The sequence below is a fragment of the Labeo rohita genome, chromosome 1, assembly GCF_022985175.1.
Source record: "Labeo rohita strain BAU-BD-2019 chromosome 1, IGBB_LRoh.1.0, whole genome shotgun sequence".
Classification (NCBI taxonomy): Eukaryota; Metazoa; Chordata; class Actinopteri; order Cypriniformes; family Cyprinidae; genus Labeo; species Labeo rohita.
In genome coordinates, this window is record NC_066869.1 from 24846071 (window position 1) to 24990249 (window position 144179).

The window sequence follows — 144179 nt, forward strand, 5'->3', positions numbered from 1 at the left end:
TGACCTTTTGTATATGTAGAATTTCCCAAAATAATGTCCATTTTATGAGAAACGGATTCACCTATTATAGTTTTTTTCACCTATTGTGTTTAGAAATATTATAAACATGCTGTCTTTAACAGAAAATAACTAGATAACTCAGAGATAACTCTGTATTTAACAGTTTTCACAAATCATGTTTTTTAATTGTGCATTCCAGCTAATCTTAATCAAACTGTAGTTGGGTTATTTAAAAAAAACTGACATATAGTGCAGCTGTGCCTCTGGCTGACCTGGGTTCAAATCTCGACTCAGGGTCTTTTGCTGATCACCCCCCTCCCCACCCAACAATTTCCTGTCAATCTCCACTATCCTGTCATCTAAAAACACAAAAAATAGGAATATATAAATAAAAAAAGGATATATATCCTCAGAAGCATCACTTTCACAGGTTCTTAAAAATATAGCAAAGCAAAATGAAATGTTTGTAAAATCACTGTACAAACACTTGTCAAAACATGATCAACCAAATACTACTAGCTTCACCCTGGCAACTATTCTGTTATTAGATTATGGTTGATTATGCACAGGGTATTTGTTCTACAATGACAATGGTACATACACAAACATACTTTCAAAATACTGTCATCTGAAGTCACTGCTCTATGTATTAGCAACAATAACAAAGCTGTTACTATGTATCATGAGACAAACATCCCCACAAATGACAACACCTATTGTTATGCCTCAGTCAAGTGGCCCATTTTCCACTAGCTAAAAGTACAGCTGCCTTATCTCATCTCTACTCTGGGCCCAGCTGCCTTTGGGAATAACTGGGCCGGCCTGGCATATGATCCCCATCAACACATCCCAGGATCCCATTCCAAAACATTCACTGTCACTGAGCAGCAGCAATGACTGGGATTTTGGAGGAGCGGCCTTTCGGCTCGCAGTATACCAACGTCTATCTCTCGATTTTTGTCCTTTTTTGCTTTAAACTTTTTGTCAAGATCAGCTTAAACATCCTGACCCACTTCTATGTGGTTAAAGGAAACCGTAAGGAGGCAGCCCGGATCGCAGCCGAGTTCTACGATTTTGGCCAAGGGCACAGTAAGTAGACAAGAATGGGACATATTGAGGCTATATATTTTGAAGCATGTTCTGAATCAATATAGGGTATTTATTGGTGTTTGTAAAGCACATTTACTGGTTGTATAGGGTGTAAAAGAGAAAGCTTCTATAGCATGGCCCAGTTTGTAACACTAAGAAAATTGGGTCAGCATGTTCTTATCTAACACTGGGTTAAGGAAAATTACTTCTCACAGCATTTTTTGAAAGGGCTGGGTTGAGTTTAGATACAAGATATGATGTAGTACGTGTTGAAAAAGCAGTAACCATTTAAATGTTTTGAAGTGAAAATGTTTGCTGTGATGGTAATGCATCCCTCATATTTATTCTTTGACTGTCTGAAGTCTAAAGATTTTCTTTGCCCTATATTATTCATCATACTATGACCTCAATAACATGCAAATAACCTGATGTAAAATGCTAAACAAAAGAACTGAGATGAATGCTTGAATCATCCCTTATTATCCGCAACATCATTGGCTTCTGACAACAACAGACAACATAAAATGTTTGGGGTGTCAGTCAGATCCACATGACGCAAAAGGACGTGTGACATAACGTGAAAATAATTAAAAACTCTTACAAATTTTACAATACATCTATTTTTGATAAATGTTAGGCTAAGGGTGTGCAAGGACAAAATCTATTCAGGATCTCCATTACTAGCTATTTGCGTCGGAATAATAGTGCCACTGTTCTAATCTTAACCTGAGATATAAATAGTTTAACGGGCACGTACTTGGTACTATGGTTTATCTCATGAATATAAATTACGTTACATGACGTGCGCCAAGTAGGCGCTTATCATTCTACTAAGGCAAAGGAACGGCTTATGAATATTAATGACGTTACGTGGACAGACGCTACTTAAATATGTAAGCAACGTCAGCGTGACCTTATTAATATTCATAAGCTAAATCTTTGCCGTAGCGAACAGGACTCTGCTGAGATCTGAAACAACAACAAGCCGAGCAGCCAATCAAAAAGAGGCGCTCGTCACACTCCGTCTACCCTGTGTAAAGAGGAGGACACAGAGCTGATGCAAACATGCCCGAAGTTCCCTGCAGAGAACCCGAGTACTCAGATAATACTCCAAAGAAAAGAAAGCGAGAGGACGTCGACGATTTTTCCGAGAAAAAGAAATCGCGCTGGGGTATTTTGATTAGTCAAGGTGAGTTATCAACACGTGTAACTAAATGTGCCTTTATATTGCGCCCTAGGCTGCTGTCACCTTGCAGTAATGCATTTGTAGTAGGGCGGACCTTATGTACAAATGACTAATAATATTAAAGGTAATATTAGATATGTAATATAAAAAAAGAATATTAATATGATATTCTCAATATTAATGATTGTCTTATATTTAGCCTATATATAAATCTTAACATTATTAAATAATAAAATTGAATAAAAAATATATTAAAGAATGGACTACGATGGATATTAACTACGTAACGTAATTACCACCGTGTCAGTCAGAAGCACGCACACCTGTATCATTCTCAAATAAGCAAAAAGTGAATATGAAACAGTACTGCGGATAGTCAAGTAAAGCTGATCTTGTTGTAATGTTACTGCTCATTTATAGTTTGCAGTGGTGGATGAAAAAAAGAACATGTTGTTCCAAAGCCTGGTTAATCTTTCCTATATTTCCCTCAACCCAAATACAAAACTGGCTAGCTATTTGCAGACTGTGCAACAGTAGTATAGGAACATATATATAGTAACATGCACTGTGTAATGTGTTTATCATGTTGTGTACATGGCCTAGTAGTGAATAGTTTAAGCTAAATCTGTCTGTGTGATAGTGTCTTATGGTAAAATTTTGATTTTATTGTTTTTATCACAACACACAGCAAAGTTTAGTTATTTCCAGTTGACGACATTTGAACCCCTTTAGCAAGGCAATGAGAGTTCTAGTAAACAGAATAGGCTATTATGTGTTTGGACTCCTTCTGCATTATGCATTAGACATGTTTTTTTGCATTGTGCCTTATAATAGTTGAATAGTACTCTCTTGCTGACTTTAGGCTAAACAAGGAAGTTACAAGTGGTCCTAGTCTCCATGGAGCTCAGCTGTAGTCACATGAACAGAGCTGGATCTGAAATATTCATGAAAGCTTTCACAGAGTCTCAATAAAGACTATTTACTGTTAAACAGCCAGTGTTCATACTGAGCAGTGCTAGTATGTGTCTCTGACCTAAACTGTCACTAGTCAAGTTATTTGAACTAATTCATTTTATTTTATTTTGCTTCATTAAATGATACTAGCATCTAAGAATCTAGTATAAGTTCCACATGTCAGTCTGGAATCTCAGTGGCAGTAACTTATCTCCTTCGCTCAGCTAGGCTAAAAAGCAAAGACGGCTGCTGTTTTGCTTGAGATGACAGCCGTCCTTTCATTTACAGGCTATGGCGTATTCGTATCAGTGGCTAGATGTGCCGTGGGGTGACGGAGACTTGGGTACGTAACAGAACCTCTTGCTCTTAGGCCTCGTTCTGTGTCAGGAATGGCAGTAGCAGAAGGCAGTTGTCGTATGTTGTCGTGGCTAGATTGAGCTCCTGCTAAATATAGATCTCCTCAATCCACTCTGAACAGATACATATCTACGGCAGGAGCTGCTAGTACCGTGTTTTAAGGCATATATAACACCCTCAGACCTGTTGTGTTGTACATAAGATTCTGGTTGTGGTTCTGACTCAATATAAAATGTCTGAAGACAGTGTTGTTGGTAGCCCTTGTTGCTAATGTGGTCAGTGGGTTGGTGCAGTTGTTTACGTGAGGAGTTTTCAAAATGCAGTCTGCATTTCAAACTTACGGTTGAACGACTGTTTTAACAATGTCCTTACTACCTTTTTGGGCCTTGAATGTGTCAGTTGCATCTGTCTGTGCAGGGTCAGACAGATGACATTAATGTCAGAATTTTCATTTTTGGTGAAGTTTTACTTTAAGGATTTTTTTAGCACAAAATTACTGCTTGCCAATTAATTTAATATTTAGCTTTTTTGTAAAGAGTAAAGCTGGTAGAAAATACTTTGACACTGACATGGCTTCCGCTCGAACACATAATGGGAAAGACATGCTATCCAAAATGCCCCAGTAATAATAATGGAGAACCTTGGCATTTGCTGCCAAGGAATAATGAATGCAGAGGACTTCACATCCACTTTTTGTAAATGGGCTTTCGTGAGATGTCTTGTAATTTTATCCTTAATAAAACAATATAGACAATATAGCTGCCTTCACAGGAGAAGAATATTGCTTTTATTGCTTTTATACCTACATACTGATAAGATAGCAATCGGATTTTTACTGTGCATTTTATGTAGTGAAATCATTTACATTTTGTATCAAAGCAACACAGGGGAATCTGTTCAAATGGCTCAACAGTTGAAATGAGATGACCTTTATTGTATCTAGAGAGCTGATCTGCTCTCATGGTAGTTGATAATGCTTTGCCATTTTCAGAAATTCCACTCACAGGCTCTCTGCTCAACAGCTGTCAATGGGCAGTGTCAAACTCACCAGTGCTTACGCCATTCTCACTTTAGAATGTGCTGGAAATTATATAAAGTCTGGCTGTGGCTGAGTGGGTGTAGTTAAGCTCTTGAATTACATGGTAGTGCTTTTATAAGTATTGTTGCTTTTAAATACAGCAAATGTTGGTTGCTGTAAATTATGTTAGTGTAACAACTTTTTTGAGGGGTTGTGTTGTGGTTTGAGATGAATAGGCATTTATTATTTATGGGAAATAGTTGGGTGTTAGTACATTTGTTTATTAATAAGACTAATTTGATGTGTGTTCACAGGTTCATGGGCTGATCGTTCTCCACTCCATGAAGCTGCGTGTCAGGGTCGGCTTTTGGCACTTAAGACTCTTCTCTCACAGGTTTACAAATATATGCACATACAAAAATGGAACAGAAATAGTTCAAAACAGTTCAAATTAATGTTAGCATTTTTAAAAGAAAATATGTTCTGTTTTTTCTCCATATTACCAGGGTTACAGTGCAAATATCATCACCATTGATCATGTGACTCCACTGCATGAAGCTTGCCTGGGAGATCATGTGGCTTGTGCCAGGGCTCTCATAGAAGCCGGTGCCAATGTGAGTTACAGTTTTTAAACAGCATATTAAAGGTTACATTATTTAATATGCATAATTTAGAATACATATAAAGTATTTTACATATAAAATGCCATTGGTTTACCTATCAAATATTTAAATGTTTATTTTAAATAATTGATTTTATATTATAATTATATATACAAAATACATACGGTTATATGTAATTTACTAAATTGCATACATTTTTCATTTTAAAAACACATGACAACTAGCATACTATATGTACACTACCAGTCAAAAGTTTTTTAACAGTTGAGCATATTTTTAGCAGGGTTCTTATAAAAATATCCAAAAATGCAAAGATCAGCATTTATCTGAAATAAAAAAGTCATGATAAAAACATTTATAATGTTACAAATGATTTCTATTTCAGATAAATGCTGTTCTTCTGAACTTTTTATTCAAAGAAATTTGAAAAAAATCTACTCAGCTGTTTTAACATAATAATAATTTTTAATAATAGTAATAATAGGTTGTTGTTGTTGTTTTTTTTAGCAGCAAATCAGAAAATCAGAATGATCATGTGACTAGAGGAATGATGCTAAAAATTCAGCTTTGAAATCACAGGAATAAATTACATTTTAAAATATATTCAAATAGAACACGTTATTTTAAATATTTTAAAATTGCACTGTTTTTGCTGTACTTTGTAACTAATAAATGCAGGCTTGGTGAATAGAAGATACTTCTTTAAAAAACATTAAATATCTTACAGTTCAAAAACTTTTGACTGGTAATGTGTGTACTTGCTTAAATGTCTGCCTTTGTATTTTTATTTTTATTTTTTAGCAAAAATATGATAATGAAAGATCAAATTCACAAAATAATTGAACTTTAATAGTTTTAAACTAGAAATTTGGAACCAACTAAAAATGTATCTCAATACCACATATTAAAATACAGCCCCTTCTGATAACTTCCCTTTGTGACAGCTAACCCCGGGGCTTCCTTAATTATTTCAGGAAAGATTTTGTGTTTTCTTCCTCTTTGCATAGTAGACGATGCGCAGACTGATCTGTTTGTGCGGATTGTGCTGTTAAAATGTTCATGGCAGGTAAATGCCACAACCATTGACGGCGTGACCCCGCTGTTTAACGCCTGCTCAGCAGGAAGTGTCACCTGCACAGAGGTGCTCTTGGAACACGGAGCAAAACCACAGGCAGAAGCTTGTCAGCCTTCACCCATTCACGAGGCCTCCAGCAAAGGTAAGCAATTCTGCTTGCCATGTAACCACTCTAGCATTTATAGCAGAGTATACAAAAATGTAAACATACATGTGTTTGTTGTGTCAGGCCGGGCAGCATGTATAGAGTCTCTCATCTCGTGGGGAGCAGATGTAGATTATGACATCCCTCATCTAGGAACACCTCTCTACATTGCCTGTGTCTCCCAGCAGCTCCAGTGTACACAGAAACTTCTGGACGGAGGTGAGCTTGATGGCTCTGTGCACACTTTTCCTGTTCAAACTTGGTGTATTTTTGTGTGTGGTCAGGTCATCTCACCGTAGTTCTTTAGTTTTTATTTTACCCTATCATAAATGAATGTGTTTTTCTTAGGAGCAAATGTGCAGAAAGGCCGTTTCCTCGACACACCACTGCACGCTGCGGCACAGAAGGACTGTCCAGAAATCATCAGATTGCTACTAGACTTTGGCGCTAACATCAACGTTCGCAACCTGGAGCTGCAAAGGCCGGTGGAGACAGCACCACCCAGCAGTGCAGCAGAGGCTCTGCTTCTTCTTTATGAGGGTAATGTTGCTCAGTTGATTTTGACAGGAAAGACAGTAGGGCTGGGTGAAAAATATTGATTTCTCGCTTTTAACTGATTCTCAGTTTTACGAAACTCTTTCGTTTCTTAAAACCCAAGAATCTATTAGTATCCTATCCTGTATCCTATCCATCTCATGTTTTTGCTCTTTCAGTGTTTCAACCACGAAAAGACGTCAATATACTACAGCTTGTAAACAATAACATAACATGACGTCACATGTACCTCAGAAAAAAAAAAACATATTTGGTGACCTTGAACTTGTTTGTCAGCTCAAATGAATAAACTCCAGAGAGAAGCATTTTGCTAAATATATGCAGCATATAGAATTAATTATAATTTTTTACTGTTCTTCAGTATTTAAATTAAGTTTTAAAAAATTTGTCAAGATTTTATGACAGCCAAAAAAAAAAAAAAACTAATTGGAGTAGAAATATAGTTAAAATAGTCATTTAAAGTTAAAGCTAGCATTATAACTTTAATATTATTAAAAAAACTTGAGTGTTATTTAAGTGTTTGTATACAAATCAGCTAATTTTAACTTTCAATATTATAGTAATGTAGTACCGACTTTCATGTATATTTTACAGCGTTAGTTGAGAGATTTTTTTTCCTTGAGAAAATTCACCATGTACTTAACCTGATATGTATCCAAAATAATCAATGTTTATTCTAACAAAATCAAAATCAGAATCGAATTGCGAGTTTGTGAAGCATAATCGAATTGAATTGTGAAATTTGTGTCAAAACCCAGCCCTAAAAGAGACAGGGAATAGGTTCAGAAAATGATCCAGATCGCTTTATCCTGGAACTGTAAATTTAAAAAACAAAGTTTATGAACTACTAAGTTGTTAAAAAGATTTTTTATGAAGTTGGATATTGCTAATTTTAACTGTCTCTTCCTTGATAGCCACGCCGCGGTCTCTGTGCCAGCTGTGTAGACTGAGTATCCGAAACTACATGGGCCGATCCAGACTGCATCTGATTCCTCACCTCAAACTGCCTACTCTGCTTAAGAGTTTCCTCCAGTACAGATAGATTCTCTACCTCAATCCAAAAACCGCTCCCCTTTTATTTTCTTATTAAGTGCATTAATATACAAAAAGGTGACCCTGTCTTGTTTGTGACCACCAGCGCACAAAAAAATTCATGCTAGCCATTCAATTTTCTGTTTTTTAAGAACTGATATATTTTGTGCAACTAATGAACATCAGTTATATTTTTGTAAATAATATCTTCACAAGATTTTGTCAGTTTTAACCTGCACATTCTTATATATATATTAAAGGAGAAGTTAACTTCGAGAACAAAAGTCTTGGATAATTTAGTCACCCCTTGTCATCCAAGATGTTCATGTCTTTCTTACTTCAGTCGTGAAGAAATTATGTTTTTTGAGGAAAACATTTCAGGATTTCTCTCCATATAGTGGTTTTCTATGGTGCCCCTGAGTTTGAACTTCCAAAATGCAGTTTAAATGCAGCTTCAAAGGGTTCTAAATGATCCCAGAAAAGGAAGAAGGGTCGTATCTAGCGAAAAATTACAATTTATACACTTTTTAACTTCAAAGACTTGTCTTGTCTAGCACTGTGTGAAAATGAGATGGGAGTTTTTCGACCTACCCTAACTGTCTTGAACTAGAATACACAGAGTACATGCAGAGCTAGACAAGACGAGCATTTGAGGTTAAAAAGTATATAAATTGTAATACATTTTTTAGAAAAGGGATCGTTTAGAGCCCTTTAAAGCTGCATTTTGGAAGTTCAAACTCGCGGGCACCATAGAAGTCCACTATACGGAGAGAAATCCTGAAATGTTTTTCTCAAAAAAAATACTTTCTTTACGACTGAAGACAGAACGACATGAACATCTCGGATGACAATGGGGTGACTAAATTACCTGTAAATTTTTGTTCTGGAAGTGAACTTCTACTTTAAGATAAGCCGCATGCCTAATATGATACATGATTTATCACAGATGAAATATTTAAGTGCATGTCAGTATAGTGAATTTTATATTTTTTATCAAAGTAATCTAAAAAAAAAATCCCAAAAGCACAACTCGTCAGTTTTCACAATATCTAATGCTATCAGTATTTTCACAGCTTTCAAAGTTGCATCTTGAACTGTTTTGAAAACAAAACCACTAGGAACATTCAATCTAAAACAGTACTTTGGCTAAACATTTTGTTGCCAAAACAAAGCATGATACATAACTTGCATACAAATAAAGAATATGTAAAATTTGATGGTCTAATTGGTTTCTTTGCTTTTGCAGTTGGTGCTGTAAATGTATTATTATTTCAATCCTAATTAATGAACTAATTATTTCAGTCATGTTCAGTGTAGCGCACCACTCAAGCAAAAATAAAATCATTGGATTTCTTGTACACTTGATCTTTTTATTAGCAATTATCAAACCATAGTCACAAAAAAGAAGGTAATTATCATTGACACAGTCTTGCCTGTTCTAATAACTTGCCTTGCACTTTTATAATATCATCAGTCAAAATAAACAGATGAGACACTTGGAGCATGCAGAATTTGGACCGGTCTGATGCCTGACTCTAGGATCAATATATGACATTTAACTGTCCTCTGTTGCGTATTAACAATTATCATATGAATATGCTATGTACACCCATTTTAGAGTAGTGTTCAGACATAAATTCTATAACTATATACAAATAAATACATTTCACAGTGCAATTTGATGAAAATAGTCTCTTTATCTGTATTTTCTAACATAAAACCAAACTTTCTTAAAAGAATTCCTCCAAACCATTTTTATATACTCAGCTATGTGTGACAGCCATTGCAACTGATGATTGAATGCATTTCAAACATATAGCTATGTATTATGTCTTGCTTCCTCAATCTATACGTGCAGTTTCTCAAACTTATTGCCTAAGTTCATCTAGACATATTTTGAAAGTAACAGCAAGACTTAATGTCCTATTAACTCTGTAAATAGTGTTGCCATACTTTTTGAACATTTATATTACACTTCTGGCGTCAGACCTGCTCTGTATACGCATTCATAATAGTTCCTGAATGAAATGAAGTAACATTAAATAGAGATGAGGTTTCAAACTCTCAGTTCTAGTATTTGGTTCTACTAAAATAAGTTGTATATTCACTAGTCAGTAAATATATTCAGTTCATATATAACAGACAACAGGCAAACAGTTTCAATGTCAAAGCAGCAAAACTAACACGTCTCTTTTTGTGAAATCAAATACACAAACAGAAATGTACAGATGAATACCCTGTAAGTCTTGAATTAAAAGAGGTCTAGATCTACAAAACATTCAGGCTGCATGATGAAAATGCTCATACTCCATAACATTAGTGACAGTACCAACTAGAATTACAATCTTTGGGCTACAGATCTCAAACCTAAGACCTGAACATGACACCTAAACCTGAATACCTGAACCTGCTTATGTTTTAGGATGAGGAAGAAAGGCATTAAATATCTTGCTTCATATATAACATTCATTACTGTATCTAGCATAAATCTTTCTTTACACATCTTTGCTTTGATTGGTCCGCATCAAATTAAGTTATTGTGCGTGACGAGAAGATATATACTGTACATATCACTCTGCTTGCCTATGTTCATAGTGCATCAGTCTCTGTGTTGCGTGTCTAAAATGTTAGTGGATTAAAAAAAACAAAGAACTGGGCAAATTTTGTCTAAGTAACTTGCTTTACTCAGAATGAACTTCCTGTTTACCAAACTGTTGTATAAAAGAAATATCATCGCATTTGTGCAGCTGGCCTTGTGTACTGTATATCACTACAGCAGCACTCTTGCTTTTGCTGATTCTTTGCATATAAGCTGCAATCCTGAATGAAATAAGCACAGCATGGAACGGCAAAACCTCAAACAATGTTGATTTGAAAATAATTTAACTTTCTTTTGTTCTATGACATTCATCAAGCTTTCTGAGAGAAAACGGGAATGTTGTCACCTTTCCAGAGCCAGACCCGCAAGAATACTGCTCACATTTGTTGTATTTGTGCTCAGAAGGGGTTGAGGCGTATACCTGTCCCCAACGGAGAGAAAGGGTTTACTTTCGCCCACATCAGAGCATCATTTAGTGAAATGGCTGATTTGCCATCTTCCAAGAAGAATGCTGGACCCTACGAGGCAAAAAAACGCATAAGTAAGTTTAGTGATATTTGCTTAATACTAATATACAAGCAACCCACCTGTATCCTGAGGCCAGTAAAGCAGGAGATCTGGACGTCGGAGTGGCTGGGCAAGTTTGAGCCAGTGACATAGTCGGGACCCTCTAGGCCCTTGATGAGCTCTTCTCTCGTCCGACTCAACAGCTGGCTGTACTCCCTTTTCTGGGCCTCAGATGCTGGACAGTACGGGAAAGTGTCTGGAATTCTGTGTATGTGTAGAGAGACACAAAGGCTCAATCCAGCATTTTATGATACAATAGCATAATGAGAGAATCACCCTCATGTCGTTCCAAACCCTGTAAGACCTTTGTTCATCTTCGGAACACTAATTAAAATGTTACTGATTAAATCCAATAAATTTCTGACCCTGTATAAACAGAAAAGCAACTTTTCTTGCTCCAGGCTCAAGGCTAAGAAAGGTGGTAAGGACATCCTTAAAATAGTCCATGTGACAACAGTGGTTCAACTGTAATGACAAGAAAAAACGGTGTATATTAAGCGCACAAAGAAGATGAAGGAAACTACTCTTTTAATAAATCCACACAAAGGGTATATCCACAGGCAGGTACACACGTAATCCACAATAGACATCTAATACTGGACAAGAGAACACAGGGCGGACTAGAACTTAAATACTAAAGCAAACAAGGATAATAAATAGAACACAGGTGAATCAAAGGAGAGACAGAAACAATGTCAAGGAACACATTAGGGAAGAAAACAAACTAAAAATCCCAGTGGTGTGACCTTGTGCCGCAGGAACAACAAAGGGCAGGACAGAGGGGGACTTAGGAGGAGGACAAAGGAGTGATGGTGAGAGGGGACTGCGAAGGGCAGGCAGACAACTAGGGTGGTGCTGACGGAGGGAGGAGCCACAAAGGTATCCGCAGGACCAGATGGAGGGAGGAGCCAGAATGGAGACAGAAGAAGCCAAGGCGGATCAGACGGTGGGAGGAGCCAGGAGAGAAGACTTAAAGACCTTGGAGCAGGAGAAGCCAGGCGGGACCCAGGCCTCAGCTATGAAGGTGACCCACGGTGGAGTCGATGGAGGGAGGAGCCATGGTGGAGGAAGGGCTGATGGCTTCAGGGGGTCGACCAATGGCGGGTGAGCAGGTGGTAGTGGAGCCCAAGGTGGAGACGGAGAGCCGATGAGCCAGGGTGTTGCAGAGGATCCAGAGGGCCAAGACGGAGACAGGGATCTGGAAGGCCGTGGTGGAGGACCAAGGTGGAGCTGGAGGGAAGGAGGAGCCTGACCGAGCCGGAGGGACATGGCGCAGCCGGAGGAGTAGAGTCCTAAGGCGGCGGATGGTCAACAACTGACCAAGGCGTAGCTGGATGAAGGGAGCCCAGCAGAGCTGATGGACTGATGGGCCATGGCGGAGAGGAGGGAGCTAGGAGCCCTGGTGGAGCTGCTGGGTTGACGGGCCGAGGCGGAGACAAGGGATCCTCCATCCTCGACACCAGTGGAGACTGGCAGATCCACGGCAAACCCACTGCACAGATGGTGGCCTGAGGGTGAGCTGAGGGGCTGACAGGAAGTGGCAGAGCTGAAGAAGTAGGGATAACAGGAGGAGGCAGGAGAGGGAGGATGGGTGGGAATTTATAAGTGTCAGGGCTTTCTGAGATGGTGTGTGCTGCCCACACACACCAGATCGCAACTTCCAACACCGGGAGCACAGCGGAAAGGGGAATGACCGCTGCAGTCGTGACAGGACAGACAGACAATTCAGGGCAGACAGACAGTTCATAAAATTATGGGGGGAGAATGGGCATGTCTGCATATAAATCTGAATTGCAGTAAATACAGTCTTCAGAGTCCAGTACCAGCTCACCCTCAGCGTTGGTGCAGTGGACGGGGCTTTATTCTAAGCCCGCATGCTCCCTTGCTTCTTCCATTGTAGTACAGTACCGTTGCTGTCGATGCAGGGTCAGGAAACTCTCAGATTTAGTAATAAAAATCTCAATTTGTGTTCCGAAGATGAATGAAGGTCTTATGGGTTTAGAGCCACATGAGGGTGAGTAATTAATGACAGTTTTTTATTTTTGGGTGAACTAATCCTTTGAAATACTGACTAAGTAGGTGTATTATGAATTAGAGTAATATATTGTGGTACAGACTTGAGGACGTATGTGCAGTTTCTCCAGGCGTCCAACTCTATAGACAACTGCCGTATCTGCAATGGCACAGCCACCTCTCTCCTCTTCATCAGTTGACTGTGGAAGAAAGACAGAGAGAAAGACATTAACTGCGATCACCATTAATTGAGTTACTCAATATAAATTCAAGTTAATGTACCTTGTGTATTCATACAGTGCTGGCACTATACTTGAATACTGTCTCCCAATGGCTAACAGTGCACCAGTGTACCCACAGAGAATAAGCAACTCGTTGCGTTCTCTAGCCAAAGACAGAGAAAGACAGATAATGAGATGACCATAGAATGAAAGCTACTATAAATGACACCACTGACAGATGTTTTTAAGGGAAGGTCACTGACTTACTCACTACACTTTGAAAGAATAAGACGGTCTGTTCTGATGTAGCTCAGCAGGTCTAGGATGTGGTACACAGAGTTCACCATCCAGTCAGGAGAGCTCATCTGCTCTATTGAGGGGAGAGAGAGAGTCAGTAATCAACTGTTAGCTGTATTAAGAACTTTTCTCCAAGGCAACAATTGTACCTTTGGATAACAGAATCGTGTGTTGTCATCATTAATTGTTTATTGTATTTAGTTAAAATGTCTACACTGTAAAAAAGGCAACTAGCAATTTTGGGAAGCTTACTCTATATACCCTATATACCCTATATAAAATGCAATAATTAGTGTAACTATTTCAATTACTTTGTTAAAGTAATGGAACTGATTACATTTGATTACTTTTGCTACACTATGTATGCAAACTGCATAGTCTGTAGAATGAGCGTGTGCTGGAAATAGCACCGTGATGAAATATGAAGTTGTCTCCAAGAAACTCACCTTTGACATACGTGATCCCGATGGAAAGAGCTTTTTCTGGTTCTGGGCTCAGGAGGTAATACTTTACTGCTTGGAAGATTTCTCCCTCAGTATGTGCATTTTCAGCAAGTTCTTTACATTCCTCTAAAGTCGGTAGACCACACTGGAAAAATTAAATGAATTATTATAAATGCAAATAATAAACATTAGATATTAGTTCTTCACAATCAATGCATAAATTATTTTTCTTGGGTTAATGTTGAACATTAGGACGTGTGAATGAAGCAGTTACTTTTTCGTGCAGGTCATTGATTTCGGCTGAGCTGCCAGGGTAGAAGGCACACAGTTTGGCTAACAAGATTTCATTATCAGGGATCATCTGAAGTAATCTGGCTGCAAGATCCCTGGGAAGTTGAAGACACAAATCAGCATGAGTTAAACACAGGAAAAAGTGAACAAACACGCCATTCATTCTGTGAAACACAAAAAGTGAGTTTTGGGATATTTTAGCTGGAAACAAACTGAGGACTGTCGAAGCATCAAGCATCATAAAAATATCATAACAGTAGTCTAAATGACTCTTTAAAGTCTTCTGAATATATACACTACTGTTGTTTAGGGTCAGTATGTTTTCTTTCTTTTTTTTGTGGAAAGAAATTAATACTTTACTTGGCAAGGATGTAAAAGCACCAATTACAATTGACAGTACAGCCTTTTACATTTTACAAAAAATGCTTTTGCACACCATCCTGTAATTCTTAAATTAAAATGTATCACGGTTTCCACAAAAAATATTAAGCAGATCAACCATGATGCAGTAATTAACTGATAAGAAAACTGACAAAAAGTGATACAAAAAATTACTTAACCACCAAATCAGCATATAAGAATGATTTCTGAAAGATTATTATGATAATATTGACTGCTGAAAATTCTGCTTTGCCAACACAAAAAATAAATTACATTTTAAAACGTATTTTTAAGCTATTTTAAAATTATAATAATATTTTTTATTTATTTATTTTATTATTATTATTATTTACTTGATGTTATGTGATTTTTTGATCAAATAAATGCAACCTTGGTCAGTATAAGTGATGTAAAAAATAAATACAAATTTCCACTAACCTTACACTTGAATGGCAGTCTATGATAGTTTTGTGTGAAAAGCAATTTAAGATATTATTCACTGATAATCTTCAAATCTTTAGCATCACTTTTGAAGCTCTACAATCCCTATCCACTTTCACTTTCATTTTTTAAATTGAAAAATGTGATATACTGTCCACTTTTTGTGTTCCAGAAAAAAAAACAGTCAGAGAGTTTAGGAACAACATGATTGTGAGTAAATAATGTGAGGATTTATTTTTGGGAGACCTAAACTGGCACCTAGGAACAGCATACATCAACAATTAGTTATATTAAAAATGGGTAGTTAAAGCTGAATGAATGCACTGAAAATGGCAACAGATGAAAACCTAATGGGGCATCGCCATCGCAACTTTTTTTTTTTTTTTGGGATTTATTAGTATTAGGAAAGATATTCTATTATGAGTAACCATTTAGGCATATAAACCAGATGTACATAACAAAATCAAAATTGAGTGACACAAGAGGGGCATAGAAAATACCTGTTTGCCACAGATGGAAAGCTAGAGAGAGATGGAAATGAAAAATGTAACAGGTGTGCAGTAAGGATGACTATCAGTATCATGTCAACACTTCTGTACATGACTGATGATAAAAGATGGGTTGCATTTAGAGGAAAGTGTGCAAACTAATTCAGAGGAAATGTGACTCAATGTGATATTTTTAGTAGTCTATGATTTAGAACAAAAACCTGGTTCCCTTTTTCAGACTTGACTGTAAGAGGAGATGCACTAGTGTCATGGATCGGTTTTATTCTTACCAGGTGGCAGTGGTCATGTATTTCCTGGCCAAGAGCTCCAGAACATAGTGGGTGGCTTTACTGGCTGATTCTCCCAGGACTGTGCCCACACACACTGCCAGCTCCAGCTCATTGCCTCTGATCAGAGACGCCATAGCCAGCTGACACAAAGAGATAAAAAACTATTTTATCCTTACCTAAACACTCATATAACACTGACCTAACATTTACTTGATTCTTAATACTGTGTTGTTACCTGAATGATCCACAGCTGTGTTTTTCTTTTTTGTTTAGTGATAGTTGTTCAAGAGACCATTGTTTGTCCTGAACAGTTAAACTGCCTGCTGTTCTTTAGAAAAAATCATTCAGGACCCACAAATTCTTTGGTTTTTCAGCTTTTTTCCCTTTCCAACAATGAATGTATGACTTTGAGATCCATCTTTTCACACTGAGGAATCATATGTACTCATATGCAACTATTACAGAAAGTTCAAACGCTCACTGATGCTTCATAAGGAAACACAATGCATTAAGAGCCAGGGGGTGAAAACTTTTTGAATTTGAAGATCAGGGTAAATTTTACTTATTTTGTCTTCTGGGAAACATGTAACTATCTTCTGTAGCTGTGAAGGGCAGTACTAAATGAAATAAATATGATATTTAGGCAAAACAAGAAAAATTTACACATTCTGTTCAAAAGTTTTCACCCCCAGCTCTTAATGCATTATGTTTCATGTTTTAGTGAACCTTCTGTAATAGTTGCATATGAGTCCCTCAGTTGTCCTCAGTGTGAAAAGATGGATGCCAAAATCATTGTTAGAAAGGGTTAAAAAAAAAAAAAAACTGTGGGACCTGAAGGATTTTTCTGAAGAACAGTGCACAGTCTAACTGTTCAGGACAAACAAGGGACTCATGAACAACTAGTACTAAAACAAACAAAAACAGCTGTGGACCATTCGGGCAACAACACAGTATTAAGAATCAAGTGTATGTAAACTTTCAAATGGGTCATTTTTTTAAATTCACCTATTTTTCTCTTGAGGACTATATGTAAATGTGAAATATCTTTTTCAGGTCAGTACTTAATAAAAATAACATGCATTTTGTTTGATCCCTTTTAAACTGGTAAAATAATTAACATTTTGCAGATTCTGCAAGGTGTATGTAAACATTTGACCTCAACTGCATATGTGTGTGTGTGTGTGTGTGTGGACTTGTTTTTATATCCTTGTGGGGACCTGAATACACACAGACTCATGGGGACTAGTGTCACCGTGGGGACCTAAATTGAGGTCCCCATGGGTACAAAAGCTTATAAATCATACAGAATGAGTTTTTTTTGAGAAAGTAAAAATGCAGAAAGTTTTCTGTAAGGGTTAGGTTTAGGGGTAGGGTAAGGGGATAGAAAATACAGTGTGGACAGTATAAAAACCATTGCACCTATGGAGAGTCCCCACAAGGATAATAAACCAGACATGTGTGTGCGTGTGTGTGTGTATGATACAAAACAATTGATTACAATAACAAATGTTTCTTGAGCAGCAGATCAGCTTAACAGAATGATTTCTAAAGGACCATGTGACACTAAAGACTGAAAATTAAAAACATTACATTAATAAACAATTACTAACTATAATCATATTTTACAATATTACTAACCCCAACCTTTGAAAGCCAGTGTAAGCGTCTTTAAAATAATTATAGTCTCAATAGGCTTTATCATGTTCTTTAATTGTTTAATTGTCTGACTGACATGATATTAATAGAAGTTGTCTGATTTTAAATACTGCTACAGGTGGTCAACAACACTGTCTTTCAATATTGTAAGCTTACTTCTGCGTTGTCTACAGCTAGATGACAGCAAGCTGCCAATACAGCACGGCCATCTTGGAAATACCACTCAGCCAGCTCTTTACACACTCTGTGCAACATCCTGGAAAAGAAGGGCAAAGTAGGTAAGAAAATAAGATAAAATACTTTACTGTGGCTTTAATTAAGTATAACGTACCCGCAGTATTTTTCTATGTTGTCATTGTCTGAGTTCGCGGCATGGTTTATTGATGCAATCTGAGGACCATGGATATTGCCTTCACAAGCACCCTGATTAAACAAAGCATGTTCTCATTTACAGCATAGCCTCATTCATTACAGATGTTCACAGTCTTACAACAACTTTTAAATGGGTAAAACGATAACAGCCATGTACCTGAGCCACCAGGACAGCTTCTTTCAGCTGACCTCTAGAGGTGAAGAAATTCACCAACTTTTTCACCTCACCAGTGGCGATGCAATACGGAATGACATCATCATTGCCTTCTTGCATAAGCTGGTCTGCTCTCCTGCAATAAGCAGTTAATGAATGGTAATTCACTCACAACAGCTGATTTGAAAATGCAAAGGAATATATGAGATACCTTTGCATGAGCTTTTTCCAGTATTTCATGGAGACACCAGGGGCGACAGAAAGAGCCTTCTCCCACTAAACATATAAAATAAAACATCATAAATATCCAAAATCATCAGAAAATAAGTTCTGAAAGAAAAGTGATGGAACATCCATTTTCATACACTACCAGTCAAAAGTTTTTGAACAGTAAGATTTGTAATGTTGTTTAAAGAAGTCTCTTCTGTTCATTTGATCCAAAGTACAGCAAAAACAGTAAATATTTTCAGATTTTAAAATAACTGTTTTCTATTTTAATATATTTTAAAATGTAATTTATTCCTGTGATCAGTGCTGAATTTTTAGCATCATTACTCCAGTCACATGATCCTTCGGAAATCATTCTAATATTCTGATTTGCTGCTCAAAAAAAGATTTATTACGTTGAAAACAGATCTTTGGATCTTTATATTCATCAAAGAATCCTGTGCTCAACTGTTTTAAATATTGATGATAATAATAAAACATGTTTCTTAAACAGCAAAACAGCATATTGGAATGATTTCTGAAGGATCATGTGACACTGAAGACTGGAGTAATGATGCTGAAATTTTATCTTTGTCACTTTGTATCTGTTTGAGTTTGTTTTGAGTTGGTAATTCACTGTCTGATTGATTTCTTGCACATATGGCTTGTTTCATTGATTAGTTTGCTTTTGTGTATAGCTCTGTTTGTTCTGTTCATGGTCTAATCTTGTACATGTACACCAGATGTTCTGATGGTCTAACGATTTCTGAGTATTCTGAGTGTTTTGTTTCTTTTAGTTTGCATTTAATAAATAACTGCTGCACATAGATCCTGCTCTTCACATATCCTTGCTGCAACCGACAGAGACAAGCTTTGCCATCACAGGCAAATTTTAAATACATTTTAAAATATATTAACATACAAAACATTCTAAATTGCAACAGTAATTTACAGTATTACTGTTTTAACTATATTTTTAATCAAATGAATGCAGACTTGTGACAGATTTCTGCAAAAACATTAAAAACCCCCAAATTTTTCAATAGTAGTGTGGTAAGGTTTATAAGAACTGACAGTTTACCATGTTAGCATGATTAATTTTAAAACACTGAAATAAAATACTAAACACAATTAATCCACAATTAAAACCCAGAACCGTCAGAAATATTGAAAAGTGATTGAACAGATTACTTATGAATGTTTTAAATATATAATGTAATATAATATATATGTACACACACACACACCACATCTTTACCTCTCCCAATTCCACCATAAGCTCACAGTATCTCTGGATTTGACCCAGTCTGATATGGATTTCTGCTGCATTCTTGAGCCTTTCATCTTTACTGGGTGCTCCAATACCACCCCCAAACTTTGACATCTTTACTATAGTCAGCTCTTGTGCTTCAGACTACAGAAAAAGACACATACATGAAATTAACAAAACGTTAATAAAAATACTATAGGAGTATTTTTGTTACACAAGCTTGCAGCACTTTATTTTACATTTCAGTTGTGAGACTATTAAACACTATTTAAATACTCACAGTTTTGAAGCGGACCAAATGTTTCATATGCATGATGCCCTGTCCATAGTTCTGTGGAAGAAGACTATCATCCTGGCCGTTGATTACAGCAACCAGATCCCAGAGGTTATGACTCCCACCTGGTGGCTAAAAAGAGAAAGCAAATAACCTATTATTTAGATTTCGAAAAAAAATCCTGTGAGCGTTCTGTGTTGACATTCACTCACCGAGAAACACTCAGAGAACCATCGGAGCTTCTTCATGCGCACGTCACTAGAGAGTTTATCCAGCTCCTGTTTGATATCTTTGGAAATCTTTCCACACAGGAGGGGAGGAGCTCCAGGCACCATGGCACGATCTATAGTTAACAAATAAAATATGTTTTAATGTCTGTACAAAACCCACTCATACAATCAGTATATAATATATGCATGTGTTTTAACCTGTGTTGCCAATGATGTCATCCCAGCTATGGTCAGTAAGGATGTTGACCACTAAGGGAGCAATTAGAGGAGTGAGTGACCAAAGTCTGACCGTGGAGTCTCTGGAGCAGGAAGCCATGGTGAACGGACGGCTGGGGTGACATGTCAGACCTGGGGGATTTCATACAGTTGACAAGGCTGCATTAATAATGTATTATTACCTTGGAATGACACAAAATGATGTATGAGTGTTCCTTCTAAGTGTTCCTGTTACATATTTAGGTTTCTTAACTATCAAATATTCTGCTTTTGCTGCCTCCATTAATAAACCTTGAATCAGTCAACTGTAGTCTCTGACAAGCTCACTTCAGTTTTGCAACTGCATGGAAGCCAAAGTGGTTCAATTTGACCCCTAACACAGAAGTTGAACCCAGTTTTTGAACACTTAAAGTAAATAGTCTATGTGCCAAATTTTGTTTGTAGCATGTACATTTAATACCCTACCATAGACATCGGCTCCATGGTCATATACGGTGTCTAGACATGTGCCGTCTCTGGTGTCCCAGACACGGATGGTGTAGTCCCAGCTCCCTGAGGTCAAAAGGTACGGCACCTCTGTGTTCCACATGAGACCCCTCACTGGAGCGGTATGCCCACTCAGCACATTAATGCAGGCATCTTGGGTATAATCCCAGATACGGACAGTCCTAGTCAATATACACACAGAAATGCATACATTTAGAAACTTAAAGGTACTCTCAGTTGTTTTTGGTTTGTGTTGTTTTGAACACTGACAGTGATGTAAATGTAACACCACACACAAATTCACAGTTACCAATGCCATTGTAGAAATGTCCTATTCACAGTCAGCCATGATTAATTTATTCCAAGTTTCTAATAGCAGGATGATATAAATAGAATGATTTGCATAGCAGCTCATTGCGGGCTTTATAGGGTAATTACATGGTTACCATTTATTGCACTCTTAAATTAAATAGTGAAATACCAGGTTTTATTAGCAGTACCGTTTACAGAGAATAAAGCACATAAGGAAAAAGAAAATATGTTACCCTGCACCACAAAACCAGTCAGAAGTCGCATAAGTATATAGATAGCATAGGCTATATTTGTAGCAAAAGCCAACAATACATTATACGGGACAAAATTATTGATTCTTCTTTTATGCCAAAATCATTAAGATATTTAGTAAAGATCATGTTCCATGAAGATATTTTGCACATTTCCTACCGTAAATATATCAAAACTTAATTTTTGATAAGTAATATGCATTGCTAAGAACTTATTTGGACAACATTAAAGGTGATTTTCTCAATATTTTGGTTTATTTTTTCACCCTCAGATTCCAGATTTTCAAATATTTGTACTGTATCTCAAATATTGTCCTATCCTAACAAACCATACATCAATGGAAAGTTATTTATTCAGATTTCAGATGATGTATGAATGTATTCAATTAAAAAAAATATTTATATTTATATATATATATATATTAATATATATATATATTTAGAACAAGTTTTATTTTTAATTACTAATTTATTATTAAAAATTAATTTTGAAATTAAGTACATAAAAATGTTTTTGAAAATAAATACAAATTTGAGAATTATATTATGTAATGCACACTACTGTTTTTGAAAGATGTCTCTAATCCTCACCAAGACAGAATTGATTTGATAAAAAAAAAATATTAAAAATTTATTTGTAACAATGTAAAAGTTTTTACTGTCACTTTTGATTAATCTAATATGGCCTTGTTGAACAAAAGTATTTATTTCTTTAAAAAAATAAAGGAGTGTAAATGTATTAGGAGTGTAAATGAAGATTTTAATTGAATGATTACCCATCATCTGAGCCGCTGCACAGTATGCCCTCTCTAAGAGGTGACCAACGCACATGGAATACTTTGGCTGTGTGACCTGTAAAGACTTTTAGTGGCTGGTCTGAACTGGTAGCCAAGTAGTAGACCCGAACATTCTTGTCTTCACAGCCAGTTGCAATCATATCTCTGTTTGAGCGCGAAGGAGAAACAGAGAGAGATACAATGAATTAAAATTGCGATCACAAGAAAAAGATAATATTGTAAAAAATTGTGTCACCAGTTTATGTGTCTGGTTAATACACATACTTGTTATTTTGACTCCAGTCACAGCCAAACACTGCTGCTGGATGTTTGTATTTGTGCAACACTTTGCCGTCAAGGGTTCGAATTATGCTGAAAAAAAAATTGGAATGTCACATCTATGAGGATAATAACACGAATGGACTAAACAGAAACTTGTAAGAATGCTATATTTAAATATAAATTTAAACAGACTTACCAAAATCCATCACCACTGCATGTGGCTATTCTTTTGGAATCTTTATGACTCCAAGCAACACAAAAAATACCATTCTTCCCGTGCTGCAACACAATTGCAGTCAAAATAAAAGACCTGTGCTAACTGTGAATATTGTACAATTAAAATAACAAAAGAAATTTAAATGAAAGGAGAAGTCCACTTCCAGAAAAACAATTTACAGATAATGTACTCACCCCCTTGTCATCCAAGATGTTCATGTCTTTCTTTCTTCAGTCGTAAAAAAAATTGTGTTTTTGAGGAAAACATTTCAGGGTTTTTCTCCATATAATGGACTGATATGGTGCCCCGAGTTTGAACTTCCAAAATGCAGTTTAAATGCAGCTTCAAACAATCCCAATTGCAGTTGTAAACGATCCCAGCCGAGGAAGAAGGGTCTTATCTAGCAAAACGATTGGTTATTTTCATTAAAAAACCACAATTTTAATCTCAAACGCTCGTCTTGTCTTGCTCTCCCTGAACTCTGTGTATTCTGGCTCAAAACAGTTACACATAACATAATTTCTTTACGACTGATGAAAGAAAGACATGAACATCTTGGATGACAAGGGGGTGATTACATTATCCGTAAATTGTTGTTCTGGAAGTGGACTTCTCCTTTAAATAACATTCATTGTAAATAATTAGTAACTGTGAAACTCTGGATAAACCAAACGTTCAATAAAAAATAAGAATTCAAATAGTTTTGTTCAGTGCTTGCCTCATTAAATCGTGTGATCATTTTCCCCTTTTTTACATCCCAAATGAAGGCGCCATTCCTTGATGTTGCTCCTGCTATACAGTTCAAGTCTCCTTCAGGGTACAGTGAAAAAGAGAAATGAAGAAGAGATTTTGACAAACAGCCACAAAAACAAAAGATGTTTGAAACTTCAGTAATAACCCGTTCTTACCAGGGGCCCACGACAAAGAGTAAACCACTCCCTCATTGCCCGGAGATGTGTAAACAGCAGTTAAGGTGTTTATATCCCAAACTTTTATTGTTCCATCAAATGAAGCTGTAGCTAGAAGGTTTGGATCATCTGGCTTGAATTTGCAGTCAAAGATAGTTTCAACATGGCCCTGTGACAAAAAGAATAAAGTCATAAAAACTTTCATGCTTGTATTATAATTGTATAATCATTATTATGGCATTCTTGATTTCAGTGTTATCGTTAGCTAAAACTAAACTCTTAAAAAATGTGTTCATTAATTGACAAAGCTGAAATAAAATAAAATAAAATGTAAATATTAAATCAAAAACTTTAAATTGTCTTGCCTTGGCAACTAACTGAAATAAAATAAATGTAAGTTGAAGTACTAAATTACTAAAACAAGAATAAAAAATGAAAGCTAAATAGAAATCTAAAAAACACAAATTAATAAAATTACAAAAGCACACAGTAACGAAATGACCAAAATTTAAAGTAAAATAAAATGAAAGCTGAAAATACAAAAATAAAAGCTAACTGATAATATTAACTAAAAAAAAAACTATAGTTAATAATATTATATCAATGTCTCATGGAAAAAGTTCAGCACATGTCCTAAAATAACCTTAAGTACAGATGCTATTAGTGCTATAAACAAAATAACTGAGTTCAGACTGATGAGTTATTGAAAATGAATGCAGGACCGCTTCAGAAAATTAATGCACACCCAAGGTCTGCACATTTTGCTTTGTGTTGTGGGCGCATTATCACCTCAGGTGTGCATTAATTTATGATAACACAGTAGTCAATTATTCCTTACTTAACCATGTGGTAAAAGGCTTTATTGCATTTTCTTTGTCATTAATAACAATCAAGGCAACTGAAAGAGCTGTTTGTCTGAGAAAATAACATGTATATTTGCTGAATTTGCTGATCACGTGACCTTTAAAATCAGCAATAGGACTGAAGGGCACCTCTTCAACAGCAAGATGACTAATATAAAACAGAATTGTAGGTGATTGCATTCACTGTTTAATTACAAAATAACCCCCCCCAAATTTTTTTAAGGGTACACTGTAAAAAATGACAGTGATTTTAACGGTAAAGGACTGTAAAAATGCTACAGTAAACAACTATTTACGGAAAGTTCCCATACTATAAATGGTAAAAAACTGTAGTGGACATTACATGTAATTTTACGGTAGTACAAGCTGGAAAAAAAACAAAAAAAAAAAACAGATTTCAGTACTTCCATAGGTTTGTATAATAACATTATATCAGTTAACAAAATTATGGTATACAAATGTTAAGTTAAATCTGTAAAACCTAAAATGTTGCTACCGTATTTTTACAGTAAAATTCTGGCAACCACAGCTGCCAGTTTTTATTACCAGAAATTTTATGAAATATTTTACAGTGTAGGGTTTTTTCATGATATAAAACATAAAAACTGTAATAATAATTTCAAGGATTTTCAATATATGTTGGCACACAGGTAACAACATGTCACGTTTCCTACCAGATCCCGCAGGAAGTCCCACTTTTTGGTGCCCATATCGTACAGTCCAACCCCTCCATCCATGAAGCAGCAGACAGCATGGCCGGGTGGGAGGGAGAAGGCCTGGTTCTGTGAAAGAGTAGGTGGAGGCACAGCCTCGCTAGTGGAGGATGTGTAGTGATTCTTGGAAGGAGAAATCGAGCAAAAGGCTAAAAGAGAGATGACAACATTGACTATGTTTAGATGTGCACCAATAATCTGATTATTTCAAATAATCTGAGTAAGGATTTAATCGCATCAAGTTTACATGACATGAGCAAACCTCTTCGATCCTGTTAACATGCCATTTTCATTATTCAGATGATAAACTCACATATAGTAGGTGTGTTACTGGCCACTGTTTTAACCTACTTAAGTCAAATGCAAAACACACTTCTATAGACATACTGAATAGGTTATTTGGCACCATGATATAGACTAAATGTGATAGCAATGCCACTGCAAATGAGCTCTTTTCTTATAGCCACTTTCTATTTTGTGAAGCCCAGCAATCTTGTTCTACACATCAGACTATATTCTTTGGTTTCACTCCTTGTAATGGACAATTAAGGGAATTTGGCCTTTGTGTTCCTTATATTTATAATCCTGTGCAACAGGAAGTCATGGTTGGACAATTTCATGCTCCTAGTCACCCTGGTGTGCTAAAAAATTTAAATATGAATGGAAATATACTTCAGAGATTTTACTTATAAGAATTTCTAGGGGTGCCGATAATTGTGGCTAACACGAACTGGAGAAAAACATTTATTTCATAATGAGATTTGCTCCTCACTTTCCATTGTTTTAGTTCAATGAAAGGTTAGAATTTTGTGAATTTTTTTGAATGAAAGATCGAAAGGATAAACAATGCAGAATTATTTCCACAGCTCCCTTTGCTCATATTTACCAAGGCTGCCAATATTTGTGGAGGGCACTGTATGTAATCAGATTACTTTTTTAAGTAACTACTAATGCATTACTTCAAAATTTCATTAATTTACAAAGAATTATCTGAGTTACTTTTTCAAATAGGTAAAGTAAGTGACTTCATTCACCGACACCTCTCCTGTCCCTGTGTTGAGAGAAATCGCAAGTGAGGAGCGGAGACAAAAGGCTCTTCCTTCAGCCCGAGGCTTATTAATTTAATTTTTGGTGTGTAAGGGCCCTTACAGTTGCCAAATATATAACTTTTAATTTTTTCCATTATTAAAAACAAAAAAAGCAAGCCCAGCCCAGGTGACAAAAAGTAACATATGAAAAAAATCATGTAATTCATTAATTTCCATAAAAAGTACTAAGTACTTTTTTTGCTGTTGTCAAATAGTTACTTTTTAACGGAGTAATGCAATATTGTAATGCATTACTTTTAAAAGTAACTTTCCCCAACACTGCCTATACGTATCTCATTATAATTATATTATGAGGGTGCATGTAAACATAGTCATTGTGATAGAGTATACAAACACAGTATATAGTGATAAATGGAGAACATGAAAACATACGTTTCTTTGCTGGTGGTGAATTTAAAACATGAAGTGCATGGAAGCCGGTTTTCTTCAGTTTGAAGTTATCCAGAGGAGTCGTTCTTGATACGTTCCATATTCTCAGCACGCCAACTTGAGAATCTTGAGAATTCAATATAATTATTTTTTTTTTACTGATGCAACTATGCAGATATATGATTCAGTGTTCCATTTCAAACTACCATTACACTACCATTACACCCCTGCTGTTTTATGTAAAATGTAAATGTAATTAATAATTAAATGAGAGTTCTAAAATCAGATCAGATCTGCCCTGTTTAGCTAAAAACTACCATTTCCCACTGGTGCTTCTGTGCGTATTTATCTTACCTCCTGTGATAAACATGCCAGGGGCGCTGGGCACCCAGGCCAGGCACTGCACAGAGGCAGCGGCACTGGGGAAACTAAAGGTTGTGATGCAAGATAAAGATTCAGAGTCCAGCAGTCTGATGCCATTGTGCATGTTGGCCACCAGCAGGTAGTCTGTGCTGAGAGGGTCCCACTCTAGAGCTGTGACGGGGTCTTCTTCATCTGTGCCTTCTAACGACTCGGGACGCAGTACATGCTTCTGATTCTTTGAGCCTAAAGTAATAATTTAAAGAATTGCAAGTTATTTTGCATGCTAGTCTCGGGCAGTTTTAAAAACAAAAGTACAGACACTATTAATAATGTAAATTTTTAAAATCCGGATATAGTTCATACTGTTAGTTTTTTTTTTTTTTTATCTACAGTATGTCATGTTATATTTTAGTCATGTGACCTTGTCGCTTTACTGCCATTCACAAATCCTCTTTTGTGGCCTCATGGGATAGTAAAGTGTCCACCGGATGCACACATTTGAATCTCCATGAACTCAGAACATATCATTTTTTTCCCGTCTAATACTGTATATAGAATTAAAGTAGGCATGTTCAGACACATTGTCAGTGTTTGGTCACAATTGTTTGATTTACATTCTTCAGAATATCATTGTTTGTGTTTAGCGGAAAAGAGAAATGCATAAAGGTTTGGAATTACATGTTTTTAGTATTAACAAACATGAGCAGTCATTCTACCTGGTTGAAAGATGGATAGACTGCCATCAGTGTGTCCAAATACCACTTTTCCCTTCTTCAGTGGATGCCAGCGGAACAGGCAGATATCCGAGAGGAAACTGTGAGCCTCCTTGTGCACTGTGACTCCTGAGTCTGGCCCAGAGATGGTCCATACATACAGAGGACCCCGGTGGGATACGAACGCAACGCTATCTCCTGCATTCCAGCACCAACTTAGAGAAGCTGGGATACCTGAAAAACATTCAGGCAAGTGTAAGACTTCACATGAAACAATCACAAACAGAAACAATTATTAAATACAGGCATCTTCAGTGATGCTTTGGAGGACACATGCTGTCAGGTGGAATATGTGTCCTAAAGTGGTGTGTATTTCTTTGAATACTACTGTTGAAGTGTCAGAGCCAGTACCTTTAGTGTTGTCAAGCCGTGTGACTGCCTTCTGCTCGGCTACATTCCAGATGATAAGCAGGTTATCAGCGCTAGCACTGGCAAACACCTCAGGGTTGTGTGGACACCATGATATAGCTGTGATTGTCTTCTTGTGCTCAGACATGATTGCTCGCAGCTTAAACTCATTATATCTGTGATCAAGCTAGAAGGACAGATTTCAATCAGTGCCACTCAAAAATAATATAAAAAATTAAACCTGATTATTTAAAAATTTAACACACATTAGAATACATTTGTAGGGTGTTAAAGGGGTCATTGGATGCAAAACTTACATGTTGATTGAACATAAATGTGTGTTGGCAATGAGATTGAGCGATTGAGGTGTTTTGTTGTTGGATGTAATAATGAACATAGCAGTCATCATTTACTCCATCTGAGCCGCTGAAGATGCAGAGGATTAACATTACTTTTGTTTTTGAAGGAAATGCACCTGGTGATCTACATAAATGTGTCTATGTTTGCACAAATCATTCGTAATCCAGCTTTACCTACAGCAGAAGTGAGTATAAGGGTTTTTTATGCATCTTTGCAGATCGCCTTTCTTAATAATAGTAGGTTTTGCGGCTAAACGCGGCTAAACGCGGCTAAATGCGGCTAAAGTAAACAGAACGGCTCGTCACCCCACAGAAGAGAGAGGTGGGGTGAGCACAGCTCATTAGCATTTAAAGGCAAATGCATCCAAACAGGGCTGATTTTGACAAGGTAAAAAGGGTGTTTTTTACACTACAATTGAGAATTTTTAACTAAAGTATGTTACAGACTTCTCATTAAGACCCTAACGAATCATATCAACTTGTGGAAAATGGGCATCTGATGACCCCTTTTAAGGGTTCACCCAAAAATTCAAATATAGATGTTTTAAATGAAACCTAAAAGATTTCTGTCCCTTCATGAAAAATCCAATCCACCGAAACTTCGACTAATCAAAGTGTTCATAAAGGCATTGTAAAAGTCATCTACATGAATTGTGAGATTTGAAACATAATTGCTTATTACTGTAATGAACATTTAATTATATTCACATACAAACATTGATTAGTGCACATACATAGATCATACCTGCTTGATACTCAAGAACAAACCACAGAGGTTCTCAAGTATCAAGCAAGCATATTTGAGTTTCCATTGACCACATTTGATTTGCTCTATGTATATGCTTTGATCAACATTTATTACTCTTATTAAAACTCTCAGGTTGCATTAAAAATATCTTCATTTGTGTTTTGAAGATTAACTAATGTTTTGTGTGTTTGCAAGTGTGAGTGAAAGATGTAAGAATTTTCATTTTTGGTTGAACTACAACTTTGAATTAATTTTCCTTGTGTTTATGGTTTATGGTTTATGGTTTACCTAGTCTATGGTTTACCACAGTTGACATTCCAATAGTTTGCACTTACTTGGTACACATATATAGCAAGCGTGGCACAATATGCAAATCTGTCCCCACTGGCAGCACATACGTCTTTGTTCCAGGGTTGACATCCAGCGGCCAATAGGCCAACCTGCTTCACCTGAGACATCTTTACCTGGACAAGGAGACACCAGTAACACCAATGAGGATATGCGACATGTCCATTGGTCTCCAGAAGGGAACACGATGCATTAAGGGCCAGGGGGTGAAAACTTTTGAACTGGAAGAAGATGTCCAACTTTTTCTTATTTTGTTGAAATATCTTTTTTTTTCCATTTAGTACTGCCACTCAGAAGCAACAGAAGATACTTGCATGTTTTCCAGAATAAAAAAAATAAAGTACAATTGACAATACCTTGATCTTCAAATTCAAAAGTTCACCCCCTGGCTCTTAATGCATCGTGTTTCCTTCTGGAGCATCAGTAAATGTTCGAACCTTTTTTAATAGCTGTGTTTGAGTCCCTCAGTTGTCCTCAGTGTGAAAAGATGGATCTCAAAATCACACAGTCACTGCTGGAAATATGCAAAAGATACTGGAAAACTAAGGAATCTTCAGGACCTGGAGGATTTTTCTGAAGAACAGTGCTCAGTTTAACTGTTCAGAACAAACAAGGGACTCATGAACAACTATCACAAAACAAAAAAGCAGTCGTAGATCACCCAGGTAACCACACACAGTATTAAGAACCATAGGTTCCCAAACTTTTGAAGGGGGTTATTTTAATCATTCCAGCCAATTTTTTGTCAATTTTTAAACATCTTTTGCGTAAAATATCATACTCAGGACAGTACTAAATAAAAAATTACATGCATTTTGTATGATCTCTCTTATTTTGTTAAAATTATTCACATTTTCACAGATTCTGCAAGCGGTTCCCAAACTTTTGCATGCCACTGTATTCTATTTTTGACCCTGATTTCATTGACTTCTGCAGTGGAAGTAGGGAATCAGAGCTGACTCCGAAAAATCTGGAATCAAACACCCCATTTAACATCAGCATGAAATGAAAATTCATCTTTTCTCTTTTCTAAATACATATTTTGGAATTAACTGTAAACAAATGATCCAATCATATGTTCAGTTCTTTATCAAATTCATAACTCAATCTTCTGATGATGCATGCCAGACTTCTCCAATCATTTAGTCCTTCAGCTACAACCAATCAACTACAACCGAAGGATAGAAGTCCCCAACCTACAATTTTTTGTGTGTTTGGATAATCCATGTCACTCAGATGTACAATGTCACCATAAGGAGATAAAGATCTGTCACTACTACCATTATATGCCAACTTTAACATACATCTAATGAATATTAATCTGACTAATTTTTAAATAGCAGCTCACAATAAGCTAAATTTTAAGACCTACTAATACCAGACCTCACTCTGTTGCTTCTAAGCTCCATTTGGGCCCATTCATGTTAAGTCAAAACAGTTCAACTTTCAAATGCATGTCTCAAGACACATTCTGTTCCATTTCTCTTTAGCCGCGTCTAGTTGTTTTTGAACGCAAGAACACGTCTTGTGTGAGCAGCTCCTTAGGGTGACACTGAGGAAACAGCCCTCATCACCATCTCTGTGTCATCTCCCTCTCTCTTCTTTACATTTGAAGGGATAAAGGCTACACCAGATGGCTAAAAGACCGTCACGCAGCTCCTACCTTTGGTTCATTGTGATATCTGCTGAACCAGCACAGGCTTTCCATGTCTGCTATCCTCTCGCCTTCACAGAAGCAAAGCTGAATGGGACTCTGCGTTAGCGACTACAAGAAAAAAAGCTGCTTCAATAGTCTGTGTGCGACTGTTGCCCACTGCGCGAGTGCATGTGTATGGAGAAATGGGGATAGAGGAGGAGAGAAAGAGAACATGCTCATTGACTGGTGCAGGCTGCTCGTGTGGGAGAGGTGGCTGGAGACGAGAGCGACGGAACAGCTCCCGCCGGTAGCCAGGCAACAGCAAGATCCCTTCATTTTAACTCCCTCACTTACCCCCTCCCCGACATACGCGCAACCACAAACCTCATCTCACCCCTGCGCAGCCTTCTTGAAGGTGTTTATTCTTCCTTTTGCTCATCATGATTAACACCCTCCTCTAAACTGTCCAGCATGACACGTACACATAACACATGCACAAACTCACACAGCCCACACTGCAGGGTGTTTTGTCCGAAGTGACATTAAAAATAAGCACAGTTTAAAGGGCTTCCATTTAACCCATTTTGCAAATGTAAAAAATGCTAATTTTAAAATGGTCTCTGCTAAGTGGCTTGTTTAGACGGGCAGATATATGTTGCCTTCATATGGGAAATTTCCTGCTTCCCACTTCTGAAGTTGTAATTACGTGTTCAAGTGTTTTGTTGTCATGAATGTATAGCTTCTTGTATGCTGTCAAACATGCATAAGCCCCTCTAGTGTATACTTTCATTGCACAGGGGCATTTCCTCCGAGGAGACAAGGGAGGCAGTGTCTCAAAATATTGGATGAGAAAAAAATAGCCATACAAAAAAAAAAAAAACAACGCCAGTATTACCAAAATATAACACTAAAAAGTGTAAACATCACTCATTTTTCTAAAGAAACAGCAGGTAAAGTTACAGTGGGAGTCCACGTCTTTCTGGCCTCCCCTGAGCCCATTGAGTCTTAACAGACCCTCTAAAGCATGCAATGAGTTTGGTGGGGGATAACTGAGAATGAAGTGGGGGATAACTAATGAATGAATCATCATGATATGATAGGATATGACTGCATTAGGGCTGGACGATATAGCAAAAAATTTGAAATCTCCATTTTCTCTGAAAGTTTGACCGATTCTCTATTTTTTTTTTAACAATTTTTAACTAGTCAACTTGAAAATGTACTACATGATTCAAGTAACTTGTTCTTTATTAACCCTCTAGTTATAGAAAATTCTATTCCAAATGCACCACACATGAAGTTGTCAACATGATGTAAATGTTAAACAAATCACTTTCTGTTACATTCTGTACAAACTTGTGTTATACATATTATATGTTCAGAAACAATACAAGGGAAATGCTTTAAAAATCTTAAAAGTCAAGGTAATTCAAACTCAAGATGACTTAAGGTATAAAGTTTTACAACAAAGTTTGGGAACCCCTTGCAGAATCTGTGAAAATGTAAATAATTTTAACAAAATAAGAGCGATCATACAAAATGCATGTTATTTTTTTTATTTAGTTCTGTCCTAAGTAAGATATTTTACATAAAATATGTTTGCATATAGTCCACAAGACCAAAAAAATAGCTGAAATTATTAAAATAACCCCCTGCAAAAGTTTGGGAACCCTTGGTTCTTAATACTGTGTGGTTACTTGGATGATCTACGACTGCTTTTTGTTTTGTGATGGTTGTTAATGAGCCCCTTGTTTATTGTGAACAGTTAAACTGAGCACTGTTCTTCAGAAAAATCCTCCAGGTCCTGCAGATTCTTCAGTTTTCCAGCATCTTTTGCATATTTGAACCTTTTCCAGCAGTGACTGTATGATTTTGAGATCCATCTTTTTACACTGAGGACAACTGAGGGACACAACTATTCAAAAAGGTTTACACATTCATTAATGTTTCAGAAGGAAACATGATGCATTAAGAGACGGGCGTGAAAACTTTTTGAATTTGAAGATCAAGGTAAATTGTACTTAATTTGTCTTCCGGGAAACATGCAAGTATCGTCTGTTACTTCCAAAGGGCAGTACTAAATGGAAAAAAAACTGTATTTCAACAAATTAAGAAAAAATTTGACATTTTCATCCATCAAGTTTTTACCCCCTGGCTCTTTAATGCATCATGTTTCCTTCTGGAGCATCAGTGAGTGTTTGAACCTTTTTAATAGTTGTGTTTAAGTCTCTCAATTGTCCTCAGTGTGAAAAGATGGATCTCAAAACCATACAGGCACTGCTGGAAAGGCTTCAAATATGCAAAAGAGGCTGGAAAACTAAAGAATCTGCAGGATGTGGAGATTTTTCTGAAGAACAGTGTTCTGTTTAACTGTTCACAACAAACATAGATCATCCAGGTAACCAAACACAGTATTTAGAACCAAGGGTTCCCAACTTTTGCAAGGGTTTTTTTTTAATAATATCAGCTATTTTTTGGTCTTGTGGACTATATGTGAACATCTTTTTTGTCAAATATCTTACTCAGGACAGTACTAAATAAAAAATAACATGCATTTTGTATGATCTCTTTTATTTTATTAAAATTATTTACATTTTCACAGATTCTGCAAAAGGTTCCCAAAGTTTTGCATAAAACTGTAACACCACTAGACTATTGTTAGCTATAAATCTTCTGTAAAAACAATAAACAGCAGCTTTCAGCCTGTCACCATGATGCAAACATGAAATATCAGACATACAGTAACAGTTATTCACAGGTTTTTTTTTCGACTGTGCTAAAAATGTTAAAAGACGTTCAGTTCCCATCTTCTGGCCATTAGTCCTATTCCACTGCCTGCGTCGCATCTTTGTCAACAGAAAAAGTGCATTCTGTTTGAAAGGCGCTGTAGCAATATATATTCTACTTATGGCCCTTCACAGAGCACATCACACGTGAGCTGTTAATCACGTGCGCCAACATACGGTTGGATAGTTCTTTGCTCTTTACTGTCATCATTGGCTTAATTAGTGTCTAAATCTAACGTTTAGTAATGGTAGACTCATTTTAAAAAAGTAAGTAAACAACTCACACACTTAGATAAAAACCACTTTGTTACGTCAAAATTAGACTTAAAATGACATAAAAACATGATCTGTGAGAGTTTTCAGTGAGTAATCAGCTTGGTGAAGTTTAAAGTAAATCTCTGTGTATGTGACCAATATTTACTGAGCTTTGATGACTGATATTCAGAAAAATGTACAAATAGTTAAAAAGATAAATTATTAAAAAGAATAACTGAACATATCACAAATAAAATTTGAAAACTTGGATATCACAATGATCTCCAAGTTTCCCAGTCATAAATATGATTTTAGCAGCCATTTGTGACCTTGGACAACAAAAGCAATCTTAAGTAGCATGGGTATTTTTGTAGCAAAATTATCGATTTTTCTTTCCAAAAATCATTAGGATATTAAGTAAAGATCATGTTCCATGAAGATATTTTGTAAATTTCCTGCCGTAAATATATCAAAACTTATTAATTTTTAATTAGTAATATGCATTGCTAAGAACTTCATTAGGACAACTTTAAAGGCAATTTTCTCAGATTCACCCTCAGATTCCAGATTTTCAAAAAGTTGCATCTCGGACAAATATTGTCTTATCCTAACAAACCATACATCAGTGGAAAACTCTTAATTTATTTATTTAGCTTTCAGATGATGTATAAATCTCAGTTTCAAAAAAAAAAAAAAAAAAAAAAAAAAAAACCTTATGACTAGTTTTGTGGTCCAGGGTCACATTTATGATAATTCCGATAGCACATGAAGACAGTAATAATGAGATGAGATCAAATATTGGGTGATCTTTGAGAAATCTGTTTGTGTGTTTGTCTGTGACTCCGACCTCAGGCCTCCAAATGCCACAGAGATCGTGATCAGCAGAAGTTTGGCTCTGTTAGTGATGTCACCCCCTCAACACCTCCTACCCCTTCGGCTGGGCTGCGGGGGAGAGCGTGAGTGAAATGCAGACAGAGCAAAACACACACAGAGGGAGAGTGAGAGATAGGCCAATCATGAAACCGTTTCCTTGGTGATGGAGACTTAAACTCCAAGAGGCGGTTGAGATGAAGTGGCAGGAGCTCTGCTGGAGAGGGCGAGAGTGCCGGCCAGCATCAAACATCCTACACCTGGGTAACACATGCACCGTATCGACGTACAGCCTACGTTTGCTCCTACACCACCTACATAAGCTTGTCGCGTCGGCTCGCACGCTTCCGTGAGTAACTTCAGTGAGTCACACAAGCCTCATTCATCTACACCGAAAAACATTTAAAACATTACAAGCGTTTTATAATACAAATACAACAAAAGAATCTTCTAGATTCTAGACTGACATCATATCACACAAAAGTAAAGTCCTTGAGAAAATTGCCTGATGGCAATTTCTTTCCCAGACAATGTATTTCCATACAAATAGCACTGAAATGAGATCTGTAATAACATTTGCATAATTTAGATAGCTCTGTAAGTACCTCTCTTTCATCACGAACATAAGAATACCTACATGCTTATCTTTGTTTACTTCTGCCTAAGCACAAATCCAGAGAGATCAGGGCACATGCAAGAACTGGAACTGAACAAACAGCCTACTGCATAAATAAAGCAAAAACTGTTTTAAGAAATAAAGCACTGGAGCCTGTTCTTTGAAGAATTTATAATGAATTTATGAAACTATGATATTGGGACAATACTGTGACCACAGAAATCACATTGCATGCCACAGATAGATGTTAATTCAATGCAAGACTGACACATATACGTCCATTATCCTACCCTCCATAAATCTATGAATAGACCAGACTGTCCAGGCTATTATTGTGTGATAGTAAAACAAAGAACTCAAAAACCATGTCTGTAGGTAAGAGATTGTCACTATCGCCCCAGCTACAGATCCATTTGTCAGAATGAAAGCACTTTGTTAAGTACGTTGTCCAGAGAAGACAGTTGCTGCTGTATGCTTCAGTTTCCATTCAGAAAAGCATATGTGACCCTGGACCACAAAACCAGTCATAAGTGTACATTTCTTGAGTTGAGATGTATACATCATCTGAAAGCTGAATAAGTAAGCTTTCCGTTGATGTATGGTTTGTTAGGATAGGACAATATGTGATCAAGATACAACTATTTGAATATCTGGAATCTGAGGGTGCAAAAAAATCAAAATACTGAGAAAATCACCTTTAAAGTTGTCCTAATGAAGTTCATAGCAATGCATATTACTAATCAAAATTAATATAATCAATAATCAATGATTATTTGCGATTAACTGCATCCAAATTTTTGTTTACATAATTATTTGTGCGTACTGTGTATATTTATTATGTAAATCTAAATACACACACAGGCATGGATATTTTATATATTTATATATCATATTAATTATATGAATAAAAATATATACATGTAAATACATGTAAATATTTTCAAAATATATACTGTATGTGTGTGTATTTAGAAATAAATAATAAATATACACAGAAATATATTATGCAAGCAAAAACGCTTATTTTGGATGCAGTTAATTGCGATTAATCATTTGACAGAACTACTTTTTACTTTTTACTACTTTTTTATATATGACAAAATACTTATACAATATGATGAAAAATATATAAAAAGGTCCCAAAATACACTTAATGTATTAAACAAATTCTATTGGTACTTCTTGAATACTGATAGAGCAACATTATTAGTGTAAAAAGAATGATAGAAGTTTGTTTTGACTAACAATAATAAAGAAAGCCAGAGAAGACTATTGTAATATAGTGCAAATATAGGTGCATTAGTGATATCGTTGTACAAAATCTTAATAAAACAGGATATTTTAAGTAACATTCATGTATTATTTATAATAGCAATCACTTCAGCACATCACTTCAGCAAATGCTGGATTAGAGAGGTGGGTGAGGTGATTAGTATAATCATACTCAAATGGCACATTATCTCATCTTGATCTATGCTAAAATATTTTAGCCTTTTTTTTTTGGTTTGATTTTGTTTGTTTGGTTTTTTTTATTTATTTATTTATTTTAACACATCTTGGCTATATCTTGGGGCTCTAACAATATGTGACCCTGGACCACAAAACCAGTCATAAGGATGTCATAGGACAGGACAATATTTGGCCGAGATACAACTATTTGAAAATCTGGTATCTGAGGGTGCAAAAAAAACAAAATCAAAATACTAATAAAATCGCCTTTAAAGTTGTCCAAATTAAGTTTATCAATACATATTCCTAATCAAAAATTACGTTTTGATATATCTACGGTAGAAAATGTACAAAATATCTTAATGAAATATGATCTTTACTTAATAGTTTCGATAATTTTGACCCATACAATATTGCTACAAATATACCCGTGCTACTTATGAATAGTTTCATGATCCATGGTTACATATGGGGAATTTTTACCCCAAATATTGTTCTTGCTCATATTTAGCTGATGCTTAAATAAAAGTGCAACAATCACCTTTAACAAAGTAAAAATTTTAAGTCTCCAAATATATGTGACAGTTTCAAGGATGCTTATTAGCTACATAAAACTAATAAAATGAATATTAAAACTAATAATTACATTAAATAATTATTGTATAACATATTTAAAATTGCTTTCAAAGGGTGCAAATGTTTAGCTAGTGAGAGCGCCTTAAATTGTCACATACATTTAGAGACTTCAGATTTGAGATTTTCACTTTGTTAAAGGTGATTAATTGCACATTTATTTGAAAACTATCTTTAACATGTTGCCAGAAATGTTCTCATAGATCAGACATAGCAACAAACAGGTGTTTAGAAAAGTACTGTGGCTTTTTTTCTGCTGTTGAGTGTTTTAGCAGAAAATAACATCAAAAGGCTAAAGCCCCGCTGTACCCTATCATGAAAAAGACAAAGAAGAGAATAGCAGCCATGTCTCTCATTGTCTGCAGCACCAAAACAAAAGCACCAAAGCTTGTCATAAAAGAGCACATGCAGTTGAAGCTCATTTCTGACTTGTGTAAACTTTATAGCAATGAAAAAGTTTACTTTCATAAAGTAAATAAACCAATAAATGCATACTGCTAAAAGAAAGTGATCATATTACATCATGTTTTGTTCAAATGAATGTCAGTTTTGGTGGTGAGACAATTTTCACTGAGAAACTACTAAATTTCACATATAATTACAAAGAAATGTCAAGTAACACATTAAATGAATGGGACATTTTCAGAATAGAAAGACTGAAATAGCATTTTCTTGAACACTCCAATAATATTTGTTTTATTTGCAACTCTGAAAAATATTTTTAGAGTGTATTAGCAATGCATATGGTACCGTTTCAAAGCTGCTTGTCTTATGTATCCCGGTCATTATAATTGATTTTTCTTTTGTTTGTTTTTTAATTTATTTTTGTGCAAGTATATTCAGCCACACAAATACCAATTCCATACAGATATTTTTTTTTCACACAAAATTAAAAGTGTTAACACGTTAACTCAAAAAACATGACATTAATGGAGGTTTTATTTATTACAAAAATCTGTACTGTATTGACAGCCCTAAACATTTTACATTTAAGTGATAATTTCTGTTTTAACAAAGCAAAACTAAAACAATGTCATGCTATTGCTGTGAGGAACTTACTATATTAAGTACAGGCACACAATCACAGTCTCTCTACATGGGGCCTAAAGAGGATAAAAAGATTGACAACATAAGAAACACTGGGCATTCAGCGTATCTAATCTTTTCCTAGTGATTAGAATCTTCACTCAGCATTATGCTTTGTGTTTTATAAGTTTTTGTTTTGTTTTTTGTCAAATACTCTCTAAACACCATCTTTTCCATTTTCTTGTTATGATCAAACACTCATCACCCTAACCACATGTGCCACATCTTCAGTTACTTAATCTGTAAATCTTTTCCTCTAAACACCCCATAGAGACTATAAGAGTCCCCAGGGACAGTATACACTTTCCTCAATCTGACTATGATTGCATCAAGCAGTTCTCCGACAATTTTAAAAAAGATGGCACAACCAAAAACTACCAATTCGCACAGCCCATGCCAAAAACCCAAATTTAAACAGACTATTCTTACATGAATTGTGCATGAGGTCTTATAACTTGTCCCACAAGTCAATGTGCCAAGTGGATATCTATGACGTTCCGCATGGCTGCATGTCCAATTTTACCTGTCTCGAGAAGCGCTGGCCATTAGTCCTGCTTGTCTATGCGTCTTGGCAGGAGAAAGCTGATTACGGATCTAATTTCTCACTATGTCTAATCTGTCCAGCACTGTCTGCTCAGATGCTCAAAATCATAATGAAATCTGTGATGAGGCTCTGATACGCATTAGCAGACCTCTAACAGCACTAACAGAGCCTCTAGTGCATTTCCTCAAATACAGTTCATCTGGAGTTCTTCCAAATCACCTTCAGAAAAGTTACAGTAAACAGCACAATAAATAACCAGAATACTACACCGCAGTAAAGATAGTTTGCGGTTTGATATTCGGATTTCTTTTGGCTATAAATACACAACGCGCTGTCATAAACATGCAAATAATCCCGAATGTGGTTCTCCATGATTTGTGAATTCTGGTGATGATGTGCCTTTTGGCCGAAATTTTATTTTATTTTTTCGACTCTTAATTTTATAATGCTTATAGCCCCGAAAGTTGGAAACTTAGCAGACTGAAACCAGTGTCATGTGAACCAGCTTGATCTGTGAATTTTTTCACAGCAAAGCTCTTGTCCGTAACCCCCTTGGTAAGTCCGCTATAGTAAGGAATGTGAAAAATATGCGCTCTTCATGTTTAACGTATTTTGCCATTAAACACGCAGACTGCTCAAATACAAAAACATTGTTTTTAAGTCAAACTCGATTTGTGAAAACTTTCACAATCGCTATTTATTGCGTAACAGTGTTCCTAATGCTCTGCTCTCTTTTTCTTCTATCAGTACTGGTCAGCTGACCCTTCCCTGAGTCATATTATTCACTATTCTGATCTGTGAAAACTTTCACAGTTCAGTATTGGTCAGCTGACCCTTCCCTGAGTCATATTATTCACTATTCTGATCTGTGAAAACTTTCACAGTTCAGTACTGGTCAGCTGACCCTTCCCTGAGTCATATTATTCACTATTCTGATCTGTGAAAACTTTCACAGTTCAGTATTGGTCAGCTGACCCTTCCCTGAGTCATATAAATCACTATTCTGATCTGTGAAAACTTTCACAGTTCAGTACTGGTCAGCTGACCCTTCCGTGGGTCATGTAAATCACTATTTTGATCTGTGAAAACTTTCACAGGTTAGTACTGGTCAGCTGACCCTTCCCGTAGTCATATTAATCACTATTCTGATCTGTGAAAACTTTCACAATTCAGTACTGGTCAGCTGACCCTTCTGTGAGTCACTAACATCACTATTCTGATCTGTGAAAACTTTCACAGTTCAGTATTGGTCAGCTGGCCCTTTCCTGAGTCATATTAATCACTATTCTGATCTGTGAAAACTTTCACAGTTCAGTATTGGTCAGCTGACCCTTCCCTGAGTCATATTATTCACTATTCTGATCTGTGAAAACTTTCACAGTTCAGTATTGGTCAGCTGACCCTTCCCTGAGTCATATTATTCACTATTCTGATCTGTGAAAACTTTCACAGTTCAGTACTGGTCAGCTGACCCTTCCCTGAGTCATATTATTCACTATTCTGATCTGTGAAAACTTTCACAGTTCAGTACTGGTCAGCTGACCCTTCCCTGAGTCATATTAATCACTATTCTGATCTGTGAAAACTTTCACAGTTCAGTACTGGTCAGCTGACCATTTCCTGATTCATGTACATCACTATTCTGACCCAAATTGAACTGTGAATTTTTTCACAGATTAAAATAGTGATGTTACTGACTCAGGGAATGTTCAGCTGACCAGTACTGACCTGTGAAAATGTTCACAGATCAGAACAGTGATGTTAGTGACCCAGGAAAGAGTCAGCTGACCAATACTGACCTGTGAAAGTTTTCACAGATCAGAATAGTGATTTATATGACTCAAGGAAGGGTCAGCTGACCAGTACTGAACTGTGAAAGTTTTCACAGATCAGAATAGTGATGTTAGTGACTCAGGGAAGGGTCAGCTGACCAGTACTGAACTGTGAAAGTTTTCACAGATCAGAATAGTGAATAATATGACTCAGGGAAGGGTCAGCTGACCAATACTGAACTGTGAAAGTTTTCACAGATCAGAATAGTGATTAATATGACTCAGGAAAGGGCCAGCTGACCAGTACTGACCTGTGAATATTTTCACAGATCAGAATAGTGATGTTAGTGACTCAGGGAAGGGTCAGCTGACCAGTACTGAACTGTGAAAGTTTTCACAGATCAGAATAGTGAATAATATGACTCAGGGAAGGGTCAGCTGACCAGTACTAACCTGTGAAAGTTTTCACAGATCAGAACAGTGATGTTAGTGACCCAGGAAAGAGTCAGCTGACCAATACTGACCTGTGAAAGTTTTCACAGATCAGAATAGTGATTTATATGACTCAAGGAAGGGTCAGCTGGCCAGTACTGATCTGTGAAAGTTTTCACAGATCAGAATAGTGATTTATATGACTCAGGGAAGGGTCAGCTGACCAGTACTGAACTGTGAAAGTTTTCACAGATCAGAATAGTGAATAATATGACTCGGGGAAGGGTCAGCTGACCAGTACTGAACTGTGAAAGTTTTCACAGATCAGAATAGTGAATAATATGACTCAAGGAAGGGTCAGCTGGCCAGTACTGATCTGTGAAAGTTTTCACAGATCAGAATAGTGATTAATATGACTCAGGAAAGGGCCAGCTGACCAGTACTGACCTGTGAAAGTTTTCACAGATCAGAATAGTGATGTTAGTGACTCAGGGAAGGGTCAGCTGACCAGTACTGAATTGTGAAAGTTTTCACAGATCAGAATAGTGATTTATATGACTCAGGGAAGGGTCAGCTGACCAGTACTGAACTGTGAAAGTTTTCACAGATCTGAATAGTGATGTTAGTGACTCAGGGAAGGGTCAGCTGACCAGTACTGAATTGTGAAAGTTTTCACAGATCAGAATAGTGATGTTAGTGACTCAGGGAAGGGTCAGCTGACCAGTACTGAATTGTGAAAGTTTTCACAGATCAGAATAGTGATTTATATGACTCAGGGAAGGGTCAGCTGACCAGTACTGAACTGTGAAAGTTTTCACAGATCAGAATAGTGAATAATATGACTCAGGGAAGGGTCAGCTGACCAGTACTGATAGAAGAAAAAGAGAGCAGAGCATTAGGAACACTGTTACGCAATAAATAGCGATTGTGAAAGTTTTCACAAATCGAGTTTGACTTAAAAACAATGTTTTTGTATTTGAGCAGTCTGCGTGTTTAATGGCAAAATACGTTAAACATGAAGAGCGCATATTTTTCACATTCCTTACTATAGCGGACTTACCAAGGGGGTTACGGACAAGAGCTTTGCTGTGAAAAAATTCACAGATCAAGCTGGTTCACATGACACTGGTTTCAGTCTGCTAAGTTTCCAACTTTCGGGGCTATAAGCATTATAAAATTAAGAGTCGAAAAAATAAAATAAAATTTCGGCCAAAAGGCACATCATCACCAGAATTCACAAATCATGGAGAACCACATTCGGGATTATTTGCATGTTTATGACAGCGCGTTGTGTATTTATAGCCAAAAGAAATCCGAATATCAAACCGCAAACTATCTTTACTGCGGTGAATACTACTACGCTTTCAGCTCTGCAACTGCAAAATCTCAGTAAACGCATTTCAACAGGAGCCCTCTCAAAAAGGACATGAAACACAATTCTATGTCCATTACAGTGTTATCTTATCGCTTTCTTTCTGTCTGTCTTTTCTTTACAGCAACAATATACGGACAATGCTGTTCACGGTCCGGTCCATATAAGCAGGGTTTGCAAAGTAGTTTTTTAAAAAGCAACGCATGTATCCAAACGTCTCATTTTGAGGAAGTGAAGCGAATATACTCGATTTTTGCGTTGAAAACAGAAGTGAAACATGTGAACATAAATAATACAGATCGCTTACCTCTCTGTATGTCAGTGGACAGCGACCTGGTGCTGAGATTAGGTGTATCGCTGACGGACAAACACTTGGTTTATGTAGTTTGTTAACGCTGCTTCCGATTCATTGCGACGATTGGTCAATTCGAAACATGATGTCACATGCTGTCCCTTGCTTTTGAACGCTGATTAGTCATTTGCCTGGTCAATCAACGTAAATCGTCGACCAAATCCATGTAATCTTCACTCGGGGAGGGCTCACGTGCCCGCGCTTTCTCGTACTTGTAGTCCACACGGTTGGCCACCTCTTGTTGAAAAAACAAAGGAATTATGACAATATTGTGTAATTTGGCAACCGTTCATTCAAACTGACTGTATGTGGCTAACGTATCCTATGGTGAAGGCTGCGTGAGGGAGAGAATATGATGCATTATTTATCCGCCAGCCTTTTCACACAGAGATTCAGTTTCATTAGTGGACTTTCACCCCTCGCTCGCTGCACATTGCATTGGCAATTTTAAAACATAACAGTAATAATTACGGTTTTGCATAAAGATTATATCTGTTTGTGGTCGCATGTAATCGTTATTTACTGTAGATAAAAGATATATCCGAATATTCAGGATCATACGTTTATTCAAGTATGTCACTTTGAGAGTGCAACTCCTGTATTCTATCAGCAGAGAGCACTGCTAACCTTACACATATCATTTTGTGAACCATTGCACTGCATAGAAGGGTGTGTTCGGGGGAAATACTGAAGAAGAAGCAGGTATTGTCGAGTAAAATACACAAGAACAGACATTACATTTTAGTACAGGCTTCACACAGACATGGAAATTCCGAAATTATCATCTGGACAATTTGAGAAAAATAATAAATTCGTGGAAATCTCTATAGTCAATATTTTCAGGTTATGCCTACCTCTCTATATTTAAACGACAGGAACATGTGAATGACCTCCCCGCCATGGTGAAACTGCGAACTGCCGCCAAATCGTTGCTTTTTTTTTTTTTTTTCTCTTTCAAGAACAAAAATACAAAGATACATAACATCAAACATAAAATAAACAGAAGTAAAAGTGGGGGACACATATAACATATAACAATGACTTACCCATATAACAAATTTTACAAACAACATTTTAGATATTTTTTATACATTTCTTGTTTCTAGTACCTGAGATCAATGAGTCATAAAATATATTAAGGTCTTTACAAAAAAAATTAAAAGAGGGAGTAATAGACATTATTTTTGTTTTATGTATATGGAACTTCCCAAGAAGTATTAACACCTTTAAAGTGTTATCTACTACATGCGATCCAGTATTGCAATTTAAAAAAAAGATCATAGATTCATCTATTTTAATTATTTTATAAAATATATCAAAAACCAACCTAGATACCTGCTTCCAAAAATCTTCAGAGTATTTACAATTATGAAATAAGTGTGTAAGTGTTTCATTTTCTAAATTACAAAATGAACATTTAGGTGAGACATCTTTTCTAAACTTGTTAATAAAAGAGTTACAAGGATAGTACCTGTGCAATATCTTAAAATGTATTTCCTTTACCTTAGCCAAATCGTTGCTTTCTTTTCATTACCATGTTGAAGGAAAATAAATAGCCTGTGGAACACACTGACTCAAATCAGTGAACTGCACAAAGAAATAAACTAATTAATTGAAAAAAAAAAAAAAAAAAAAAAAAAGCTTTTATTTTTGTAGGTAGTTATCTCCTCGCAAATTAATGGACAAATGCATCAGTCAACAGTTTTTTGTGTGTTTTAAAGAATTCTCTTCTGCTCACCAAGCCTGCATTTATTTGATCCAATATACAGCAAAAGCTGTAATATTGTGAAATATTTTTAGAATTTAAAATAACTGCTTTCTATTTGAATATGTTTTAAAATGTAATTTAATTCTGTGGTCAAAGCAAAATTTTCAGCATCATTACTCCACTCTTCAGTGTCACATGATCCTTTAGAAATCATTCTAATTAGCTGATTTGCTGTTCAAGAAACATTTGTTATTATTATTATCATCATCATTAATATTTAAAACAGCTGAGTACATTTTTTTCAGGATTATTTGATGAATAGAAAGATCCAAAGATCACCATTTATCTGAAATAAAAAAGCTTTTGTAACATTACACCATTCAAAAGCATGGAGTCACTATGTTTTATTTTTTTCTTTTTGGGAAAGAAAATATTGAAATTAATACGTTTAGTTATCAAGGTTGCCTTAAATTGATCAAAAGTGATGATAAAGACATTTATAATGTTACAAAAGATTTCTATTTCAGATCAGTGCTGTTCTTCTGAACTTTCTATTCATCAAAGAAACCTGAAAAATTCTACTCAGCTTTTTTCATAATAATAATAATAATAATAATAAAAATAATACATGTTTTTTTAGCAGCAAATCAGAATATTAAAATGATTTCTGAAGGATCATGTGGGAGTAATGATGATAAAAATTCAGCTTTGAAATCACAGGAATAAATTATATTTTAGAGTTATTTTAGAGTAAAAATAAAATTAAAATGTTACTTTTTTGGTGTACTTTGGATCAAATAAATGCAGGCTTGGTGAGCAGAAGAAACGTCTTAAAAAACATTAAACATCTGACTGTTCAAAAACGTTTTACTGGTATAGTGTGTTTATTTATTTATTTATTTGTTTATTCGTTTTTTTAGGCTTCGTCTTCCATGTAAAATTGCATTATATTATTATTATTATTAGGAGTATTAGTATTAGTAGTAGTAGTAGTAGTAGTATTTTAATATTATTATACATTTTAATTTATTAATATATAAAAGACTCAGTAAGCAAAGCAATCTCGATTATAAAACAGAAAAAATAGCAATTTTCTTAAATGTTACATTTTAAGTTCATGAAATCTATCTATCTAAAAAAAAAAAAAAAAAAAAAAAAAAAACGATACGTTGTCATTGATAAGTTTTCCCCGCCCGTTAGTGATTGTGACGTCACGTCATTAATATACCGACGGTTGCGCTCCCAGCTCTCAGTGTCAAACTCTTGAACTCTGGACTTTTTCTGCGTTGTCAAGCTCTTAGTCTCAAACATGGGTAAGTCATTGCTTTGTCGTTTTAACTGAGGTCAAAAAAGACGACTTCGAAAAGTCTCTAAGATGAACTGAGTTGTGTGATGTACAAGTATGATCACTCAGTGGAGGGAATGACAGAATGTTAAAGGTCTAAGTTTGTTTATACTGCTTTTACACATTGTCAAGCAGCTGCTGCTGAGAATGAACTGGTTTGATTCAACAAGTAGGTTGCTCTCTTACTCAAGAGAACGAGCTGAGAGTGTTATATATAAATATATAAGTAATAGCTCACAGAAACAAATTAGTGTTTGTAATAATTTTCCTACTCTCATGTTGTTCAAAACCTGTATGACTTTCTTTCACAAAAGATGTTAGGAAGAATGACAGCTGCGGCTTTTATTGCATTTTTCTCCATACGTTGAAAGTGAATGGTGACTGTCCCTCTAACATATGTTGTGCTCCACAGTAGAAAAAAAGAGGGGTTAAAATAACAAGTAAATGATGATACACTTTTCATTTTAGGCAAGCTATTACTTTTAAGAAAAGGACAGAGATAAAGCAGCATTGTTAGGAAGATCACATTATGATTGTCTCTATTTCAGTTTGCAGTGGAATATGTAAGAAATGTATCTGTTATACTGTACGTAAGCAAACATGCCTTTCTATTGATACCGATTTAAGTATGTTGGTAAGTTGCCCAAGCTCATAATCAGATTATAGTCATTGTACCTGGTGCAGATAAAGAGAACTGACTGTGCCTTTTAATGTCATTCAGATATTGTGTTTGCAGCAATGTGTTACAAAGTACTTTCAAATGCTTGACAAGTGTTCTCAACTCTTTATCTGTGACAAGACACAATTTGATCTAAACAAGATGTTTTCCAGAGACTCTGAGAACCTGAGGTCCCCACATCCTGTTGCTTTTTTTTTTCCTTCGGACGCTGTGCAAACATGACACAGGAAGAGATTATTGTCAGGAACACTATCAAAAATACAGGAAATGTTTACATCAGCTGCGGAAAAGCTGAAAGTAGAGGTGCAGAAGTTCATGGTTACCTCACTAATCAAATGCACCTTGTGTCTCATGTGCAGCACCTGCTAAAGAATCAATCCCAGCTCTTTAAAACCTTTTGACCTGCTTCAGAGCACAAACTGAATTGATTCTTTTTAGGCACAAAACAGTTTGTTCTTATTATGTGTATTTTAGATCTGGGTCTTGGCATCTGAAAGGCGCTGCTGTTCTGGGGTTCTCACTCCTTGCTCTGTTTACCAGTTATAGTTGGAATATGAAAAATGACAACACTCGTTTGTGCTGAAGAAAGACAGACTTTGCTCTCATTCATGGTGCCTGCTGATGGTCTGTCCCCTCTGTATGCTCTGTTTAATATATGCATGGAGTCACATGAGGGATAAATAGGCACATTATGTCTCTCTGTTAGCCGCCTCCAAACATTCTCCTCTTGTGTGGGGGGCCTTTGATAATCCTGACAAGCGCCTCTGTTTTTGTGAGACCGCCCTTACCTCCCACCACCCTGTTCTCGCTCTTCTTTCACTGGCTGTCGGACAGTCTAATGAGCTGAACATGGGTTTGGGTTTATGGGGTTCAGGGACTTAAAACTGGAATGCTGTCTCCTAGGCCGCAGCCGTGTCTTGCTACAGATGTCCAGTTAAAAGGTCAGCCAGTGCCTTTGGCGTGTGTATGTGTTTCTGTGTGAGGGTACCAGTGTAACGTATGCCACAACCACACCGATATCTATTAAAAGGAGGGAATAGCAGATACCCAAGTCTGTATTTTTGCCCATATGGTAATGAAGTGGGAGCTCCATATGTTGTGAATGTATATCGTCTGCATGATGCAGCTGTTCAGTTGCTGTGGCGAAATACTGAAACAGTGCTGTGACAGTAGTGGGGGAATAATACTGTTCAAAAATACATTAACAATTTATATAGCAACTTAAGTCTTCTCATAATGACAATGACCCCCAGTAAAGAGTGGAATTAAAAATCTTAAATAGTTTGTCATAGTCTTTTATTATCATTTCTTACAGGAAAATATTTTACTGAATCTACTTCACTGCTTTCTAATTAATATTTGAAAAACGTTTGTCCACCAGATTTATGCGGTACATGTGGTTTGCACCAAAGTTATGTGGTGCAACCCGCATGTAGACCCCCATAAAAACAGGAAATGACATCACAGAGAGACGACCCCAGCAGACCCTCATGACTGTTTATCAAGAGATTCCCCAAAAGCGTAATGGTATTTATGAATGAATAATTCAAGAATAATTTAGATTGTAAAAAAGACTTTGTACATTAAAAATGTTTCAATAAAATATATTTTATTTTTATTTAAAAAAAAAATTAAGATAAATTTTAAGGTGTAAGGAAAATATAATTTTTCTTTTTACTTGATAGTTACACAACATGACATTTTGAGTCATTAAATTTAAACGTTTCTTGAATTTTTTTTTTCAAAACCATATGTGAACCAATGTGAATACATTTTTAAGAATTTGTAACATATTTTTTACCCCCAAAAATAATTAAGATTTCAAGGTGTAAGGAAAATATAGTATTTCTTTTTACTTGTTATTTACACAAGAAGACATTTTATGAGACATTAAATTTAAAACCCCCCCAAAACCATACATGAACCAATGTGAATGCATTTTTAAGAACTTGTAACATTTTCCCCCAAAATATAATTAAGATAAATTTCAAGGTGTAAGTAAAATATATTTATTTTTACTTGAGAGTTACACAACGTGACATTTTATGAGGCATTAAATTTAAACTTTTTTAAAAAAGTTTTTTTTTTTTTTTTTTCCTCAAAATCATATATGAACCAATGTGAATACATTTTTAAGAACTTGTAACATTTTCCCCCAAAATATAATTAAGATAAATTCAAGGTGTAAGTAAAATATAATATTTATTTTTACTCGAGAGTTACACAACATGTCATTTTATGAGGCATTAAATTTAAACCTTTCTTAAAAATGTTTTTTTTTTTTTTTTCCCTAAAAAATCATATATGAACCAATGTGAATACATTTGTAAGAACTTGTAACATATTTCAAACTGGGATTTAAAAGCTTTATTATTTATTTATTTATTTTGGACACTCATATGTAATGGACTCATGTGTAAACCCAATTAAAAGGAGCAAAGTGTTGCTGAAAATGAACATAAACTGCTATTTGCAAAATTGAATTCAGCTGACGCATATACATTTACTCAGCTGGTATTCTGTTTACTAGTGCTGCTTTAAAGGACCATTCACATTAAAAACGATAACCATAAAGTTTTAAAAATCAGTGTAACTATAGTAGCAACTATAACAATAACTATACAGAGGAACAGTATCCTTAGAATCACTGACTTTAAAGCATGTGTTGTATCTGCAAACATGCACAATAAATATACATTGTCATCCTAATAGAGTTACATCATTTATTTATAGTTACCATTTACAGTAGTCTTTGTTCATGGTGTGATTGGCCTTAAGACCTGGAAAAGCCATTGTTCCATATATGGCAAGTGACTGTTGGATATGGTTTCCCCTTTTTTCCACTGTTTCCTGTATGGAATGACAAAGTGAATATTTTAAAAACAGACAATGTATCCGCAAAGCTGGCCAAATCTGCGAAAACTGGCTTGTATCCTACATATTTTCCTTTCTTTATCCTCTTCTGAGACATGTCGTTTAACATTTCCAAAAGAATAATAAACAGCCTTCAGAAGAGACTGGAGTTCAGTTAGGTTTAAACCACCATCACATTTCCCTGTTTTCATTCCCCCTTCTGAGACCGTTTTCATTTATTCTGGTAGAAAACAAATCTGCTGGCTCATGCAATCACAGCAGTGGATCTTGAGGCTGTGAGTGATTTCTCTAGTGCAGTAAGAACCTTCCTCTTGAAATCTACCCACTGGTAGCTTAAGAGGAAACTCTGGATTTTCTATGTCCCTGAGCAGTATTAAAACACCATGATCCCAGACCACAAATACAAAAAATGGAGAATGTGTTTGATAAAATGTTAATAAATAGCCTGGTTACTAACTCAGACTTGCAAATGAATTTAGCTTTTTATTATGTCCTAATAGCCATGTTTCTTCTAAAACCATTACCTCTAGATAAAAAGACATGCATTTATTGATCCCTGAGGAGAAATGTAGACAGCTTAAGTCATTTTAAGAACTTTAGAGACTTATGCAACTATGTTAGTCTAAACCAGTAAAATAATAGGAGACATACTGTGGCCTGCGGTGAATTCCCACTGTCTGTCAGTCTAGTGATGCAAAGCCTTTAGTGGAAACTAGACCCTGGAGCAGTATCAACTGCTGATGGGAAATACAGACATCCGTGCTTGGGAGCGCATAAGTCTTTTGCTCAGTAGTATTTTTGTAAGTCTGCCTACTTAAGTTAGTCTATGGCCATAATAAATCAAATTTCAATGAGATGAAGATTGTTTTAAAGACAACTCTTTACCATGGTGCACAGTTTAGTTGTATTGTTTCCTGTTATGTAGTTCTATGTAGCTTCTAGCTCTTGGTATTTCTAATCTTAAGGGCTTTGGGTGTAGCCAAGTCCACTGTGTTGTGACCATGGCTCTATTCAATCCCCTGTGGAATTCATGCAAAGTGACACAACCGACCTGACCTTTCAGTACAATAGCTACTGTAGCAACGCTCAGGGTCAGTTAAGTAACAAACACAATGGTACATGTCGAAACAAAAGCTTCACAATCTTGGATCAGTGTTTGAATCAGTCCTCAGATGAACAGTTATTCTTTAGTCTGTTATTGTTGAGTCCTATGTGCATTCTTAATCTACATAATTTACTGTATATCATATTCTACATTTAGGGAATCTGTTCATTGAAAATTAACATAATTTTATGCCACCGTCACGCTATAATTGGATATGATCAGTTATGATTGGATGCGATTGGTTCATGGGATAAATCCCGCCTCTTGTTTTCGTGTCAGTTCTCGGTCTGACTAAAGAAAATTATGGAGTTATTGACTAATTATAAAGTAAGCAAACAACTCTCCTGCTTAGATATTACTGCTTTGTGTCACGTCAAAATGAAACATGAAATGGCTTGAAAACGTGATGACTGTGTCAGTTTTCAGTATGTCATGTTTTAGTTCAGCTTGATGAAATGAAAGATGTATCTTCATGCTTACAGGACTTTTATGATGATGACCTGAAAATAAGTTGACTTAAAAAAAACAGCTGAACATCAGTTCATAACTCAAAAACAGAGTGTCTGTTTACAAGTGCAAATAGCCTGCCTTGTTGGCAGAGGCTATTTACACTAACTCCGCCCACCAATGTGTGATTACAAAGCATTACAAAGGCTGCGTCCGAAAGCCTAGACAGCTGATTTGCTGCCTCGCTGCCTTATCAGTCAATGACTCTGCAGGCAGCGTTTTTGCACGAAGGCACCTCACGAAACTGATTTCGGACAGGCTTCTGAGGCAGCGTAACGGTTTAATTATCTACATCAAAATAGAATGAGTTTTGATGATAACTAAACAAATATTTAGATACTATAATATTGATTTCTCGCTAGAAATAACATCAAAAGTGCAAAAAGTTAGTCAGAAATATACATTTACACACAAACTGACCACCAAACGCAACTTTCAGATGCCATATTTATTTTTTTTAGCTCAGCCGTAACGGCTCAACCGAATGGAATGCACAGAATTGTGGGATATCTAAGGCAGCGAAGGATACATCTGTGCTGCCTCGATCAGAAGAAGGTACCTCCGGAGACAGGAAGTGAAGCAGAATTTGGATTCGGACGTGCCTTCATGCCTTCCTGCCTTGGAATGCTCCCTCCGAAGGCAGCATTTTAGAGCTTTCGGACGCAGCCAAAGACTATCATTCAATAACTGCTCCAGTGGGTATAAAGTACACGTTGGAGTCATTTTTGACTCGCTCGACCCACGTTCGAATCTGCGTTTTGCCGAACTTTTATTTCTATCGTTTTGTTGGTCATTAGCTTTGTGCTGTTTTTTTTCGTCATTGAAACCGAAGGAGAATCTGTCAAATGAGAATTTGGAAGGAAATTCCTCTTACAGGAAGAGTTGTCAATACATCCACAGTTTTAGTGATCAAGTCTGCCAAGCTCCAAAAGGTCAAAAATGCCAAAAACGATAAAAGCATTTTTTTATGACTACATTGACATCAGACTTGATAGATCAGCGATGAAGGACACAATTTATAGTGAATAATTTAATTTTATTAATCATAAAACTGTCATGTAATTTCAGAAGACTATATAGTGCAGTCATATGTCAAATGGACTACTTTTATGGTGTCTTTTCATGTGTTTTCTCTCATTTTTGGTAAAGATTCTTAATTGCTCATTTTGTAAATATTGACAAAAATATTATCATTATTATTGTTTAGTGAATTATTCATCGAAGTGAGAGTGTTGTTTTGAATTCTTGAATTTTAGAATGACTTTCTCTCTCACTCACACACACACTTTGGTGCTTTCTTTGCTCTAGTAGACTTGCCTGTCTTGAGGTGTGTAGGTGGAATGTAGAACAATAGCTAGGTTTATAAGTAGCATGCTGTCAAACTCCTTGTCTATTTCACAGGCCTTGTCAGCAAGTTACCATGAATTACAGTCTTTGCCCTTTCCCTTTGCCAGACAAAACGATTATGTGTCTTTATTTATTTTAAATGTCAAATTGCTACTTTCCATCTTGCATTATACATAACTGTTCGCATTCACTGTGTGCATTAGGGAGTTGTACCACACAGCTTTAGTGTTTCTTTCTAGTCTCTCAATGGAATATCACACTAATACAGTCTTAATCTGTAGTTCAATCTATTGCATATGTTATATAATGGGTATTCATAAGCACAGGCATGCTTCTTATCTGCCCTCTCTAATGTTTATACCTCCTTGCGTGATGCATATGATTCGCTTGAATGAATTTGGAAAGGAAATACTCCCCCTGAGAACCGTGGATGTGGCATCCTACTAGCAGTAGGAGGAGGACAGATAAACAAAACATATGCATGTTCATGTCACTTGTTGCAGTATCTGATCCAAAGACCAAGATGAAAACTGAAATCATTTTCCATGAATAACTATTGTTTTTGTTGAAGAATCCGACGCGCTGTAACATTTCTAACTTGTACGCTTGAAAGAAGATGCTTTTCTAAAAATATTCAGCTATATCAGCTTTTTCTTGAAACCATTCATAACTATTGCTGTTAAAAGTTTATTTTCTTGCTGGCAGTGAAGCATTACAGCCTTTTGACTGAGAGAGGCCAATTTATGATTTCACCATGACAGTACATGCGTGATTTATACATGATATGGCTTTAACCAACATCACTCTGGTCTTTCAGATCGGTGCAGTGTCAGCTGTAGATAACAACGTTGTAAACACCAAGAACTAATGGGATAATTTACTGTCATCTTCAGATCGCTATAGCTGATCTGGTCAAATAAGATAAGTGTGAGAGAAAGAAAGGGACTGAGGGGGTAGCATCCTTTTGTCGACCCATTCCTATTTCTGCTCTTTACAGCCCACCTGGGAGTGGGCAGTATGAACTAAATCTTCACAGTATGATATCATGGTATGAATAGTTTTATAACAAGGTCATGTACATACAGCATCACAAATAACACAAGTAGCAGTGTGATATGGCTGAATATCATCTGTGATTTGGCTGCAGGCAGAGTGCCATAGGTAATCACAGTGTGCTGATATACAGCCATATCGCATGGCCACGGGTGTGATATTGCGTTTATAAAACAGTACGATGGCATGAGTGTGTAAATACACAAATACACAAGAAACGACAATAGAGTGTCTTTAAAAACCCTTATTTACTTCCTCTGCCATGGATTAAAATCTCAAATTGATAGTTTAACACCTGAGCCCAAGCTTTCTTTGCTAATTTGAAATGTTAGTTTAGAACTAGTAACAAAGGAACACTGATTTGCTTCATTGAAAGCTTATTGTATTACTGTATTAAAAGCATACTGTATTATGAAAGAGAAATGGACTGACTGAGTGTGATTACCTGCATCTGATACAACATTGATTCTTCACCTCAATCTCATATTCCACATAAAACTTTAATTTAATGTCTGCTGAGGAAATATCTTTGTCGTACTACCTATTCATATGTTAAGGGTGATTTCAGATGACAGTGCTACTCAGTGCATTTGTTGGCTGCATCTTAGTGATGTGTCATTTGTGAACGATGCATTCAATTTGAACTAATCTTTAATATGACTCAGGAACGTGAGTCGTCTCAGCAAGGGATTCGTTCATTTCATGTTGGCTGCACATGCACACCATCCTATTGGTTCTTTACAAGAAACAGAAAGCACTAGAGACGCTATACAGTCGTAACCGGAAGGAGAAATGATTAGTTCACCTCTCGAGTTAATCGGGTCTGAGTCGTTTGTTCTTTTTTCTGAATGTCATTATAACTTCCTTGTTTACATCCCTGTTTCAGTCTCTTTCAGTATAAAAGTCTTTACTGCTGACTCACTCATAAAATCTCTTTTCGCCATCTAATGTTGGTATAATGTTACTAAGATCACCATGACGAGCACACACACCATTTCCCAATACTAAATTCTGTTATTAAATACTAATATTATTTATATAAATAATATTTAATAAACAACCACAGCATCATAAAACTTGGTAGGCAACTTTAGCTGCTCTCCGAAAACACTGAAGCAAATTTTCAAACAGATGTTATCTTTATTAACCACATATGTGAAGTCTAAACAAGTACATTCACCTAAAAAACTACTCTTAAAACTACATTCTGTGACACAAAAACAGTATTATTTCTAAAATTATAGTGGATTTGGGTGTCCACCATGACACTCACTGTGAGAAATAATGCAAACAGAGTGATACAAACAGTGAAACGGTTGGAGTTTTGATATCACTAGAATAATGCAAGTGAAAACTAATTGATCTTCTTTGAATTTCTTTTTTTTATTTGTAATGTCATGGATGTAGACCAACCATGTGATTATTTATAACCCATAAAAGTCTGATCTACTTGCAAAAACAGCTTCATTTTGACATTGTAACAACAATATTGTAAAATAGTTTTGTAAAAAAATACTGCAAAAACTCTCTTTTCTATTGGATGTTCAAAGCCATTGTAAAATAGAGGTTATGCACACCTTTAATATCAGTTGGATTCTGTACTAATGCAGCAAAGTGCATTGTTGCTCCGCATTGTAAACAACTTTGCATCATGCCTAAAAATATAGATTAATAACAAGTTAATCTCGACTTGTTTGCATTTTGCATTACTGTTCTTTTAAAGTTGCTTTAAAGCGTAAATAATGTAATGTTGTCCTGCTTAATAGCATAAATCTTTGTATAAATGATATGGCAGAATCTCTTCTGGTTGATGCTGTCTTGCCATGGTATGCAGTGCATGCATGGTACCTCCTCAAGCCCACCTATTCATTGTAGAATTCAGTTGTGCTGTGGTACGTAGCAGTTTAATAAAATATAAATCTAATGTTGAGAGAGTGTGATTCTAGGGCTAAATCATGTTATCACTTGGGCAGTTTATTGTATCCCAAGTCCATTTTTATCTGCAATGGCAGCACAATAAGGTTGTGGGGTGGAATCGGATCCTCTGCTTGTTTGTATGTGTTTCCTCCTCTTTCTCTCAGTCTCTTTCTCTCTAGAAAGTGCAGATCTGTGAAGCAGTCTGTTGCCATGGTTACAGGCTAAAACTGGAGCAAGTGATCAGCAAGTGATACGCTAAGGCTAATTTATAGTGTTCAAAGCCAGCTGATTATGTGACATGCTGCGGACAAGGGCTGCATTTCAAATGTACTACTCCTATAGCAGACTCCAATACGTTCACTATATGGGAGAGGTGTGAATGGAAATTGGAGCTTTGTGGTTTCACGGATGGCATGATGACACAGTTTATCTCAGTTCACAGCTGTGTGTTTGTCATGTTTAATATATTTGCTGATAATCATTAAACTAGGCTAAAAACAGCTGTCAACCAGAACAAATTAAAGTGTCAGTCCCATCTAACAGGAAAAAGGGTGACAATAGGCAGATCTGCTAATGCGCCATATACCATGATAATTTGTCCCTAAAGTAGTAATAAATTAATCAATAACTCAACTAGAGATGTGTTTCCTGCAGGAGACCAACTATGTGGATATTCTAACAGTGTGCAGTTTTAATCATTGTAAATCTCAAATCTGTATCATTTTTATTTGCTACATTTTAGTACAGTTATTTTAAACTGATCATAATGTAAACATTTACTTTATGCAAGCACATGTACTTCTCTGTCCATGCTGTATTCAGGTCAGGTCACTTAGTGGAAGAAGCTCTCAGGTGATTTTTATAGTTTGTTAAAATAGTGACTACATTATTCATAACTGTGGTGACAGTTTTGTTCCCTCTTGCCTAAGGTCAGAATCTAAATCATAATTACTCAAGACTTCATTTACTTAGACTTTATTAACTGTAGACTTTCTTAGAGTATCATAAACTGTTACAGGCAATTTCACTTGGACATGAAGTGTTTCTCTGGGATTTTTTTTACTGTGACATCTGACTGCAAAATGCTCCCACAAAACAAAAAAGCAAAGATTTTGCACATAACCTTTAAAAATATTAATTTACAATGCATTACGGTGTTTCACATGCAGTTAGTGTCTCGCACCGGACTCTATTAACCTCCGCCAAAATAACCTACCTCGTTTGGTTTTATTATTATCAAGACAGACATAGACTGAGCCATTAGTAGTGGAATTATTATTATGAACATCATCACAGCTGGATCAGCAATAAGACAGTAAGACCTCCTTGATTGGTTGGGTCACAGAATTGCAGTTTGGACTATTTTGTACCATTTTACATTTTGCTGAATTGGTGGTTAATTTGTATGAATTGATGTTATTTCATTTGTAAGTTCTGCTTACTGGAGTTAGGCTTAGGGTGGAGCTTCATGCTTACTTTTTTCTAAAAAAAACGTACATTTTCGTACAAATTCATATGAAATCACCACCTTGTTAAGTGCATTTTTGCATGAAATCAGAATAGAAGTTCATAAATTCTGAAAACATTAACCTGGAAAAAAAAACAGCCCATTACATAATTCATTGTAAGGAAGACAATAGGATGTTTAGAATATTATCAGTGTACAGTTAATAGAATTTGATGTTAATTTATATGACCAATTCTGTATGGGTGTGTGTTTGTGTCCGTGGTGGGAGAGTACATATCCATCTTTGGAATGCAGTATAATGGGAATGCCAGGTGGCGAATACAGTTCTTGGGAGAGCTCATTTAAGTGCATGTGTGGCTTAAGCGATTTGTCTATAGTATGCTAAAATAGGTCATCAATGCTTTCAGTCCGTGCGAATATATGAGCACAGGCAATGTCAGTCATTCCTTTGTCCTCAGTTCTCAGGCATTCAGAGAATTAGCCATCACATTTATCCAAATGCAGAATCTGTGATCAGTTGTTCAAAGAATCACACAGTTTCATACCGGATAAACATGTTTTATGTGCGCTAAAGAGCATAGGCATAACATTAAATAATTACCGGTGCATCTATGAGCTCATCCAGGGGAAAATCAATAGACGACAGTGAGCATGAATGATCGACACATTTATTGTAGCATTAAAAATCCATTTAGTCCTCTCCTCTAGGCCATTGTGTTGGGAACGGGATCAACATCGTGACACGCATGCAGTTTTTATGGCTCCTCCCACCATACAATTCAATCAACTGCCATTTGTGTAAAGCCAGTTGGCATGTGCACCTTTGAAATGAGAGATGTAGTGAAGCTATTTCATAGAGTGAGATGAAAGAATATGGGGGGTATGAATGAGTATTCAATCCTGTTTTCTGCATGCTATTTTAAGTATCAAGGGAATCCTTGGCTTTAGAAATATAAAAAATGCAGGAGAGAGAGTGAACTGGTAAGGAGTTTTGCGCACCATCTGTGTGTGCGTACGTTTATATATATCAAATGTGTATAGAAATATATACTTTTTAAATATGTAGACAATATTGCGTTACATTGAAATGTTTTCAGTCATCCTTCCTTTATTGCTGTGGCAGCCTACATTCTTGGTCTTTCCGAATGTAATCAACAAATGAATTCATTAGGGAATCTTTGGCATATTAAAACCGATTAGTGTCTAACACGATCTTCCTCTCCTCTCGCTCTCTTTCTCGCACTTCTACTCAATCCAAAATCAATCACAGCTGAAATATGTCATTAAAGATTGTTATGCACACTGGGCTAATTGATTGAGGTATGGTCAAATTTGATTTGTGTTGCCAAATGAGAGTAATTGCAGTCTATCTTGGAGTCCAGTGTGTGGTGAGACTAATGTATTGCATTGTGCAGTTTGTGGGGTTTGAATCATACATGAATGCAGTTTCGTGAAAGTATGCCCAGGTCACATTTCACCTCTTAAAAAAACCTTTTATAATATAAAAATTATAATTTACAAATTCATTTATTGTTTGGATATTTTACTTTTGATGTTTCCTCTTTCTTATCTCACAATTGAGACCTTTTCTTGCGAATTTTTTTTAATTTATTTTTTGTCCCCTTATCTAAACGACCCTGTTATAGCTTCCCAAAGTGTAAATTTCAACATAGACAGTCCAGAGAATTGTACTGCAGTGTATTTGTTTTCCAGATTGAGTGAAAAACCTAGGACTAGTTTGCAAAAGTTTTTTTTTTTTTTTCCATCTTCTCAATTATTTAACAAATGATTTGATGGACAGCAGTGGTTCTAGAGGCAGAGTTGTCCGGAATAAGGAGTTCTATCATATGATATGAATATCATGTGCATGTGCGAAAAACTCTGCAATGTACAAGTGTTTACGCCCTTGAAAAATGCAATATCAGGCCCACAGAGTTTTGTTCCGATTGGCATCTGTTAACTTTGTCTAATAGGTGCTCAAACTTCATCGGGCGTTTTTTTTTTTTGTGAGATGTGCAAATGTCCAAATGTATGTTTTACATGTTTGGCAAAGATACCTCATTCCGTTTAGTAGTTCTAGACATTTTACTAAAATTGGGCCTGCATCTTTCGAATGTTTTGGCGTCCCTTTGTGACAGTGAGTTTTTGATAATTATTGCTATTCGCTAACCAGATCTTTCTAATCTTTCTGGCCTGGTTTGGTTTTGATCAGGTGGAAAACCTAGGACTAGTTCGCAAAAGTAGGTTTTTCTAAAAAATTCCAAAATAGCTGAAAATTTCGCCAGGCTCACGATCAAATCTGAGGCACGTGTTTTGTCTGGTGTGAGGCAAGGATCCCAACGACATAAGACACTTGAGTCTGTGACTGACAGTTTAGAAGTTATGAGATGTGATATATGAGATATAATTCGTTTTTGGTAAATCTAATGAGTTTCATTATTCTATTATTTGTTCCAGAGCAAATAGTTTTGGCTGAGGGCAAAATCTCATCACGTCAGAATTTAAACTAGCAGGTCATCTCAACAATGTTTATCTATAATCATTCACACAACAATTACAAAGCATTTAGAGATAAAAGCATTCTATCTAGGATGTAAATGAATTCTTCTGAGCAGTTACTCAATCAGTTTAATTACTTTTGGCACAGCTCTTAATCAGCAATGCTGTGTTATTATTATTATTATTATTATGTTTTTTTTTTTTTTTTTTTTTTTTAATTGAACCATGACCTCCCCTTATCAGAATTTTGTCTCACAAAAGACCATGCAATAGGAAATCCTAGTCCCATTTTCCATATCTTGGACCGGATGACTGCTCTTAGCTCTTTAATAAATGTGCAGGCCCAATTCTGTCACTTCCTTACTGCTTGAGGCATTCTGATTGGCTGCTGGCCCTGGCAGCAAGACCCTATGGGGCTTAACATTTCATCCTCTTTGCTCTGCACTTATAGTGTAGGGAGCAATCAGATAAAGATGGGGTGTGAAACTTCTTCACATCACATTCAACCAACTTTGTTCTGACAGGCTGACAGAAACAGATGCTGTATTGTAAAAGTGGTATGAAAATTGCTGTTGAAGTATGCAATGAACACTATCTGTAATTTGAATATGCATGGCATTAAAAGCACTTCAGAAGCCACTTGTCCTTTCAGTGATACTTGTCTCCCACAATAATAAAATGTAACTTAAATAAAAAGTATTGATATATGTGATTCATTTATTTTAATTAACAGGCATGTCAAGTGCAGTAACATAATATTAAATATAAATTGGTGCTGATATTGCACTCATAAGACATTTTGGTTCTTTTCTCCACATCAGTTGGGCTTTGATATATATCTTTGATTATATGCCACCTATGACATTTATCTGGTTGAAAAATCTGTCTATATAAAAGGCATGAAATGAAGGTTTCCTGGAGTGAAAAATGCCCTCTATAAATGTTAAATGTTGGAAGTTTGAAAACCCCAAGACTCTTCCAACACTGGTTGTTCACTTTTGTATTGATTTAAATCAGCAAGGTCTTGGTCACGGAGATGACCAAAAACCCAATTACTGTCTAAGATGGCAAGGTCCTTTGCAGGGGTGAGGGAGCTTTTAAACAACAAACTACACCAACAGTGAACATCATGCTGTGGACATGCTTTTCAGCAGCTAGCCTGGGAGACAAATTCATATGTGCAGCTAGTTGTTAAAATACCTGTGAAGAACATTTTAATGGTATTACTGTTTCAACAAAAAAATATTAAAAAGCACAACTGTTTTCAGCATTGATAACAATGCTTGAGAAGCAAATCAGCACATTAGATATATTTATAAAAAATGTTATTTTAAATTGTAATAATATTTCACATTATGTTTTCATTGTATTTTTAATCCAATAAATGCAGCCTTGGTGAGCATAAAAGACTTCCATTAAAGGACCTTTTAGCCAGCAGTGTAGAGGACATATTTGATTGCAAACAAACTTAATCTATTAACTAAAACATGGAAATTGTAAAAGTGTCTGGATGCATTTGGAAGACACTTTGTATATGCAGAAGCTATTACATTTAGACTGACTGCAGGTGACGGCAGTACATCAAGTAATAATTGAAGTAATTATTACTTAAAGTAATTGCAAGGGTGCCAGTATTTTTGGCCATGACTGTACATGACATCTAAAGGCTGTTTTTGTCAAATAAATCTAATTGTTACAGATTCTAAGGCCTGATTTTATTTAAATAGACACCTGAAATTAAAAATAACAGTTGTGTTTGCAGGCCAGTGTTGTAATTGATTATAAAGAATCACTTTATTGAGCTTTGACAGAGAAGGAAAGCCCAATTACACTTCAGAGACATACACACGCAGCACATCTATTTGACTCTCAGCACTGACTGCAGTTTGGGAAAATAATTTTATGATAACAAGGCATTCCAGCTAATCTCCTTAAAACTCAAGCCAGCTGGCAGCATGTACCAGAGTCCATGCTAATGACTTGCCCAGCATCCATTTTTGACTCTCCTGGAATGTCATGTGTTGACATTGAACTGTTCTAGTTTTTAAACGAGTTTTATATGTGCAGTGCATTAATTAAAATATATATTTCATTAAAAATTATTGCAAAGAATTTTCTTCACAATTCACAATTACCATATCTAGAGCATTAGCCAGGCACTGGCTCTTACAGAAATACAGTTATTGTCCTGCATGCTGTGAGGTTGTAACGTATGACTCATCCCTTGTGAGAAGCTCAGCCAATCAGAAAGCAAATGGCAGGTTGTGAGGTAAAGTGGAATTACTGGATGATGGTGATTAATTGAACTATGAGAGAAGCAATGCACATATTTATAACTCAGCAGAATAACTCAAGTGCTCTTAGAAACACATTAACATGCACATTCTCAAGAGGAGATTCTGAGTTATGTCAAATGTGTTTGAAAATTAAGTAATTTAAGAGCATTTACCAAATAAAGCAGTTAATGTAAAGAAATTACCATATACATTTATAATCTCACATTATGCAGTTTGCTGACTTAAAAAGAAAAGGTAAGGCAACACTCTAGTCTTTAACGATTAAAAAAAAGCATAGCTAAACATTTAATGTCATTGCTTGACATTGCCAGTTTTTTTCCTTGTGGATTGCTTAGTTGCTTTTTTGCCATCTTGGAGCTCTTTATGTTGCTAGGTTCTCAAGTCTGTTGGCAGCATTGCAACAACAAATGTTCGTTTTTCAAACTGCTAGTGAGAGTGTCACTGAGACTGATCAGAACAGCTGGAGGTGACAGGAACCTTTGCAAAGAAAGCGCACTCCTGTGGCACTGTAGTCACAACACTGTTGATTTACTGTATTGGGTAATTCACTACATATGGCATACTGAAATTGTATTTTCATCATTGCAATTAACATAATATACATATGAATATGAATACATTTGTATTGTTAATATTTCATAGAGTCTTCACTCTGTCCTTTTCTCTCTCAGACAGACATACTTCATGTACTTCCTCTTTTAAATATACAGTACACACTGAGCTGCTGTTTGGTTAGGAACTGAAACCGGACAGCTAGATAAATACATAGTACATCTTACTTACACCTTATAATCAACAATTATCTTTCTTTCCTATTTATATAATGTGATGTATAACTGAATGCACTGATGTTCAAGACATCCAGGCTGATGTTGTTTGTATTATTATAAAACATATCTTCCTGAATAAAGTTGAGAATGCTTTGGTAGTGCACCAACTCTGTCTGTTTATTCATTCTTCCAGTTCACCCAAAAATGAACATTCTGTTATTAATTACTTATCCCCATTTCATTCGAACCCATAAGACCTTTGTTCATCTTTGGAACACAAATTAAGATATTTTCTGATGAAATCCAAGAGCTTGCTGTTCCTGCATAGACAGCTACACAACACAACTGACACGTCCAAGGCCCAGGAATGTAGTAAGGACATCGTTAAAATAGTCCATGTGACATCAGTGGTTCATCCGTAATGTTATGAAGCTACGGGAGTACTTTTGGTGCGCAAAGAAAACTGATGATTTAAAAATAACGATTTTTGTACGCATAGGTCGCACATGTGCATTGAATTTGCAGTAATCAGTTGTTACACAAGGTGGCAACACTGTCCTGGGCCGTTGTTTAACAGTAGAAAACGGAACTAAAGAGACAGAACAACAATAACAAAATAGTGGAGACTACAATAGCATATGCTCACATTGACAAGCATTTGTGAGTGAGAGTTTAAGAGATAGCCCAGGTTTTGGTTTAAAAAATATTTGTTATTGGTCGTAACTTATGGGAAAAAATAGATTTTTTCTAGAGCATCTGCCTCGTGGTACTCTTGAAAACGTGTGTTGAAGACTGAGATGGAGGAGAAATTGTTAAATAAAGTCGTTAGGTTTTTCTCACTCTGTAGCTTCATAAAATTAAGGCTGAACCACTGATGTCACATGGACTATTTTAACAATGTCCTTACTAACTTTCTGGGCCTTGAACGTGATAGTTGCGCTGCTGTCTGCAGGGTCAGAAAGCTATCGGATTTCATCAAAAATATCTTCATTTGTGTTCCGAAGATGAACAAAGTTTGTGCGTGTTTGGAATGGTCGAGTAATTAATAGTTAACGTCGAGTAATTAATAACAGAATTTTAATTTTCAGTTGTCAAGTCAAGTCAAGTCACCTTTATTTATATACCGCCTTTAACAATACAGAATTGTGACAAGGCGGCTGTACAGTATTAAATAGGAAACAGTACATCAACAATGCCAAAGGCAACATTAAACACTCACATTATAGGTAAAGGTAGTTAATCAAAAACAATAAAATAAAATGCAATATTGTGTTAAGAGAAAGTGTCCCCAACTAAGCAAGCCAGAGGCGACAGCGGCAAGGAACCAAAACTCCATCGGTGACAAATGGAGAAAAAAACCTTGGGAGAAACCAGGCTCAGTCGGGGGGCCAGTTCTCCTCTGGCCAAAGTTCCCGTGGTCTTGTGCCGACAGCCGTCTAGGTGATGTGGTCTTTAAATGTGGTTGTACTGTCCCTTTAAGTATCACCATATTAATTTTCCTTTTATCAGAGGAGGAATTGGTCTACTTGTCCCACAGATGACTGATTCTTGAGTACTAGTAACAAGAAAAAACAACAACAAAAATATGTATCATGTAATTATTGTAGATTAAGCACTTGTCTAAAGACAAGCAAGTTTGTCAAACAAATTGTCCAATTATGTCAAGACCAACCTAGTGATAATATCTGATTAATGCTGCTGCTGCTGCTAGTGTTGCTTTTTTTAAAAGACGTTTTTAATATAATGGTAACAAAGGAAATTATGAGTGATGACAACCAGTTTTCTTGTTTTTGTGGGGTTCAAAGACAAAAACACTGACTGTACGTGGCGGTAGCGTTTCCTAGTTTGAGCCCACCGATTAACTAATTTAATTTTAGTAGAGATTAAACGCATCTATCAAAGCATGAAATGTAAAAACACACACTACTGTCCACAGGATGACACGGAACGCGGTGTGGAGTGAGTGTGTGTGTGTGTGTGTGTGTGTACTGTATGTTGGAGTCTTCATGATGAAGGGAGGGGGGCCCTGCTGGTTACTAGGATACACCCATCCATCTGTTAGTGCGGGGAGTTGTTTTCAATGCGGTGCATTTTACATCAGCGCTTGAAAAGACCTCAGTTGTTCAAAACACCTGCATTACAAAGATTCAAAGTGTCTTAAATCTTTCGTTATCAAAACCAGACATCCTAGAGATAATCATCACGCGTCTATTTATGAACTCAGCGAATATTTAACATTTAAACGCGTTTTCTTTTGCAATGGACAGCGTTTGAAACCGACAAACCGACAGCTGAAGATCTCGTTGAGTGATATCTGCAGTCAAGAAGAGAAGCAGCGGAACCACCGCACGAACGCACGCACGCACACACGCACACCCGCGCTCTTCAACGCGCACATACACACGCTCAATCTCTCCAAAGCGCGCACAGACGCTCATCCACTTGACCGGTATAGGCATTGTTACATCTCATCCACTACTATAATCCGAGCTTTGATCCACAATGGAAGAGAACATGGAAGAGGGACAGACACAGAAAGGTATTGTGTCAAATTGCTTTCCTTCATCATATTCTCCTTCTTTTATCATGCGCGCTTGTCTTTGTGTTAATGCATACGTGTTTACAATCTCAATCAAGCAAGACTGTATTGGCACTAATTACTTTTATGATATTTTACAGCTTTCAGAATCAGTGGTTGTATTGTTAAAGGCTGCAGCACAATTTGCAGTGATGATAAAGATCAGTGCCTCGGTTAATTGGTGCTGGTGTGGTTTCAAGTGCACTGGTCGGTCTGTGGGAATGGCAATTGTCAGTGCGCTCATTTGCTTGTCTTAATGGATAATGAGGGTTTGTCACAGCCTTATGTTCTTTCTCCCGCTCATTCTTTCTTTACATCGGGCTGCTGTGGTTATCACCACGGTGCAGCCATTACAAAACAGTACTCGGGTCAGATTAGATTAGTGTGGCTGTTGTCTGCCTTTGTCTCTTAAACTGTTTACTTTACACGATTGTCACTCATCTGATTTAAAGCCTAGCTTTTGTGATGCGCTGGTTTGGGAGGCGTGTGGGAGAGGTGCGTCTGTTGTTGCATGTATTAAGTGTGAGTTATGAGAATACTGTATGCCAGATGCGAGAATGGTGATTGGAATATATAACAAATACAGGTGAGAGGATGTGTTCAATATTTCTGATTGAGATGGTTTAGTCTTAAATAAGCCCCCGCAATGGCTCTCCCACGCACACGCCCACTTTCATGCTTTCATTTTTCTATTATTGCTGTAGTTGGACGTGCTGAAGAACAATAGGCAGCAAATATGAGGTGGGGCAGGGGGGAGTTTAAAGAATAAGGCTGGTTGCTATGGCATGAGTGGATATGTGTCATTAAAATGGTGCTTATGAGCAACCGCAGCTCTTCTTTAAGTAACAGCACTGCTTGCCTGCCATAACTGACCCACTTCTGATTCAGAGAGAGAGAGAGAGGCTGGGGCAAGAGAGAAAGGAAATCAGGGCGGCAGTGAGCATGCAAAATGCTCTTTTTAACCCATACTGCACTCCTATTCCTTGATATCGCCTCGGAGTTTGATCAAAACGCCTTGAGTTTAGGTTGCGTAAGGCTTGATGTGAAAAGAGTTTGAATTCAGTTCACACAGACTTTAAATAGAAGGTGCGTTGGTTTCTGCTGATGCTGGTTTTGGCTGTCAATGTGAACACCCACAATAAAATGCCTTACACACTGCCTACAGAAGCTGCTCAACAGATGTGCAGTCCTAAAGCGCTTTCTGTGGAAATCAATTATTTCCACTTCACTCATGTGAGGAAGCACTTCGCAATAACAGTGTTTAAAGACTGCCCATGGGGACCGTCAGCAAGGGATTCTCTTAGACCCAGTCCAGCTCTCTCGCTCTGTGAATGAATTTCAGCTGTGGCTTTGTTTTCTCATGGATTAAAGATATTATTTAAGAATTAGTGTGGAGGTAATACACCTGGCTGTGGGTATAGAGACATCATTAGGCGAAGACAGTTTATAACACAAGCAGTGTCACATGAAAACTGGCTGCTTGTGGGGTTAAGATAGATAAATCATTCATCTTCAGCAGATGGCAGAGTGCTCTGGATTAATTCTCATCTTTAGTGTCCATAAGTGGATCAGCAGTCAGATAAGCTACCATCACAAGCTATGCACTTCCAATGGATATAATGAAGTTTTTATGTTTGTGTGAATGTGTGTGCTATGGTTTGTTGAGACTGAGCCCACAATATGATTTTCACTCAAATGTGAAAATAGCATCATATGTATTGAATACAAAACATCTTGGAATCGTAAATCAAAAAAAGTAATTACACTCCTTTGAGTGCATAGATTAAGCCTCGGCTTGACCTGCAGGCAGTTTTTGGATGGAAACTCTATTGATCTTGCTCTTGGGACATGCTACAGTGCATAGCAAAATTAAATACTCGGGGCTGCCTCGTTCTTCCTCCGTGGCTATCATTCAAACACTCTCGTTAACTGCACGGACTCTAATGTAGAAACGAAATCGATTCTCCGCGTTTTGATTTGTGAATTCATATCCTCGCTAACATTATTTAGCCATTGTTGCAGACTGGATAAATCATGTTTTGTTAGGTCTTAGTGAATAGGTCATAATGTCAGTCACCCACAGAACAGAACTGAACTACTAAATTTCAATAGCTGTCTGTAATGACATAAATATGGCCTTTGAATGAAGTTCGGTCAGAAAGAGAGAATTTTGATGAAAGAATGGATGAATGGATGCAAGTCTTGACTTTTATTGCACATAAATGACCCAAGGTGTACTAAAAGTTTCTGAGAGTCTAACAGATTCAGAACGGATTCTGAGGAAATACTAGAAAATGCCAGGCAGACCCTGACTATTCTTTTGTTTACTTTGATCATGATGTCATAGAATTGAAGATTTGTTTTCACTTTCAGGAAGGTAGTCATTTAGTGACATAAAGGGAATTTGAAATAGGATTCAGAATGAGATTCTCTGTATACTATTGATCTTTTGCTGCTTTTGTTGTGTTTTCTTTGCCACGTATCTTCAAAAGTATGATGGCTCTGTGTACTCATTCAAATATGTCGCTTCTTCCTGCCTCTTGATCAATGATGTCCTCTGGGCTAGAAACCCTCTGATTGATGTCCTGTGCTGTTTCAGTGTAAACATTTCATGTTTCATTGAATTGCGTGTCTGTTGGGTGCTTGCGTCAAACCTTTGCAGAAAACTTTCAAAGCTTTTTAGATATTTTTAGTTTAATTGTTTTTTGTTGCAGGTTACTTTTCACTTTTTCATAAATAAATAAATAAATAAAATATTGTCTTGTGGCATCACTTCTTGAAGAAACCCAGTGTGCATCTAGCTTTAATGCCTTAAAGCAATTTCAGTATGTGTGAAATGAAATTAAATGATGATTTTGATGAACACGAGTGTAATCAGTGTTTGTTAATTAGCCACTGCTTTGTCAGAGTGTCCTAAAGCTGTTTTCAACAAGCATGACAGTCACTGCTCACAATATAATAAAGTATCTTGCTGAAAGCTTTTATTCAGCTTCACTGATTTTATAGGTTTAGTGAAGAATCTTGAATTAATTAGCTAATCATACAGGGATGCCACAGTCATGGAAAAATTAATAATCTGATATTTTAAGACTGATTTACAGGGCTGGAGAAGTTATGGAAATCAGTTTCAACAACACTGACCATTAGAAATCAAATTTCTAATGTTTTAACCACTCTTAAGGAGAAATGCTTGACCTGGGATTGTAAGTCAGTGCCGTCAAACAACACGAACATACTTTTTTTTTAAACAAAGAAAACCTTGCTCATGAATAATGCAAGTGATATAAAAGGGTTCTGGGATTGTTCAGAGAAGATTCAGAGAAAATGTGGTCTGAGCCTGCTGGGCAATTTTCTGCCATCTGTCTCTACTCTATTTTTATACTGTCAAACCACTTTTTTGCATGATGTCATGCCAATGGCATTGTGATTTCAGGTACTTCTTAAAGCTGTCAATCAAATTTTAATAATGCTTTGGATAATTACAGTTTAGTGTGTGTACAGATTTTTATTGTAGCTCAGTCAGTATAAGAAAAAAAAGCAGTGTGAGATTTTCATATAAGGTTGTCACTTTAAAAAAAATGTGTTGGCTCAAAAATAAAGAAAAACACAATATTAAGTTAATGTAATAATTATCAACATTGTGTCAGAACTAATCAGAACTTAAAAGGTTGAATTGTTGAAGTAGAATTTTAAACTTGAAACCATGAATTTACTTATGCTGTGATAACAGGACCCCTGAATTATTTTTAGCAGATTTATTTGTTTATTTACTGTCACTCTCTGTCATGAAAGTTCTGAATTAGTGTGGTGACTTCATACAGGGGAGAGTTGTTATTTTTGTTTCTGAATCAAATATTTTGCATTACTTTTTGTGGTCAGTGGCCAGAGTTGGGAAGGTTACTTTGGAAATGTAATAGGTTACAGATTACAAGTTACTTTATTTAAAATGTAACAAGTAGTGTAACTATTTCAATTATTTTATTAATGTAATTTATTACATTTGATTTAATTTGATTACTTTTCTAAATTTTTAACGAATGTTTTCAACTGTTAATCAGTTAATCAACTCTCAGACAGGTTGTAGCCTAAAGCTTTCAGCGGCGATGTAGATCGTTTCAAACGAGAGAACCAATCAAATGCATCAAAATAGCATCACTGTACAAAAAGACCTTTAAATGGCATCAGAAACAGGCAAAGCAACAAATTAATATTATTCAACATATCCTTGCTTTTTACAGAAAATACTTCAGATGTAAACCCCTCTGTAATCATTAACATCTTTATATGTAAGTGTAATTTAATTACGCATTTTTTTTTTTTTCTCAGTAACTGTAATGGATTACAGTTACATTTATTTTGTAATTGAATTACATAATGCCATTACATGTAACTAGTTACTCCCTAAAGCTGTCAGTGGTCAATCAACAATCCTCTGCATCAGCAGCGTGTCTTAACCATATCTAATACTGGCCATATAGCAGTCTAATCTTAGTTGAAAAGGTGAAAATGATAGTTGAAAAACGATACTTTGATATAGAACCATTTACAGATTTTGGAGTGGATATTGACAATTAAAAGTTAAGGTTACCTCATTACATTTTTGTCATACTAGTAAATTAATTCACAAGGGTAAACAAATAAAATCATAATTTTGTCTTTCTGTCACTTGCAAAGTTTACACATACTTGATCTAACTTTGCCACATCGTGTAGTGCCGCTCACTGACAATATATCGCTGAAGCAGCAGAAAGCCGTTTAATTTTATCCTCAACTGTAGCGTAAAATATCCATATGCTAAAAGAGTGTACTTTATCATCCTTCTCAAGAGATCCATTTGTGTTTTACAGGCATTTTGTGTTTATTTATGAATTGGTTTGTTTTGTTTGTGTGATTTGCATACTTATATTTATTAATACACATATTTATCTGTATTACACACCACAAGTGATTTAACAGGTCCCTTCTCTTATTTTATTGCATTATAGGGTGAGCATAAATAATAGTAAATTTTGTAACCCTATTCCTAAACGACAATATAAATATGATTCATCACATTATTGTATGCGATACACAAACATTTGGATGTCTTGTGCTATATTCAGCTCAAAGTGAATAAATGCCCCCATATGCGGCATCTATTTAGTCAGAAATACATTTCAAGCCCTTCTGGGATGGAACATGACAGGCAGTGAAGAACAATGCCTCGGTTATTATCATATCAACAACAGTCAATATGGTAAATTTCACCCTCATTGCGTTTTGAGTAGATAGAGTCTGTCTAGACAGTGTTCTGATCCTCATGGCATCACAGAGCCACAGATCTTGCACTTCGTGTGGAGATCTCATCCTGAATTTTCATAGATCTGTGCATCTCAGTGCACAAGTGCTGTATAAAGCTTCAAAGGGCTTGGCAGAGATGCTGTCAGCTGTAATCACCCGCTCTCACGCCAATGCTAACACCCAATTAGAATCACTGAGCTGTCACACAGCAGGCTCAGCCCTCAGAAGTTCCTCAACAGCATTAAAGAAATGAATACAAACAAGTTGAGGGGAAAAGCACACACACACACACAGCACTACATTAGTATATTTTCTAGATTTGGTGGTTTCTGGCAATTAAGTGTACAGTGTATTGGAATGAGAATGTCTGATATATGTCACAGTGTCTTACTAGCTTAACTGTAAACAGACAGATCAGGGAATATAAAGTAGATAACATTCTAGGGTGGGCCATTGAAGGATCTGCAGTGTCTATAGGCAAAAAAAATAGGACATTTATAGTGGCGTAGTGATATAAAATCAGGAACACTGTTTATTGCTTGAGGGGACAGTGATTACTATGATTTCATTGACGGCCAATGTTACATGCAGTACAGTGGAAAGTGAAGCGGAGATCCCTTTTTCATGGTGAACAGATCATTTAATGTACCTAAAATTTTATATTTATTGTAAACATAAATTTAATTTGCTTAACATTGCAGGATATGACATTCCATGCAATGTATGGTTGTGAATTAACAGAGAAAATTAGTGTTTTGCTTTTATGGTGGCCAATGGGTTGAAGGTCCAGACTGCAGTTTTAATGCAGCTTCAAAGGGCTATACACGATCCCAGCTGAGAAATATTATCTAGTGAAACGAAAAAAAAAAAAAATACAATTATACACGTTTAACCACAAATTCTCTGTGATGCGTGTCTATGATTTCATGCATTACGTAATCACGTTGGAAAGGTCATGTGTGATTAGTTCTTCGTCTGTGTACTCCGATTCAAGATGGTAGGGTACAGGGAAAAACTCCATGTCATTTTCTCCAACTTAAAAATCGCCCAACATCGTTGTTTTTTGTAAAGGGCATTCGACTTTCTTTGCACGTTCGCTTTGTAATCGCTGGATTGCTACTTCCGCCTACATCATGCTTGACCTTTCCAACGTGACCATGTAATGCATGAGGTTGAACTAGTGCAAGATGAGCGTTTGTGGTTTAAAAGGTTTGTGGGTTTTTTTTATAGAAACTGACAGATTGTTTTGCTAGATAAGACCCTTATTCCTTGGTAGAGCCCTTTGAAGCTGCATTGAAACAGCAGTTTGGACCTTCAACCCGGTGATCCCCATTGAAGTCTGGAGAAAATCCTGGAATGTTTTCCTCAAAAATCTTAATTTCTTTTCGACTGAAGAAAAAAAATACATGAACATCTTGGATGACATGCGGGTGAGTAAATTTATTTTATCAGTCCAACTCCAGCAATAATTCTAGCATCATAAAGATGATCTTAAATCAGTTTGTACAAACAAAAAAGAAGATTGACTATTAATTAATAGATAATTTGAATGTCAATCCATTCAGCACAGTTTTATAACTCTGGTTCCAACTGTGGCTGCATTACAGATTTCTCCAGAACCTGGAGATGAACCATCCTGCTCTCTCTTTTGGCCAAGCTAGATGATTCATTAATCCTCATTGTTCGTACCAGACAAGCTATTTAATACTCTTCCAGGAGCACTCAAACATGCCCAAACAATGCGATTTCAAGAGTGTTTGAATGCAGCCATTTTGTGTATTGCTCTTTCTGATAATTAAAATTAGTTTAGAGCACAATTATGTGGGTAGCCGAGAGATGGGATGTTTGTTTACGTCAGAATCTGATCTGAGATGTTGTTTTGGCACTCTCTAATTAGTTAGTGATAAGCCAGTGTGTGAACTCACTGAATATAAGTGATCTTATCACATGGCGCCCACCGCTAACACAAAGACCCGTTGTTTAAGGGCGGTGGTGTGATGATATGGGTGTCCCAAGCCTATTGTATGGTAATGTGGGAGGGAGTACGTGCCACTTTCTCTTCTTGGGCACCCCTCCCCCACGCCCGGCTCCTACCATAAACCCCCTCTTTTCTGTCTGGCCTAGGCGGCTCAGCTGAGGGTTGATCCGATTGCCTCAGACCCTCTGGGATGATGGGGCCACACACACACACACACACACACACACACACACACAAACACACAATTTAATCATCATTTTCTTGATGTTGAAAGTCCTGGAGTTTGTGATTATGAATAAGCATACTGATAAAAAGTACAGCAAAAAAATAAAGCTGTTTGGCTGTAGATTGGATTTGATTTGAGTAGTGCTGGGTGTTGCTGTTTTTTAATCAATGAATTTATGTGTATATTGTATGTACATTTTTTTTAAACTGAAGAATTGTTTTGATTAGAAATATAAGCAAATGTTACAATTAGACAAGTTGACAATACAACGATAAGAATCACAAGAAAAAAAAATCTGACCACATAACGGCACAACTGATTAACTGCTTATGTGTGATACACTCTATAAAGAACCGTGACAGAATATATCGCTAGCTCTAAGCGGTGATTCACAGAAAGCATTTTTGCATTGAAAAATAAAATGGAATGTAGGCAATGCAATGGAAAAAAATGCAAGGTTATGAGACACAAGTTGAACTTCTTTAAACTTAAGCGCCGCATTTTTAGAATGCTGTTTCATGTTTGAGACACAAGCACAATGGGCAAATGCGTCCATCAGGCGTATGTTAAATGTAAAAAACAGTGAAAAAGCAGTGTAGTGGAATGCAAAAACCTGTAAACAACTTTGATATTCATGTCTGCAGGATGGTGACAAGCTAAAAGGTGCTGTTATTTTCTTGGTAGAACATTTACTGTTATACTGGTATACTTAAAGTCTGTTAAATTGGAACAACTAATTTTGTACTTAATGCACTTTAAAAGTGCAGAAGTAGTGCTGAAGTCCAACTAAATATATACTGCAATATATTTGATTCTGCTAAAGTGCAACTGTTGCAAATGTACTTTAGGTCTTGCATTTAAAGACTGATTTTATTCAAAGATCAAACAATCCTCATCAACAGAGACATTAAAACACATTTTAGGCTTAATATAGTGAAATATGCATTGTGCACAAGTAGCACTCCATATAAATTTTAATTATAATTTTTATATCATTAAGTTTCAACGATATGTCGGTAAATATGTTAATAGATTTGAACTAGTATTTTTTTGGTAGATTTTACAAAACATTTACTGTTAATAAAAGCCTACTACTGGTGTTATATCTTTGTCATCATCTTTGACCTCTAAAATGTGTCTACATTATGTTTAAGAAATATTTAGTATAATAGTTTTATTTTATATGATTTCTGAACATATAGGATATGTTTATGACAAGTTTATACAATGTTTGCCTTCATATCCCTAGTAAAAAAAAATATATATATATTTAAAATACATTTATTTCAAGTGTAGCTCAAATCTATTACCATATTTACTGACATATAACTCGAAACTGATAGAAAAATTATAACTAAACTTTATGTGGAGTACTATTAAAGCACAATGTGCATTTCATAATATTAAGCCTAAAATGTGTTTTAATGTCACTGTTGATGAGGATTGTATAATCTTTGAATAATATTGGTCTTTAAATGCAAGATATTTAGAGTGGACCTACGTATTTGTAGTATACTTAACATGAAATAAATGTATTTCAAATACATTTTGGTCTGTTTATTTTCTCTAGGGATTTCATGCATGGAAATGGATGGTTTTGCAAGTTTGTAATAAAGAACATGTTACTCGAATCATGTTTTAGTTACATTTTAAGTTGATTAGATGACATTATTATCAGTCACACATTCTGAAAAAACTATTGCCGAACCCTACATTCTAATCTTTCACCAAATACAAAGAAAGTTAGTATCTGACTCAAAGAATTTTGCTATGTTTACTCTAGTGCGTTTTCATTTTGCAGTACTCCAGCGTTTTCATCCCTCGAAAAATGGAGACTTTTGAAAACTCTGCAGCCCCCATTTTAGATTGAAAACTCTGGGGTTGTGTTTCACTGTAAACGGACCAAAACAGAGACTTTTGAATATGATGGCATGGCTGCCCGCATTCGCTCTGCCTATCCTTTGCGACCGTATAAACAATAGCATCATGCTCATTATGAATGATCATGTGAGTGACATGCGTTTTAGGTCGTGTATTGTGGACGGAGATTGTTTCTGAAACGCAGTGAAAAGCCAGTGTAGACGAGGATCGTTTTCATTTTAAAACAATGTTTTAAAACGAAAACTCACTAGTGTAAACAGGGCTTTAGAGTGCCTGAGATTATTGGCATTGGTGGTTCTATGAAGAACCTTTAAGATCCATGAAATCTTTCCACTGCACAAAAGGTTGTTTAGTGGAAAAGGCTCTTTAGATTATTCAAATGTTACTCACACTTAATAAATGTGGTTCTTTTTTTAAAATCTGTTCACTGAAAAGTTCTTTGTGGAACCGAAAATTATTCTTCTCTGCCATCACTGCCTAAACCCCGTTTTGGAATCTTTATTTTTAAGAGTGTGGCTGGCTGATGTTAGAATTCACTTGTGGATGTTCAACATCCTGAAGCCCTTTAGCAGCAAGACCAAACATAATTTTGATCCCTGCCCACTCATACACATGCAGACACTCTCAAGTGTGGTTGCCAGGTCTTGGATAACTGTTCACCGCTGAATAGGCATGACTGGATGAGGGTGCTCTGCCAAATCAAAGAAACCATGGCCTCAGATTGACTCTTAGTGAATGGTTGAGAACGTATTCAGCTGATGCCAAACAAACCAAGCTATGGTGATTGATGCCAAAGGGCTTATTGTTGACATACCGTAGAAGTAGTCTAAGAATTATATTTATTCAACAGAGCGTGCTGAACAGAATCAGTGCACACTTTGGCAGAAATTGAATTATAGCTTGGTTAAATGGTGGAGGTCAGCTGGTTAAATGCTTCGGTACAGAGTTATGACAGTGTGAGAGCTAGTATATGCAAACTGCTACAGTATGTGAATCTCCAGGAGTCGTTATTAAAACCACATTAACTGTATTAGCAAGTCACCTCTGTTTCTTTGTTTCAGTGTTTTCACAGTTTTTATTCCCACACCGATTTCTACAATTATCACTCACTTGTCTTCTTCATTTCTTTCTCCAACAATGCAGACTGCTTTTCCAAAGAGTTTAACAAGACCAAGCCCTTGTTATTTTTTCCTTTTGTGGGCTGATCCAACAGTACTTCTTTAGTTGCTCACTGTGGAATACAGTAATATTAGTCTAACCCTGAAACCCAGAGCCATCGCTTTGCTTCTTCAGCTTCCTTTCTTTTATTCTCCACTAGTAACCCTTGAGCTCTGTGAGTGTAAGAGATGTGTCAGTTTCTCCACTGTCCCACTGATTTTGTTGACGTACAGTAAGTGGGTCATTGCGCTCAAGCAGAATTTGCTTGGGTTGGCATGGTAACGTCACTGGTCAATTAAACGCGCAGATGAGTCTGTTCAGAAATCTGCAGGATGCTAAATGCTAACATGCAGCTCGTAGCCAAAATGATCTGGATGCCTATGTTTAATTAATATGTAGCTGCATTTATTACTAACAGTGCTATTTTTGACTAGTATACCTGTGCGCAAAAAAGGACCATAAAGAAATGGCATACTGACAGTGAGCCAGGTCCCATCACCCACTGACTCTGAATGAGAGCAAATCCCTGCAGTCATGTTCCAACATCAAGTGGAAAGCCTTCCCAGAAGAGTGGACTAAGTCCATGTTAATGCCTATGGTTGTAAAACTGAATATTAAAAAAGACTTATGGCCATTTAGTGTAAGAAAGTAAATGTGAATACGAAAAATAACCTTAACTGACTTAGCTGGTACATCTAGAATATACTGTTGTAGTTTATTAATGGAGACTAAAGCATTATCTTATTTGTTTGGGTACCCCCGATACGTGCCCCAAGCTTTCAGATGACTTGGACTGGGGCATGTTTAAGTCCTAATGGGGTTAATGGAAGAAGCTGCTTTGCATTTTAATTAGCCACCCGCTCAGCACTTTACAGCCACGCCTGCTCATTTCTGTCACTCTGAGAGCTAACCATTAGATAATTTTGACCTTTTGACCTGATTGGGCAATAGGCTGGAGGGCGTAATCCCCTCACGACTGTTTGACAAGAGTCTGGCAGATGGAGCAAATGAACAAGAGGGATATGGATCAGAGGGGATGATGGGTCAATAGGGAGTCTCTTTCTAGTTGTATGGTAGTAGTGGGACATGAGATGTTTCTCAACTCATCAAGCCCTTTTTGGAAATTGGTCAGTCACTACTGGTCAAGTCTAGGCTTATTTTGTTTTGTAGAAGGTGTTAACCAAAAATACCAAAAGTATTAACGGTATTGTTGTAAAATATTACAATTTTAAATAATTGTTTTTTATTTTAATATATTTAAATGTTACATGATCCTTCAGATATCATTCCAATATGCTAATTGGCTGCTCAGGAAACTTTTTTTTCTTATTAGCAATGTTTTTTTCAGAATTATTTAAAGATAAAAAGTTCAAAAGAATTGAATTTATTAGAGCTATTTGTATTTACACTTTATAAATTAATTTATTGTCCAACCATTTGCATGGTAGTGTATGTATATTTTAAAATTATATAATCAAACTTGGGTCACAATAAACAACTATTAAAAAGTTAATTGTACTTTAAAAAAAATACAGCTAATAAAACTAGAATTGTTATAATCTCTTTATTTGATTAACAAAAAATTACATAAATTTGTATTAAAATATAAATATATTTTTTAACATTACAAATAAATTTGTCACTTTTGATAAATTTACGGCAACTTTGCTGAATCTGTATTAATTCGCATGTTAATAAAGTATGTATATTTAAAATTATATAATCAAATTTGAATTAGGGTAAAAATATTAAACAGCTAGAATTGTTATAATTCTTTAAAAAAAAAATGTGGAATTTAGAAACCATGACTTTTTTCCCCCCTCAGGATTTGATAAATTTATGTGAAATAATAAATGTGAAATTTGTGCAAACATGACACTTTTTTCTGAATTATTTGATTAATGGAATTTTTCAGGATTATTTGATTTAATAGAAATTTCAAAAGAACAACATTTATTTAAAATAGAAATCTTTTGTAACATTACAAACGAATTTGTCACATTTGATAAATATATTGTATCTTTGCTGAATCAGTATTAATTTCTTTAAAAAGAAATCCTACTGTCCCCAAACTTTTAGATGGTAATGTGTGTTTTAAATTATATAATAAAGTATGAATTAGGGTAACAATATTAAACAACTATTCATCAGATAAATGTACTTTTAAACTTTAAATAATACAACCAATAAAAATAGAATTGCCATAATTTGTTTAAAAAAATAACTTCAGTATCAAAAAAAAGTATCAAAATGGTTGTGCTGCTTAATATTTTTGTAGAAACTAAGACATTTTTTCCCCCAGGATTATTTGATTAATACAAATTTAAAATAGAAATCTTTTGTGACGTTACAAATGACTTTGTCACTTTTGATAAATGTAGTGCATCTTTGCTGAATCAGTATTAATTTCTATACATTTGGATAATGCATCAAAAAAGTTATATTTGATTCTTTTGCATAGAACTGAATAAAAGCAATTTTATTGTTATTTTTAATAAAAGTGTGGTTATTTTATTGGCTTGTGTTTTTTTTTTAATTTAGTATCATTAAAATTGTTGAGTAAATTAAAATGTTTTACAAAATTACTTTTTATTATTTAATAAAATAATAAATAATTATTACAAAGCATTTTCGGTTTCGGTTTTAGTTTTCAGCAAAGTGCATCCAGAATTTTCAGTATCTGTTTCGGCCCTGAATTTTCATTTCAGTGCATCCCTAATATGTTTTTGCTTATTTTTTATCTAGTGGAAATTTACTTTGCACACTGAAACAGTGAATCAGTGTCCTCAGAATGCACCACTGTCCCATGCCAGCTGAAACAGACACACCGTCCAGTGATGCTCCAATCTGTGTACAAAATCCTCTTTATTCTCCTCATCACTGTCTGTCACCCTTCTTTCAGACGCAGCCTTTTTTTTGGGATGTCGGGAGTGAGTGCTAATAGACAGCTTTTGCACATTGTGCATCAATGGACACTCTTCATTTACAGGAGACATGAGAAAGAAACAGACAAAGAGAAAAAAGGAAAAGACAGCGAGAAATGGAGGGGGTTTGCGGTGGGAGAGTTGAATTATTGATAGTGATGGCAGGCCCCTCTCTGCGTCGCGCTGCACTGCTTCTGAATAATGGATGAAGCCTCCTGCATGTGCACGGGCTCACTCACCCATTTGTCTTGCCACTGTAACGTACGCTCATCTGAGCCCATTGGTGGGAAAACGAAACGCTGAACACTGAACAATCAACATATGGTCACTGTATGACAGGAAAGGGCCAGTGATTAAAGTGCAACCGAGGAACTGCTGACATATTCCAAACAATGGGGCTCAGCTTTTGGCGATATTCTAAGTTTAGGCCTGTGGAAATGCGCAAGCAATTAGGAGCAGATTGTTTGGTTTATGGCCCACAATTAATGGGCAGAACAGATGAGTCTGCTTATAGAATACTTCAACTGGCCAAATTGGACAAATAAAAGCAAATCGCTTTAGGAAAATAGACAATGGAGAGTATAGTGAAGGGACAATAGATTTATCAGCAACCCACAAATATACTACAGATGTATTTTTATATATAGCAATATATTGGGGCCAGATATTAACTAGATTCCCCAATATTTCAAATATGCAGACAAAAAATATTAGCAATAATAATTCATTTTCTAACATTTGACATTTCATGATATTGTATGCTTGGACTAGACTGAAATAGCATTGGTTTAATGAATGTATCATAACTAATATCTAATATAAATAGAGTTTTAAAGGAGAAGTCCACTTCCAGAAAAAAAATGACAGATAGTGTACTCACCCCTTGTCATCCAATATGTTCATGTCTTTCTTTCTTTAACTGTAAAGAAACAAAGTTAAGTCTGAGGGAAACATTTCAGGATTTTGAAGGATAATTTTGAAATTATTTTTCAAGTTGAGGGAGAAAATAAGATTTTTACGAGTTTTTCGACATACCCTAACTGTCTTGAGCCAGAATACACAGAGTTCAGGGAGAGTAAGACAAGATGAGCGTTTGAGATTAAAAAGTATTTAAATTGTATTTTTTTAAATGAAAATAACAGATCGTTTCACTAGATAAGACCCTTCTTCCTCGGCTGGGATTGTTTACAACTGCATTTGGGATTGTCTGAAGCCGCATTTAAACTGCATTTTGGTAGTTCAAAATCGGGGCACCATAGCAGCCCAATTTATGGAGAAAAATTCTGAAATGTTTCCCTCAAAAAACACAATTTCTTTGCGGCTGAAGAAAGAAAGACATGAAAATATTGGATGACAAAGGGGATGAGTACATTATCTGTCAATTTTTGTTCTGGAAGTGGACATTTCCTCTAACCGGGAAAAAAACAGCCTTAAAACACTAGTGATTTTAGACAGTAATATGGTAGCTCTATATTCTAACAAAATTAAAATGTATTCTAGCAGAACATTTATTGTTGTGATACAATGTAAAAATGGTCAGAAAATACTATGTCTTTCTACTTCAAAATTTCACATTTAATTCAAAGTGAAATTTATTTTGTGATGTTTCATTTTAGTTAACTGTAAAATCGATCAATTTCTGAGAGTTTTTTTTATAAAGCCCATTTCTGCCACTGAACAAAAATCTCAAAATTCTGACTTTTTTCTTTTTTTATGTCTCGTGATTCTGACTTTTTATTTTAATCGGAATTCTGAGTTGGTATCTTGCATTTCTGACTTCTTTTCTTGCAATTCCAAGTTTATATCTCACAATTCAGATTTTTCGCATAATTCAGAGTTTGCATTTCGCAAATCAGACTTTTCTTTCTTACAATTCAGAGTTTGCATCTCGCAATTCTGACTTTTTTTCCCTTGCAATTTCGATTTTATATCTCGCGATTCTGAGTTTTTTTTTTTAATCGGAATTCAGAGTTTGTATCTAGCATTTCTCACATCTTTTCTCGCAATTCCAAATTTATATCTCACAATTATTTTTTTTGTCATAATTCCGAGTTTGCATTTCGCAGTTCTGACTTTTTTTCCTTACAATTCAGAGTTTGCATCTCGCAATTCTGACTTTTTTTTTTCTCACAATTCTAAGTTTATATCACACAGTTTTGGCTTTTTTTTTCTCGCCGTTTTAAGTTTGTATCTCAGAATTCTGACTTTTTTTTTATCGGTATTCCGAGTTCGTATATCGCAATTCTGACTTTTTTCCTCGCATTTCCGAGTTTATCTCTCGCAATTCGGATTTTTTTTCCTCACAATTCCGCATTTTTATCTTGCAATTCAGACTTTTCCAACTTCTTCTCACAGCTCCAAATTTGCATTTTGCAGTTCTGACTTTTTTCTCACAATTCAGAGTTTGCATCTTAAAATTTTGACTTTATTTTTCTCAAAATTCCAAGTTCTCGAAAAAAGACTGATATGTTCTCAGAATTGTTCTCAGAGTTTTTTTTTTTATATCATATTTATCTCTAAATTCTGTCTTTATTTCTCAGAATTGTGAGTATATATCATGCAATACTGACTTTAAAACTCAAGTGCTTTGGATCATTAAAGATGTTTTTGAAAAAAAAGTCTATGCTCACCAAGGATGCAAAAAAGGTACAAATAGTAATTTTGTAAAATATTTGTAAAATTTAAAATGACTATTTTCTATTCCAGTATATTTTACAATGTAATTTATTCCTGTCATGGCAAAGTTGAATTTTCAGCAGCCATTATTCCAATCTTCAGTGTCACATGATCCTTCAGAAATCATTCTAATATGCTGATTTGCTGGTCAAAAAATATTACTTATATTCATTGTTGAAAACCGTAACAATTTTTCTGAATTCTTTGATGAACAAAAAGCAGGGGAGAAAAACAGCATTTATTTAAAATAGAAATCTTTTGTAATATATTCAGCTGTGGGGTTGAGTTGTTGAGGTGACTAAAGTTTGAGGACTAAAAGAAAGATTTTTGTGCATGACTGAACTGCGTCTCTTGAGGTGATGTCAACTAAGTTCAGTACAGCCCTTGTTTATGACCCTATGCCTCCTAAGTCACATTGATGTCTGTGATGCCTGACAGCTGGCAGTACTGCGCTGTCTCACCAGCCGATTATCTGAAGTGAATGAAAGGAAAAGATGGAAGAGAGGAAAGAGGGGATGAAAAAGAGAACTTTAATACATTGTTACACTCACTGGCCCTCAAAGCATCAGCTAATGCTTGTGGCCACTGATTTACTTCCAAAGTGGAAAAGTCGTGTCTTTATTTAAAGTATGGTCCGGGTTTATGGCTTTATATATCTGAGCACTTAGTCTCTGTAAGTTGTTGACTACTCTGTGTCAAGCACTCCTTTGGAACTCATTTACAGGTCATAAAATTTAGTATGTGTCATAATGTCTGTAATGAATGCAATTATATTAAGTCCATCAAGTAACAGACTGATCATAAATTTTGCAAGAGCTGCTCTGATAAAAATGCACTTCAGTCACTGGTGCAACGGCAGCTTGTTAAATATATTTCACTAATTCATTTAATCTCATGGGGTGGCTCTATTCAACCTTCCCGCATGGAGCCGTCCAATTAACAACCTTGGTGTGAGAATAAGAAGTGAACAAAGCAATCAACACAAAGACTGCTTGCTAATTCACAGGTTTTAATGAAGGCCTGCCACTTTGAGATGCAATATCTGTCAATCCCAGGGGAATTATGGAGCATGGTGGGCATAGTATAAAGCTTTTGTGGTTATATCATTAGCTAATGCATATAACATGCAAATATATTTTATAACAGATTTCTTTGCTTATATGTAGGTCACATCATTTTTTTTTTTTTTTTTTTTTTTTGTACATTTTAGGTCAATTCTTACAATTTTAATGCAATGCAAATAAACTTTAAGCAATATTAGTATAATAAAAGAGTGAAAAAAAAACATTATAATATTTATTTTGTGAAAAAAAAAAACATTTTTATCCCTGAAAATTGTTCAAAAGTTAGTTTTCTTGGTTACAAAGGAAACATAAGTGTGAAGTGCATACTTGAGATTAAATACATGATGTGATATAAAAGAATCAAGTTTAACATTTTATTATAATTTCCAATTAAGATGTAATCTTTATACTAATGAAAATAAGAAAATGAGTATAAATATAAACTCTCTCAGGTTTAGCATTAAATCTACAACAAATTGTAACTATTGAACCAGTATATTAGAACAAAATATCTCAGAGACAATTCTCTTTTCTTTGTTAGCTTTCTAGTTCAATATGGGTCTGGTTACTCAGCTAAATTTGCATTTTATATCTTATTATTCATTGACAAAGTTTCTCCATGAATCATTCAGGAAATGGTGATTAAAAGTAAGCCTGTGGGCAATAAGCACAAACCATATCACACATGTACAGCCTGCTTCAGTCCTCGATTCCAAATTCATTCTTTTGTAGAGGGAAAATGAATTCATATGAATCCAATTTACAAACATTATCTAAACATGAAGAGTCTGTATTCTGATTCATGACCTGCGAGAGTGCCGGGGTAATTGGAAAGACGTTTGGTGTAACATGCCCTATTTTTTTCAGTCAATTTTAATGGCAAGTCCTTGAATTGCATGTTTTTTTTTTTTTTTTTATTTTAGAGGCATAAGCAGCTATAATGTAATTTATTTGTTGGCTGAAATAGAGTGATATAATTACTCATTTGGGTTTTGTCTTGTATGCCATCCTTAACAGTTTTGTCATATTTCTATAAAAATAACAGTAATTACAATCGTGCAATTAGTATAATAAAGAAATTTATTTGGTCACCTTTGAGCACCCTTTGTGTAAAATGAAAGCTTCATTGTCAAGACAGCATTGTTATTAATGCTGAAATGGCTGTAAGAGTTACTAATTGAATAAATGAAAGCATGTTGCATCAGAGAGCAGTGCATCCTGGGTATCACTTCTAAAGGAATATCCCAGACTCTTTTTCACTCCTAGAGGCCTCTATGGATTTAACTGTCAGCTGATACAGTCCAAAGTGGTCTTTGAACACAAATAGCACTAATTAGTATTCCACCCATACTGTATCCACCTTTTTCCTGAGTAACCGGTGAGCAGCGCCATGAAGGATTCAAACTTCCGTTTGGGTGCTTTTGTGTTCCGGTCTCCATAGAAATCCTTGTTAAAACGGAGTAAAAAATCGACTGAATTGAACTTTTTTAGTAGAACTAAATATAAAAATGAGCGCAGGTTGAACATTATATTATTGGCTCGGAAAATGGTATTTGACTAAAAACACCAGAGACCAGAAATATAAAGCACTGCTCCAGTTGGGCGAGACTTGCGCGTTGACATTAAACATTATATTGTACATGGTATCAGTGTGCATTGATATCCCTTTACATAGAATTAATTATATTTACTGGTAGATACTCTTAAGTCAAAGAAGTCTTGCCCCTTGTCCATGACATCATAAATGCCTCCCTCTGGGTCGGCCTTTGTGCTTGATTTAATAGTAATGGAGCAATGGAGAGACTTTACAGGGGATAAACACTACCTGGTCCCTGATGTCTTTTGAGTGGGGTTTCGGATTGCAGATATTTGTGGTTAGCAAAGAGCTCACTATCGGACATGCACACACAGTAGTCAAGTGCCATGTGTAGGTTATAGAAAAACCCTTCACACCAAGCAAGACTTGCAGGAAAAAAAACAAATGCCTTTTAATTGTTGATGGGTCGATACTGTGACACTCTCATTTTTGTTCTGTCCATTATTCTGTTCTGTCCACTATTAATACATAAAATGACTTGAGTAAGCACAACCCAGTCTCATTGGAAATACATGCCTCTACATACATTTCTGCAACACCATAATTACAAACCTTACTGCACGTTTCGCAGCAGTTTCAAAATGAAATATTCGGAGGGTGGCTAAAACACACGTTCAATACATGACCATGGCATGTTTTTATTACATTGGTACAGACACATATTGCTGCATTTTTATTACGCTGCTTAAGGTACGTATTGTGGCTGTTCAGAATTCAAATATCCATGGAGTGTCGCTAAAGGTTAATGCTCTATGTAACCTAACACTAAACCTAACCGATAGTGTTAACAAATGCAAAAGTGATATAAAAACGCATTTGTTTTTTGAGATGTTATGTCAAACTGCAGTTTAACAGGTTTGTACTGGAACTCTTCACCTCTCAAATGCAATGCCGTATCGTGTGCTACCAAGCAAACCTACTGAATTAGAAAACTGATGAAAAAGCTGTCCAGAAGTATCAATTTTTTTTAATCGTGCGGGATGTTAAATTTGTTTTGAAGTCATAACATAATATTCTGCAAGTAATTGTGTAAAAATTAGGCTTTATTAATCAAAACTCTGTACCTTGTGTGAAAGCTGTAAAGGTTGTCAGAGTTTTACTGCCTCTAGTGGTCAATTCAACTGGAAACTGCAGTGATTTGTGCATATACTGTAGGTACTTTTTCAGTTTTGCAGAAATATATATAGAAGCACATATTTTCGATGTATTCCTATGATGCGTAAGCATTTTGTATTTTCTGAAAATTGGTTTGGTATCTTTTTATTATTAGTTCTTTTAACAAAAAAAAAAATTAACAAAAGAAAAAATGTACTGCTTATTGAAGTATTTCAATGAAAACATTGAAATTATAGATAAAAAATACTGCATGCAAAATACTGGATGGAAATGCCGAGATGCGCGTAAAATATTTTATCCAATAAGAAAACATGGGTATAAACTATGATGGAAACACATTTACTGAATAAATTCCTTGATTCTTAACAAAAACTGTGCCTCAACAGATCATGTAATTGAATAACTGGACTAACAATTTAACCAATCTCACTGTTCATGCAAATGCAACAAATTAATGTTAATGTTTTATGCAAATGAATGCAAATATTATAAACAAATTAATGCTAATGTTTTATGCAGTATTCTAACTTCCTGCAGACATTAAAGGCATAGTTCACCCAAAAATGAAAATGACCCCATTATATACTCGCCCTGATGCCATCCTAGATGTAAATGACTTTCTTCTTTCAGACGAACACAATCAGAGTTATATTTAAAAAAGTCATTTTTTAAAAGCATTGTAATGTACGGTTTCTAAAGTATTTTAAATATGAACATTTTTCTTATACAAACGCATCAGTTCACTTCAGAAGGCCTTTAGTACCCACCCGAGCCATGTGGAGTACTTTTTATGATGGATGGATGCACTTCATTTGATTTAAAAATCTCAATGCCATTCACTGCCATTATAAAACTTGGAAGAGCCAGGAAATTTTTTTAATATAACTCCGACTGTATTAGTCTGAAAGAAGAAAGTCACACACACCTAGGATGGCGTGGGTAATGTTCATTTTTGGGTGAACTATCCCTTTAAATTTGCAGGTTTGGACAGAAACATAGCCATTGTTGGTCCTTATTTCTGATCTTCTAAAATAATGTTCTGTGAGGAGCTGTAATCTCTTACCAAGCTGCCCAGGTGGTTCATTTCTTCGCTTAATTGTTGTCTTTTCTAATTCATCAAGCCTGGTAATGCCTCTCCAACAGAGCAAATTGTCCCAAACAAGAGATGGAACACAATGCGGCCTGTCAGAGACACACTCAAGTCAAAGCAAAATCTAAATCATGATTATGAAGGATAAATAATGAATGTTCTGTGTTGAGAGGTTCATATAAACATGCAATACTTGTCAGCTTTGACTTATTGCACTCGCATCTGCCTGATAGTGCTGGAGTTCTCATTTACACAGATGTGATGCATCAGCTCCTCCCTCTATCTCTCTCTCTGGTTGATGTGCGGTCATTCAACATGCCATTAGCTGCATGCTGGGGAACTGCTTCACATTCTGGTCAGGCTGGCAGCTGGCTGAGGCTAACAGAGCCTTTCTGAGTCCTGCATCTGTGGAGCTGTTTTGTTTCATATATGAGTGCGGGAGAGGGTGTTGTAGTGCATTACAACACATACAAAATTTAACAACTGTTTATTTAAACCTGATATTTTGTGGGTTAAGGAAAGGGAGAGGTGGATTATGATCTGCCTGCTGTCAGGAGGGGTGCTGTGCATCAGTGGCAGGAGTAATGTTACGCTTTTCAATCGATCTGTCCATTCACTGCAGCTCAAGATTTGTAACGCTATATTGTGGGATGATTACCTCATAATTAGTTTGAAAAACTCTTCAAAATACATAAAGCACGTATTTTAATTATTCACATTTAAAAGCCATTTGTAAGCCATTTGTATTCTCATTAGAGCAATAGTTTTTCTCTGAATACTAATGCAAGCAGCATATTTCAGGTGATGTTAGAGTCAGGGTCAGAATTTAACTTTTCCATTAAGGAGCAATATTTGCCCCCTGGAACTGATTTCCAGGGGCATTTTTTACATTTGTGAGGGTAATCTTTATAATCACCATACTATGTTGTCTTTAATGTCATATGCTTCAATTTACCCAATTACTTTAATCAATATTTTAAACTGTTGTCAATAACAGTTGACTGTTTAAAATTGTATCTAAATTATACATATAAAAAACAGGAACTCATAGGGCTGCAATATTATGAAAAAAAAAAAATCATTATTGTAGATTATTGCTCTTTTATATTGCAGTATTAATATTGATATTGAAACCAATAATGAAATGTTTTTGCTTTGTTTTGGGCACGTCATATTCTGACTTTACAGACAAAAATGATGCTCCATGACGTTGGCCTAGCACAACTTATGCAAAAACTCCAGTTATAATCACTGAAACTAAGAAATTAATCTTTTACTTACATCGTATCTCCACTGTGTTGTTTATGATGAGGGAATACACAAGCCTGCGTGCTCAACAAAAGCTCCAGCATTTTCAGAGCTGACTAATCTGTGCACCTCTGATTGGCCAAAGCATTCCTAAGTTCAACAGAAACGCGATTGATTGGTAATAAGACTCTTCACAAAACAGCACGTAAAAGCAATCTGATACAGTAAGACTGAATCCAAATGTATTTCCACAAACTGACACCTTTCTTTCATTTTCAAATTTCATTGCAGGGGCATTTTTTGCCACTTTGTCTTGAATTTATGAGGCATTTTAGTTTCATGGCATTTTTGCCTCAAGCCCTCATTAATTTCCGCCCCTGATTTTGGTATTTATTTATTTATTTTTATTATTGTTTATTGAAGACCCCATGAAATAATGAAACAGTCAATGTCTATTAGTTTTTAAGCTATCACTGTAAAAAAAAGTTCCACCTACTTCATCTTAAAAGCTTTAATTCAGTTGCTGCCTTAATTTTTAATTTTTTTTTAAAAGTATAATCAAATTGATTTTCAACTAAACTTACTTAAATAATGACTTCTTGTATACTGTAACTTCAATGAAATTGAAATTTGATGAATAATTTGATGAGTTAAAGTATTTGAAAAACACACTTTAGCCATGAACTATTGATTCTGTAATTTTTAACAGGGTAAATGCTAGTGTAGTTCTAAAAGTGTAGTGTATTTTATTATTGCATCATTTTTTCCTCATTAGCATTGGTGGCCTTCTTGCTTTTGACATCATGTGCTATGTAAAAATATTGTAATGTGTTTGTATTTTGTAGGATAAGGATTGTTATTATAGCACAGTGATGTTTTCCAATGAATAACAATGGGGCAAATATGCCATTTCCCCTCAGAAGCCTTTAGTGTGTTTAATTTAAGTTCCCACATAGGAGATATAATTATTCCAAGATGTATTTTGTCCATTTGGTACGTTGGCTGAAGATAGAAAATGCTTTCCCAAATCCAACGAGACCATGTGAAATGTAGAGTGAAGCGTCTATCAATACTCTTTCACGTCTGGCCTGTTGTTATCCTGATAGATGTGGCACATTCACTTTTCTGACAGTGGATTAAAGACACTGGACAGAGAGGAAATGAGACAGGTGTTCCAGTTGTAAACCTACATTACTCCAGCAGCGCTGCATGAGGATGAAACAACGAGTCATCTGGAATGGAAGTGTGCTGTCTATTTTTGGGTTACATCGTTTTTCCTCATCAGCTTTGATGGCCTTTCTAATGTGCTTTTGAGGTTTGAGCTGCTCTTCCAATTCATTCCATTTAAAAGGAATTCAATCTGTTTGTATTTTCAAATTAAATGTTTGGATATTACGTTTCATTTATAGTATAATTATATTACCCGGTTTTAAATATTAAATCAGAATAAGATGAAATTTTAAACCAGCTGAACCCACACAAATGGTTTCATGGAATGAGTTGAAATAAAACTTTTTTTCATATCAGTGTTTTTATGAAAAAACAACTTGTACAATATTTGATAGTATTTCTGTCATGACAACTCTCTGAGAGTTTAGCATGGTAATATACACGGCAATGTTAATGTGTTTGGTCTTGGCGGAATAGAGCGAGTACCGAGACTTTCTACTGCCATTACATCCACAAACATGCTGCTGTGAGCATGTAAGATATACTTTTGCTGTACATATATATGAAATAACCCCCATATGTAACAAACGGAATCACCTCATAGCAGATCTATACAGGTGGAGCTGGGGAAGGTAAAGGGTTTCTGAAGCGCTCATTGGCTGCTGATATAAAAAGAAACCAATCACCCGGGTCATGTGAATAATGATGTTGTTATATCAGATTGAGTTAGAACCTATCGTCTGCGCCATCTAGAGTTTCATGACGAAACTCTGTACTATCATTAAAAACTGAATAAAAATAACTGTTGAACTAAACACAAGAAAGGCTGTGCAATGAAAGAAAGGAGATTACCATTTTAATGGTTTCTGATCTCCTGGACCAGTGGACAAGCAGGCAGTAGTATTAGCTGATGTACTACCAAGCAGGAAGCAATTCATCTGTGTGAGAGATAAGCTTCTTCAGGCCTACTATAAAATGCTCACCACCTCTCTTTTAACCAATATAGTCTCCCTCCATTAGTGTTCCTGTAAAAAGTGCCAGTTATACCAGGTCGGTTTTAGTGCTTCATTTATTATTTGTGATGCAATTGTATGACTTTATCGAATTGATGCGTTTTTGTAAGAAAAACGTGGCAGTACTGAAATACCGTCTAAGCTGTTCGCCAATCGCACCGCAGTGGGACAGCTAACCAATCACAACAAATTTTGTTTTTCGGAAGGCGGAACCCGGAACTAATTGAGTCATTTGTGCCAGCCTGGGAGAAATGTAATAATATATATTATGTTAAAAATAATGCGTTTTTGAACCACTAAGCATGAAAGCATGTTCTAGTACACCCCCAAAACAAAATCAAGACTCTGTTAAAGAGCATAATAGGACCCCTTTTAAGCAGTATCTGATTTACCCCAAACCCAGAGTTTCATTCTTATAACTGAGTGCAGTTTCAATTTCAGACAAAAGCAGTGTAGACGTCCCTCCTGAGGGGATTTATAATGATAAAAACACTCTCCACTGTTTTTGAATGTGGAATAACAGCGAAAGAACCAGACGTTCAAGACTGTTTGTGATCCAAGGACAGAGAGATTGTTTTAGCCTATTGTTTCTAAAGGAGCTTGAATCAAGCATACATACTGCGTACCTATGCCAATATTATAGATTTCTCGCCGGTGCATATGGCATGAAAGGGATGCAATTGACGAGCCAGGTTTAGGCTTGTGTTTTCCACTGACAGTCTGAGTATTGATCTCATGTCTCTTCCCACTGAGATCAAAGAACAGACTTTGGCTTCCTCATTAATCTGTTTCAGCACTCCCAAGACTGACTGCATCTTAAGCACACCACAGGGATGGCAGTTTGGTGCTGTTTATTGGCATGATAAATAAGTAACGTGTCACTCCTTTCCACTCCCAAATATCACAGTCAATCTGCCTGAAGTGAGGTGCATTCATACTTTAAAATAGGGGTCCAAGTAATAGCGAAAACTCTGGAGAGCTTAATGACGTACATGTTTCTGCTGACTCTACACTGAAAAAAATGTGGCTTTATATCAGTGATGGGGTTTGTGTAAATTACAAACTGAATCAGTATTTGCGTGGATTGCATAAATCTATGACTACAGTACTATAAATATGAATCCTTTAGCCCCGCTCATATATACTCAAGTTTGAACTGAAAACAGAACTATATAAGAATCAACGCATATGAAATGTTTAAGCACTGACTAAAATTCCAGTATGTTGTAGTAGTGCACTGTGTTTAATAAATAAACATTTGTTATCATTTTTTTAATCTCTGCTTTACTAAAAATCAGTCAAGCTTACATAATGCATGTTTTGATGCAGCAACGCTCGCTTGCTCTTCAGAGCATTTCTACTGTGTTCAGAGCTGCAGGCTCTTCTCAAGGTGTAATGGACGTGTAAGTCTGTTTCCCCTGTAACAGCTGGGTCAGTGCTGCAAAATGCACATTATCCACACTCCTGTAAACAGCAGGTTCTGGGGCGCAGCTACAAGGAGTGAGGAGAAAGCAGATACGATGCCACTTCACCAATAGCAACTCAGCTCAGTGGGAAGATGGGATGTAAGCTCAAGAGCCATGAGCGTTCAGCTTCAGCTGTATCGTGTGTATTAGGTTTTTGCCGCAGGGCTTAAGAGGTTGTGCTGTGAACATTTAGCCTGCCTGACTTACTGAGTTCCACAATAAGGATTCTGATTTTTCTTCTAAGGTATACATGATAGTCAACATCCTCTGAAGATCTAGTCTTTATGTTTTCTTGTACTGGTGGGCTTTGTTTATAATAACCCATGAATAATTGCTGCGCCATGCTGCAGAATAGCCGCCACTGGTGCCATTCTCTGCTTGCAGTTTGGCAATCAGTATTGTTTGTGTGCTGTTGAATTGTGTCCATGAATCTCACAGCTGTGGCAGTTATGATTGGTTAGAATCACAGTAAACTTCCTCCCCTCTGACATGTGTGGGAATGGATGTTCTTATGGACTGTGCAAATAGAAAACTGTTACCACTTTGAGTTAGGTAATGGATGGGGCTCTAATTCAGGATTTTCATCTGTTGTACATAAATGTCCAGCTTTGAATTGGTATAGCCTTTGCTATTCATAACCCTGAAGGAATTATGCTTTCACAGCGCTATTGCAGTAAATTGCAGGAAATGGCTTTATCAGCAGGGGTGTTGTAAAGTGACTAAATAATTGTAGAATAGCTGAATACTTCTGCTTTTACTACTTGTTACATTCTCAAAGCAAACAAAATGCTTTTTTTAGACCTTTTTTAGACCTTCAAAAATATAAATACACAATATATTAGCTATAGCAGTTATGGACTGACTCTTACTCTTGTTCCCAGGGTGCTCTGAATGCTGCCTCAAATGCCTGAGTGGGATTCCCTACGCCTCTCTGATTGCGACCATCCTGCTGTATGCCGGGGTGGCGCTCTTCTGTGGCTGCGGTCATGAGGCTCTCTCTGGAACCGTCACTATCCTGCAGACCCATTTTGATGTTGTCCGGTCGCCTGTTGATGCCCTGGATGTCTTTACCATGTGAGTGTCGGAATACCAAACTCATAATAAGAAAAGAACAAAGTCAGAGCAAAGCTCTCAACTCCGTTGAGCCCAATTTATGCGCCGTTGCCTCTGCCAACTTCAAACTTCAAATGTACATAAATATAATTCAGTTTCTGCCACCAGTGTTTAATTATGTAGTACTAACTAAAAGTAACTAATTGATCATTCATTGTCTATTTGTGGTTTATCTTTACCATTAAAGGGATAGTTCGCCTATTTAAGACATGAAGTTGTATGCAATCCTTACCAGCACTATAGTGTATACACACTGACCCACTCTGTGATCACCTCCCTGGTCAGAGTTCTGGCCGCTGGAAGTTTTTCAAGAAAGTAGTCCCGGTTAGTTTCCGGGGCCTCAAAACTGTGTGTTTTTACGTGAAAAAAGTATATGCGTTTCAAAGCTTGATTAATTTACATCACAAAAAACACTCCAGACAAAATTCATACCTCAGTTTTAATCGGCACTATGTTCTTTCCATTACCGTCAATCCGCGCTGCTGTCAACGTCAACAGTGCGCACGTTCCGATCAGCTGTTCCATAGTGTTTACACACTCGAATGACAACGACGTAAAAAGTAGAAAATTAACAATGGTGCGAACTTGTAAATTCCCAGGTTGTGACCACAAGAATGTGCCGGGATCACCGTTCAGATTCCATTGTTTTCCTGTTTCAGATATAGCTATGAGACAGCTTTGGCTGGTTGCCATCGGCTATTCTGCGGGAGATAAAATATCCAGCATCAAGGATTTTCGTGTGTGCAGTGCTCACTTCAGCGAAGACGATTACATCCCCAACCAAGGAGGAAAAAGCAAAAAATGGATTTTAAAGATTTTCACTTATAAACACGATGATACCGACACAGGTTCCGCATAGTTACAGACAATAACAGCAATAGCGAAGCATCATATTTTGTTGTGTTATATAGATTCAACTTAATTCATCAGTAAAGACATTTGCCGATTTTCTCACCACATAGACAGTCGATTGTTGTCGATGCTATCATTGCCCCGGTTAGCATATTCTCAGTGTAGCCTAAAAACTGACGTTAGCTTCAAAATAAACCTGTTGTATGCGACATAAAGTTAGTAAATAGAGCTTACCCATGGTACTGGTACAGCAGAACTCTTTAAAATCCGTTTTTTGCTTTTTCCTCCTTGGTTGGGGATGTAATCGTCTTCGCTGAAGTGAGCACTGCACACACGAAAATCCTTGATGCTGGATATTTTAGCTCCCGCAGAATAGCCGATGGCAACCAGCCAAAGCTGTCTCATAGCCATATCCGAAACAGAAAAACGATGGAATCTGAATGGTGATCCCGGCACATTCTTGTGGTCACAACCTGGGAATTTACAAGTTCGCACCATTGTTAATTTTCTACTTTTTACGTCGTTGTCATTCGAGTGTGTAAACACTATGGAACAGCTGATTGGAACGTGCGCACTGTTGACGTTGACAGCAGCGCGGATTGACGGTAATGGAAAGAACATAGTGCCGATTAAAACTGAGGTATGAATGAGTGTTTTTTGTGATGTAAATTAATCAAGCTTTGAAACGCATATACTTTTTTCACATAAAAACACACAGTTTTTAAAGGGATTAGTTCGCCCAAAAATTTAAATTCTGTTATTAATTACTCACCCTCATGTTGTTCCAAACCTGTAAGATATTTGTTCATCTTAGGAACAAAAATTAAAGGGGTCATCAGATGCAAAACTCACTTTTACATGTTGTTTGAACATAAATGTGTGTTGGCAGTGTACACAACCATAATGATAAAAAATATATCTTTATAAGTAATATCCCCTTTTTCAAATTGAGCCATTCTCTGCTTTTTGTCGGTGTGACGTCACACCGACCAATGCCGTTCCCGCAATAGTTGAGTGACATGGCTGTCTTACCTTAGACCCGCCCTGACTGAGCTGTAACAGTCCGACTGCCATTGTGTCTACTCTGGTGCAGGGGAAGACAAGAATGCCTCCAACTGAGCAACTGAGGTGTTTTGCTGTTGGATGTAATAATGAACATAGTAGTAATCATTTACTCACAACATCTGAACTGCTGAAGATGCAGAGGATTAATGTTACTTTCGCTTTAGAAGGAAATGTGCCCGGTGGTTTACATAAATGCATCTGTGTTTGCGCAAATCATTCATGATCCACCTTCACCTACAGCAGAAGTGGGTGTAAGGGTTTTTATGCATCTTTGCAAAGCGCCTTTCTTAATAATGTGCTATTTAAAACGTTTCATAGCTAAAGTAAACAGAATGGCTCGTCACCCCACAGTAGAGAGAGGGCGGGGTGAGCAGAGCTCATTAGAATTTAAAGGCAAATGCAACAGAATGGCTCGCTCTAAAAAGGGATGATTTTGACAATGTAAAAGGGGTGTTTTTTACACTACCACTAAGAAATGTTAACCAAAGTATGTTATAGACTTCTCATTAAGACCCTAATGAATCATATCAACTTGTGGAAAATGGAAATCCGATGACTGATTTTTGATAATGTCTGAGAGCTTTCTGACCCTGCATAGACAGCAATGCAACTACCACATTCAAGGTCCAGAAAGGTGGTAAGGACAACAATAAAATAGTCATTGACATTAGACAACAATGGTTCAACCTTAACTTTCTGTGGTACTCTGGTGAATGCACATAGAAGACTTACAAGGAAGAGAAGAAATTGTTGCATAAAGACATTATTATTTTGTTTTCATCATGCATAAAAAGCATTCTTGTAGCTTCATAAAATTAAGGCTGACCCACTGATGTAACGTGGACTATTTTATAGATGTCCTTAATACCTTTCTGGCCTTGGAGAGTGTCAGTTGCATTGCTGTCTACACAGGGTCAGAAAGCTCTTGGATTTTATCCAAAATCTTAATTTGATGAAGATGAACGAAGGTCTTGCATGTTTGGAACAACATAAGGGTGATAATTAAAGACAGAATTTTAATTTTTGGATGAGCTTTCCCTTTGAGCAAAATGCAGACCGACTGCATACACTTGCCCTGCGTCCCAATGTTAATACTATCCATCCTAAATAGTATGTAAGATTACAATAAGTGTGTCCCAAAGCATAGTATCCCAAAAGTCCCCGGATGGTCTACTATTTCAGGTTGATGAAATGTGGATCCATGCACACTCTAATGGCTAATATTGCCCACAATCCATTGCACTTTGGCAAAGGATTCGGTTCAGAACTACAAACATGGTGGATGTGCGCGACCGGCGGTTAGGTAGAGATGTTTAGAAAAAGGAGTTTGAGTTACTAATAATCAACATTTACCTGGTAAAAAAAATATTTATTTAATGTTATCTGTGTTATATTTCATCTGCAACAGTTTATAAACATCCGTTTGATCGATAACTTTTAAAAGCATCATTAAATAATATGGCATGAAAGACCCGCGACTGGCAGAGCAACGTGCTACCTCTTTTCTTTTACATGAAGTGGAGACTGAGGAGAGTTTTTGTGACAGGTGTTATTTAGAAATACATTTTTCCCCACACACATTTCTAAAGAACAGTGACACATACAGAAACACAAGACTGTTTTTTCTGATCTACCATGTTAGGTTTTGGCATTAGTCCCACTCAGAGAATTAAGTGTTCTGAAATCGCACCAGATCAGCCAAGCACACCTGCTCACCGGATCTCTGCTGGTGGGAAGGAGAGCAAGATGGGCAGAGAGAATGAGAGAAAGGAGTGGGCGGAGGAAGGAATAGTGGCAGTGTGTGAAACAGCAGTTTTTCAGCCATTTTATATCATTTTACTGAATACTTTTAAATACAGCTTTGAAATTTGAAAATGAGACAGTATAATTGAATTTCTATCATGATAGCTCTCTGAAGATTTTAGCTTGGTTAACATGCACAGAAACTAAATGATGTACATGACAATGTACTTGGTCTTGTTGGAATAGATCTGCTGTTGTTGTCAATTATGGCTGCTGCTGTCGCTGCAAAGCAAGTACAGGAACTTGCTACTGCCAATAGATATGGTGATACTTTGCTGTGAGTATTTAAAACATACTGCAGGTGCATAAATAGTATATATAATAGCCAGTAACAGATCTTTACAGGTGGAGCTGGGGAAGTGGAGGGTTTCAGAGGAACTGCTGTGAAATGCTCTAGTGAATGCTAACCAGCCGTTGAAATGTAAAGCTGTAAGCTCATTGGCTGCATATGCAATGAACCAGTCAGTTAGTGCAAAGTAGTTAAACGCTGTTAATATCATCATTTTGCAGTAAGGACCCATCAGTCTGCGCCATCTAGAGTTTCATGACAGAATTTGCCATTTATTCTACATACAAATATGTGGATTAGGGCTTCACAATATACTTTGTCTTATTGACTTACTACCATGATGTGCAAGATAAGCACAGACTATATTTTTATAAGGAGATGACTAATTATATAATGTTTTGCTTCCTCAGGATTGACATCTTTAAGTATGTGATCTATGGAGTGGCAGCAGCCTTCTTCGTCTATGGTATTCTGCTGATGGTGGAGGGATTTTTCACCACTGGGGCCATTCGGGACCTTTATGGGGACTTTAAGATCACCACCTGTGGGCGCTGTGTCAGCGCTTGGGTAAGATTAACCTCCCGTCTGAAAGAACTAATGCACAAGCAAGAAAGCATGTTAAAGGGATAGTTCACTCAAAAATGAAAGTTCTGTCATTAATTACTCACCGTCATGTGGTGGTACTGTTAAAGACACTTCAGTGCCACTTCATAAGCACCTCTGTGCCACTTGCAGTGTAAATTTGATAATTCTACTTGCATTTAGTTAATTCCATATAGTAGTGGGATTTACTTGAAAATTCTTGAGAAAAACACATCTCTTTCTCTTTCCTTCAGTTCATCATGCTTACTTATATCTTCATGTTGGCTTGGCTGGGAGTTACAGCCTTCACCTCCCTGCCTGTCTTCATGTATTTCAACATCTGGAACACCTGCCAGAACACCACACTGGTGGAAGGTTCCAGCCTTTGCTTCGACCTGCGTCAGTATGGTGCGTTGCTCATTTCAACACCATCTGAGGAGACATGTTTTCAGTCATTTCTCATGTTCTATGCATGCTGGTATAAACAAAATACTTTGCCAGCAAAATAAAATATGGATCTATGGGTGGGAACACTGCCTAGGATTGCTACTTTCTACTCAGATTCAAGAGCATCTGGATTACTAAATTAGTGAATAAGTTAGCAGTGAATGCCAAGTGTAGCTGGCTGAGATTACCTAAAATAACTTAGAAGTTGTTTTATATTGCAGTTTATTTATTTTTTTGCAACAGCTAAATGACAGAATGCATATATGTGACCCTGGACCACAAAACCAGTCTCAAGGGTCAGTTTTGTAAATTGAGATGTATTCATAATCTTAATATATGGTTTGTTAGGATAGGACAATATTTGACTGAGATACAACTATTTTAAAATTTGGAATCTGCAAAAAAATAAATAAATAAATAAATAAAAATATTGAGAAAATCGCCTTTTTAAAGTTGTTCAAATTAAGTTCTTAGCAATGCATATTACTAATAAAAAAAATACGTTTTGATATATTTACGGTACGTAACTTTACAAAATATCTTAATGGAACATGATCTTTTGCTTAATATTCTAATGATTTTTGGCATAAAAGAAAAATCTATAATTTTGACCCATACAGTGTATTTTTGGTCATTGCTACAAATATACCCGTGCTACTTAAGATTGGTTTTATGTTCCAGGGTCACATATATATAAACACTATTCCGATATCATTAAACACCCGTTACATATTACAGATCACCGAGGTGTATCATCACTGCTGGAAACACCAGCAGTGTTGGCAAATTTTAAAAACATTATTGCAACATCAACGACAGTTAAATCACCACTATAAATCTGTTGTACACCATTTTGCCATAATAAAAACCAATATGGAATGAAATTACCTAAGCATGACTTCTACATATTAGCAAAACTGAACACGAAATGCCAGCTTTGACATTCCTAATTGTCATGTATGCATGTACTATCATTGCATTATTATTAAATCTGCTGCTAACACATTCCACTTTATTTTAATTGCAGGAATTGTGCCCATCGGTGAGGAGAAAAGACTGTGCATCGCTTCTGAGAACTTCTTGAAGATGTGTGAATCTAATGAGGTCAGTTGGCAGTTCTGAAGCAGGGCCTATTTTATCCTGACTGATGGCCTTCATCTAAATTCAGTCCGCCATTACAGTCAGCGACCTGTGGCATAACAGAATGATTGGGAGTGAGAGTGAGAATATGCATAAATTGTGAGCCTTTCCATGCTTTTAAGTCTGAAGTCACATGGTGCAGCGGGGGATTCCTTCATATAAATATGTAATGGTTAAAATGTAATATTTATTTGCAAGATTGTGCAGATTGGACAGTACCAGAAGTCATATGCTGGTGGATGTTATGCTTTCACAATATGTCACTATAGCCTAAAGGTTATCATTTTAGATTGTTTTAAAGATCTAGGGAGTCATGAACTGCCTTTTTTTCATTTGTACTGTTCTCTGAGGTCCACTTATAATGTTGTCCAGATTTTAACAACAAAAAATATCATAATTTATAAGTAACAGGCTATTTTCCATCCTGTTTTGCCTCCCTCATTAGAATGCTCTGTTTGAATAGGCGTTGCAGATTGTAGATTCGAAAGTAAGTGCCCCCTGGTAAGATTGGCTGACAATTGTGTATGTTTGACACCCTACATCCTTCACAGACACTGCTGTAATTTAGGTTAAAAACACATAAATACTCAGTACGCATCAAACAATCTGTAATAAAATAATAGTAACCACGTAATAAAAACAGTTACTCACACTTGTGTGGTGCGACATTACTGTTGGATCCAATATATTTGGCACAACATCATCTTTTTTTAGTTTTAATCTGCATCGAATTGTGCCTTGTTTGTAAACAAATCCGCAATAAAATTAAGTAAACAAAGAACCAAGTTTTTACTGTCTGGAACTTAAAAAAACGTTCATCCATTCTTTACTAATGTTGGGAGCAGAAGGAAAGCAATGGAAAGATTGTGTTTTTCCACAACTTGGCACTTAACAGTGTCTTGCTGTATTAGGAGCCATCTTTATCGTTTAGTTTCTGTGCAGACCTACGTTTGCCTCTTGTTATTTACACTTCATGCACAAATCGGTGGGCGGGGCTAAACAGGAAGTGATGTAGAAGCAGGGGTTGATTGTCTTATTGCGGAGGCGTTGTTTAGCCACACTATTACGTCATAAAGTGACATTTCAGAACGTGTTGTTTTGGCAGATTGGCTTCACTATAAGCTGTTTTTAGACTAACAAGACACTTACAGGATGTTTTTATAGAACAATGTCCTCTTATATGACAAGAGATCAAGGGAATTTCGATTTCTCAGTTCATGACCTCTTAAAAAACTCCTGGATTTACTAACGGCACAAAGTGAAACATTAGCAATGAAAATATGTGGACTGACCTTACTGCATATGCATGTGTAGAAGCTTTCCTTTTAGACGGAGTATTAAATCATGCAGTGTGATTTACTAAGATTTGTGCCTTAGAATTATCTGTACTTCTTGATAAATTGTCAGTGAAAACCATCCATGTTTCTCCTCTTCAAGAGTCTTTTTTTTTGTCTCTTTCTCCAGCTGGATCTGACATTCCACTTGTTTGTCTGCGCACTTGCGGGGGCTGGAGCAGCCGTTATTGCCATGGTGAGCTTTTCCACTGCTGTCTCTTACTTACTTTCTTTCTTTATTGCTCTGTTTTTGAATTATATGAATTTTCCCTGAATCTAAATGTCATTTTAGGGCACTATATGGAATATAGATTGATTTATGAGTTTTATTAAACCTATGACTGCAGTGACACCTGCAAGAGTGTAATATGAAATCTAACCGCAAGAAATATGTTATAGAAATCAAGGACTTGTTCAGAATTACAGTGTATCAGAAAGAATGTGCAGGCTTGTCTACAATGCAACAGACATCCAAGGCCTCTTGTAAAATAGTGAGTGAGCAGTGAGAGAAAGAGGGAGAGGAACGCTCATCATTGAAAATGCAGGAGGTGTTGTTGCCATGGAAACAGAAGAGGAGAGGGAAGGAAGGAGAGAAGCTTGTTTGGAACGGTGATAAGTGATTGTGAGACACCATTTTCTGAGGCAGCTTTTCTACCTTTTGGTTTGAACCTTGGAAAGCTGTTTTTCATTGGTTAATATAAGAGCTTATGAAGAAGGTAAATAGAATGGCGTCAAATTCATTTGAGGCAGTCAGTACACCATGAGTGTTTTTGCACTGCATTGTGCTTTTGTTTTCTGCTTAAGCTTCCTTGCGGTATGTATGTGAAAAGCACAATGTATTTGTTTTCTGCAAAGGCAACAGCCTGGCATCATTTATGCAAGTTAATTGCATTCCACAACGGTTTGGAAATGAGAAAACAGCTTGGACGTTAAGTACTTAGAAACAAAGAGTCTACAGAATTGGATCATAATTTGGGCTCTTTTGATTATATAATTACATCATACCTTTCAGAGAATACTGCTGCATACTTGCAGTTTGCCGATTTGTGCAGCAGTGATGCCACCCACTGGTGTACAGAGGAACTTCAGCAAACAGCGGCTACTGTGGCAATGCAATGGAACTGCAAAAGCTATTTTTTGTTTTGGAAGTGCATTAATTTACACCAGAATTATCTGAACCATCCAGATTTAAAGGGTGAATTATTTCTGTTGTTCCAGACTTTATCACAGAGATGTTTTGTAGCTCTTTTCCATACAGTGAAAGTAAATGGTGACCAAAGGCTCCAAAACACACTCCTAGACCACAAAACCAATCATAATGGTCAGTTTTTTGAATGCATCATCTAAAAGCTGAATAAATAAGCATTGATGTATGGTTTGTTAGAATAGGACAATATTTGGCTGAGACAAACCTATTTGAAAATCTGGAATCTGAGGGTGCAAAAAATCCAAATATTGAGAAAAATCGCCTTTAAAGTTGTCCAAATGAAAGTCTTAACAATACATATTACTAATCAAAAATTAAGTGTTGATATATTTATGGTATGAAATTTACAAAATATCTTCATGGAACATGATCTTTACTTAATGTCCTAATGATTTTTGGCATAAAAATTTTTTTTGGCCTACTTATGACTGGTTTTGTGGTCAAGAGTCACATTTGTATCATTTTAAAATGCATATTAATATGGCGTAAAATATGAAATAAATTTGGCACATAACAGTTAGTTATGAGACCAGCAAGAACCAATGGTGTTTGCCTTCATTGATGTCAAACCTAGTGTGGTTCCTATTGATATAGGATTGATATATCCATATTTGAATATACAAGAGCATGAATAACATTTAAGTGCTTTGGACAAAGACAAGATTATCAGTAAATAAAAAGGTATCATATGGCTTCAGAAAACTTGGAGTCATATGGATTTAAAAGGAATAGTTCACCCAAAAATGAAAATTCTGCCATGAATTTCTCACCCTCATGTCGTTTCAAACCCGCAAGATTCGGAACACAAATTAAGATATTTTTTGATGAAATCTGAGAGCTTTCTGACCCTGCATAGACAGCAACACAACTACCACGTTCAAGGCCCAGAAACGTAGTAAGGACATTGTTAAAGTAATTTAACCGTAATGTCATGAAGTGAGTCATGGTACAGTACTCTCGTACTGAACGCACGTCGAAGACTAACACAGAAGAGAAGAAATTGTTAAATTAAGTCATTATTTTTGTTTTCTTTGCGTACAAAACATATTCTCGTTGCTTCGTAACATTATAGTTGAACCACTGATGTCAAATAGACTATTTTATCAATGTCCTTACTACCTTTCTGGGCCTTGAATGTGATAGTTGCATTGCTGTCTATGCAGGGTCAGAAAGCTCTCGCATTTCATCAAAAATATCTTAATTTGTGTTCCAAAAAAGATGACTAAAGGTCTTACGGGTTTGGCATGACATAAGGGTGAGTAATTAATGACAGAATTTTCATTTTTGGGTGAACTAACCCTTTAACGACGCTCTTTGCAGCTTCACAGCCCTTGCTCACCATTCACTTTCACTACATTTTTAGCATAAAACATCTTGTACTCTTTTCGACAGAAGCTAGAACATCATACAGGTTTGTAACAACATGAGAGTGAACAGGAATTGGGAGTAGGGTTGTTAGGAAGCAGCAAGTAACCTTCTTCCTTTCTCTTTTTCAACGATCTGGCTACTGTAATAGGTGGTCGCTGTGTCTGTCCTCATCCATAACCACGTCATTCTGACGTCTAAGAGCACGGGGAGGTACTGCACGCGTTTCTGAAGCCAGCTCCCATCTGGGGTGTCCCTCCCCACTTCCCGACACGCTCTCTGTCCACCAAGGGCCCCGCCACCATCACCCACGACAGCAACTTTCATAATGACGTCCTTTAATTGGCTTGATTAAAATGATACCCAGGCTCTTTTTGCAATATAATTTCAGTTCCTCTCCTTCCTGCACCTCCCCAAGTTAACCCACCAGTTACAAGCAATAACGTGTAAATGAACAAACTAACCCTTGCTGAAACTGGTCACCACGTCATCTGACAAGGGAAATAACTGATTGAGTTGATCTCCAGTCTAAACTGGGCCACTAAACGTCTTCTCCAGAATAATCCTTTTGACCTTTTGGGTACAGATGGGTCACTAACACTAACCCTTCCCTCTAACCACTGTGTTGCTGTAGGTGCACTACCTGATGGTGCTGTCGGCTAACTGGGCTTACGTGAAGGACGCCTGCCGGATGCAGAAATACGAGGACATCAAGTCCAAGGAGGAGCAGGAGCTTCATGATATCCACTCTACTCGCTCTAAAGAGCGTCTGAACGCATACACATAAAGCACGCGCTAATGCGCGCACACATATAAATATGTATACACACACACCAACAAACACACACAAGCATGCCCTTCCCTTCCCTAAAGACACATATATAAACTAAACTTAACTATGTCTAATTTCCATGGTTTCCAAGGGTATGGGATTGGATGGGATTGGGAGGTAAATAACTGTAACACTTGCTATGTACGGGTGTGACCCAGAATGTTGGTCTAGGGACGTGCTTATCGTCTCCATGGCAACGTCTCTGACTACCCAGGATTTCGATTTTGTTTCTTTGTCCTCGTTCCGTTTTCATTTCTCCTCTACCTCCCTTTTCCGTTGACGTGTTTGAGAGCACAACCTGATAAACACACTAAGTTGAGTGACTTCTCTTTTGTACCACATGCTTTTAGGTCTCATCGGGTCTTGTTAGGGGGTTTTGGGTTTAGCCAAAGTTATTGCAGAACACTTTTCACGTTTTTGTATTACACGCCGATGATTCACGCTTTTTAAGCTCACCCTATAAATGGCTAGTCATGATTTAGACTTTGTTTAGACTTTTTAAAAACCAAAATGTGACCAAACTTGTAACTTATGATTTACAGGTTAATCGCTCAAGCTGCCAGGCTTACAGCAGCAACAGCACAAACAATGTACAGGTTCTTTTTCCAACAAATTCAGTTTTGGAGTGCCAGGGATTTCAAAAAGTACCTTAAAGTGACTTTTACTGCTATACTGTAGCTTAGCCTAACTGTATATGCTAGCTGTGCGCAGTATTAATGGAAGGTGTGACACTGGTGCTTAGTAACGTTCGTTAAGCTTCGACAGAGATGGCTGCTGATTGGGAAAAAAGAAGGGCCGAGAAAGAACGTCTCAAATCAGCTAGGATTTGCCTTGGGAGACTCTACGGATATTTGTTTTCTCTCATCCATTGCAAGCCATACTCTCACATGCAAATAACATTTTCAGGTGTTTTATTGCTTAGTTTTAGCTTTAACTTTTTAAATGCAATTTATCCAATAAAAACAGGTTTCTCCGCAATTCCTCTGAACTGTAAATATATCTCTTTAAATGTATACACATTTCATGTCGGTTTTTAAAACACATCTCGGCAGTCAGTGTTAGGTGATATTCTTGAGATCGTATAAATCTAAGTGGAAAAATGGAAAAGCAACGACTCTGCCAAATACTGTGGAAGGTTAAATAAACAAGGTATTTACGTAACGTTTCGGACGAAAACAAGAAAGGTATGGATGTACAAGCATGTGTTACTCCAAACTCAGTGTTTTGGCTCGGTCTTGCCGACTTCAGTTGCCCTACTTTTGCAGTAAAGTACTTTTGTCAGTGTCTCAAAAAAACAAAATAAAAAAACAAGCTAGTTTTTGTGCACTTATGGACCATTGTGAGTTTTTTGGTGTAAGTGCATTTGGAATCAGCGCTGAGTCCCTGTACTCTTATTAGTCATGCAGCTTTTTTAAAACCACAAAAGAAACTTGTATTAGGTGAAAAACATAAATATAGTTGTTATTTGTGGCATGGTTATGCATCCAATGGTAATAGTTTTAACTAACTCAAAAGGAAAAAAAAAAGATCCTTTATTTTGATTTTTACACTTATGACTGTCTTGCTGGGGTCAATTCTATTTTTTTCTAAATGTGCAGTATTACAGTTGCTACGCTAACAATATTAAGCTAAATATCTTATTAGGTTGTAGTGTTTGAGTTTTGTCCTTTCTAGTTCGTGATGATTTTTCCGAACCATGTCTTAAACCTATTCTTGTTATGATGTTGCGTATCCAGTATTACCCTGACATTGCTTTCAGCTTTATCCACATACTGTACTAGTTTTTTTGTACTTTCACTGAGAATGCTTTGTAGCAGGCAGTAAAATTAACTGGTTTTGTACATAAATGTGCCAACAGCTTGACAGTGGCTTTTTTCTTTTCGAATTGTAGGAACAAACTTGCTTGCGTAAATAAAGACACTTGTGTACTTGTTAATTTGTTTTGTTTTAATTGTTCATGTTTGATTTGTGTGTTCGGTATGTACTTTATTTTGGGGTCATGCAAGTGACCTTTTGTAAAGGTTGTTATTTTTGCATGTACTGTATGGTTCAAAACAATCCATAGTTAAAAATTCATTCTAAGTGTTCTCTAAGGACAACACAAGGAAATGCTGACAGGGAACACCCAAGTATAAGAACAAGCCTGCCAACAGAGAATTTCAGGTAACACTTTAGAACATGGAATTCACTATTTATTAAGCGTTTTCTCTCAATAACTCCTAATTTGATGCTTCTTAATAGTAAGGTAATTGTTAATTTTAGGTATAGCTGAGGTCAAAAGTTTACAGTACACACACCTTGCAGAATCTGCTAAATGTTAAGAATTTTACCAAAATAAGAGGGATCTTACAAAATACGTGTTTTTTATTTTATTTAGAACTGACCTTAAGAAGATATTTCAAATAAAAGATGTTTACATACAGTCCACAAGAGAAAATAATAGCTGAATTTATAAAAATTACCTTGTTCAAAAGTTTACATACACTTGATTCTTAATACTGTGTTGTTACCTGAATGATCCACAGCAGGAAACACAAGTTTTTTTAGGCAAAATAAGAAAAATGTACAAATCTACACATCAAAAGTTTTCACTCCCAGCTTTTAATGCATTGTTTTTCCTTCTGGAGCATCAGTGGGTGTTTGAACCTTCTGTAATAGTTGCATATGAGTCCCTCAGTTGTCCTCAATGTGAAAAATTGGATCTTAAAATCATGCAGTCATTGTTGGAAAGGGTTCCCATACACAAAAAATGCTGAAAAACAAAAGAATTTGTGGGACCTGAAGGATTTTTCTGAAGAACAGCGGGCAGTTTAACTGTTCAGGGCAAACAAGGGACTCATGAACAACTACTACTAAACAAGAAAAAACACAGCTGTGGATCATTCAGGTGACAACACAGTATTAAGAATCAAGTGTATGTAAACTTTTGAATGGGGTCATTTTTATAAATTCAACTATGATTTTTTCTTGTGGACTATATGTAAAAATCTTTAATGTGAAATAACTTATTCAGGTCAGTACTAAATTAAAAACAACATGCATTTGTAAAGATTTGTAAAATAATTAACATTTTGCAGATCCTGCAAGATGTAAACATTTGACCTTGAACTGTATCTCCTAGTTCAGATGATATAACTTGATTTAACTTAACAAAAGCCAGAAGTGTGGGATATAAACACATGAGTCTGAGCAAGGGAAAAGAGAAAATGACGAGTTGGATTATCAGAATTTTGATAATCTCGGAATTGCGAGAATACAGCCTGAATTTTGAAATAAAACAACTCAAATTTACCTTTATTTATTTTTTAATTCCATGGCTTCCACAGACTGCTACTTGAAAACTGTAATTTTTCTGCCACCAGTTAGGCTCCGCCCAAAATCGTCATCACTGTTTGCATACACAAAATTGGTCTACAACAGGGTTGTCAAACTCAGTTCCTGGAGGGCCGCAGCCCTGCAGAGTTTTGTTCCAACCCTGCTCCAACACACATACAATGCAGTTTTCAGTTAAGCCTGATAGACTTGATTAGTTGGATCAGGTGTGTTTAATTAGGGTTGCATCTAAACTCTGCAGGGCTGCTGCCCTCCAGGACCGGGGTTTGACACCCCTGGTCTACAAGTACTAATAAATAACCATTATGCTAGTAATACGCATGTTAATAAGCAACTAGTTAATACCCCGATAGCGCACGTACTGTACGTCTGCAAGATGTCTGTTAAAGATCACTTGATTTGGAAAGCATCTACTGTATAAAAACGTCTGACAGACGTCTGTAAGATATCCGTTTTATATTCGAAATCATAAACATCTTAAAGACATCTAATAGATGTCTATTTGACATCTGATAGGAAACGTCCTATAGACGTATTGCAGATGAGCAAACAATCTAAACAAATATGTCTTGCAGATGTAAATGCAGACGTCTCCGTGAAGTACATGTGCTATCAGGTAGTGAGAATTGGTCCGTAAAATAAAGGGTTACTGATGGTTTATTTAATTAGGTAGAACAGGAAAAAAAATAGATAGAAAAATATAAAAAGTAAATGTGAATTGGTCAGTCATTAGGGTCTAACAGTGGTAGGACGTTAAGAAAAGATGTCCAAATAGAGTCAAAATACACTTCCAATTTCCAGTTAAGTATACTTTTCATGACGAGTCTTGTGACTTGAGCTGACACCGGCCAGTAGCCTATCCAAACTTTAGGTTGAGAGTCAAAATGATTCTTTAATATTTCAGAAATTTGAACTTTCGAAAGCTAAAGACTGAACAGCTCCAGAGCATGTGAAGAAGAGTCCCAGGTCAACATTGAATAATTGTCCACGTCTTATTGTAATGTCTCTTAGAGCATGCAATGCAATTGCCTGCCAGTATGTGGCAGTGACGCTCTAAAACAAATCCATTTTTGTGACCTGTGGTCTTGCAGACCATATTTTACGTCACTGTTCATGTCTGACACAGAAAATCAATATACAAAAATCTAAATTACAAAATATTCCTTTAGTGTTCTTTAGTATCTCACATCAACAATATACCTTGTCAAATATTTTCCCACAGAGGGACCCACAGTTTTCCGGCTAACGTTTTGAAAGTGTATTTAGCTTTGCAATACACTGAACAAGCTACATTCTGTCAGCGACATCTGCACATAATTTGTACCTGGCCATACAGCATTACACATCAGCCAGAAAACACAAACTGAATGTCTCCACAATCCTCAGTGCCCAGTTTAACAGGTGTGGAAACTAAATTTGCACCAGTTTAAAAAGGAGAAAGGTGTACAAAACACAGCCTACCTCAACAGATTCATAAATGTGCTCTCACTCTCTCCATTCCTTTGTGATTGGCTTGTACGCATGGCAGATTCATTAGCATATACAAACATGCATGAATATCAGACTACTGAGACCACTGAGCAATAAGTTTGCCATAAAAAATGTCTTGGGGAACTAAAGAGGCTCATAAATAATGATTATGTACAGCAACTTGAAAAACATAATCATAATACACCACACCTTCTTTATCAAATGCGTTAACTGTGTTGTTGTGGGTCATTTTGACATGGTTTAGACTCTTTTTTCTGCAACTTAACGTTAACTTTTTGACATGCTACACAGATGTGATTTGTCAAGATAAAAAGCTTTCACTGTCACCATAGCTCTTACGAATGTTCAGTCACAACCAGCAAATTGTGACTCTTGAACTGTGATTTGTCATTTCGGGTCAATTTGACCCTGTAACAGCTATGCTGGGTTCTTACAGTTTTTCTCAGTCGCTTTGGTGCATTTCTCACAACACTATTTACATTTGCACAACATTTACTTCAACCTCCACAACATTTAGTCATTTGTGCACATCATAGTAGCAGTTTCTCATTCCTTCCAACAAATTGCAAATGCTTTTGGACATGCATCAATTGCTTTCATACAACTCTCTGCTGTTTTATAACATTATCATTTGCTTATGTCATGTCAGTCAAAATTAACTAAACTTGTGAATGCTGAATAGTCATTCCATATAAAACGAATAGTCCTCATTTCATTGCTTGAGTCATTACATACAAAAATGTTGAACTAGTTGTCAAAATCTGTCAAGCAAATTTTATAAAAAAAAATGTAAATCTTTTTTTTCCTGAAAATGTCTTCTAAATTGAACAATTTCTGCAAATGTGCACGAATGATTTACAGACCTATGTATGTTGTAGGTTCAGTTTCAATATGTACTGCAATATTGTTTACAGTTGTGCACAGCTCTACCCAAAGGGAGTTTATGTTTGTTGTAAATAATGGTGTATTTATTCGTTTGCACAATGCTTTGAATAAATTAGAATTGCAAAGAGCATATGTAGTAAAAATGTGAAACATACATATTCAGTGTCTTGTACTCAGATACCTCACTAAATACAGTAATGTCTAACTTTACTGTAGTTTTCAAATGGCTGTGCAAATAGTATATAGGGCTGTCTTGAGCATTTTCAGGAAGTGTCACCAAAATCTGACTTTTTTTGCATTGGAAAAAATTTACAGAGTAAACTGTCATAATGAAAACATGACAAAGCCATTTGACTATCTTGTTCATAAACAATGGTGTCAGGACTTTTCATCTTGATGACACTGACACTTTCACTGACATGAATACTTGCTTTTGAGGAATGAGCTATCCATTTTGAGCAAGTGACACGCTTTTGCAGGTTATCAACTAGGTTTTGCAGTTTGTACTAATTGTTTTGAGAAATACATTAACTGTTGTGCAAATGTAAATAGTGTTGTGAGAAATGCACCAAAGCGACTGAGAAAAACTGTAATAGCAGTAGCTTGCACAGGTTATACTGAGCACTTTAGAACATTAAAGAAGTCAACAGTGTGCATTTTGCTTGTCAAACCACCTTTGCTCAACTTCCCATCAACTGATACTAAAAGCAATGGTTCTCTAACAGAGGCCACATATGTTCTTCAGTGTCATTTCACTTGAATCTAGAGTGTAATATCTGAAATGGAGAAAAACAACAGCAGATTCTTGTGTTGCACTGTGTACAGGACATAAACATGAGTGAACATGTCACTTTCATGAAGTGCCTTGGGTGCAACTGTGACCCACTGTCAGAATAGCCTTCACTTCTGTAGCCGTCATTTTATGGCCGTTACCACAATAGCAAGAGCAGAACGAAAGGACATGAGTTTTCAGTCTTTAAAGAGAAGAGATACAGTATACAGTCAACAGGATCTTTAGTTCTCTCTTTTGAGAAAACAGAAAACAGTATTGATTGTGAATATACAGTAATTCACCTGTCAGAGGAGAATCAGTTTTACTTCTGCAAACAGAGGCCTTTTCTTAAATGAACAACTCAAACTCAATAAGTGCATCCGAAATTACACGTTGTCTGAGAAGGTGCTATCCAACTTATTTTTCCCGTGAGAGTGGGCACGTATATTTGTAATTTTTTTATTGGTCTGGCTTTCGGTCTCATCTGCGTCCAGCTATAGAGTGTTCTCACAACGTGTCATCAGTTGGCCATACTGATTGTAAACAATACCACTCAAACAAATACAACTCACATATTTCGCTGATTATTGCTGCTGAAATGGGCAATTATTGTCATGTTCTTGGGCTGTAATAATCTTTTGGACCGGGAAACACATTTGGAGTAATACAGACTGACAAAAGTTAGAACAAATCAAGGAGAAGAGTGCAAAAGGAACAAAGGCGTTTGTGGTCGGCCAAACCGAACCAGGTTTTCCAGGGTAAGAATCTTGACAACATTTGTGTTTGTTCTTATTATTTCTGGTCAGGTATAGGTTAAGCCTAATACTGCTCGTACATAAATTTACCACCCATTAACTTTTGTCAAAGTTTGTCAAAATATTGCGCCCTTTTCTAATTACTAAGTCCTTCTATATAAAGATTTAGCAGCGTCTACACATTTTCTTCAGTGGTGTAGACAGCATAAAATAGCAGAACAACGTATTCAGTAGTACACCCAGTGGCGGATTAAGACTCTTTGGTGCCCCTGGGCAACGACACCTAAAGTGCCCCATTTTTCATTCATTTATATTTCATTTACACAATACTTTTCAAGTGTTTTACTCCCCCTTCAAAGAAAGGTGTAAAATGGGTGTTTTCAGAAATGTGACAATGAGTGCGTGGTCTTGTTGCAGATGGGCAGTATTTCAAATACATGTATTTAAAATACTATTTTGAATCTTTATATTTAAACACCTTTGGAAAAAGACAAATGTATTACGGATTTAAATACATTTAGTATTTTTGTATTTATTTAGTACACTTGTTGATACAGGAAATCAGCAGTCTAAAAAAAAGGTTGATTGGCAAAAAGTATTTTATGTATTTTGAAAATACAAAAATACTAAGATTAAATGCATTTAATTACAAAATACAAAACAGTATTTTGTATTTCAAATAAAAGTTTTTGAAATACTGCCCATCCCTGACTGCGCTTAAGAAATGTATTGGACCACCACCCAGTGTACGGTTTGTGCCACAGCTGCCCTAAACTAAGTACTGGTGATTACCAAAATAATTTTTAATGTTTCTGTAATGGTTAATCCACCAGTATGTGTAAGATCTTTAGTCAGAGTAGTTTTTCTAATGCTAAAATATAATTATTATTGGGACTGAATGGATTCAAAGATAGACTGCACAAAAGGTTAATCAAAAGCAAGTATTTGGGAGCAACTACACTGTAAAAAACAATTTGTTGAGTCAACTTAAAATAATTTGTAACATGGCTGCCTTAAAATTTTAAATTCAGTCAACTGGAAAAAAAAAAATAAAATTCAACTTGAAATGTTAAATTATACTAAGCGACAACTTAAAATTTTAAGTTGATTCAACTCAAATATCTAAGGCAGCTGGGGTACTTGCCCATCTGTTAAGCTTAGCAAACACAACTTAATATTTCAAGTTGACTAAACTTATTTTAGTTGACTGAACTTAAAATTTTAAGGCAGCAGGGTAACAAATTATTTTAAGCTGTGTTTTTTATTTTTTACAGTGTAGAAACTATTTGGATGTCAGTGCATTAAAACAATGTCAGCAAGAATGCAAGCTTTTATCAAGGCCAAAGGAGGCATACAAAATAAAACTAAAATATGTATTTATTTGGATTATTAGTTTTTGGTTATTATGTGTGAACAAAGACAATTTAGTCATTTGTTATTTTCCCAATAAATGACAATACAATGTTTAGTTCTAAACAAGTTTTTGACGGGTGGTCTAATAAGTTTGATAAGCTACGCTGTATATAGCTACATAGTTTTATCAGGGTTTGAACCGAAAATAAAACTCACAAACTCACTTGTTTACACTCTGCCCCTATCTTGATTGCCAACGGCTGCAAAGTACAACGTGAAAGCGCAAAGCTGACGCTCTGTAGCGAATTCACACATATATAAATGAGGCATTTTAATTTCAGTTGTAGATTGCAGTTGCGCGACGCACCGCACAGCATGCTACATGAATCTGGTTGAATAATATATAGGCGTTGAAACAAAAGCGCACGGGTTCACGCAGGAGAAAAAAAAACTTTCAACAAAATATTCAGGGGACTTAGTACAATCTGATGAATGGGTATATATAGGTCATGGTTTGAAAATACATCGCTTGTCTTACTGGAGAATATTTATTTGCGTGGTGCCCCCCCCTGGATGTGGTGCCCCTGGGCACTTGCCCAATTGCCCATATGGTTAATCCACCCATGAGTACACCCTGGTGAAAAAAACAGCATATGCTGGTAGCTATGTTTTGATGCTGGGATGCTGGTTAGGTATGTTTTGGTGCTGGTTTAAGCTGGTCCTTTGCTGGTCTGTGCTGTTCCTTTGCTGGTTCATGCTGGTCCTCGACCAGCAACATGACCAGCATAAACCAGCAAAGGACCAGCTTAAACCAGCACCAAAACATACCTAACCAGCATCCCAGCATCAAAACATAGCTACCAGCATATGCTGTTTTTTTTTCACCAGGGCATTAATCCATGCTGTTGTTTACATCCGAGTATCGCAGATATAGCCGCGCATCCTGGTAACTGACCAAATCGTTAAGTAAGCTCGTTTTGCTGCTTGATATTGCAAATTGGTGTGTCTTACCATATTTCTTTAATGTATTATCTTAATCATGAACACACTGGTTTGTAGTGCAACCAGTTTTACCCTTTACTGCACGTTTGTTATTCTAGTTATTTCACTATAGCGGCTAATGAGCCGACGTCGCGTGTATAGGGTTACTTCTGCATAAAAGAATAAGGGGAATTCAAAAATCTATAAGGCAGGTTTTATTAGACTACTTCTGTCTTCTATAACCTTATATTTGCGATTCTAGCTTTAATTACAACATTAACTTTTATTCAAATTTAAATTAAAATTTAGTAATAAACGCAGAATGCACAAATGTGGTGGCAATGAGCCGTCTGGATTCGACTGAGAGCGCCCTCTGTTGAATACTGGTGGAAATAACAGATGTCTCTACATCTCTCCAGTGTGCACGCAAACACTTTGCTGCTGGCGCTTAATCCATGAGTGTTTGTCAGATCAATGGCCAGTTTCTCTTGCGTATGCCTCATGTATATGTCAGAACCAGAAAACCAGCATGCTCTTTTCCTACAGCGTTAACAGTGACAGATACTCATCGTCTCATCTCTTTCTTTTTTTATATTTTACTGCTGTGTGATAAATAATGCAAATAAAGAGGCCTATCATGATATGCTTTTATTATAGCACATCTTCAAAACTCTTTGAATTCATCTCTGCTAAGTCTCTCATGTTCTTAATGCCTTTACGCCTTAACATGCAGGGCTATGCAGGGTCAGAAAGCTCTCAGATTTCATCAAAAATATCTTGTGTTCGGAAGATGAACGAAGGTCTTATGTGTTTGAATGACATGAGGGTGAGTAATTAATGACAGAATATTCATTTTTGGGTGAACTAACCTTTTAAATGCCATAGTTCTTGATTTACTGACTAGTCAGTTAATGTCCTGTGGAAATATCTTCCCAATCAGACATAATCAAGCGTTAGAACAGGTAGAGTAATCAAACCACTGTAATGTAGAATGGCGTAGGGTGTACGTACACCATAAATCTTGCATCTCTTCTGGGCGTTTTGCCTCATTAGTGCTTAGATTGGCCATTCATGAGCCAGAAGAGAAGACGTGTGTAGTGTTCCAATGGATCACCTGTGAGCAGCAGCAGGACAGCGAATAATATGTGTTGGCATTCCTAATTAACACATTCAGTTGCAACCGAGATTGCCAACAGTCTCTGGTGGTTTTGTACAACTAACCTGGGATCCAGTTCTCCAATCCAAGTGATTTCTAATAGAATGGCTTATGAAATGTTGAACACTACTGCATAGGCTTGTTTAGATTCTATAAAGCTAACCTGCATGTTTTCCAAGCTCCCTTATGAAATGAATATGGTAGTTCAAGGACCTGACATAAAATTATCCTTACTAAACAAAAACACACGGGAATATACCAGAAAATGTAATGCAATATATTAAATAATGCATTTACATATATGGGAAACTAATGCTTATATCTTTCAGATTCCAGAAGAACTGGCCGAGGTAAGGCTGCTCTCGGCAGGTTCATGAGCTCTGAACAGCTGCTGATGTCCTGAAGCTCACATCACCAAAAATATTGAAGTAAATCAGACATTATCAAATAGACATTATCTTTATTAACAAACCACATTTTTTTAAGCCTAAACAAGTACATTCTCACCTAAAAAAAACTCTTAAAACTACATTTTGTGACACAAAAACAGTATCATTTATAAAATTATGGATTTTGGCGTCCACTGTGAGAAATACCACAGAGTGATACAAACGGTGAAAAGGACTGAGCTCCAATATCACTAGAATATCACACTCCTCTCAGCCAATCAGATTCAAGAACAAAAATTACACTACAAACACTACATTTTTTAAACAAATAATTCACTTAAAAAAATCATTTTACTTTCATGGTAATGTACAAGTTCGCATAAAGCTCAACACAACAATAGGCGTCCAGTATTTGCGCAAAACGTTGGTGATATTTTATAAATGTCTGTAAAATGTATTGTAAAATGACAGCATTTCCATTAACCAATGTTTTGCGACTAAAACGTAATTTTTCCTTTCCCTATATATAGTCAAAGGAGGCGTTTTTGTGTATCTTTACATAAGCAGCATGGAGAGCCACTTCTAAAACGTGTGCGGAGTGGCTGATATAAACACAAGCATTGACTAGAGTGGCCGTTATCAAGTTCAGTGGCTGCGTCGGAACCATAATGTGCCTCAGACGTGTGCAGTGTAAATTGTCTAAGCATTAATGGCAAGGAAAGCCCCTTTTGAGAGCGGCCACGTATTAAGTAGGAGTGTAATGGTACACAGATGTCACGGTTCGGTACGTACCTCGGTTCAAGGGTTACGGTTCGATACGATTTCGGTACAACATAAAAAAAAACTATGCTAGGTTTCTTTTCATTAATTTTAAACAGACAGTAGTACAAATTACTATTTTTTTCCACCTACATGTGACAATACTAAATATTATATCAAATTATTGTCATATATAAGCTATAATAATAAAACACAGTGAACCAAACATCAGCGTGCCCGCCTCACTGTGTCACCGTTAGAACGCGACTGAAGTACAAAGTCTATAATTTACGTAATAAATAATAGTTCAGCATTTGGATGCATCGCAAATATGGAAATATTATGGAATATTTGGATTTGTGCCAAATGAGAGAGGTAAGATACAAGAGCACACAGCTCCATTTCACAGACAGTTGAGTGCTGTAGGGTATCAGAGCGAATCAGACAAATGGAAGATTCGATCAGAACATTTGGTTGAAACCAAAGAGCCAAATTCCACAAAGGGGCCCAGAACCACGTCATAAATCTGTCCAGGATACCCTGGCGCCAGCCAGCCTGAAGTAAGCCTAACCAACTAACTTTCACAGCTTTGAACAACTTGCAACATTAAAACAAAAGAACACAATTATTGATAATCCCATCTCAGGATGGAGATTATCAATATTGGGGCAAGAAACCCAAGATTAATGGTCAAAGATGCAGCCCATCAGGACCATCACATGAGGAAACTTTGTTGGGTGGTGCTCCCCCCACCCAAGACAAGAACCAGACCAAGTTTCTTCTAAATTCCTTTGTTCCTTGGAACATGCCCTTAGTTCACAGAATGGCAGAGACTGTCCATTTTACCTAAATATGCACCAAAACGATGCTTAAAAGGACATATGAATGAACATCAGACCATTGCATAACTCCCTGCTATGTATGCCACCCACACATTTGTCTATTATGTTCTAATCACTCGTTGTGTATGTCCTTTTTAATAACTATTGAATAGCTTAAGGGTTTATATTCATGTTTGGTATGTATGAGTTTGAAAATTCATGCTTTGAATGTTTCCACCAATCAATTCATTGTCGAATGTGTTGTATTCATGTTATAGGAATCATGGCCAAATTATACTCTGCAAGAGCGGGAAAATTCTGACCATGTGACTGATAAGATAACATGCTGATTTATGTTTTGGGAGGAGAAACATAGCAATATCCTGAGTTAAGACAACATCTAATTGGTCAAGACACCATTTTGGGATGTGTCCAAAGCTGAGTTTAAAACCACAGGACACCATCAAATTTTGCTTTTGCTTTTAGCTATTTCCATCGCTCCTAGCCATGCTTTTAGCTTTTAGCTTTAGCTTTTAGCTATTGGTTTAACCATTGCTTTTAGTCAGGCTCTTAGCTTGTGCTTTTAGTTTGTGCTTCGTGCCATCTCTTTTAGCCATGCTTTTTGCCATAATTTGCCGCTGCTTTTTGCGTTCTTTGAACGCTTCCTGGCTTGCACGCCAGCCACTCCTCTAACGAAAACATGAGGAGACCGTCACATTTCTTTCTTTTACTTTAATCTTTTCTTTCCGTTGAGAGTTTCGTGTTCTAAGTTAAGTTTTGCCGCTAAGCCGTGTCTCAGAGTTCGTGCCTGCCTCAAAACTTCAACCAGCGTACACGACTCCATCATCCAGCCAACGCCCAAGACATCACCTCCAACGACCACGGACTTCCAACCAATCAGCAACCTTGGGGAACCCCTTTCTGCAACGACGTCATCAAAGGAAACCCCTTAACACAAAGGCAACGCAAGTACAACCTCCAGATTCTAGCTGAACTGGTGCATTAATATAGCGTTTAATAACCTCACTAAGAAACTCAACGCGAGGGTTAATTAAATGATTGATGGTTGTTCAGGTCTAAGCAATTGCATATACGTATGCTATAAACTTGGGATTTCACATTTTCACTCTTCTAAACTCATTCTTTCCTCATCTCTCTCTCTTTCTGCAACTTGTATGAATGTGTGAATGCGCGTCTATGTGTTAGATTAGTTTATATGTCTTAGGTTTTTCCAATAAATTCCTATTCATATTGAAAAGAAAAGTATCTTGTGTTTTGTGCTTATAAATTAATGTCTTAAACTGCCGACCTTGTTACCGTGCTAAGAAATAGTGTTTTCACTATATTTTGGATATTAGTATCCAGTACAGTGTTGATGTTATACGGCTCGCTCAATGAATCACTGACCGATTCATTGATCCGCTGTATACGGAGATTCTGTTCAATCTTAAATGATTCCCTTTGAGCAAAATTGACTTCTGTAGATCCCCTACAGTGCGCAAGCCTTCAAAGTACTGGATTGAAGGTGAATTGCCTGTATTCATTGTAAGGCCTCATTCACCGAACCAAGATGCCCATATCGTGACAGTTCGGTACGAATACACGTATCATTACACCCCTAGTATTAAGTGTTTCTGGGAGGTTATAGTGCACTGCAGAACGATCATATGACTTTTTGCATACACCTTGTGACCTGTAAATGCCAAAAAAAAAAAAAAAAAACAGTTTCCATTGCAGTTTTGTGAAATATTCCTTTTTCAAATTGCCTGAAAAACCACCTCATGCGAGTGTAACAACTTTTAAACAATATATGGGCGTTTTTTGTGAAATTGACGTGTTTCCATTAGGCATAATTTCAGTTCGCAATTTCAATTTGCACAATTTAAAGAGTAGTGGAAATGCAGCTTTAAAAAAAAAAAAATACTGAAAACAAATAACATTTTAGGATGTTACGATAATTGCATGTTTTGTTAAAATATTGGCAACATGGTATTTGGAAAATGAGATTTGACATTTTAAACGTAATACATTGACTGTTATATCACAATATAAACCTATGTTGTCACATATTTCTTTTGTATTAAAGGGGTCATCGGATGTCCATTTTCCATAAGTTGATATGATTCTTTAGAGTCTTAATGAAAAGTCTGTAATATACCTTGGTTAAAAATTCTCAGTGGTTGTGTAAAACAACACCCTTTTTATCTTGCCAAAATCAGCTCTGCAAAAATCATCTCATTCTGGTCGAGGCTGCTTTAAATGCAAATGAGCTCTGCTCGCCCCGCCCCTCTCTTCTCTCTGTGGAGTGACGAGCCTGTTTACTTTAGCCGCATTTAGCCGCTAAACTTGTTAACTAGCACGTTATCAGGAAAGGCGATCGCAAAGATTCACTTCTGCTGTAAGTGAAGCTGGATCACGAATGATTCACGCGAACATAGACGGATATATGTAGATCGGGAGGCGCATTCCCTTCACAAACAAACATCTTCAGCGGCTTAGATGTCGGGAGTAAATGACGACCACTATGTTCATTATTACATCCAGCAACAAAACACCTCAATCTGAGATATTCTTGTCTAATTTACATCCCTGCTCCAACATCGAAACAAAGAGGGCGGACTGTTGCAACTGATCTGAGGTAAAACGCTCATGTCAATCAACTATCGTGGGAGCGGCCTCTGTCGGTGTGATGCCACAACGACAGGCATCTGAGAACGGCTCGATTTGAAAAAGGGAATATTATTTTTACAGATTAATTAAAAATCACTGCATGGATTTTTATCATTATAGGGTAGATTTGCACATACACTGCCAACATACAATGTTCAAACAACATGTAAAAGTGAACTTAGCATCCGATGACCCCTTTAATCAATATAGTGTAATGTATTAACAAAATATATTATTCTGTATATTTTCAATGTATATTTTCTTTGTGTGAGGGATAATCATGGATGAGAGGCCTAAATAGACAGCACATACAGAAGTGCTTCTGTCTGCGCAACAGTGGTCAACATATTGTATCAATACCCATGGCTTTGTATGGGAAATACTCAGTAGGAAGATAAATCTCTTGCTGTAGTCCAGCAGTGTGACCATGTGCCTCCGAGGGTCTCTGAAGAGCTGGGATATCAGCGGTTTGCTGCCTGCCATGTGGCTGGCACAGATGGAGCTGAGCCATTCTTCCCATCAGGGAAAGCAAAGGACAAGAATGTCCGGCTCGCACCACAACCCTCGGGTGAAGCTTGAGTGATGGGCACCTGGAGGCCGCGATTCTCAAGCTTAAACTTTAATGAATCCATTTCCATTCACAAATGTGTTACAGAACACTCACGTACTATGCATATAAACAATGCCATTGCTAAATGGGGGTCCTGGAATGACATTTTTATGGTTAGGCTGCCAACGAGTAGATTATACCATGGAGAACCTTAGAGTACGCCCTCATCAGAGGTCCTTGTGCAATGTTTTCCTTTGATGACACCCCTGCTTATAAACCAGAAAACGAAATGTCTGTTGAATCATTCTCAAATGCATTATTCATAATCTCATCTATGTCCATATTTAAAATCTCTTACAAAACATTGTGTGTGCATTTATAAATATGTATCTATGATAAACACAATTGCTGTGAGGCAAGCAATATAAAAAGTTGGCTTTGTATTTTACATTTTTGCCTCAGGTTTGTCATGCATAAAACATAACAATATGAATCTGTTTTTTCATTTTGAACAATAATTGCCTTTCTGAGGGGAGCGACCTCTTATGAGACACTGAACCCCTTTTCTGAGCCCAAGACTTCAGTGTAATTGAGGCCGGTTTCCTGTCTTATCGAGGCTTAATGTTGAACCACTGCCAAGCTTCACACATCTTGTCTCTGTCTCCAATTTCATTTTAGTACATTTCAAAGCCCAGCCCTTCTTTTTGGCAGTGCATGGATTAGCGCTCTGGTTTATGGAAGGGACACTGTTATTTTTAATACCCTGCCTGTTGCTAGGCAGGCCTGTAAGCATTGATACAATGTTCTGCTTGAGTTGCAGCATGGTTAATTGAGGAGAAAGTGGCCACGTTAATGCTAATGACCACGGCCACAGATAAATTGAGAGAGGGAGTGAGTGAGAAAGACTGATAAGCCTAAAAGGAAACGATGAGAAAAGTGAAAGAACTAGTGGAGGGTGCAATCATACTGATTTTGCATTAAAGCCCAACAGTCTTGATTAAGAGTCACTTCGTCATATTTATTTTTGATTTTCGCCTTAAAAAGCTGATATTTAGACTCTATAAGTGGCGCTGTGATCCTATAATCTCATAACTATATACTGAATGCACTTATTGGAATGTCGAAATGAGCTTCCTCCCTTTAAGATAAACTTTCTTGAGGATTCTAAAAGCATCTTCAATTAGTCCACACATTCATTCACATTATTATTATTGATTAAAAAAAGAGAAATCAAAGTGCTCCTCATAAATTAAGAATGTATGTACTCCAATATTTTCTTATAGCGAAAAGCAATTATCTCTGAAGCATATATTGTCATTATTTAATCATGTAAAAACAAGTGCAAAATTACCATTGCTTGTTACTATAGTTTTGCAGGTATTTTTAATTTCTTAAAATTATACATTGCACAAATGATCTGAACAATGATAATACAAAATCTGAAATTGTTTTAAATGTCAGGTGAAATGCCCAAAACCTTATAAAAATTGCCAAAATGGTTATTCAAATTTTGCTGGAAAATAAAATAAAATAAAATAAAATAAAATAAAATATATTTTTTGCAGGTTATTATTATTATTATTATTATTATTATTTTATTTTTATTTTTTTTATTATTATTATTTTTTTTTTTTGCATTTCTTACTGACACTGACACATTGTAAAAATGATTAGAACAAATGATAATAATTTTTTTTTAATTGGTTCAAATGTCAGTTGAAACTTCCAAAAAGTATTAAAAATGGCCAAAATTTGAATTCAGATTTGCTGAAGTGTAAAATAAAATAAAATAAAATAAAATAAAATAAAATAAAATAAAATAAAATAAAATAATAAAATAAAATATTAAATATCAAAACAATGATAATAAAAGTTTTTAAATGGTAGTACATGTCTGAAACTGCCAAAATTAGAATAAATAGTTGTGTTTTTACAAACACCAAATATTTGCTAGATTACTAAATAATTAAACAAATTATATATAGTTACTATTTTTTGCAGGTGTTTTTTATTTTGTTTTGTTTGTTTTTTGTTTTGCATTTTTTAAAATGACACATTGTACAAGTGATCAGAACAATGATAATAAAAAAAATAAATGGTAAAAAAAATTTAAGTAAATTGTTTAATAGTCAATTGAAACGTATTTGAAAAATGTAGTAAAAATTGCCAAAATTGTTATTCACATTTGCAAGAGAGGAAAAACTAAATAAAATAAAATAAAATAAAATAAAATAAAATAAAATAAAATAAAATAAAATAAAATAAAATAAAATAAAATAAAATATCAGAACAAAGATTATAATTTTTTTAAATTGTTTTACATGTCAGTTGAAAATGCCAAAAACTAGAATAAATATTTGTGTTTTTAAATTACTAAATACTTGAACTAAAATAAATGCAAAATAATTGCAAATTACTTTAAACTGAATTGTCACTTACAATCTTCAAACAAAAATGAATCTCAGTTAATTAATAGTTTGAATAGTCAGTTTCAGTGCTATCCCTATGAGTAAGACTTGATAGAATACATTTGGCAATTCACTCCATTATATATGTTTTATATCCATTAAATGCATATAAATAAATATATTTCAGTTTTACAAAGTTGCTATGTTTCCACAAAAATATAAAGTAGCACAACTGTTTTCTTTTTAACAGTGCTAATAATAAAAAAAGTTTCTTAACCAGCAAATCAGCATATTCGAATGATTTCTAAAGGATCATGTGACACTGTTTCATCACATGAAAAAATTTACTGTTTACTATATTACTGTTTTTACAGTTTTTTGTATCAAATAAATGCAGCCAACAAACAAACAAAAAACAAAGATCCCAAACTAGCATCCCAAAAAGTAGTGCAGCTTTACATAACATCTTTACGACCTGTGATAAAATGCCCATCCTTTAGCAGTATTGGTTTTAAAATTGCATAATTATAATGGGCATTTTATAACAAGAGGTTACAGACTTCCTCTATGTTCCCTCAGACTAGCCCTGAGTGTTGTAAGAGGTGTGCAGATGCCAGAGTTAGTGAGAGCGAATGTGTTCTGACAGGATGGAACACAGACACTCTGCAGGTAGCTGCCACAGGCCACATGGCCTGACAAATGCCACATCAGAGAACGACGGAATGAGAGGAGGTAATGCAGAAGAGAGCCAGAATAAAGAGGGAGAATATAAGAAAACCTTGACTCTATTCCTCTCTTGCTGTGGTGAACATCACTGTTTATTACATGTGACAGGACACTTTTGTGTGTGTGTATGTCAACCATAGACTGAAGCTGTGTGTGTCGCCCCCAAGCAAAATTAAGAAGAATCGACTGGTTCATGTCACCTTATTATGGAGATTTACCACTAGGCGCCACACGCTCAAGGAAGGAAATGCTAATTGCGCTGTCTGAGGAAGATCTGAGGTAATAAATATAAATGAAGGTCAATGAATGTTTGGATTCATATTTTTTGGACAGTATGAAAGTTAATCAATTCATAAAGAGTCATCTCATGTCAGAAAAACTTAAAATACTTCACTTTAATAAGAAAAGAGAAAAGAGTAAAAATCTAATTATACTTGTACTGTAAATAAGGTAATTGCTTTGAACTTTAGGCTGCTGATGTAAAATTAAACAACATGAATGACATGTTCATAATAACAATGATTTTGATGTGAGTTGACGGCTCTAAATTGCACAGCATGTAAAACACATGCCTGAAATTATGCACATGCATCAAACCGTTCTAAACGTACTATTTTTCCCCATATAGCCTGCAGTGCGCTCCTTGCACCTCCTATGGTTTCTCCATTTTCTTCTTGAAAACCATGCATTAGGTTTTTGTGGCTAAATCATGTCTATATATAAAGCATATAAAATAGCCATTTCTCTTACCAGTTTGGTCTCTGGTTTCTGCATTTTTTTCTCTACTACTTCCTAAACATACTTTTACAGAACAAATGCAAGGTTGTGTCCCGTAGCACTGATACTCTTTGTTGAATACATACAAGAAACATGCTGCAAATAAATTAAATCTATAACTCCTTTAAAGGGAACCCTTGGTATTAAGACTTGTATGGCTTAATATAATGTAAATGATGTCTTTTACTGAAATATGTTGTAGAAAACCCATTAAAGATTTACGTTATTTTAAAAATCCACATTGTTTTATACATAGTTTGGACAATGGGGGCACTGTTATTTTGATTATGTAAAATGGTTGCACTCTGTGAGCTACTGGCACTACCTGTTGCTATTTCAACACAAGCTTGTTGAAAGTTTAACAATATGCTCCCAGTCATGTCAACTCGCAGACATCAAAGTTTTATGACGTTCACTACTTTCCACAATTTTCATTTACAAAACTCGGAATATAAAATACTGATGCACTCAAAAAAATGCTGGGTTATTTTTTAACCCAAACGCTCAGCTTGCTGGGCCATTTTATTGGGTTGTTTTTAATATTTTTCACGCAGGTGCTGGGTAGTTTTTCTGTAACTAAGCTGCAGGGTCATTTTAATGGGATATTAAGTATTGGGTAAATTTTCCAACTAACCGCTGAGTTGAATCTGTCTCAGACGAAACAACCCAGTTGCAGTCAGAGCGCGGGCTTTTTGAGTCCTCTACAGGAGAGAGCAGTTCTCAGCGCTGCCAATTTGGTGCACTTCTTCAGCAAAATAAAGGTTTGTATACAATTTATTTCATTTCTAAAGGCTTTACTGTGATGTAAATTATATTTACGCAACACAACATATAAGGACGAGATCAATCAGCTAAATGAGTTAGCAGTGGTCGTTTTTAACATGATGGAAACGCCTTTTGCCTTGCATAACATAAATTTATTTTATTCGTTATAGTACTGAATTTAATTTATTTTAATGTTAAAATATGTTCTCTGATCTCAGTACTGCAAGTTTATGGGCAGGTTATGTAGTCCGTCACAAGATCTTTTAGCTACGAGTGAAATGTAAGGCAGCAGTCTGAAGTTCGTTGTTCCCCCAGCGAACAGCAGCCCATCACCGGCTCAGATTTCATTGACACACCAGCACGAGAATTAGCACTATTTTGGTAAAAAGTGCTTACAGAAAATGGTTGAATACACTTACACTGAAATGCTACATTTAAATTCTCAATTTTTTTTATTTACATGGGGTGTAAATGAGTGTTTTTGCTTAATAAATAAATGTTCATATTTTGATTATTGTTATTCATATGATGCCTCTAGAATATTGTGTGTGTTTTTTAATTTCCAGCCCATTTTAAGCCTGCAGTATACTAATTTTTAAACAATAGTTGACTTAAACAAAAAAACCAAGCATGTTGGGTTAAAACATTTAACACAACCACCTGGGTCAAAATAACCCAGCATGTATTCTGTACAATATTTACCCAGTGCTGGGTTGCCAAATAACCCAAGTTTGGTTGTTTTTAACCCAGCATTTTTTAGAGTGTACAATGCCACCTTGTGCAGCTTTTGGTTGTAATTTTTAATCGAAGGGAAACAAGAGACACAATGTAAATCTTCACTGCTTTCCTAGCCATAAGAAGATAAAAGAATAGAAAAAAAGCCTGTGGAAGATTAAAACTTTTTTGTCCTCTCCACTTTAGCCCTGATGCCTTTTAGCAGAGCACAGCTACTGAAAGAGCTTACAAATGGCAGAGACAAGAAACGCTAGATGCCATCCTGGCAGGATGTAAACATGCCGACGCTTCTCAGTGCAGATTTTACTCAATATCCGGGGGCATTTAGACTCCTTGTGAAAAAAAAAAAAAAATCGATGGTACAGCATTTGGTTTAATCCAACACTTATATCCATCGTCACCTGTAAGCTCTTTCAGTAGTGGTCATCGTATCAGTTTTTATTTTCCAGGCCGATAGCTAATTAGAGTGCAATCATTTCACTTCATCGAAAATAATGCTAACACTCCATAGATCAAAACATATAAAACAATGTGGATTTTTTAAATAACATAAATCTTTCATGGGTTTTTCTATTACATAATTCAGTAAGAGACATTGTTTGCATTATATTAAGCCATGCAAGCCTTAATACACGGGGTTCCCTTTATAACTACATATAGAGTTTTCTTTTTATTTGGACGCTGAACTCTGAGCTCAATCAATATGCATTTGTATGCCAAACATTGATGAGAAAGTTGTTATTGTCTCTTAAACTGCCTTCTAGCTCTGTCAGCAGATGAACAAACTCTCCTCTAACAAGCTACAAGTATAGCTCCGACTGGGACTTGTGCCAAGAATATCAGGAGGAAAGATGGCCACATCTTAACAAGTGAGATCTTTCCTTAGATGACCAAAAAATTCCCCGAGGAAATAGGAGATCAAATGCATTTTCACAGAGTTGGGTTACAAACTACCTCAGCAGTTAGCCTTCAAGCTGAGGATGAGTGAGAGAGGGTTACGTGAGGCTAGGTGAAGACTAGAGGAGTGACAGAAATGCTAATGGAGGACTCAGGCCAGAGTGTGTGTGCAATTGTGTGATTATCATGCAGGCCGACAGAGTGGATGGGCACACACCTCAGCACAGCAATCAGCTGCCAGGCCTCACCACATTTCAAACTGAATTCTGCTCACAAGGCCCAGAGAGAGAAAGACAGAACAGAGAGGGAGAAGAAGAAAGAAACTGGCTAAAAGAGAGTGCAACATAATAGAAAACATTTGAATCTGCTCGAAATATGTTTAAAAGGATTGCCAGCCAGCTGGCTGGAAATAGCTAATGTAGAGCATCTGTTGCAATTAACGTTCAATCCATGATTTCAAACGGGACCATTATATAAGCCTGTTTAAAAAAAAGGTTACGGCGAGAAAGCTTGTACACCTCGAGCGTAAAATTACGCAAACAATCTTTAGTGACCCTGAGCCGATGAGCAACTATGACTCACTGTTTATTGGCTCCTTTAGACGTATTTACAATCTGCTCCCAGTCATGTCAACTCGCAGACATCAAAGTTTTATGATGTTCATTACTTTCCACAAATTCCCTATGGTCATGAATAGTCATGATTTTTAAAAATGAGCATGTTGTATGAAAAAGCTGAAAGGCACGTGGCTTTAGGTTCAAGCGTTTATTATAGAAAGTCTATGGTTTGTATAATATTACATTGTTTTTTCATTGGTTGCCAGAGTTGAGCGCATGGGATCATTCTGAGGCCTTAATGAGGGTGAATAACAAAATGCTGGCAGGGAAAAGCTTGACATCCTTGCGCACGCGCACCTAGTGTTTGGATTTGTATGATCTACCATCAACTTAATTAAAGTGTCGTTGTCAGCTCCAGGGAAATTCTGGGAAGGACGTGCATGTGTACATTTAAACGTAAACTTGCGATATGTGATATACTTCAAGGTTTATGTTCCAGTCAGCTGTTCAGTTCACTTCAAAAAACCATTTCTTAATCTGTATTTTTGTCTTGTTTTGTTAGTAAAAACAGACTTAAAACTAAATTCACATAATTGCCTTGGATATTTGTTCTCAGAGATTTTATCTTGAACTAAGTGCATTTTCTTACGCCTTTGGCCATTTTTTCTTGTTTTAATAATTATAAACCTAAATTAAATTTTGTAAATGAATGCTTAAAACAGGAACCTATTTGCAAATGGAATCAGACATCTTGCATAAAAAAAACGTAATAAAATGGATGATTAACACATCACTGGATTCTAAGAATTCCAAGTTGTTTGGTATATGTTTTTGAAAGAAATGAGGTCACGTTGATGTGAGCAGATGCAGTGAATTGATGAAGGTTTATGAAGTTTGAGATGCCAGCACTCACTGTTTTGTCCTGAGGGCAAATCCAATGAACCTGCTACACAATCAACCATATTGTGCAGGATGTAAAAGAAATGAATGTGACTGAAGCGATTTCAAGAACAGATGTCAACTAGTGCACCTTCCAAATGAGCAGTAAATTCAAACTTTTAACACACAGATAGAAAAGCAGGAAATAAAGACATATGTATTGCTAATAATATAATATAATATAATATAACCATGATCTAACCAATTTTAAGCATGTTTTTGAAGCATGTGGACTAATGGGACATGCCAGCCGCTGTAATTTACAATTAATCTGGGGCATTGAGCCTATTTAGTGTTGTTTTCATTTGCATGTGTTTCCATTTGGTAAACCTGGTGTAACATAATTTAAATTCATTATTCTCATTTTGCAGAAGAACAGACTTTCTCATAATTTAGGAATGCATGCATATGCATGTATTCATTCATTCATTGCATTATAGGAAGTGCGAACGTGACTTTCTGTTGAAACCATTTGGAATTAAAAGGGTAATTCTAATCATCTCAAGAGAAAAATTACCCTTGTAAATGATTGTCTAATAACTTTGAGGCAATACATTTATTTAAATTCTCTGAGCGTATTGAATTTATTTGGCTTTACAGTGCATAAAGGACCAAGCACATTGTCAATGATGGACAAGGGCATTGACCCTTATGTGATGTTGCATTTACCATTTACTACAGTCAAGTGACAGATGGAATCATGTCAATACAGATGACTATGCAATGTCTACCAGGACTAAAATGTCCAACTCCCATAGGCTGACAAGAGAAATAAGAAAATGTCAATGAACGTACGCTATTAAAATGTACTTTTGCAAAATGTTAAGGCAGTTTTCAGACTCAAGAAGAGGTCGGGGCATATTAGTTCCAGTCATATGAATGGCTGAAGGTTGTGGGTTTGACATTATTCTAACCTCTTCCTCTCAGGGGCATTGAACAGATTTACATATTCCAAGATTGTGTTTGAGTGTTCAGATTGTGTAGTATGTGCACGTAGTGTTAAAATCTCTTGGGTTATTATTTATATAAATGTATCTTGTTTAAAGTATGTTTTGATATTTTTAACAGAAATACTTATTAAAAATATGTCTTTATATTTCATTGTTGCATTTTATTGGAAATGCAACTTAGAAAAGACAGTTCTCTAAAACCATTGTCAGCTTTTCACTTAGCTTTATGTGTTTGGAAATGTGTGTGGGTTTTATGAAAGATGAGAAGAAAGAATGAGGACAGGTTAGGTAGCAAAAAAATACTAGAAAAAGAACTAGATTGACATTTCCTGCCGTAACCGCTCGACCATGTAGCAGGGGCAACTAAAAAAATACAAAAAATACTAAGAAAAGACAAAGAAAGTAAAAAAAGCAGACAAACAAAATATGTTCGTGCATTGCTTCTGAGCAGCAGTCATGCGAGAGGATGATGTAACAAGTTTCATCTGGATTATATGAAAACAATGTCCTCATAACCTATTCAGAGCTGCCATACTGGGGAGATACTGTACAGTATGGAATGCCAGAGTGGAATTCCTAAATGGATTTAGAGAGAGACATTGTGTGTAGTGGCTTGTATGCTAAATACTTCTGAGACATACTTACACATTAGGTAATTTATTTATTTATATTTATTTATTTTATATTTTTTAGTATAATGCCTTTATATTGTTTCTTTGTAACATGAATGGGATTGGTCATACTAGCACAGAGAGAAAAATGACTGTACAAGTATATTAGAGTTCAGGTCCATGTCAGTGTATGAATGAGAATGCTTTGTAAAATATGCTTTAATAATAATATTTAATTCCTCAGTGGCACTTCATGGATTACTAAAAATGCAGTGAATGCCATATGTCTTAATAATACTTAATTCCTCAAAGGCACTCTATGGATTAGTCGAAATGTACACGCGTCACACAGCAGCAGAATACTGTTGTCAGTCCTTAGTACTTAATGCGTTTACATTCACACACAGTTTTAGTTCTTCACATGATTGACCGTATTTTAATTAAAATGAAACTTCTTCACAAAATATAACAATGTGCAGAGTTAAACTATGCTGTCGTTGGCTGCCAAACTAACAGCAATAAACTTAAGGAATTCCTGTAACGTAACAACATATACATTAATCTGGATACAATGGAAAACTGAGTTTTTGTTTTAAAACGCTCTCCGTCCACATTACCATTTTCAAATGTTTTCAACAAGTTTTCATCCACACTGAAACGTCCTTACTGTGCATGTGTAAAACTTCATAAAAGCTCACTTAGATTTTACAAACGGAACAGACATAGTACATTTTCATGCAATTCTTCTGGCAGGATCATTTTATTTACAGAAATATCTCATCATTCACTGACACGTCCATGTCGCGCTCACTCACGTTTGATCTGAAAAGCAGCTGCCCTCATTTTTTTGCTGCGTCATCATATTCAAAAGCCTCTGTTTTCACAGAGAAAATGGTGTTTTCAAATTGATCCACTTTGGACAGCGTTTTCAAAAAGCTCAGTTTTCCTTGACAAAACTGCTGTCTTGGTGTGGACAGAAGGCCAAAACGGACAAAAAAATATGCTTTTTCAAACTATAGCCTATGTCAAATGCTGACAAGAGAAAGCAAGCCTAGCTTGCAGAGCTTAATTTTGCCCAAATCGCGAGCTGTGTGTACAGTATGATATGTGTGCTCATGTGTTTTCAGTGGAGCTAATCTTGAGTCACTTCATGTCATCTACACACTCATTAAACTAAATGTCAGGTGAGTTACTGCAAAAAGACAGTCACTGCAACACTGTAAAATGATAAAACTATGGTGCCACGTGCTTACAAAAAACACTTTCATATGTTTAACATTATATTATCAGCTCAGAAAATATGTCAATTTGATTAGAAACACCTGAGACTGTAAACATAGCTATTGTTTTAGTCCAGGGGTGGTGAACGTCGGTCCTGGAGAACCGCAGCCCTGCGTAGTTTTGCTTCAACCCTAACCAAATTTATACGAATTAGCCACCTCGTAAAATATGAATGAATTGCCATGAGACTGGGTTGGAACGTGAAGCTATATCAGGCGTTGCACGTGTTGCATGTTGGGCCGATGTTGCCATCTTACACCGTGTTAATGGAACATCAGCTGCTTTGTTCTCTCTTTGAAGCAAACTCCTGTTTACACCTACACCTAATGCAAGCCACCTGGATTTAATAAGCAGAATAATTTATACCACCAATGTTTCCCAAGAAACACCATAAAAACATGTGGTCTGATTTCCAAGTAGGCAAGTAATTAGTAATCACAGAAGACTCTGGGTAAGTGTTACAATATGCAAATCATGAAATGAAATTATTAAAACAGATAAACATGTACAATGCATAAAATCCTTGCCTGTGAAAACCATGAGATGCAAGAATGATTTATGCTATTGAGAAGCAGTGTGAGCCAAATCTGGTTTATTATTTTACGTTATTAATTTCTGCCAGCACATAAGCATTTTAATGTGTATGCTTTTTGTAATTAGGTGTTTTGTTCTGTCAAAATTCCAATGTGTTTTTAAATTGCAATTTTACTTCTCATCAGCCATAACAAATCCCATTTTTCCAGCCATTAGGGCATCTCCTCCTTGAGGCTGCTGAGTTGTGACACCACATGAAAGCAGATGAAATCATTACAAATGCAGTAACTAAGTGACAATTTTCAGACAGCTGGTCATTATCAGAAAATAAACCCCAGACAAAGTGATGAAGTAATTCTGTAGGAATTTTGTGGGATAATGACTGGTTTACAGTAGTGTCTTGGCTATTTAAATAAATGCACATAGTATAATGATTTGAGTTAAAATTATTGTTTATAAAATATACCTTTGTGAGAATGAAACTACATTAAACCCTAAAAGGAGGACAAGGAGGATTTGCACTGAGTGAAAATAAGCATTGACAGTGCAGTCAGGCACATGTGTCCCATACAACACCAGAAAATACTGCTAATGTGCTAATGGCTTCACTCAGTTTGAACACTAATCAACATCAATATGCAAGTAATAACCAGAGACACTGAAAATGTGAAGCAAAGTATCAACAATTTGAAATAGGATTGTTTGCCTGTTAGATATTAATATAGATTGTGGAGTGAATTGCTTTCATGCATGATGAAACAGAATCAACTATAAAGACCAATACTGATGGATTCAATGACGCACACATATCACAGCATATTAACAATGAGAGGTCAAAGGGTCAATTTAATTACAGAGGTTCACTTCATCTTGTCGTCACATTCATCTTGTCAGTATGGTTGCCAAATTCAGCTGTGGAAATACAGACACTCAGTTTTTATAGCATATACTGTATGCCTTCTGAAATTTCAGTAATCCATTGATGGTAAGCGACAAGTGAACACAACAAACATTAAAAACTATGCTGTCATACCTGCAGATGTGTATACACAGTACATATGTACATAAAACAAATACACTTCCAGAATTAAGTGCTAAAATGCATTTGAGATCAGCTTCTGCAGCTTAATGGAATATACAGTTGAAGTCAAAAGTTTACATACACCCTGCAGAATCTGCTAAAATGTTAATTATTTGACCAAAATAAGAGGGATCATACAAAATGCATACTGACCTGAATAAGATATTTCACATAAAATATATTTACATATAGTCCACAAGATAAAATAATAGTTGAATTTATAAAAATGACTTTGTTCAAAAGTTTACATACACTTGGTTCTTAATACTGTGTTGTTACATGAATGAACAACGTCCGTTTTTTTTTTTTTTTTTTTTTTTTTTTTTTTTGTAAGTCTAGTGATAGTAGTTCATGAGTCCCTTGTTTGTCCTGAACAGTTAAACTACCCGCTGTTCTTCAGAAAAGTCTTTCAGGTCCCACAGATTCTTTGGTTTTTCAGCATTTGTGTGTATTTGAACCCTTTTCAACAATAATTGTATGATTTTGAGATCCATCTTTTCACACAGAGGGACTCATATGCAACTATTACAGAAGTTTCAAACACTCCGATGCTTCAGAATGAAAAAGATGCATTAAGAGCCAGGGGGAGGGTGAGGGGGGGACTTTTTGAATTTGAATATCAGGGTAAATTTAACTTATTTTGTCTTCTGGGAAACACATAACTTCTGTAGCGTCTGAAGGGCAGCACTAAATGAAAACAAATATGATATTTAGGCAAAATAAGAAAAATGTCTACATGCTCATTCTGTTCAAAAGTTTACACCCCTGGCTCTTAATGCATTATTTTTGCTTCTGAAGCATCAGTGAGCATTTGGACCTTCTGTAATTGTTGCATATGAGTCCCTCAGTTGTCCTCAGTGTGAAAAGATGGATCTCAAAATCATACAGTCATTGTTGAAAAGGGTTCAAATACACAATAATGCTGAAAAACCAAAGAATCTGTGGGACCTGAAGGACTTTTCTGAAGAACAGCAGGCAGTTTTGCTGTTCAGGACAGACAAGGGACTCATGAATAATTCATGAACATGAACAACAGCTGTGGATCATTCATAACAACATAGTATTAAGAATCAAGTGTACGAAAACTTTAAAACAGGGTCATTTTTATGAATTCAACGATTATTTTCTCTTGTGAACTATATGTAAATGTCTTTTTACGTGAAATATCTTTCAGATTGGTACTAAATAAAAAATAGCATGCATTTTGTATGATCCTTTTTATTTTGATAAAATAATTAACATTTTGCAGATTCTGCAAGGCCTATGTAAACTTTTGACTTCAACTGTATATTATATTTCCATATATCAAATTATGTTTCTGCCATTTGTTTATGTATTATATGGTACGGTCACATCATTAACATTAAGTGTTGTTGCTTCGTGTTGACAAGAACCCGTGTTTATCAGTTGGGATGGCTAGATGATAAGCATGCTGTGCTAGGAAATATAGTGTAATACTGTGGAAAATGAACTGTGGCTGAAAACAGATGAAAAATACAATTGTAAGTCACACCGAACAGGAGTGTGGAGAACTGTAGAGAAGCACCATGGTGTGTGGTTAAAAAATGAATGGAGCATGGTACACGGAGGACAAGAATGATATAATAGCCAAGTCATTCCATCTGAGAGCCCCCCTCTGTGATTAGCAAGCTCTATTTGGCCTGAACTCCTTGTGTTACCAGGGGCTGAACCAGGGGTTCTGAATCATTGAAGCTTCTTAGACACATTCACCGTCACAAAGAGACTATCTTACAAGCACCATCCTGAATCTTGCACCGAGTTCTAGCCTTTCCTAAAGTGCTAATGGGATGGTAAAAATGGATGCCTACAGCCTACATGGTGATTAGAACATTTTTTTTTATGCTGTTGTATTTTTTTACCTTTTTTCTCCACAAATTTTCTGCTGCCTCACATCTAAGCAGAGTCGTTCATGGAGAGATACGCTATGGAAAGAAGTTCAAATAAAACAACATCCTGCAAATCCTTACAGCTCTACCAAAGACGCCTGTCATTCAGGAAGCAATCCCAGTAGTCCCTGGTGGATGCACAGAGGCAAAGAGTAAAAATACTGACAGAACAAAAGAGACTTTTTAAAATTATTTAAGGAATGTTTGTTTCTCTGTGTTTAGAAATGCTTGAGAAACAAGAAATCATTTTACAGAAATATGTACAGATTTTATTTACAACGTAACTATCAAACAATTTTATGGGTCAATGCATATGCTAACAATAATGCATGTGTTCATATTTGACTCTGGTATACACTTGCAGAAGAGAACAGATAACGGTAGCATTGAACCATTGCATCACACACAGATCCCTGAGGAAAGAGGATTAATTCGGAGCTAAAACAGCATGCACTGTTAGGCACTGTGTGCAGAGTGGAGTGGACAGATAGACGGGGAAGGACAGACGGAGGGGGGAGACTGACATTTCAATATATTTAACTCACAATATTCACGTTAAGCTCTCTGTGTAAACTCGCAGTGTTTTGTGTCTCATAGTAGTACCCCATTATTCATCTTTCTCTCCCATTTTAGATCCACTGATTCATGCAGTCGGTTCTGCTATGCTATTTCTGTTCCTGTCATAGCTAATTGGATCAAAGAAGGATGCTGGGCATAACCTTTAAAGCAGCTGTTAAATCATTAGTGCTCAAATAAAAATGTACGCTCAAAAAGGAAAGTATGTAGCAAAGAATGAGAACAGTTTTATTGCACCTCTATACGAAAGAAATTAAATATGAATATATATATATATATATATAAGAATATATAAGAATTCTCTTATGCTCACCAAGGCTTTGTTTATTTGATGCAAAGCTGAATTTTCAGCATCATTACTCCAGTCATCAGTGTCACATGATCCTTCAAAAATCAATATAATATGCTGATTTATAATCTGTATTCTAAACTGTTGCGGTTATTTTGTATTGTTATTTATTTATTTATTTAGGAACCTGATACCTTTTTCAGGAAAAAAACAGAAAAAAACAGCATTTATACAGCATTTATTAAAAGAAAACAACAACAAAGCAAACAAAGCAAGTCTCTCTTTTTTTAAATCAATTTAACACATCCTTGCTGAGTAAAAATATTTAAAAAATTTGAAAAAGAAAGAAAAAAAAAATTAACCTCCAAATTGTGAACAGTAGTTTATATTGTTACATTTCTATTTTGAATAAATTCTGTTCTTTTTGATGTTTTATTCCTTAAAGAATCCTGGAAAAAAAAATTCTGAAGGATCATGTGACACTGAAGACTGGAGTAATGATGCTGAAAATTCAGCTTTACATCACAGGAATAAATTATATTTTTTAATATATTAAAATAGAAAACCATTATTTTAAATTGCAATATTTCACAATTTTACAGCTTTTCCTGTATTTTTGGCCAAATAAATGTAGCCTTGATGAGCATGAAAAAGGTCTTAAACACAACCCCTGTATGTGTGTGTGTGTATATATATATATATATATATACACACACACACAAATATTTACAACAATATGTGAAATGAAGACGTAGAATACCACAAACCATCCATTTTTCCTTCAGGAAAAATAAGCCGCTTTGTGTCAGTTTGACATTTACAAGCTACACTAACCATTTATGGTTTAATTTGCAAACATATTTCTCTGTAACATTCCTTCTTTTGTGTGTTTGAAGTTTAAAGTTCATTAAAATAGACCAAATGGCTTTTCGGATAATGTTAAGAATCAATATTAAGAGTATTTCAGAGTGTGAGAACTGTACTGTATCTATTCAATCTGAAAGTGGATACCCATGTTCCTTGTGAAGTTAGAAGTCAGGTGGAGAAGACCACAAAGTAAGTCACAGTCTCACTTATTGACAATCAAACAGAACAGAGGAACCATGAACTGAGATGAGGTAGCACACATGCTTTCAGTTGAAAATTTGGCGGTGTGTATGTGTCTAAACGTGTGGAGGAAGCTTTACTCATCACTCGTGTGCTTAGATTCTCTCACCAGGAGAGGAGAAGATAGAATATGACAGAGAGGGAAAGCATCGTGCACACTTCACTCCCTGAAGTGCACTCATCCTCTCGCTACTGAAGGTTCCTCTCATATGACTCAGTCAAACACCAAATACAGATTAAGCAGAGGCTGTGAGCGGGTGTACTATCTGAGTGGGTATGCAGCTTAATCAATGCAGGTTCACATTTTCTTTAATTACACTGTAGAATGACTAGAAACTATCAGAAGCAAAAACATAACCTTTAGCCTTACCTCAAAGCTCTCAAACTCTCTCCTATCAAACCTGATACACATTTTTTCCTTAAATCTTTGAACAGGATATACAGAGTATTTTTCACTGTCTGCTTGCTTTTACTGTCACATTTCAATACAGTTGCAAGTGACAGGCTTGTCAAGGTCATGCTCTTGTGACGCCATCAGCCAATCAGCATTGACATGACATCATTTTCCCGTGGGTTCAAAGTGATTAGTCACATGACCCTGCCAGTTCAAGGTAATTGGATCAAACATTCTGAGGTTCCCAGGAGCAAAGGTGCTGTATCTAGTTAGCTATAGCTAAATTCTAGATCTTCTTGACAGTACAGTATTCTGTTTAGGCTACATTACAGAGGCCAAGCTCACTTTAAACAGCCAAAAAAGTTACATTTACTTAAAACTAAGCTAAGTGATTTAATTCCATTGCTCTCCAGCCAGCATAGTAGCCTGTAGAGGCTGTGACTCAGTTTCTGTCAGCTGCTGTCAATAGCTTTGTGTTGAAGCTGTGCTTTGGTCTTCAGTTTCTCTGCTGAAAGCCAACAGCAAAATGTACATTTCTCCTTCCTGACAGCTAAACCCAGCCCGAGCGTTTTCTTTTATTTCTGGCCATGCCACTTCTCTTCTACACAAAGGACCTGATGTTTCATCAGGGTACAGATTTCCATAAATATACTTTCATAAAAGGCGGTAACTTCATAACAGTATGCAAATGTGCAGTGTCACATTAATTTTGTTCCATTTTTTTTCTTCATGTTTTAACCTGCTGGACAGGAGCTGGATGGAAAATGTTTAAACAATATCAATCCCCAAATAAGTTTTTTTTTTTTTTCTCCATTTCTGTCACCTGATAGAGTTTTGGTTTCTTGGCGCTGTCGCCTTCTGGCTTGCATAGTTGGGGTTTGAAAGACACTATTCAGTAATACTGCATTATTGATTTGACTGCACTGACACTATTGGCTGAAACTTTAAGAGAATTAAAGGGGACCTATTATGCAATAAGATGTTTGAACACAGATGTATGGCTGCAGTGTGTGAAAACAACCAGCTTATAATAGTAAAAATCCTCTCATTTTTTTTTTTAATAATCCCAATAAATCATAAACAGTCTCACTGAACAAGTGCTTTCAAATTTCGAAGGGAGAAATCCTGCCCATTTGTGACAATCTCTGTACTGTTAGCATAGACACAGCCCTGAGAGAGAAGCAGCAGTTTGCCAGGACTGTTTTCTTGCTGTAGCTGCTGGAGATATACAATGTCAGTGCCAAAGAGGCATTACAAGTGTTGTGTGTTTTGGGATGCACCAATGAACATAGGAGTCTCCATAGACTCCCTCCATCTGAGCCACTGAGGACACTGTGGTTAAATTTCATTTTTAAAGGAAATGTCCCAGAAAAAAAAAATCTATAAAATCTCCTATTTATTTAGGGATCAACAGCAATGCTTCATGCGTGAATATCAGCTCCAGACAAAGTAAGTTTCACAAGTTTGTTTTCCAAAATGCTTTTCTAAAAAAAGCTTCTTGGCACTCTGTAAGGCTAATGTTGCTAAAGCTACCGTTGTCTCTGGCTGTTTTCACTGATGCTGTCTTCATGTGCTACCAGAATGATCGTAAATGAGAATGTGGTAGTTAAAAATTTCATATGAAAGCAATGTGAAGTTGACCGCTTGAATTTGTTGAGCTCATAATCACAAGTGGGACTTATTAAGTTTGTGATAGCACGCAATGGCACCATGAGACCAGCTTGGTCGTTATTTTCAATAATTACACCTGTCTGTGTAATTCATAAATGCGCATTTATACGTACAGTACAATCAGATGACTGACTTTTAAACCAATTCCGGTTCGAACATGTAAGACTGAACACCACTACTGAGACTTTCTGACAATTGCAGTGCGTGAAACTGTCTTGTTTTGTTTTTGAAAAGGGGGCCAGGAGCACCAACTTATTTGCATTTAAAGGGACAAACACAAAAACTGTGCATTTTGGCTCATACCCTAAAAGTGGCAATTTTAATTTCAAGCTAAAACTTCACATACGCACTCTAGGGACATCAGAGACTTATTTTCTCTTGTAAAAAGGGGCATGTGATGACACTGTCTTCTATAGAGCTTCTTTATTGCTTAATTGACCCTTCCCAACTACCCGCCCCCCTTCATTACTCCACTGCTACGACAGACAAGCCATGGCGCTCTCATGCCATACATCATGTTCTCACACAGTTAAAAATACATTGTGCGGCACGTGAACCGATCATCTCTTTCTGTTGACCAGTTACAGCACAAAATAAACTTGAATGAACATCAGAAGGTATCTTGTTTCAGCCACGGAAAGACGTCAATACATGCAGTTCAAGTTCATCAATGTTACTCTACTCTACTGTCTGGTTAGTTTGTTGGACAAAATGGTAGATTCAGTGTTATGATTGGTCAGATTGCCTATCAATCAAACTTCCTTTGAAGGATCAGTTGCCTTTGTTTGATGAATTTCGCAACATCTGCGACTGTTATTACCCTGAACTGAACCAATTTTGAACTGTCTTGAGGTGAAAAACAAAACTATTGTCTTCTGTAAAGCTGCTTATAGCTGAGCTGAACTGAACTCATTTTATAATTAGCTTTACACAGTTCTTGAAATGAACTAAATCAACCCTAAGCTGAATAATGACTATTGTTTTTGCAGAGATGCTTACAGCAAAATTAGAATTTGACTCATTTGATGAAGTGTGCATCATTGATTCTGTTATTTTCATGTTTATTACTGTGAAGATTCTTTGAAATAATTTCCATTGTAGAAAATGCTATTTAAATGAAAGTGATTTGATGGATGTATATATACTGCACATATATGTGATTGTAGTAGGCCTACAGGTTATATTCACAAATATTCAATACAATTTTCAGTAGTCATTCCTGTTTGTTTGTTTCTTTATTTGCATAAAGGCCTATTTTAGTTTAAAAATGTGATAGAAGTTGCCAGCAGGCAACATATTGTTGTAAGGACAAATGTAAAAAAATGATGAATGAAGTGTTTGCAAGTCTTCTTTTTTGGAATGAACCATTTGACGACTTTCATCACATCCATCAGTGGGCAAATCTCTTTTCTGCTGAACTGAATGTGTCATTTCAAAGACACTGCTCACTGTCATAAACTGTCAGCTGGATTCACCAGTCAGTGCTTCGCCTCTTTTCTCTTCAACGATGGACACGAAATGGTATAATGAAGCTCCTGAGACTTGAGTAGAACTCCTGTTCTGAGATATTTCAGAAATATGGTTTGTGAGGTCAAAGCAGTGATCCCAATCAGCTACATCATAGTAAGTATCCTATGAAGTATATGAAAGGTTTTTTTTAAGTGCTTTAGATGTAAAGAAACTGGTAAGACACATTAAAGCATGACTAACTTGTTAATAATAGAGTTTAAAATGTCACAGATCATCCAATCTTGCCAGACCTTTCATAATCCTACATGTACACTTTCTTTTGATATTCAAGTGGCATCAGTGCTTGTGCTCACAGATTGCTTCAAGAAAGACTTGCAGATTAAAGAAGACACCTGTCCATGGATGTGCAAATCAGAAAGGAATGCTGAGATTAGCACATCAAGACAAAGTAAAGAGGGTCTTGTCTTTCTTAACAGATTCTCAAAGTAATTTGGATTAAGACACCGAACCACAGACTTTCACACTGAACCATTTCATTAACTTCAATCTTTAGAAATCCACTCATAGTCCGCATACTGACTGCTCTTTACTTTAATAAAGAAATATATATACAGTTATACTCATAAGTTTACATACCCCTTGCAGAACATGCAAAACGTTGATCATTTTAACAAAATTAGAGGGGTCATGAAAATTGCATGTTCATTTATAATATTTAGTACTGTCCTGACTGTCCTTAGAGGTTCAAGCGCATAGCGCTGAAACCTTATTGTAATTGTTAGAATGGCCAAGAATCAGTGTTCTCTAGCTAAAACTGATATGACAGACCAAACCATATGTCATAGAGACTTGAAACTTGGAGGACTGGTAGTACTCACACCGCTTACAATGTGACCAAGGCTCACCCAAATTGGCCTGATGGTGGCGCTACAGCAATCAAAAATACGAAATCGCTCATAACTCCTAAACCATTAGTCATGGCCTCTCCTTGGCTCACGGTGGACAAAACAAACTCAGATTTGAAATTTTCAGTTATTTTGAATTTTTGCAAACCTGATTACCCAATCGGAAACAAACCAGTGCAGAAAGATTCTCTGGAGAGTGAATATCAATAATTAGCATAAAACATAACATAAAAACAGCTATAACTGGGTCATTCTATAATTAGGGGTACATTTAGAATTTGACAGTGTGAAGAAAACAGTTTTGCTTTTTCATCAAAACCCAAACATGCTGCTTTGAAACAATAACAATACTTTGTATAAAGTGCTAAATAAATAAAGGTGATCTGTAGGAATATGTGCATAAAATACCATCTATGTTGGCTACTGTCCACCATGTTACCTTTACTGGGTAACACAGCTGACAGGTAACTTTGACATTTTGACAAGTTGACATTTTTAGTGTTTTGGGCCTATGCTCAACATGGCAGCCTAGAACTACAGAGCATATGGTATGTTTATATTGTCATAAACACATTATTTTTAGTAAAATTGTCTTGTTAAAATTTGCAGCAATAATACTTGTGTAACACTGTTGACAGTCAATTAATCCACTTTTGACACAGGTTTGTTGGTTTAACCAATATTAGGGGAAAGAGAGAGTACATAACTTCTAGTAAAACACAAGTAAAACAAGTTATATCACAATAAACACTTACTATTCTTGAAGCGCACACCCAAATGGGGTAATTTTCATGCTTGAATGCAGAGTAGAATGAGCAACTTTACACAATCGAACAGTTGAATATCAGGGTTGCATGTGATATGTTTTAGCAGTAGTAATTGCTGATATTGCAGCTATATTTATTATTATTATTTTGTGATACTTGTTCATAAGTTTAACTGCCTGTTGTTCCTCACAAAAATCCACCATGCTGCACATTCTTTGGTTTTCCAGCATCTTCTGTATACTTGATCCCTTTTCAACATTGACTGTATGATTTTGAGATCCATCTTTTCACACTGAGAACAACTGAGGGACACACAACACAACTACTACAAAAGATGAAAACACTTACTGATGCTCAAGAAGGCAACATGATGTATTGTGAGCCCAAAGGTGTTAACTTTTTGAATGGGATGATTGGGGTACTTATTTTGTCTTCTGGGAAACATTCAGAAAGGCAGTACTAAATGAAAAAAAGAAAAGAAAAGAAAACAAGAAACAACCAAAAACAAGAAAAAAAAACAAACAAAAAAACATCATCATCCTGTTCAACAGTTGACACCCCCCAGCTCTTAAAACATTGAGTTACCTTCTGTGCGGATCTCAAAATCATAGTCATTGTTGGAAAGGGGACAGATGTGTAGAAGATGCTGGAAAACCAAAGAATGCGCAGGAACTGAAAGAATTTTTTTTCTTTTTCTGAAAAACAGTGAGTGTTTGAACTGCTCAGGACACAAAAACGGCAGCATTTAGATTAAGGGGTATGTAAACTTCTGACTGGAGCTAGTTTTATTAATTCAGTTTGTCTTGTGGAGATATGTAAGCATATGTTATATAATAGCTTCTTTAGGAAAAAATCAGTTTTCATGATTCCTCCTTACCCATATTTATACAATGCCATCCTAACTTCTGCCATCATTTGTTCTGTCAGACAAATTTGTGCAGACACATTTTGAAACAATACAATCGTAATAGCTGCTTGGAAAAGAAATTGATTTACTTTGACCACACCACCATCAGACATTATTAGTCTTGACTTATTTTCAGTGTGACATTTATCTAACTTGAGACATGAGGCATTGTTTGGTTATTATGGTAATCAATTGCCTTCTGGTTTGATCTGATACCTGTCTATGTCAGAGCTTTGTCCTTCAAGATGAGTTGAACCGGGTTGCCTCTGGAAAATGGAATGAAATTCATGACAAATGTGTAGTGATGTGTTGTGTCTGGTTTATATTGTTAACAAGCTCTGCCTATGACCCTATAGACCTCAGGTAACAACACACACAAACATATACACACACACTTGCGGGTAATAGCTCAAATAAATAATTCCGATTTGCAGACATTTTTTTGTGTCACAATGTTTGCTGGAATACTACAATAGGAATTAAGCACTGAGACTGTTATGTGTGTATCTAATGTCCTTGTTATGTACGAGATGTTGTTAATCACTCCGAGTAGGCAGTTCATGACGGTCATGGGTGGCATCATCCATCAGGGTCATGTCAACATGGATGTTGGAGGAAGTGCCTATGGGACTCCCAGAGCTCTGGTAATTGATTATGTTTAACACAAACAATTAAAACTGTACCCTTGGGAACGGCATGGGACATTTTTCATATAACTGTTGAACTCAATTGGAATAATTGAAAACACTATGCATCAACCATGTACACTGCAACTGAATAAAATAGTAGTCTTTCAAGTCTGAGCTTCATTTCCATATTGAGATTTTCAGTTCCACCAGCAGTGTTATATTGAAAAAACCTTACACCAAATAAAACTGAATATTTATTCTCATCTTAATACTTTTGCACTGTCAGAAAAAAAAATGGTTGGTTAATAGTCCCTTGACATGCAAGTACAGAACATTATTATTTTTTTAAGTACGTGTTTTTATTTTAAAATTATTTATTAGGCTTCTTCTTATAAAAAAAGAAGACTGTAGAAAAATATTACTGTTGTAATATTACTGTTGTAATATTGCTCGGTGAGGAGCGTGAAGCGCTTATCATTGTAGCCAATGACAGTGTGAGCGCGTGAACACTATGGCCAATCAGCGATGTTTAAAAATCGGCTCAACAGCGCTCAAATGTGAGCGAGAAATGGACGTTTTTAAAATTGCAGTACCGAAAGTACCGAACCTGGTACCTTTTGGCAACTCTAGATATAACCAACTGTTTTCGTAACTTGTGTGTTTTTAACATAAACTTGTGTGTATTTGACAGTTTAAGCGCAATAAGATGTGAAAGAGAACTTAGATTAGTACCGTGTAACGGCTGCTTTCTGTGCACGTGCTTCAGATGTAAAACCCTATATCAGAAGTTTAAACTAATATGATTTAAAATGCATGATTTCTGGGCGATAGACATGATAATTAAAACCAAATAGATGTCTTTTAGTAGAGTATCTGAGTTAGGAGCTGTAAAGGCACAGTCCTATTATGGAAAAGGGGGCAGGGAGCACCAGCTCATTTGCGTTTAAAGAGACAAACAGTGTGTTTCTGCTTCCACTCAAAATGGCCATTTTGGGGCATAACAAGTCTCCTTTAAATCTCAATCCACATTGCCCTCTGTTTAACACACAAACTCACACATTCATTTCTCATTCTGAAATAGCTGATAGCTCAACACATGGAATACACTTGTCTTCCATCCAACTTGTACACAGTGAGTCCAAAATCCATCTTGTACACTTCAACAAAAATAGACCATATGTAAGTATGATTATTCAAATGAGCCTATTTAACCAGCTACTTGAACTTTTACCACCTGCTGTTGTGTAAGTTTATGCAGAATGAATGTGCTAAAATCTGAATGCTTTTATTTATAGGTCCAAGGCCACTTACATCCATGCATTAGTGCGGCACTCGTGTTGGAATTGGTGTATTATTCTTCATCCCTAACACATGAAAATGTTAATCGTCAAAAAGAAAATGTCTTTCATTTTTTAAAATGTATGGGCATCCATTGGGAAGATAAGTCACTCATTTTATCTACATTGCCTTGTTACTACCTCATACTCTGTGTAAAGCATTTCGTATGGTGTAGGACATTGGACTGCCACTGTCAACATGTTCTTGTCATCTCAGAATTTAGTGAATAAAAGTGCATGTTGTTCATAGTGCAAAGTACTGCAAATGCAAGACCTGTGTTACCAAGCCAATGCTATAAATTATTAATGGACCAAAGTACTTTAAACAGACTTGTTGAGAAATGTGGTACCAAAGTACGTATGTGATCAGGTACATGCCAAGAAAGTGGTGAAAACTGAATTTTGCACCAGGATATATATGGCATCATCACTGCTGGTTTTCACTCTGTACTCACAGGCTTATAAAATTCTACACCTGTTCTGTATGAAATCCAAAGTATAATTTACCA

The 144179-nt window shown here is 36.2% G+C and overlaps 3 protein-coding genes across 9 annotated transcripts; 2 read left to right on the plus strand and 1 right to left on the minus strand.

Annotated features, from left to right (window-relative positions):
• The first annotated feature begins 764 nt into the window (after window positions 1–764).
• asb5b (ankyrin repeat and SOCS box containing 5b) lies at window positions 765–9249 on the plus strand. Of its 3 annotated transcripts, XM_051109695.1 has the most exons (8): window positions 2160–2278; window positions 3518–3572; window positions 4919–4998; window positions 5111–5218; window positions 6294–6444; window positions 6532–6666; window positions 6796–6987; window positions 7917–9249. In XM_051109695.1, exons 2-8 carry the CDS (start codon window positions 3521–3523, stop codon window positions 8042–8044), a joined length of 846 nt encoding a protein of 281 aa, XP_050965652.1. In that variant the 5' UTR covers window positions 2160–2278; window positions 3518–3520; the 3' UTR covers window positions 8045–9249. The 3 variants fall into 3 exon arrangements, with proteins under 3 accessions (XP_050965634.1, XP_050965643.1, XP_050965652.1); XM_051109677.1 differs by lacking the exons at window positions 2160–2278; window positions 3518–3572 and adding an exon at window positions 765–1089; XM_051109686.1 differs by lacking the exon at window positions 3518–3572 and having other exon boundaries at window positions 2058–2278.
• Window positions 9250–10263: 1014 nt separating this feature from the next.
• Window positions 10264–43709, minus strand: wdr17 (WD repeat domain 17). Of its 3 annotated transcripts, none has more exons than XM_051109666.1 (30): window positions 43428–43709; window positions 29657–29785; window positions 28218–28401; window positions 27810–28040; window positions 27085–27336; window positions 26734–26856; window positions 25214–25401; window positions 23677–23845; window positions 23487–23578; window positions 22748–22830; window positions 22555–22641; window positions 22270–22434; window positions 20910–21112; window positions 20427–20576; window positions 20211–20341; window positions 20005–20130; window positions 19713–19868; window positions 18459–18523; window positions 18251–18383; window positions 18053–18144; window positions 17878–17977; window positions 16066–16205; window positions 15788–15808; window positions 14449–14560; window positions 14178–14319; window positions 13702–13804; window positions 13496–13597; window positions 13318–13413; window positions 11221–11404; window positions 10264–11151 (listed from the first exon to the last, which is right to left on the minus strand). In XM_051109666.1, the coding sequence occupies exons 2-30, from the start codon at window positions 29777–29779 to the stop codon at window positions 11032–11034; spliced, it is 3873 nt and encodes a 1290-aa protein (XP_050965623.1). In that variant the 5' UTR covers window positions 29780–29785; window positions 43428–43709; the 3' UTR covers window positions 10264–11031. The 3 variants fall into 3 exon arrangements, with proteins under 3 accessions (XP_050965623.1, XP_050965605.1, XP_050965614.1); XM_051109648.1 differs by lacking the exon at window positions 43428–43709 and adding an exon at window positions 31333–31624; XM_051109657.1 differs by lacking the exons at window positions 15788–15808; window positions 43428–43709 and adding an exon at window positions 31333–31624.
• Window positions 43710–46392: 2683 nt separating this feature from the next.
• On the plus strand, window positions 46393–105471 carry gpm6ab (glycoprotein M6Ab). Of its 3 annotated transcripts, none has more exons than XM_051108739.1 (7): window positions 46393–46493; window positions 92388–92580; window positions 97039–97195; window positions 97465–97618; window positions 98685–98761; window positions 100262–100327; window positions 103338–105471. In XM_051108739.1, exons 1-7 carry the CDS (start codon window positions 46490–46492, stop codon window positions 103488–103490), a joined length of 804 nt encoding a protein of 267 aa, XP_050964696.1. In that variant the 5' UTR covers window positions 46393–46489; the 3' UTR covers window positions 103491–105471. The 3 variants fall into 3 exon arrangements, with proteins under 3 accessions (XP_050964696.1, XP_050964705.1, XP_050964689.1); XM_051108748.1 differs by lacking the exon at window positions 46393–46493 and adding an exon at window positions 65096–65580 and having other exon boundaries at window positions 102855–103575; XM_051108732.1 differs by lacking the exon at window positions 46393–46493 and adding an exon at window positions 65098–65580.
• The last annotated feature ends 38708 nt before the right edge of the window (window positions 105472–144179 follow it).

What these genes read in the sequence shown, in the direction of transcription:
- asb5b (XM_051109677.1), top strand. Translation starts at nt 894, where the DNA reads ATGACTGGGATTTTGGAGGAGCGGCCTTTCGGCTCGCAGTATACCAAC. An exon ending in TTAAGACTCTTCTCTCACAG is followed by an intron (nt 4,999 to 5,110) that starts GTTTACAAATAT and finishes CCATATTACCAG; the next exon opens with GGTTACAGTGCAAATATCAT. An exon ending in ACAGAAACTTCTGGACGGAG is followed by an intron (nt 6,667 to 6,795) that starts GTGAGCTTGATG and finishes TGTTTTTCTTAG; the next exon opens with GAGCAAATGTGCAGAAAGGC.
- wdr17 (XM_051109648.1), bottom strand. Translation starts at nt 31,377, where the DNA reads ATGGAAAGCCTGTGCTGGTTCAGCAGATATCACAATGAACCAAAG. An exon ending in ATTCTTTCAAAGTGTAGTGA is followed by an intron (nt 13,598 to 13,701) that starts GTAAGTCAGTGA and finishes GTCTTTGGCTAG; the next exon opens with AGAACGCAACGAGTTGCTTA. An exon ending in TTACTGGCCTCAGGATACAG is followed by an intron (nt 11,152 to 11,220) that starts GTGGGTTGCTTG and finishes TTTGCCTCGTAG; the next exon opens with GGTCCAGCATTCTTCTTGGA.
- gpm6ab (XM_051108732.1), top strand. Translation starts at nt 65,544, where the DNA reads ATGGAAGAGAACATGGAAGAGGGACAGACACAGAAAG. An exon ending in GCCCTGGATGTCTTTACCAT is followed by an intron (nt 92,581 to 97,038) that starts GTGAGTGTCGGA and finishes TTGCTTCCTCAG; the next exon opens with GATTGACATCTTTAAGTATG. An exon ending in GAGCAGCCGTTATTGCCATG is followed by an intron (nt 100,328 to 103,337) that starts GTGAGCTTTTCC and finishes GTGTTGCTGTAG; the next exon opens with GTGCACTACCTGATGGTGCT.